At 39.9% G+C, this 112,933-nt stretch overlaps 2 protein-coding genes and 1 long non-coding RNA gene across 6 annotated transcripts; 2 read left to right on the top strand and 1 right to left on the bottom strand.

The window, feature by feature from the left end:
• Positions 1–3,560: 3,560 nt before the first annotated feature.
• Positions 3,561–35,703, bottom strand: CD99 (CD99 molecule (Xg blood group)). Of its 4 annotated transcripts, none has more exons than XM_023948281.2 (11): positions 35,471–35,703; positions 14,116–14,154; positions 13,732–13,782; positions 13,240–13,272; positions 12,287–12,328; positions 12,084–12,116; positions 10,666–10,737; positions 9,292–9,330; positions 8,670–8,780; positions 7,804–7,860; positions 3,561–5,239 (listed from the first exon to the last, which is right to left on the bottom strand). In XM_023948281.2, the coding sequence occupies exons 1-11, from the start codon at positions 35,529–35,531 to the stop codon at positions 5,214–5,216; spliced, it is 564 nt and encodes a 187-aa protein (XP_023804049.1). In that variant the 5' UTR covers positions 35,532–35,703; the 3' UTR covers positions 3,561–5,213. The 4 variants fall into 4 exon arrangements, with proteins under 4 accessions (XP_023804049.1, XP_023804056.1, XP_023804064.1 ...); XM_023948288.2 differs by having other exon boundaries at positions 7,804–7,857; positions 35,471–35,675; XM_023948296.2 differs by lacking the exon at positions 10,666–10,737 and having other exon boundaries at positions 35,471–35,657.
• On the top strand, positions 30,417–36,115 carry LOC147654077 (uncharacterized). Its single transcript, XR_015284414.1, has 2 exons — positions 30,417–30,529; positions 31,108–36,115. It is a non-coding gene; the product is annotated as an uncharacterized LOC147654077 (long non-coding RNA).
• A 432-nt stretch (positions 36,116–36,547) lies between these two features.
• LOC111945631 (uncharacterized) lies at positions 36,548–112,708 on the top strand. The gene is made up of 6 exons (XM_086880730.1): positions 36,548–36,590; positions 39,894–39,933; positions 52,054–52,147; positions 61,927–61,995; positions 75,602–75,681; positions 109,739–112,708. The coding sequence occupies exons 3-6, from the start codon at positions 52,142–52,144 to the stop codon at positions 110,154–110,156; spliced, it is 573 nt and encodes a 190-aa protein (XP_086736856.1). The 5' UTR covers positions 36,548–36,590; positions 39,894–39,933; positions 52,054–52,141; the 3' UTR covers positions 110,157–112,708.
• The last annotated feature ends 225 nt before the right edge of the window (positions 112,709–112,933 follow it).

Here is a 112,933-nt window from a genome sequence, read left to right as displayed (position 1 = left end):
GTGGGGCACAGGCTGCCCCCAGCTGCATTTCTGTTGAGTTACCCAGAATGTACAACTGAACTCCTGCTTTCATGCTAACTACAAAAAACAGATGCAACAACATAAAATGGACAGATAGAACTTGGTGATACTGCATCCTCAAGAAGCTTGACATTCAAGTAGGTCAGCTCACTCCCTCTCCCCTGCCGAAATTTGAAACAACAGAATGGTTTTTAAAGGTCTGGTTTATAGCTACTAACAGAAGCCCTAAAGTTTAATTTGGGTACAATCATTCCCCATGTCAGGGCAAATTGCTCAGTCTCAGAACAGTTAAGGACATTTAGGCTGAAGAGGTGACTTTTTCAGCCAGTTAAAACAAGAATTATACCATGAAATGAGCAATGCCATAAAGCCACTGTTGTTTAGTTTGTTTTTTTCCAGAATGCCAAAAGCAGGCCCACATGTGCTATCTCCATACAAGTGATGAATTTGCCCAAAGGGAACAGGAATGTTGGCAAGGTTAGGTACTAGTCCCAGGCAGGTCCAAACAGCTTACACACATTCAGTAGCTTTACTTCAAAACAGTTGTTCCTGCAACTGAAGTCTTCCCAAAATGCATTGTCTCACCTGTCTGCTGATACAACTTCGTTGTGATATCGAAAATTCTCAGATGAAGTTGGAAGATGATGTATATTTTGTTCAGTTCTTCTGATGTCAGCTATTGTTCTATCTATATAAATAACAATATGAAGGTGGGTGGCACTGGAAGGAGCAGATCTAGTGTAGGAGTCAGGATATATTGAATGCTTATCTCCCTCCTGTTCTTGGGAGCGTTACAGGAACTTCTTAAGTTCCTGCACCTAGAGGTGCTGTCAAAAACATGCAACAGCTTGCCCTAGATAACAAGTGAAAAATATTGTATATTAAAAAGAAATATAAGAGCTAAAACCTGACCCTAAATCACAGTTTTAGCACTTGAAAAATCATTGACCCATCTCTTTCTGTGTAAAAGAAAACAAAGTTCTCTCTACGATCCATCTGAAAAGGTGGATGAATTGCCTATATATTTTACTTGTCTTTTAAGGAAAACCCCAATATTTTAGAAGGGCAAATAGAGGTAGAAAAAGAGCCTGTGTGCCTGTCTATTCTCTACACCACATACTTTTACCACATCATGCCTCTTTGAGATGAGAAAAGCTAAAAGGGAAAAAGAGTTCAGTCACAACTCATCACAGTGGCAGCCCCATCTTGTAGGCAGAGGTCAGACATTGCTCTCTTTGGCACGGGTAACCTGCTGTATGTGTCTGTGGAGATGAAAGAACTGAATTATACACTAGAACTACTTGGGAATGCCACTAATATCCTACACTACTCATCTTTTTTCATAAGAACAGAAGTACTTTAATTAAGATACAGAAGCATCCAGATATATAAGCCATTAATTTAAATGTAAGCCAAACACACAAGTGAATTGGTGATACAATTTCTTGGCAACAGAAGAATACAATTACTGAGTACTAAGTAAAGCTTCAATGATTTTTGACAAGCAGGTGGAAGATATTTTATTCTTGTGGTTAGTAAAGTACTCCAAATGCAGAGATTTGGGAAAACCATGGGTTTGCTCCATTTAAGTCCTTTTCCCATTCCTATTAATGTCTTCACTTCCTTTAAATGGGTCTTTATATCTGTGTAACAGAAAAGAGCAAAAAGGAAGTAATATTTTCAACCTGTGAAAAGGTTATGGCTTGCTTCATAATCTTCTCAAGGGAAAAACACACATAGAACAGTGTTTTTGAGGTGGTGACCAGAAGTAAAAAGTGAAAAAAAAAACCAAAAAAACAAACCCACAGAAAAGCATCATTGAAAGTGTAATTCAGCCCAAGATATACTGAAAACTGAGTGCACTAAAATGTTTTTCTTAGCATTCAAAATTTGGCTCAGATACTGAAATATGCACAAGAGCTACAGCAAAATGCTGCCAAATGTTATGCTTAAGATTTGCTTGCTTTTGTTTGCACAATCCAATGAATTCATCTGGATATCTTTGAATAAGTATTTGAAATGAACATTGCATTTGAAAACCATCATAACATTTTTCAGGCAGTCTTTTCCACCAATAGGATGAATAAACGGCCACTGCAGCTATCTTGAAGAAGCTAAAGTGACATGTTATTCCACAACAAGATCCTGCTTTGATTATTTTTCCTCCTATTTGATTATTATTCCTCCTATTATGATGGTAACTCCTCCTCAGGCTCAAAGGGTTGAGAAACTGGGATAAGAAATGGAAGTGAAGGGGGTGTGCCACAGGAACGGTACCATGCTCTTTGTTGCCATCCATTTTAACTCAGTTTGATGGTAAAGGTGCCTCATGGGGATCAACTTGGACCTAGAAAGGACAGTATTTTTTCATTCCACTGTAGTCTGATTGAAACGTGTATAGAAACTATGTTAATTCCCATATCTGAAAGTCAGTAGCAGATCATAAGGCCATGATGGGCAGCAGATGATCTGTGGGACATGACTCTAGAACTACTCCAGTAGAGTGGTGAACAGTGGTTAACTGATAATGTTTCCTGTCCCAACCAGAGGGAGAAATAATAAATTAGAATATTTAGCTCTGCTAAATACATTCTGCAATGTAATGGCAGTTGAGCGAGAAAGAAACATGATCAAAGTTTCTGTGGGTAGTGAGGCAAATAGAAATGTAGCAATTAATACCCCAATAACCGTGAGTGAACCTTTTATCCAGGTGGCAGCAGCCAGTCTTTCTTCCTTCTTCCACAACTCCAGACTGTGGAACCATAACTGGACAAATCAGTATGTTGGAAAGATCAGTAAATGTGTTGCTATTTAGGCGCTTGGCAACCCCTGCTTTGCCTTCCCATTCAGTAACTGTATGGTCCTCTCACATCAGAAGGTGAGACAACACATGGCCCTGCAAAAGCATCTACTGCCAAAGGATCTGATGTAATTGGGTGAAGAAAATTGAATGCCATTAAGTTTGCCCATACTAAGATGTCTAAGTCTTAGGTTCAGTATTCTGAAATAGCATATTTAATTCTATAGCATATTTTCAGTAGATTCTGAGTTACCAAATCCTTTTCTTCAAAAGCTATGCCTGTCTTTCACACAGACAGATGTCTTCTCTACACTTCACACAGGTAAGCATCTCCTGTAAGCAGCTCAAAGCTTTGTTGCTCCTGGCCAATTTCATTCCAAAATGATTAAAATGTCTGTACAAAATAAACCTGAGCTGCTAATGGAGAGGAAGACAAACTATCTAAAGGATCCTTCCCTAGGAGAGTGAGCACCAAGTTTTTTATTTTCAGAACTAGTGAGAAAAAGAACACCTAAATCTTTTTTTTATTTATTTATTTTTAGAAAAAACACAATGTTGATAGGTCTTAATAAGTAATTTTTAGGCTCACAAAAGCTGAAAAAGGATTCAAGAGTCTTGGTTAGCTAAAAGCTAGTTTGAGGTCCTCCTGCCATTTTATCCCTAAGAAACATCGTCTTATTTTTATTTACTCTACACTTGGCATAGATATATCTGTTTATTCATGTAGGCAAGCAGTACATTTCTTTTCTTTTTATTTACATAAATCAAATGTTTATGTAGGAATCACTTTTGCACTCTGAAACACACTTAAAGGCTTTAGCATTTTATACTAAAAGCAGACCTGGGGCAAAAAAAGGGACTTACAAATTAAATCCATAAGAAAATACTAAAAATTGTGTAAAGCTTTGTTGCAAGCTAAGAAACATGTACAAGAAATTCTTAAATGAATTATCCTTGGCATACATTCATATTTGAATGTACAGATATATTTACAGGTTTAATATCCAAATTCATTAATTTCTAAGTTCTAAGATGTTCCATGAAATGTCATCTTCCTGTAGAACTTCATCAGGTGGCTGAAGCCCATTAATAAGACACATATAGAAGAACTGCATAAAAATTTAAAGCAATTAGAATGAAAGAAAATCAAACTGGTCAGACCATTCCTTCCTGACAAAACTAATTATTATTACAGATTTAGTCCTTTAGCTGTTGTGAGTTGTAGTTTTCCATATTTCCACAGATCCTTGAAACCTTCCTGTTGCTTTTGAGAGCCACAGCACAGGCAACAAGTGCTTTCAGAGGAGGATGAAACCATAGGTGATCATCCTAGGGGAATCCTTCACAAGTCCAAAAGCACTTCTCACATGTTTGTTATTTCTACTGTTCAGTGGATGCCTGTGGAGTGAGGTTGGCTTGTTCTAGTCAGACTTGCTGTAGTTTGGAACTGTGGTACTGTTTCTGTCCCTTACACAGGTATGATAAGCCTTCTGAATTCAACACTATTTTCCCTTAAGCTTTTGGCTATGGAAGTCTGCAGATAATTCCCACCCCCAAGTACTCTATCCACAACTGTTTAGACAATGCAAAACATCAATGTCACCAGAAAGTCCAATTATGCTTCTGATCTGCACAGCAGGCTTTTCCACAACTGACCAGCTCCGTACTTGCTAAGCAGGAAGAGCCAGAAAGGGTGAAGGCTTGGTGTGCATTGGGTTTTCTCAATCTGTACCAGACAGATGCAATGAAAAAAAAATCTAAATACAAAACAGAATTTTTGTCTCCTGAATGCTCAAGCACAAGCATCTCTTCCCTGGCAGCTGGCCCAGGCAGCTACACAGATTGGATCAGCAGCACCCACACCCAGATCCACCATCCATACACAGTGAGCCGCTTGCTTTCAGATGCCCACAACATACTCCAGGTTGGTTGGTTGGTCCACTCACTGAGTACAGGTTATTTAAAAAATGTTTGTATTGTCTGAGAGCAATAACATAACAAAAAACATAACTGCAGATTGGTTTTGGAGAGGTAAGGAAAAGTTAAACACACTGAATGCACTTGCCAAACACCCATTTGTCAGAGGAGTCAAGGAAAGATGTAAAGGCACAACATACTTCTATACTCCTGTCATTAAGGCCATGTACTGGCGTGCAACAATGCTTCACAGGGCTAACCAGACAGAGTTACTCAGGTCTAAGTCACAGTCCCAGAGGTGTTTCAAACTAGAGCTGTTTTCTCATGAAACTTCAGCAGGCTCTGCTGTTCATATTATGCTTTTTGGTTTCTTTCTTTTTTTTTTGTTTGTTTTTTTTGTTTGTTTTTTTTTTGGCAGAATGCAGGTTGTTTATCCAGTTCCAAAGATCTGTTCCTCACCACTCTTTCTTTAAATTTAGTTCTCCAGAAGTGTGCGCTGAACTGAAAAGAGAAAAACAATTCTATATTAGTGCACTAAGTTGGCATACAATGTAAGTTATACATTATTATGTAACAGTTTATGCAGTCAACAACTTTCAGAAGATGTCTGACACTGCATGATGAATTTAGGTAAACAGAGGCTTGATTCTGTGAAGCCAACAGGCTGCCTAGCAGGGAATATTACATCCCAGATTTCTTACTCAAATAACCACATCCTACTACATCAGGGTGATCTACACTTGCAGAGTAACACAGTTCAGCATTCAGTTCTTGCACATACAAACAGGCTGCTCATTCAAAAAGCTACTGAAAGCAAGTTCCTGGGTTCAGGAAGTCAAAGTTAGGTTTACATAAAATTTTAAAAAGACAGACCTATTCTGCTATGCCATTTGAGCTGGCTTAATGAGAGACTGCTTCTGACTGGAAGCCATGTAGGTACATCTTTTACCAAAAGCAGCCCTAACATCTGCTGCCTCCCAGAACTCAGATCAGGAGCAGCATGATGACCATGGCTGCCCAGTCTCTTATCTCAACACATGATCATGCCTGTCTGCAAAATATAATAGAGATATGGAATTTGGGATGTAATACGACATCAATATGTAGGTAGAAATAACCATATTTGGTAACATCCCAAGTGTGACTTTACAGGTTAAAATAAGGTAAGCATCACCTGATGCATTTCACTTTTGAGTTCTGGTGAATCTTGGCCAGAATTTTAGCATAACCCGATACCTCATATTTTAACTGCCTTTGGTAGAGGACTTTTCTTCCCTAATGCACAGCTGAACTGAGGATACCTGAGTATCTTCAGTCCTTACAGCCAATCATAAGAAAATGTTTTGTACTTGAGAGTTTTATCTATTTAACAGCTTTAAGTATTTACAAAGAAGATAATGAACCAGACAAAAGTTTATAACAAACTGATGCAATACCTGAGAAGAATAAGGCAAAATTAATTTTTTAACTATTAAAAAATACAGAAATAGTTCTGCAGGTTTAAGATTAAACTCCCAGAAGAATATACTGTAAATATATACTGCTTTGATATTTTAATACTCAGTACTCCAAAACCCATGAACTTCAGCATGAGATTATAGTGCTTCTTCCTTTGTTGACCAGTCACAAGGGCTAGAAGGCTGAGTTTCCACCTGTACCATTTCCTCCACATCTATCCACAGATTCCTGGAGCTTATCACCTGCTCCATTAGCCAAATCCCCTACACAGCCATATATGGAAGGGTTCTCAGAGTTTGCTTCTCTAAAAGAGATCCTTCCACAGCTCTCACCTTTGTAGAAAGATTAATTGTATGATGGTTCTTTCATACAAGAATTATTCTCTGTTCACAACAGAGAATGCTTTAATTATAACATGCTAGTGAGTTCAGTCCTCTTTTCCTCCAGTATAGTTTAATCTCTGTCCAAATATCACAGATTTTTTAATATACATTCTTGCAGTGTTCTGTATCAGTTGATAATTATAATCAGAAAATATTCTAATCAGAAAAAATATACACTAATAAACTTCCAACTGCAGTTATTCATCACACTGACAGGACAGGCTTGTATTTTCACAATTGCCTCTAATGATACTTTTGCAGAGAAAATTCAATTCTTCACTTTCTCTAAGCTCCTACATTTCAACACATTCTCAAGGCAATAAGCCAATCTGTTCAATAAAAAAACTGGAGAAAAGTGGCCATATTGCCATAAGAACCAAATGCTTGATTCAGTTCTAAGTTTGTTGTCATGGTAAAATCATAGAATCACAGAATCATTTATGTTGGAAAAGACCTTTCAGATCATCCTTTTTAACTCTTACCCCAGGACTACCATGTCCACCACTAAACCATGCCCCTACATGCAACATCTATATATCCTTTATATATCTTTTCCACAGATGACAACACCTCTGCTTTCCTGAGGAATTTCTGAGCAGCCTGTTCCAATGCTTGACAACCCTTTACATGAAGAAAGTTTTCCAAAGATCCAATCTAAACCTCCTCTGGCAAAATTTGAGGCCATTTCCTCTTATCCTGTCACTTGTTACCTAGGAGAAGTGACTGACACACACCTGGCTACAACCTCCTTTCAGGTGGCTGTAGAGAGTGAAAAGATGACCCCTGAGTGATCTTTTCTCCAGGCTGAACATCTCCAACACCTCCAGACACTCCTCATAATGTGTGTGCTCCAGACCCCTCCCCAGAACCATTGCCCTTCTCTAGACATGTTTCAGCACCTCAGTGTCTTTCTTGAAGTGAGGGGCCCAGAGCTGGACACAGCACTTGAGGTGTGACCTCACCAGTGCCAAGTACAAGGAGACAATCACAGCCTGTGATTGTGGCCTGGTGGCCACACTATTGCTGATACAGGCCAGGATGGCACTCACCTTATTGGCTACCTAGGCACACTGTTAGCTCATATTCTGCCAAAATTGTTAATTTTTATTTTTTTTTTTAACAAAACAACACAATTCATTTTCTCCAGTATGTTAGATGTCAATAAATCCCATTTAATAGGATCCCCACCAAAGAGCTGAACTTCCATATAGATTCTTGTCTTACCAGGTGGCTCAGATTGTGCTCCCCTATGGCTTTCCATATTCACATTCTCTTCATCTGCTGAAAAAAACCCCAGATATTTAGCATTCAAATTCTCTTATATTTGAGGTTCTTGATAGATAGAGATAATCTGAGAGAAGAAACAGCAGTGAAGAAAATGGGCTACTGATAGTAGTTGAGGTGCCCTGTTTTATCTGCACATTAATTTAAACATGCATGGTAGAGATGTTATTCAGTTTCCAAATTTCCCAACTAACATAACAGCAGTGCCTGACCGAATGACTGCTCTATCCCTTCACTAAACCAAAAAATTTAAACAGACAAAACCAAAGCTTCTGCCCCTCCTATCACCCACAGTACTCCCCAAGCTCTCTGATCCAAGCTGTATCTTATTTAGGTGGAAAGGAAGCAAGCAACAGACGACTGCAGAAGAATCATTTGGGGATAAACATTGGGTAAATTGTCATAAAACTAGAAATAGGCAAGCATCTTGTGAAGATACAAATGCAAAATTAAAAAAATTAGAAACTACAAAGTATTTTTCAGCATGAAAAAGTCTCTAATCCCCAACCTCCACTTGATTCTCCTTAAAAAGTACTTTTTGCAGTCTCTCCTGCTTATCTTTTAGCAAGAAGTGCTTTTATTCTAAGAAATGTAAAGCTTTAAGTCCTCCTAGTTTTGAAACTCTAATTTTTGGGCAAAGAATTCATCAGTCTTAGATGACTAGCAGGAAAGGTTACTCCCCGTGAACATAAATTCACTGAGCTATTACAACTACTTTATGCAGAGGATCAATTTATAGACCACATATAAATACAAAAATGCCTCTCTTTAGACAGTAGGAAACAAAACTAATTTGGAATTCTTACCACTTTGCTTGAAACAGAGTTTCTTCTTCTGGTAAGCAATGAAGCTAGATACTGTTCCAATTAGAGCAGCACCCACAGCACTTACAATTCCAGCTATTGCTCCTGGAGAAGCTAAAAAAACCCAGAGACGTTTGTATGCATTTTACAGAACTGAAAGCCATGTCAAAGTATCATCTCAAAATAAACCCTGTGAACACTTCCAAAAACCATTAAACTGAAATTACATGAAATTGTAATAACTCTGTGCATAATGAAAAGGGAATCCTCTCATTTATAATCACTGATTTCTTAGCAATGCCCATTGTTAAGGAACTTAACTATGCTTGTTTTAAATTCTACTAATTAAAAAAGCAACCCTTTCATAGCCATATCTATTTTGTATGCATGCAACCCCTGCACCAGCATCTCTGAGACCTTAACACTTAGGAGTCACTTGTAACACAGAAATGTTAGAGCACTGAGGAAGCAGAGCTTAACAGCAGAATTCCAGATTGCACAAGCTTTTTAATTGTAACCCACTCCCAGTAGTGACCATTCTAGCAGAAGATTAGCAATCAGAAGCCCCGAGAAAACAAGCTTCATACATCCAAACACCAGCATGCACACAAATTCATGCATTTACCCTCTTCTTGGCCAGTTTTTGGAGTTGGGCCCTTTCGCTCTGTAAAAATGAACGGAGAGTTTACATTTTATATGTCTAGAGAACACTCATCCATTGACAAATGTTTTGTCAATTAATTATGCAAAATCACAAACCATCTATTACATCAATACAGTGCTAAATTGGCACTGAAACTTTCTGTTTTTCAAAGCATGGCTGAGAGCAGTGCCAACTCCAGCCTTGAGTGCTCAGCACTTCTACAAAATGAGCTCATAACATTTGTGAAATCTGGTTTAATAAGCCTGTGCATCACCACAGAGAACTCATACAATTTCAATTTACTCATTACTAATTCAATTTACTAACTCTGTCTGTCATGTGCAACTCGTAACACTGAGGCAGGAACCTGTCCAGGTGAAACCACCACACAAGTCTCCACAGATGTTTCTTGCCCCTTCCAATTTTCAAGTACTGCCCCAAAGGAACCTTGGAAAGGGAAAGCTACCAAAGAAAGCGGCATCAGTAATCTCCATCTAGGACAACTCTCCAGAGAGTTAGCACATCCCAAACCTCATCAAGATACTTAAACTAACTCTGATCTGGAAATAGTAAAATTGCAGTAACTCACCAATTAGACATAGCAAATTGCCAACAAAAGTTTGTCAAGCTATGAAAAGGTTTTATACTGCTCAGAGTATAGAACCATATGGTGGAAAAAGGACCTTAGGGACCTTAGCCATCACTGAGCTTCAAACCTCCCACAGGCAGGGACACCTTCCACTAAACCAGGTTGCTCAGAGCTCCTTCCAACCTGGTCTTGAACATTTCTAGGGATGGAGCATCCACAACTTCTCACTTCCTCACCTCTCACCTGTCCTATCACCACCACCACAGTAAAGAAGTGAGGACAAAGCATCACTTGGAGGTGAAAAGATCAGTTCATCCTGTGGGACAAAGGAAATCCTTGAGAACACAAGGTGGACCCTCTTCTGGCCCACTCCTAGACTTCCCAACTACAAGAACTAAAAGAAACTGAGAGTATGTCATAGAAGATCAAAAATAGCACTTGAATGACCTTAAAAACTGTATTTATGGTTAATTTTGAAATAAGTACTGCATTCACATTTCAGTTTTAGAAGCCATCTTTCTTAGTGTAACAGTAAAAATCACTGTAAATTTTTGCTCTAGACCAGTTTTATCTCTTAAATATTTGGGGCTTTTTTTTCGGCAGAGACAGAGCATATTACTTTTGAACTTGAAAGTATGCTCTTAAGTTTCAGATACCAGAACCAGATGTGTTACAAATTGGAGCATGTCTAACCAGCTTGTGAGCAAGCTTTAATCAAAAGCTCAGGTAGCCATAGAAACAATATGAAGCACAACCTGCTATCTTACCATTGCTGCCACTGCCATCACTTCCTCCTTTTGGGGAATTGCCATCCAATAGATCAGAATCATCAAATGTGTCTATAAAGTAATGCAAATAACATTGCCATGTTTCAAGTTCAGTGAATAAGACACACCAAGGCATATAATAGCATGGAAATTTTCTCAAGACCATTCAACTGAATTTGTGGTGATTTTAGGCTCAGCACCAAAGTCACAATATTTAACTTTTTACAACCACTCACGATGTCAAGTCCCTTCAGCTCAGCACTACACAGCTTGACAGCAGAGCTCCTTTCTCTGGACTTCCTGAACAACTGAGAGAAGTCAGTGTCCAAGAGCAGGTAGTACTGCACAAATCAGGCTATGCAAGCAAGCAGCCCTATAAGCCACTTAACTCTAATAGCCCAAATCTCACTGTACTGCAAAAGCAAAGAAAGAACATGGACAAAAAAAGACCATTTACTTTTAAGGCTGCAATTGAAAATGATTCTTCAGAGTTGGGTCTTTAAGTCACAAATAGTCCATATGTACTTCCCTTCTCTGATTTATTGCAAGACATTGAAGTAGTCCCTCTCCATTTCCACTAAACCCTACCCCGTGGAGCTTTCCTGTCTCCCTCATGGCACCTTCTCCTCCTTCCCTCTGCTGCCAAATGAATATTTAGTTCACACAAAGCAAATGTGTTTCAGGCAGAAAAACTGAAAGTATTGCATCAGAGGATGTTTTAGTTGGGTACCAAAGGCACTGTACCGCAGCATGCAAGACTTAAATTCAAGTATCTGCTGCAAATCAGTGTGGTGAAAGAACAAGAACTGAGGCTTGCATCCCAGGGCTCTTTACTACCATGTTTGTGAATAATGGCATCATCACACCTGCATCCATCTGAATCTGTTTCGTTCTGGGTTAGGCAAAGATGGAAAGGACCTCTAAAGGTAGAGGGAAGGAAATGTATTTTAAACCTATCTTTCAAACACAAATATTTGTATTTCTTGATAGCGCCTTTAAATTAAAAAAAAGAAGCAACCCTTTAACTTGGAGCTTTAATTTTGATCCTTTGAGAAGATCACAGGCAGTTGCTACTTACTTTTGAGCATGACTAGAAGGGATTCAGTTTGTAAAGGAAGAATTCAATCCAATACATGGGTGCTTCACCACAGGCAGCTAAGAACAGCATTGCCTCAGGCACACACGCTTTCCCATCCTGCCTCTTCCCCACATCATCCTGTTTTTAAGTGAAAGTGACTTAACAGGTTTGTTATGGAATCTGAAGACTTGTGCAAAGCCTATTTGCAAGACAACTTTTTCTCAAACTTCCGTGTTTGATGTATGCCACACCTGACATACATAGCAGGCAATTATCAAGGATCAATTATTAGCAGTGTAACTGAGACAGTAAAACCAGAAGTTTGTGCTAGAAGCCTTACCAGAGCCTTTAGGTCGATCTCGCTTGGGGTTATCTAATCACAGAAGAGAGATTTAGAAGAAAAAAAAAAAAACAAACAAAAAAACACAAAAGAAAATGTTAAGATAACAAAACTGGACTATAGTACAGTAATGTTCAAAGGGACTAGGGGAGATTAACAAACACTCTTTTGCTGTTCAGAAATTCCTGTTAGATCGGTCTTACCAGTGTCTCTAGGATTTGCAGGAGGTTGTGGCTTGGGATCATCTGTAGACAAATAACAGTTGGAATAAATTGAGCAAAATTACTAGTGTGAAGAAACCAAAAGCAAAGCATGTAGTAACCTTGAAAGATGATCTGACCTAAATATTGTATCAAAACTTCCCTATGTAATTTTCCTTTCATTAACTAATGCTATGTTTCTTTGGTTATTTTAGCTAAACACTATGCTTTAATGCCACTAATAGTTTTCCTGCTACATTAACCAGCATGGTTAGATCCTTGCTAGGATGGAACATACACAGAAAAACTCATTAAGTCTTTTGCAGCATTTTAATTTGCACATCTGATTTCAAAGGCTGAACTTCTTTAAATTTTTTTACCAGGTACAGATTACTTGGCTGCTTTTTCTTTTAAAATTACCAGGTTTTAACCAAATATAATACTTGATACCTCACTTGAAAAACAGACAAAGTTCATAGAATAGAACTAGACATATGGTCCCCACAACGACACTTCATTTGGCTTGCCAGAAAATAGGAAAATAAGAGAAATTATTTCTCTACATCTTTGTCACAGCCTTCACATTAGAAATAGTACTTTCCTTCAAATTATTTATAACAGATTAATGTTTCCTTGTGCTATGAAATATACTTCCTGAAATGGGAGACATTATTTCAAAATTAACATTTACTTCCAGAAGTAATAGTTTATGGAGTTAGTGCCACCTAGTGAATAAACAGCAATGAGACAAGTAAAAACTGCCTAAGAAATTATTGCAATTCCTACAGTTTTGATGATTCAGACCCTTAATATTAACAAACATAACTAGGCTGTAATTATTTTTATTGGTAGTCTGCTACCTTAATCAACTCAGTGCCTTTTACTTAGGTCATAAAGGATGGATAGACATTGCACTAGGTACATTTGAGCAGTACCCAGGAAAATATGATACTTACCAGAATCAAGAGCATGGAGTAAGTCAAAATCATCTACAAAGAAAGAAGGGAAGTTTTAATGCAAAAAACTGAGGTAGTCTTAGACTATTTTTTAAACAAAATGGTCCTCACAATGTTTTCTCCAAAAAATGAAAGCATGCTCAGTCATCAGTGACTCACAGAAAAGCCCCACAGAGCTACCAGGCATTACCTCACTTTTGGAGCTGCTTTTGGAGGTGATGGGACCTGTCAAGGGCCAGCTCAAGGTGAGCAAGTACCAAACATGTACACTGAAAGCCAACAGAAGGGATTCTTGCAAAATCACAAAACAAATTTCTGAGAGCAGATTACAAAATGAAGAAATCCTTTTGCTGTTAGGGAACTGCTTTTTTTTATGGAAAAATCACAACCTTGTATGCCACTGACTTGAAAAATTCAGGACCTCAAATTGGTATGTATGTACACTACACTTGATTTTACAGTAAAAGGTGTTACAAGCCAGTTAGATCTCACCTGGATCTGATGATGGTGTCTTCTGAGTTACAGGAGGCTTCTTTGTATTTCCTGTCAGATATGGTATTGGGAAAAAAATAATTAAATACTACTTAATACACTGTTCAGAAGCTACATGAAGGACAAAGGACAAACCTAAGTACATGTCTATACAACAAAATGCACAAGATCCAATCTATACAGCAAGACAATTTTGCCTCAAAGAGAAATCTTTAAGTCTTCAAAAGACAAATTTGAGTTCTATGTGGTCAACATCTTGACAAACATATGGCTGAATTGTTCCACTGAGGTTTAAAAAAACCATACATAGCAAAGCTGTCATGCTTGGCCATGCAGTAATACTCAGAAATAAGTCAAAAGAGCTGCCACAATTTTTCTGCCTACCTTCCAAAAGTGCATCTTCTAAGGAGAAGTCATCTTGGCCTGTAGAAGATAAAAGAAACAGTAAGGACACTGCTTTTCCTTACTTAAACCAAATATTCAGTAAAGTCATAAACATGTCTGTGATCAATCTTGAGATATGTTTTCTGCTTCCTGAGTCAATCTTGAAGAATATTTTGATTAAGGGTTGAAGACAGACATTCTTCCAGGTCACTATCTATATGTCTTTTCAGAAAAAAAAAAAGAACCACACTAAAAATTGGCTCCATAGAAATGACCCGAAGGATTGGAACATACATTCCTGAAGCCAATAACACACTTTATTTTTGCCACTGATATGGCGTGATTTCTTAGTGCCATCCACAGCATATTCTTTTCCACACTTCTTTCCACTGAACAACAAAATAAGCTGGGGGACAGTGCCAATGCATGAGAACATACAAGATAGGAGTGTGAAGAAATCCCTTGGAACAAGAAAGTTATGTAATGGAGTTAATATCCTGGCATTAAAAACTAATTAATTTTCATGGGTTTTCATGGGTTTATAAGACTTGATGTCCCCCTAACTAGGATTACCAGTATGAACTTAAGATATTAGCACATATGATTTTGAGCAGCCTTTTCAACCTCCTAAAACACAGTTAAATGCATCTGGCATCACTATGGGGACTCCACTCCAGGCAGATTAGATTCTATTTTCAGTCCTTAGGAAAAGAATACTGTCTCTTGCTGTATTAAGGTGGTTGCTAGAGCTACTGCTGCTTACCCAGCCAACTGCAAACACACCAGCTCAATACAATGACACAAACTGGTTTCACAGCACGAATGTAGTGGTGTGATCTCAGCAGCAGAGGCTTGTAAGATAAGTTGATAGCTAAAAAAACTGCTTGGGGTGTTTCTAATTTTTCATCATCCCTACTTCCACTGAAGCATGGAATAAGAAAAAGGCCTGAAAGTAGGTATCAGCTATTCAAGAGAAAGTCATTCAAATATATTGCTTCAGCTCCACAGAAGCTGGAAGACTTTTTCTACCTACTGAGTATCAAGCCAGCCAGAGCATAAATTATTTCCAGACAGAAACTACCTTAATTCAGAAGATACATGCATAAAGCATTTATGTGTTTGGCTTTTCCTCTAAGAATGTAACCACCAAAGAGGCATCAGAACCAGCTACTGCAAAGTCTGAAGAGAGGAATAAAAACTAACATCTAAATTAAACCACACACATCTTTGACTTACGTGACAGACCAAGTTAAGACAAGTCATGAGTCTAATACCAGGCAAGGCATGATGGATGCTTATATACCTGGTGACATTTTTTTTTTTTTTTTTTTAAATAGGGAAGCAACCTGAATGGAATAAAAAAAAGTGTGCACTCTGGCCAACTGAACTGCTACAGCAGAAACTGAAATCTGAAGTCTAAGAAGTGATTCCCATACTGTAACATTTGAACTAAACCCACCTTACTCATAGCCCAGTAAGGACACAGGCCTGCCTTGTCTATAACAGGCTCTTTTATGGAAACAGAGGCAATTGGTGGCTTTACTGTAGTGCACAAGCAAAGCACATTTAAAATCTCCTGAATAAAGTAAGTGGGTATAGATCTTGAATAGATAGCAAGAAGATATTTTACTTGGTGTTCCTTATTTCAGGTGGAGACTACAAGCTGTGTTAGATCACGAGAAACTACTTCACAGAATGCAGGCCATTATTTGCAGGCCATTTATCTGAAGTCTACATCAACTTGCAATACAATTTAATAAACCTCTGTAAAATTAGCAAGTGCTAAGACACAAATGCCAGGTACTTCTGAGGTTACTCCTTTGGTTAGACTACACTGATAGTAAAAGATTTTAAAATCATCGAGATTTGGAGAGTTAGAAAGAAAGTTAGGCTTGGCAAGCCCTGGGGAAAGTGTTAAAAGTAGTCCCTGGGCCTACTTGTTAGTATGTTAGGCCTTGTGCTTGCTAAAATCATGTGAAACTGCACCTGTGTAATCAGTATATGATAAATGATACAATTGTTAGATGTGATTAGATACAATTACTGTTTAAAGACTCATGAAAAACTATGTTAGGGGTTTGAGGGGGATCAGGAGAAATCCATGCTTGGGTAAAATCAATGTATACAATAAAACAATGTAAGTTTAATAATTAACATGTAAGTTATATAACGACAGAGTACAAAACATGTTCAGCTCAAAACCAAGGCAGGTCAGATTTGGGTATGTGTACCCCTGACACCCAGAGCTCTTAACAAAGCACCTTCATATAATCATTCTGTGATTATGTACTCCTGAATGCTAACAACGCCAAGAAACCTGCATATTGACAGGCAAAAAAAGGCCAAAACCCTAATAAGAAATTTTAACAGGCACTTCCATAGTTGTTCCTCAAACCCAAATTCTATCTGGCTTGTGTTCTCAGGTACATGCATCTCTCAGGCTACAGTCCTCTGGGAAGCATGCCTAAGACAGGACCTGATCAGAATTTGGTAGTCTAACTCCAAGAGGGCAAGCAGAGGAATCTGTTGAAAATGCACACTCCTCAAAACACTCTACCAGAGTAGTAGCCAGAGGAGGGACCATCACGAACTGTAAGTGCCATCTGTCTCAAAGCCAAAGGTATATCACCAACACAATGAACATTACACTGGTTTGTGTATATTTCAAGAGTCCTGTTTCCTTTCAGACAGATGGAAAAACAAGCCCATACACTCAACTTTATGCTTTGGTGAAGCTGAAATTTTACCTGAAGCAGAAAATAGGCTATATAAAGCATTTCCGGCATGAAACTTAGTCCAGGAACTCAGAATGGCTTCAGCTGCAGTGGTTTCCCTTGAGAGGAGGAAACCTTTGGAAAAGGGTGTGTTTTCAGTGATACTGCTCTTTTAGGGGATTTTGCACATAAGCTTCACAGAGAAATAATTCAGGATGAGATTGCTGACTGCCAAGCTCATGTAAAAATGCTTTGACAGAGGAATAAACAAATTTGAGAGTCAATACAATTAAAAACCCCCATAATTTATTGACTGGAATTTTCATTCTGAAACCAAAATTTTGCTTTCCAACCATGCAGCAAGATATCAGGTTCCTCATATGTATTACTTTTTTGAGATAAAGTAGCAAAAAATGTCAAAACTTAGCTTAAAGAACTCATTACAATAATCCGCACTCTAAAGTGCTGGAAGTCATTTTTCCAGCACAGAAAGGTGTTTCTCCACTGTTCATGACAAATCTTCCTATGTCTTTAAAGCAGTTACTTTTATAAATGTATTCATTCCACTTTTGGTATGAGTATGTCCAACTAAAGTAGAGCTTCAGTGACTTAGTCTAAAAGGTGAAAAGCTCAGTTTGATTAAGCTGGTTCCAGGAAAAAAAGTAGGAAACGAGATAAGGCTATAGAACTAGAACAAAGGTACTATCAGGGTCCAAGAAGGAAAATTCAGCAAGAATATGCTGCACTCCCTACAGATTTAAGGAACACCCAAAGCAACTAAGCTTATGAACATTTTCTTAGTCTAAACGAAGATATTTACAAATAAAGCAGATATTGTATTGCATGTGAAAAACAATATAGCAGGTATTTCTAGCCCCTAAGGGCATGAACAGATTAAAGAATACTTCAGAAGTGTCTACACTATTTTCTTTTCATGTCTGTAGCACAAATACCTGGATCTCAAGAGACAGATCTTCAGGCCGTCCCTTGTAACCAACATAGTTTGTGTTAGCTGTGTGGGAAAACAGTATGTAAAACAAAAAGAGCAAACATAGGCTTTGAATAGCTGAAGAACTAGAGGGTATTCAAGAGATCCAAGTAAGCAAGTAAGAGTGCAAAGATCTTTGTAAAGACTTCTCACTGCTCTCAGATGCTTCCTGCTACAGTATTAAATTAGTCATATTCACATTCCACTGCAGAAGGGAACAGGAACTTTGGAAAGTTCCTCCATTAGTCACATGTACTAGATGACACACCAAGAAAGAAGATTTGTGATGAATGTTATAAAAGTACCTTTCTGACTTGAGCAATAGACTTCCTCAGCTCTGTTTTCCTAAAAATGCCAGGGCTCTTCTGCTTCCTTCCCTCCTTCTCTCCCTAGGGCCTTGCACACCACAGGGTACCCACAGACTTGAATGTTGCAACAGGTCTTCCAGTTGTAGGCCTATGAAACAGATGACAGTGGTCATCTTGTCTCCATCCCACAGCTGGACAGTATCTGCTACTCCATCACAGAATATCTCCAGTTAGAAGGGACCCGTAAGGATCACCAAGCCCAACACTCTGCTCCTCACAGGACTAACTATAAATAAACCATATGGAGAAGAGCCTTATTCAGATATTCCTTGAACTGTCAGACTTGGTTCCATGCCCAGTTCCTTCCTGTTTGTTCCAGTGGCCAACCACTCTCTCCTCATGCCCAATCTGAACTTCCTCTGAGGCAGCTTCATTCCATTTCCTTATGTCCTTTGGGAGGTAATCAGAGAAAGGAGAACAGTACATGCCCCTCTGCTTCTCCCCCTTGAAGAAGCTGAAGGCTGTTGTGTGGTCAGCCCTCAGCCTTTTCTTCTCCAGGCTGAGTAAACCAAGTGAGCTCAGTCACTCCCAGTAAGTTTTACCCTTGAGGCTTTTCACTATCCTGGACACACTCTTAATAGTTTGATCTCTTTATTGCTTTGGGGCACCTAAAACTGCACACAAGGACTCAAGCAGAACATAGTATGACAATCAGCTCCCTCCCTCCCTCAAGCAGCCACCACTGCTATTCTTGATTAACCCCAGGGCACAAGTGGCCTCTTTGGCTGCCAGACTGTTGACTCATGTTCAACTTGCCATCAACCCAACCCCCCAGGTCTCCTTCTGCAGGTTGCTTTCCAGCTTCCTGTCCTCCAGTTTGTACAGAGAACCAGGATTATCCTGTCCCAGGCATGGAACCTGGCACTTGCTCTTGTTAAATTTCATATCGTCTGTGACTGCCAAGCTTGTGTCTGTAGTGCTCCTTAGCCCCTTATTTTTGTGACCTATGCAAAAATCTTGAGCTCAAACAGGCTTTTCATGTCTGTAGAGTGTACATGAGGTCTGGCAGCCCTCTTGCAGGACAAGGATATTGGTACCCACACAGGAAGCATGCAGGCAACCAGGCAAAAAGCAGCTTCTCCAACTTCCAGAATGAAACTGGGTAACTGGAATTTATACTCCTGTGTCTTGTGCTCCTTCTTCTCAGCGGACCGAAAACACAAGGATTAGAAATATTCAACACCTAACCATAAGAAAAGCTGTAGAAAATGCAAAAGGGCCAACACATTGGAAGTTGCTCAAGAAACACTTTGAATAAGAGAACATAGACACTGCATCCCTTCCAATTGTTTTTAAGCTTACCAGCACTTGACTTCAATCCAGGTTTTGCCCCACCAGCATTAGTTACCTAGAATAGAAGACTTCTACTGCTCAGGTCACATTCAGACTATTATTTTCTTGAATGTCCTATGCAGGCAAAACCAAGAGGGGTAGTTTAATTATAGAAAATCTGTGAGGAGGGTGACTTGGTTCTCCATATCTTACTATAAGGACTGTATCACTCAAGGCTTTAAATGGAAAACCTGGAACATGAAAAGTACACACAGGTAGGCAGCTATTGGAAGTACTTAAAACTGGATTCATTCCTCTCAGCCATTGCAGAGGTTTGCAGGCAAGATCTCTATGCCAAGCAATGCTGATACTCCCACTGCTAAGCAGCAGTTTGTAATTAGCCCTGCCCAAAGTCTCATGAAATTAAATCGCATTGCTTTTTTCAAACCCTGTACCCACCTATCGATGCTGCTTTTCAAGTTTGGTTTCTCTGCAGAACAAGAGAAAACAAAAAACTTTGCATAAAATTCTGTTTAGCAAATGAAACCCCTTCCTACCTAAAAGAAATATGCCCCAAATATGAATAACAGCTGTAAATCAGACAAAAAAAAAGCAAGGATAATTTTTTACATCTGCAGGAGTGTCTGCTTTCCGTGCATCTGGAGCATTCACTAATGCAACCACTGGGAATAAAATCAGCTAGATCTCTGCTGTAACCAATAAAAATATTTATTTCTTCTTCAAAGAGATGCATAAGACAAGCCTAGTAATGATTGTATTTCTTTTTTGTATAGTCACACAAAAGCTGCTTTCCTTAAAAGTTACTTTATTTGCACCTATCTTAAAAACACAGTATATAAGTAGCAGTGGCCTACTCTTTTCCTGATCTGACTGCTAGTAAAGAGTTTTTGGACTTGTTTAATATTTGAATTACTGTTTCTTTTGTTCAAAAATGGAAACATAATATTTTTGAAATGCCTACAAGGCCGTATTTTTACTCAAAATTATTTATTTAAATAATGAGAAACATGAGGGGTTTTTTAACAAAACATGGTAAAATAAGGCACTTTGAAAAGAAAAAAAATCTCATATTTTGAAGCACAGTTTGGGGAATTTTGCTTGCTTAAAAGTGTCCTGTGGGCTAGGCAACTTTTGTTGCCACTGTAAGGTATACAAAGTAGGAAAATACAATGGAGTTCTTAGAGCTTTTATGCACTATAAACAGTTTTTCAAGGGAGGATTTGACATAGGAATGAGAGGACAGAATGAACAGCTCTAAATCAGCAGAAAGCACACAGAAAAACTGAGTCAGTTGCAAAGCTAGAAAAATAACATGATGGCAACAGTCCTGCCAAATGCTGGGCTGCTTATAAGAAGGGGTAAAAGAGAACTATGCAAAACTAAGAGCTCCTGTGAGTCCTTTCAACCCAGCAGCGAGAATAAAAGCAAATATATGACATGTTAATCACAGCCCAACCAGGGATGAGTTGTCTACTGCAGTCTGGTTTATTTGTTACAGTTTGTAATTCTTCATGCCTGTAATGGATGTGACCACTTTCCCTCCAAACTGCAGCTGAGATGTTTGGTGATAGCACTCAGTGACAAAACAACATCAAACAGAAAAGCCACAGATCACAGATCTTCTCCTTAAAATTAAAAGAGCTTCCAAGATACTGCCACTGATGGCAGCTTGGAAAGAGCTGAAGTATTATTCCATGCTTTTAGAGACTAAGTGTTATAATTTATAGCTTAAGCACCTCCATGAAGGACCACGGTTTATTACAGCAAAGCTGTATTACAGAAGCTGCAGAGAAGACCACCACACCCTGAACAGGCACGATGACTGAGGCCCTGAATTGCTCGGTGATGGAGATAAGATAAATTCAAGTTTGGGGAGAGAAAAAATACATTCACAGAGGGAGCAAGCTTAACATCTTCTGGGAGGAGGCCACAGCCCAGGGCTATTGGCTGTCAGGCTCCAACAGCCCAAAGGGTCAGGGGGAAGAGAGGTTTGGGGTACGTGGGGTGATAAAAGCCTCTGGTCAGAGGCACTAAATTCCCATCCTCTGTGCAAAGGAGCCCAGCTGAGGGGCCCCTTCACCCAGGGAAAACCTGTCCACAGCAGAAGGGGCTGCCATGGCCCATCAAAGGCAAACCCAAGTGGTCCCCAGACCCTGCACCAGAGCACTGTAGATGATGCAACAGATCCACAGTGTGGCAAGGGGCAGTGTCAAACCTAATCCTCTCAGAGGCACATGGGCACTCCCACCTGGCCCAAACATGTATTAATCCATGAGATTGTAGACTTTTTGGCATGGTGTTGTGGCAGGGAACCCTCACCACCAAGAAGACCAGGTGGAGCAGAGTGATAAGACATTGCTGGGGCCCCAGAAGGGTGATATGGTTTGCCAAAGACCTCCCACTCTCTCCCTGTCCCCGAACCCACCCCACACACCTACTTTTCTCTCTCTCTCTCTTTCTTTGCCTCTTTTACTATTAAATAAAATATATTTTTTTTTTAGCATCTAACTTCATTTGGTTTTAATTATATTTTTTTGGTATTTTTTAACCTTTCTGGGTCCAATCCATTTTATTCACAGAGGTCACAGAGTCTTCTGTGTTAAACTGGTTTGTAACATGTGCTTTGAGGAAAGTTGTTTCCTGCAGAGAGTACCATCTCCACATGTTCAAAAAAAGTAAAACCCAACTGCAACCTGCAGTGGCTGACCCTTCTGAAAGGGCTCTAGAAATGTCCCCCAGGTTCAGCAGCCCATGGCTCTGTGACACGAGCCAATCCTAGCCACTGGACTATACTCCTTTGTATGCTACAATGTCATAGAATTACATTTACATATACATATACATAGAATTACAAATAAATTATATAGAATTACAAATAAAATAAGTCACTCTGTCCATCTGCAATTCTTTTTAGAAATCAGAACTGAAATACATTACTCTTGTCTCCTGAAATTTGGAAGCAGAAACCTAAGCTGGACTAACAAGAGCTGTTAGAAGAACGTTTGGGTGATGGAAGCATGGCACTTCCACCAAGAAATAACAAGTTTTGGGGGCACTGAGATGGGAAGTAGAAAGAGAGGAAAAGGGTTTTGCAAAATGTAACAAAGGTACTGACTCCACATGGCAAGCAATCCAAAGTCACTGGATGTATTTATTTGACTGTTTATTTTTTTCTTATCTGCAATTTCAGGATTCAATTCAAGACCGCAAGTGTCATATACTATGCTTATTGCTATTTCACCTGTGTAAAATAGCCCCTATCAAACATAAATGCACTACTAAATTTAGTGAGCATTTTAATTATTACTAAGTTACCTTTTCTGTCAATTCAGGGACTAAAGCGATATACAACTGGCAGACAGAAGCATGGGCTTGTCTACATCCGTGTGCAGCACACTCTTGACAAAGGCCACAGATGTTTGATTAAATTGCCTTGCTTAGTTATTTAAAGCTTATTTAGTTCTTGCTCCTGAATGCTGAAATGTTCACTCTTCTAGGTGACTGGTCTTGAGTTCATGGCACCTTCCTCATAGCAACCCTAAACCATGCTGATGTCACTCTGTGCACTAAACATGAAGTTCCTCAGTGTCATCAAGGCCAGCTCCAGAGCCACTGCTGCCACTGCCTTCTCTTGCATCAACAGAGCACCTGCTGACACCTGCCCTGTCCTTCACCCCCTGAAGCAGGCAAGGAGTAGCCCTGCCCCTCCTCCCAGGTCTCAGTGTAATCATTTTCCTCTAGGGAGGCTTACAACAGAGGCTTACAACAAGACCCCTCTGATCTCCACCACTGCCTCTGTGGTAATGGGGTTGGATCAGGAGCTCCAAAGCAGTCTTAGGAAAACCTGTTCTCAAATCTCACCAAGACTAAGGCGGCACTGCACACCTGCTTTGCATTCAGACACTTTTGAAGTTCTGTCTTGGCATAAGAAATGTCAGTAGTTCATTTCTTATAAGCCTAAGACACCAAAATTCTTTAATTAAATGTTGCTCACGGTCTACAGCTTCCAAGTTTAAGCTGTTCAACAGACAGGACTTTAAGCTTTCACAAAGCTGACAAGCCTTGCAGCTACTACTCATACACCCTAAATTTCCATAACCATGTTAATTCTGATCACAAGGCTCACATTTACTCTTGTAATGTAAGTTCCCTTCCCTAGCTATTATATCCATCAGTTTTTGCAGCATACAAAGCTGCTACATAAATATTAGTTCACACTTTACATTACAATGCAATATGGTAGTAGAATTTTACTGGACTCTTTGGTATTGATCATGGTAAAGTAAAAGAAACCAAAGGACAGCTCGGCCCTGTAAATGCTGACTGTACTAGACACTTAGAGATAATAAAATATATGCCTGGGTGACCAACAAATGTCAGCATCCTAACCCCTCTAACACCTCTTGGAAACCCTCCCAGTATTGGCTGGCATCATAGATAATTAAATAAAGTGAAACTGATTTTAAGAACATCTGGATTAGTTGAAAAGCAGTAAAAAATATAGGTGCTTTACAAAGTTTTACTATGATTAGTATTCAGTACTGTGGGTGTCAGCCACTAGTCAAACAAATTGTGTTATATTCAGCATTTGAAAGCTACAAGAACCCTGTGTAAAACCACATTCAGGATGGCCCAGTTTGGCTAGGATACCTCATGCACACAAATATTTACTCTTGTAATGCTGCATTTTGCATCCTAGCTCTGCTCCTCAAGTCCGCAAGAGTCTGTTGCAAATTTTCGTAACATCCTGCAAAGGTCAAAGCCAATATGTCAGCACTTCTCCCTCTTGCAGTGTCGAGGACTCTTGTTACTTCTCGAGGTTTTGTGCACTCACACCTAGCAATAGCTTCAGCAGTCCTTGACAAGAATCTTTCTGACTGTCATCCATGAAGCCTCTTGGCCTGAAACGTGTACCTCAAAGCGCATACAAACCTCTGCGTGCATTTCCACAGCCCAGTATTGCCCAGTCTAGTGCAGAGAAAGGGAGAAGTGTTTTCACGGCAATTGTGTGATATCCGGGGCATGACATCAAGGGCTGGATGCCTTTCCTGTTCATGCCAAATCAGTAAAACACTTTTAGTACAAGAGGTTGTAGCTCATTTCAAAGTACATGAATTGAAAAGCCTGAAGAGTCATTTTAGTCATAACTGAACAAGCCACAAAGAAAATACAGTCTGGAAAAACAAGGTCAATTTTACATAAATTTTACTGTTCAGTTAATGTTTCTGGTTAGATTAGAGATTTTGTTTGGACTTTACTACTAGGATACAAACTGTATTGAATTGGTAAGAATTGTGGAGAAGGTAAAAGAAACAAGCTGTGAAATTGTCATCTTACAAGTATCAGCAGACAGAGGTTCTGCTTATTGTGAATCTTCATTTCACTGTGCTGCTATAAAACAGCAGTATTGATCTGGCTCTGTATGCATTGCAAGTGTATATTTCAAAGTATGTAAGATGATAGATAAAAGGCTTCACAACAGTCAGGAAACATCAGCATTTTGTTTGCTCTGCATCCTCATACTCTGCATCTCTGGGGCTTCTTGGATTGGAGCAGGGAGCATCTTCACTAGATGAAACGTGGTAAAGCTTTAGCACAAGAAATAAGGATGAACTAAGAACCCAAAATCTGTGATCTGGCAGACATTGGGTAATAATTGGCACAGGCATCGGTCCCAAAACCTCAACTGTCGGACTGGTAAATAATCTTCACTCTAGTTAAGGAAAAAAAAAATTATAATTTATGTTGAACAAACTAATGAAACTTGGCTCTTCATTTATAAATTCCTTCTTTAAATTAAAATGTATTTGAAATATTCACTTGCAATGCATACAGAGCCAGATCAATACTGCTGTTTTATAGCAGCACAGTGAAATGAAGATTCCCAATACGCAGAACCCCTGTCTGCTGACACTTGTAAGATGACAATTTCACAGCTTGTTTCTTTTACCTTCCTCCCCACAATTCTTACCAATTCAATACAGTTTGTATCCTAGTAGTAAAGTCCAAACAAAATCTCTAATCTAACCAGAAACTGAACAGTAAAATTTATGTAAAATTGACCTTGTTTTTCCAGACTGTATTTTCTTTGTGGCTTGTTCAGTTATGGCTAAAATGACTCTTCAGGCTTTTCAATTTGTGTACTTTGAAATGAGCTACAACCTCTTGTACTGAAAGAAGGAGGACAACTTTGGGTTTTATGATGAGGGTTTCCTGTGGGGAAGGTGTGGGTCAAGGAAACCAGACTCAATACAGTGTTTGCAATGATTTGAACCACAGGAGTTGGCACAAATATATGGCAAGCCAGAAACATGATTTAAGTTTTGTTCCTTATTTAAAAAAAGGTTCAGAGGTTTTCCTTTTAACTTCCTATCCTTCAGTACTTGAGAAAAAAAGGCAAGTCTTCCGTTTTCTTTCCGTTAGTAGTTTCAGTGTGTTCATGTGCCCTGCAAAACAGCTGGAATGTGTTCACAGTGGAACTGCAAGCATTTCCAGTTCAAGTGGATCTTGTGAAAGTACTACTGTTATATTTAGACAAAACCTTTAACAAGACTTCTCCATGTCCACTCTAAGAATTATTTTCATCATCTTCACTTTGATTCTGTATCACCTCCTAAAATCAAATTAGATTTTATGTTCCAGTGTTAGACTGCCATTACCCATGCCAGACTTCGGTTTGCACTATGAATTTACTCATTTATTAGGAATTTAATAATTTCATAGAACACCACAGGAAAGCAGTGGGAATGGATGCAGAACAGGTAAGAATTGCAAACTGCAGAAGCTGTGCCAGGATACAGGACTGGCAATGGAGCCATTGACAAACATACAAAGGGATAGGAGTAGAAGTAACAGCAGCAGAGAAGAGGAAGGAGAGAGAGAGGAAGAAATCTGGATGCAGAGAGTTGTCAGCTCACTACAGCCATAAGCTTCAGAATCACAAGTCCTGTCTATAGTCTGGGGAAAAAAGGTCCACATCTCTGCTTAGTATACAAAGAAAAGAGCTGACATTCACAGAAGGCAAAATTAAAAAAAAGGAAAACCAAAAGTTTTTTATGAGAACGGTGGAGACGAATATTGTAAATCAGATTGCAAAGTTGCTGGCTAAGACAAGCAGTGACAGCTCTGAGGTGAAAAAGAGATGTCTCAATAACCATTTGCCACATTTGGGGAGGGAGAGAGCAGGAGATAGATGGTGAAGTAACTACTGAATTTGGGATCCAATTGCAAGTTACCCGGCATCCTGGATGGAATGAGAAAGACAGAGTAGACAGGAAGGCATTTCTGGTGTTGAAGAGAAAAAATACAGACGAGTATGGGTATATAGACGAGGGAAGAATCAGTAGATTGAAAGATAATGATATAAAATATAGAAAAATACAGCCTTATCTAAAAGCTTTCTTCATAGGTTCTCCAAGCTCCTTCCCCAAAGTTTATCCTGAAACTTCTTGTTTCTAAATTTAACAAGGACTTGTGTGACTCTAGAGCTGTCTCATTTGTCCAACAATAGCATTAGCTCTAATAAACACTGTATAGTATCCAACACATTTGCCTCACCTTTTATTTACCACATCCCATTCTACTACTGCTACTATCACCACTAGTTCCTGTCCTTTTCACATAGATTACTCTTCTGCTCTAAATCACAGGGAATCAAAAAAAGTGGTGGCAAAATATAAGTCTAAACACTTTTGCTGCATTTTTTCCAGAAAAATAAAGTTTAGAGTGTAATATTTTTGTGTCAGTTATAAAAACAGTAACCTACCAACATCATTTGGATTTCCTGGAAATATCAGAGTTTAAATATTTTTCATTTTATGTTAGATTTCTTCACAAACAGAAAATATACAATCAACATTTTTTTGTGGTTAAGCAAAAAAAATGCAGAGACAGTTTTATAATTAAAATCAAATTTTTACCAATTAAATTGATAGGTGTTTAATCAAAAAGATCTTCTATTTCATGAAAAGATTAACTTGTATATTGAGTTTAATTTTTAACCGATGAAAGAACAACTGCTATCCTAAAAACAAAGTTTGATTGTACCATGATTAAAACTCTTGGGCTCAGAGTGAAATGAGCTTTGTGGATACTTTACTGACATCAAGAAATGGATACTATTTCCTGTGAAAAATTTGGAAGCAAGAAGAGATCCAATGGGAGTTTTACAGGATGCAAGCTATGAGAAAAGTAGAGCAGAATTAACATCTGCATTTAACTAACCATTGCCCCAGTCAAGAGGCCCTCCTTTTACAAGTAAGGATGTCATTTTTAGATGTTTATAGCATGTGGACACTTCACAAGTGATGAAAATGTACACAGAGTAAACCAAATGCATTTGTCATGCAGCCAATGTCGTTGTGTGATCAGACCCAACTTAAAATATAAATGTTTTTCTTCAAAATGATCTTTTTCCCAAAACATGTTTGAATTACTCCTGCATTTGGCATGACAACTATAGATTTTAAAGACACTGTTCTACATCTAAAATACCTGTTCAGATTTAGGAAAACTACTATAAACAGGCCTTATTCCAAAGGAATAAGTTCTTGGACTTTCACAGGAATTTGCCTTATGACTTCTTGGAAACCTTTGTAAAAAATACTCTGGATCTTATTATTCTGGGCTTCACAGTCATATCAAATGCAGAGACTAAACCAGTTTAAAAGGAACTTGTGATGATTATCACTGCATTTATTTTCAACAGGTGAAAACTGCTGGAAAGGATGGAACAAATTTTCTGCAGCAAGCTGGGAAATCTTTCCCAGACTAAAATTTACAAACATACAGAGAAACAATTTTTTTTTAAAATCAAAAATAAACTAAAACTACCTTGTATGATACCAAGCAAATTTCCAAACACTAGCTTTGGGTTCACCTTCACTTGGAATGGTGTGCAATATATCTGGAATTGGCTGTTAAAAGGGGTAGGAACGCAGCCCTTATCATCTTCCATGGCATCATCCACAAAGGTTCAAGAATTTTTCTACTGTATTGACAATATATTAATTGAAGGAAAAACCATCAAAACAGTACTAAGTAATGAACATCACATAATCTTTGTCTTTTCCCCAACCTGAATGATTAATCTGAAACCAGCATGAAGGCTGAACTCCTCAGGCTATAAAATGCCCCAGTGTACGACATGTTAATATATGCTGAAGAGGCTGCCATGAATTTGCAGAAGTAATGGCCTTTTTTCAGCTTAGAACATATTTGGGAGCCTCAGTGGCCCTGAGAATATGTATACACAGCCTCCTGAGTGCTCAATAATGTAGTGCAGAAATGGCTCAAAGCCTGGTGTCATGTTAATCAGCAGCAGTGAGGAAAAACATTTTCAGCATCAAAAGAATGGAAAATAATACAACAGCTACTCAGAGAAACATCTATGTGAACACGTGATGTAAATAAGAAAACCTGAATTCAAAGGTCATTTAAGAAGCATAGTAACCAGGCTCAGCAGTTAGCCAGAGAGGCTTATGGTGTGGGCACAAAGTAAAGCTGTTTTTAGCCAGGTAGGTCCATGAAATTTCTGCTCATGTACTGAGGAAGAAAACACATCTTAGACTTGTCTCAGGAAGCCATAGTGCAAGCAATCAAACCGTGTGAAATCAGTAGAACAAAAGGACATGCACGAAAAGTATGAATGTTGAAACAGTAAATGTCATGGGAGAAAGGGAAGTTTGAAGAAGTCTGGAAAGTAGGTCAGCCCCCTTTATCTTTACAACACCGGTCTGTGCAGCAGCAAAGTCATACAAGATTTTCTTCTTGAAAAGATAATATAGGTGGTATCCTAGGCGCAATATATGTATGTGTTGGCATGATGGAATACAGCCTTGCCTAGTCTTAGCAGTAATCATTTCAAAGCCACAGCTGTCGAAGAATGAAGGGAAGATTGTGGAGCAGAGCAAGCGTATCATATTCCTTCTAATCCCTTGGCATCTGGAAAGGTAGAACTGTACATCTCACTTGAAACGGCACTCCAGGAAGAGGGTATCTCAACTCTATGAAGTTGGGGGAGAGCCAGTTAATACAAATGTAGGAACTCATCATAGCATTCCCACAAAAAGCCATTTATCACAATTTCAGCTGGGTGATAAAGTACCAGCCAGCCCCTCGGACATCAGAATTAGGACACAAGGTTGTGTCTATCCTCCTGCAACAATTGAAATCCCTAAGGAAGAAGTCCTTATCACTTGAGGACCAGGAATTACCTACTAGGCAGCCTTTGAAAAAATTATAAAAAAATTATATATGTGCTGTTATGTACCATAAATAGTCTTAATTTACTTCAAAGCCATACCATGTGTTTTGGAGACACAAGATGTAGGTATTTGAAGGTTTATGTCTAAACAATTCCTGGCTACATGTTGCTCAAGAACATGTTGCATGGATAATCCATTCCTGGAAATGTTCAGGTTGGATGGGGATTTGAGCAATGTGGTCTCATGGAAGGTGTCCAGGCCTATAGCAGACGATTCCAATTTTAAGGCCTCTACCAACCCAAACCATACTGTGGTTCTATTGCATTGGTCAATGAAAGAACAGGACATGAACTTGGCAGGGTTTCACCAGCAGGCTGCCCTGTCTGGGAAGAGGCCATGAACTGTCCCGTGCCACTTACAGTCATGTCATGGCAGCACTGACACCGCTAGTGCACACCTATCTTGGTTTGGAAGATGGGTATCTGCCAAGGGAGGTGGGAACCTCCCTTGGAATGGAGAATATGACTTCCTTCCCTCTGAATTATTTTAACTTTGAAATTAAGGAGATTACAGGCAAAGATATGGGGAAAGGAGTAACATTTCTTTGCTGGTAGGTGGGTGTATAACAAGACAAACAACCGCACCGGCAGCGGCCGCAAGCCGAGCAGGAGCCAGCGACGCTTCCCGGCCGCGGGCATTTCCCCTGGCTGCAGCCCCGGGCCCGGCCGGCAAGGGGCGCTGTGCCGCGGGCTCCCTCACGCCGTGAGGGCGGATGGGCTGCATGGCGGAACGGGCCTGCAGGAACCCCGGAGCCGCCGCTGGAGCGGCAGGGCGGCCTCACCCGGGGTAGGTGACTAATGGGTAAGCAAGAGGTAGCAAAATCGCCGCAGCTGTTTCAGGGGCTATGGGATGTCCCAGCAGGAAGGGGGTGTGAGTTAGAGAGCAGCGAAAAAGCCCGAGGCAGCAGCGGAAAGCAGCAGGGCTGGGCAGCGGCAGGCGGGCTCCTCCGCAGCAGCTGCCGCATGCAGCCAGGGAGACACACCCTCCGGGAAGGGGCAGAGCGTTGGGGTCTTTGTTTTTTCCCCTGAAGCATCCGAGCAGATGGCAAAGGTCCATTCCAGTGAGGCAGGGTGACAGTAAGGTCCTAGTTCAATGGCTCCTCTCCTGAGCAAAGTCGCACCCATGGCAGGAGAAAATGGAGCCGGGCTGGGCGAATTCCCCCACCAAGCAGCGGCTCGACCATCCTCCTCCAAAGTCGAGAGAGCAAGAGGGCTAAGAGCTGTTCTAGCCCCCTTTATCCCCAGCTCAATTCTTGTGGTAGCTCTGCCCCTCGGAGAGAAATCACTCAGCTACGAGAGTAGCCAGCCTTCCTGTGGAAACTTCTTTCCTCTCTCCTAAGTTTATCACTCGTTACGGTTTCTTAGTGACAGATGGGACAAAATTCCATGAGAGAAAGAAAGAAGAGGAAAAATCCTAAACCCCAACAACACCAAACCTTCAACTGGTCTCAGGAGCACAGAGTATTCTTGCTGGAGCACACATAAAGAGTCAGCCAACAGGGACAGAAGACACAGGAAGACATGGCTTGAGAGACTCACAGAGGGAGACTGCAGAAGGAACATGTGGCTGTAGATGTGCTCGGGGCAGTAGAGGTACCATGCCAACAGGAGACCTCCTGGAGGTACTGTGGCAAAGTACTCCCTGAGGGAGCGTGGCCACTCACACCAGGGCTACCCACAACAGAATGGGACAGCCCTGAGGGACCATAAGTGCCCTTCATAGGGGGTGGGACACTGAAAAGCAAAGAGAAGCAGAGGAAGATCAGCAAGAAGCAGCAGCAGAAAGACACCATTAAGCTCATTACAACCTTCTTGCTCTGCATGTTATCCCAGCAAAGGAGCAGAAGATGGGCTGAGCACAACCTGCAGTGAAAACCAGGGAAGCTGATACAGAGTGGGTAGGGTTGTTTGGGCTTAGAATTAAAGAAGGGAAGAGGGAGGTCCTTTAGGGTTTGATGGATCAATTTTTTTCTCTCAGTTCTCAAACCCATGATTGGAAGTTGGCGTTAATTGACAGTAAGCTAATTTAAGTAAAGGTTCCATGAGTTGAGACTGTTTTGCTCATAACATTCTCTCAAAACATTTTTACTAGACTCCAAAGAGCAGGTTCCTGTGCCAGAGCATGCAAAAACAGTTTGCATAAGGCTAGAAGAAAGTGGAATGCTTCTGTCAAAATGATCTTAACCAATGATTACTATTATCATTGCATTTTCTAACACAGCTGACACCTGATGAAATTCAAGGTGATTGCAGTACAAGACAACAAGAGTTAAAGCAGGAAAGAGTCTCAGGCACAGGAGACCCAAACATATGAACCAGAGTAACATCAGGAAAATACTGGTCTTGGCTAGATGGCAGTAGGCTGAGTCACACTTAACTCTTGCCAAGTTAAATCACTGTAACTAACAGTTAAAGCTTAAGGAAAGCTTAAGGACGGTTGTAGTGACATAATTTTGATATAACAGTGCAGTGGCCATTTTATATAACACCACATTAAAAAATTATTAGTCATTTCACCTTAGAGAAAATAGAAAGATGGAGAATTAAGTGCTTCATTTTTAAAGTTCATGCTACCATGTATGCCACTCTAGCGCTGCTACTGAAATTGTTCAAATGAAAACTGTGTGATGGTTTGCTGGCTTATTATTGGTTTTGTTTGGGTTTTAAAAATCAGATTTAAAAGGCAAACAATGCTAGAGTTCAGTCTCCAGGAGTCCCTGCAGCACCTCCCTGTCCCAGCTGAAAGCCCCATCTACTGGATTACAGACAGTATCATTTCACCATCTTTCATCCAACTAGTCATCTCTCTCAACTCTGAGTTGCCTCTTCAAGAAGTCAGGAGCACAAGTGTTTCCTTCCCTTGCTCAGGACCCTCTAGTTAGAGGTCTTAGAAAGAAGGAATCTCCACCTGCACTTCACCCCAGGCTACTGATCTTACAACATGGATACCTCATTTTCCAGCCTGTATTTTGCTCACCTCTGGGTGTCCTTTTGGAAATTGTGTTTCAATTCAAGCTCTTCCCAATTCTTGCAACAGATACTTAAACCATATATCCCAGTCCAAACTAGATCTTCAGTAAGCAAACAGCTTTTTATTTTCTACAGTAGATAAAGGAGACTTCTGGGCCTTGTATGTGAATGCAGCAGTATTTTGCTGTTCATCATGTGCAGAATTACTGAGACTCATTGAGATGGGTTTAGACCTCTAAGATCAAGTCCATGCATGGAGTATCATGCAAGGAATTTTGTTTGATTTTTCTGCTGTGGTCTTCATACACACTGTACAGAAGTCATGCTGCCTAATGCTTTTTATTTGCATTGTATTTTGAAAACCACATGCCTCAAATTAGACACTGGGCAAACCTGATGATTTTGCAGGTATAAGATGGGTGAGTTGGTCTTACAGGACACAGCCAAACACAGCAGGAAGCCTTCTGCCCTTTCCTCCCTTGTTTCCACCTCACTTCCACTATCCCATGCTAGGCCAGCCACTCCCTTGTGCTGGCAGGAACACCCATCAAACACTCTGCAGAGTAAACTCAATGCAGATGAGTCATTTGCTGATTTATCAAGCTGAATCATCTTAGTACAGGCCTCGATGGGCACCAGACCAAAAAAAGGAAGAAGAGAAACAGAGATCCCACTCCTCATCAGGGGCATGTTTCCAGACTGCCTATAGAAACCGGTGATAGAAAAACTCACGTTCAGTCTTCTTATGGATACAGCCCCAACGGTATCTAAATTCCAGCTTTGCCAGACTGGCAGAGTTCATACTTGGCACACAGGACAACCCTTAAATAGCAGCTTTGATGTTAAAACTGTGAGCTCTGAGCAAGCTCCAATAACACAGTTCACCCTTGCTTAATAATACATTCAAATCCTTGTTGATATATTGAATATTGATTTAATACTAGCAACTTTCCTGTGCCTAAAATGGATGATCCCATAAGAAGTTATTAGTCCAGAGCACAGATGCTTCTGCTTGAATCATGAAAGCAGGCAGTCCCAGTGAAACCAGTCACCTCCACAGTTGCATGACAGCTGAACTGCTGATAAAGCAAGACCCTTAACTTTTTGTAGCAGTTCTGTAACTTCTGACTACAGACAGCCCACCAACAGTGAAATTAAGTTTTTCAAAAGCATGTAATTGAGGTCTTGCTTTTGTCATTTAAGATTGCATGAGCACAAATCTGAAATTCCCCTGGAGGGCCCCACCCTCTCCACACTGACTATCTCAGCATTTCTCAAATTCTTACACTTTTGTTTAAGGAAAAAGTGTCCAAACTAATTATAAGCTATCTATTCAGGCTGCATTATTGACATTAACCAATACACATATAAATTAACTAGCTTTCTAAAAGCAATCTGTTTAAAATGTGGTATCATTTTCCTCAGAATTCAAAACAAAACCCCTAGAGACACTTGTGCTCCTTCCCTCCAGTAAAGCACAATCCAGACATCTCTTTTCATCTCCACACTTCTTGGCAAAAAGTTTAGGAAGACTGTTTCTCAGTGGCCCTAAATACTTCCACGTGTTAAGAGCACCACAGCAAAGATCTTGTTGTCCACAACCACTGGGACTGCTTGCAGAAAATTTTCCACACAAGCAGTAAAATGATAAATGTAAGCAGCCTGAGTCATCTGTCAGTTTTAAAGCAAAATTTCTCTAAAACTGTATTATTTTCCAAAGAGCTCAACTCTTCTAACCTACAAATCAAGACCACAATAGGGCCACAGCAGAACTGAATTTCAAGCAGCCTTGCTGTCAAACTGCTTATCAGGCATCATGTGTGCACCATCTACAGCTTTCAGTCAACATTAGGAACATGTATTTCTCCTTCTCTTTCACAGTGAAGAGGTAGATATTTAAGATTTGAGGTGTTGTTTTTACAAAGTACCTGAAAGAAAAAAACCAATCTAGGCACAGCAGCAAGTATGCTTATTAACATAGTACAAGAAGAAAGAAATGTCTTAAAACCAAGTCATATAAATGGGAAATGACAGTTTGGACTGCATATTCCAGTTCAGCAGTCCTCCACCTGGAAAAAAATAAAAACGTGGTACTGGGGACTTTGCTACTTTCTCCACCCCCAAATGTTTATTTTGACCAAATACCAACGTGCTACTACATACAGATTTTTTTGACCAGGGTTCAGGAAAATCGTCCCTGATACACACTGAAGCAACTAGAAGCTTATCACAAAACATACTATTGTGTTTCATTCTGTGGTTTTGCCATAATTATTTTTTAAAGACTGTCGTGTGACGGCAGACTTTCTGGTGAGTAACTATCCGCTGTCCTGGGACTGCCGGAACTCCGCTTTCTTTCCTAAAATGGAAGCTGTGCTCCAGCCGAGCTCCCCAGCACCCGAAACCCCCTTCGAATCTTCTTCGAGAACAACCCTGCACTCAAGGGCCCAGCTGGGGCCGGGACCACGTATTCACCGCAAATCATAAATCAGTCCGTTTCCAATGCGGAAGGCGGGCAGAAAAGTCAGGAATACTTTTCCAGCGAGTTAAATGAGAAGAAAGAAGTAGAAAAAAAAAATACAAATAAAAAAGGCTGGAAGGAGAGAGCGCTGTTTCCCCGGTCTGGGCAGACAGACAGACACGGCTAGTCAGGGTCCGCTCCGCCGACCCGCCCGGCTCCATGTGGAGCGGCAGCCCTCGGCCCCCGCCCCAGGGGCTCAGGGCAGGGGAGCGCTCCTCAACTCCCACCCCTCCTCACCTCTGACGGAGATCAGGACGGCAAGGAGCACCGGCAAGAGAAGGAGCGTCCACCGCCTCATGGCTGCCTACTCCACAAACCCAGACACACAGCACCCGCTGCCTGACAGCCGCTCCCAGGACCACCGCAGCTGTTCCAGCGGCAGCAAGGGCGGCACCGCCCCAGGGCTGGGCCACCGCCCCAGCGCGTTCCGGTCGCCGCGCCCCGGGGCCCCTCCTTCCAGCTGCGGCGGCGGAATAGCTCCGGGACCTGTCGGCTGAAGGTGGGAGGTGGGCTTTCACTGTGGGCCGAGATGAAGGAGTGGGGCTTCGTCGTGCTGCCCGCTGCCGTGCAGCCTGCCTGCGAACCGAACGGGGCTTTCAAAGGAGACTACGGGGCTTAAACTCTGGTCCCAGGTTTTAACAGCTGACATGAATGCTCAAGTACCTCTACCTTCTCTTAAAACGCGCACTCCCTTTCATTGTTTTTCCTCAGGAAAAGTTACCCAACATTAAGCACACCAGGACACCTAATAATGCTGCCTATGGCAGGCTTGCTTTTTCTTTAGTCAGAGCAAAAGACTTTTGAGTTTTGTATCTGACCCTTGTGCTGAGCTGTGTTGAGGGCCATGTATGAAAAATACACTGCCCCCACATTCTGGTTCTTCAATTGCCAGGTATGCACTGGTTATTGACTGGATAATAAACAGTATAGTGACACACAGTGTGATTTAGAATGTAGCTGGTTTTGTGCAGCTGACTTGGATTTAGTAGTCATAGACCTATACTTTTCTCAGAGAGGTCCTATACCTGTTAATTAGCATTTGCAGGATCTTGCCAGCTGGAAAAGTGGAATGTCAAATCATTGTCACCAGTTCATAAATTGAAGGGTGTTTATTTTTTCTTTTTCTGACAGTACCTGATCAGGTTATTTTTAGATTTATTCTAAGGCATATACTGTATTTTAAACTTAAAAAGTTTAAACTGTTTAACTGTACTAATAAAAACATTTGAAATGCCTTGTTTGAAATTAAAAATAAGCTTTTTCATTAAAATATCTGGGTTTTGCAGGAGTAGTATTGAAGTCAACATTATCTAGTGGTTAGCAGCTCCCATTTTTTGCCAGACTCCAAGACAAGAAGGTAAGATTGGATATGTGCACATGCATTGTGTAATCTATCAGTATGGATCTTGCCATTAATGCTACATGCACATACACAGGAAATTATTAATGTTGCCCAAAGGATGTTCTTGAACAGAGTGTTTATTGTTGTTAAGAATCACCTAAGAACTTGGTCCCTTGCTAAAAAGAACATGAATTTGTTCTCCTTAGACTACTGCACACTTCTTTAATTATGTCATACCAAAACATACCTCCCGCCCAAGAACTGCAGAGTTAACAGAGAAAACCTTGGTATCTCACTGATATTACTGTGCCAGAATGGGCCCTGTAGCTTCCTGTTGCCAGAATTAGTCTTCATCAAAGCTCCCTTCTTCAGATGATGTAAAAGCAACTTCCTGTTAGAATAGACATGAAGTAACTGCGTTTAGTACTAGAGTTTGTGTTTTCCACTTCGTTCAATCCTTGAGGCAGGAGTACAACTAGCTGGCACTAGCCACTTTATGGCTAATAATTCTTCCAGATTTATAAATGTCTGGTAATTTGTTTTTCAGTCTTAATAATCTTATGATCTGAGATTTCACTGACATTTTGTGAAAATGAGGTTCCTGATTTGTTGTTACCAGCTCTTCTATGTGTGGACTTGATTAGAAAAAATATCAGGCTTTGTTGTTTCACATGTAAAGCCAACTAATCTGTTAAAAATCAAAATCATTTACTAACAAGGCTGGTTTTCCTATTGTGTGAGTAACAGTTGTAATCTGAGACCCACTTCTTCCAATAGCACCTATCTTTGTTTTGCCCAGCCTCCAGTGGTTGTCCTAGCAGGTCTTTTACTCTCTCTGTGCTCTACCAGGAAGTCTCTGCAGATAGTGTGGGCATTTTTCTGGTCTGAAGATGCTGTGGTAGGAGAAAAGATTGCCTTATGGCTTATTTCTAAAGAACATGACCTTTAAAAGACATGCGTGGTCTGTGGTTTGACCTGAAGAAAAATGTGGCTTTATAGAGCATCACAAAGAAGACTTGGAATTTTAAACCCAGGTGAAACTGTTCAAACTTGAATAAAATCTGTGGTGTGCACAGCTGAAGAGCTGTCTCTGAGCTATGAAGGTAAATCTTTTCAGTGTCTCCCAATTCAACTTCTGAAATAAGATCCTTGTAGCTCTTTTACTGCCTCACACTAATTTTTCCCCCCTTTTACCTATGAGTTTTCAGCCTTGCCAGAAATATCATAGCACTCCAGATGTCCAAAGAAGCAAAGACAAATAGATTTTTATTTTCTAAAGAACAGTTCTTTATGGTGCAGTTAAAACCTTACTGCTCTGTCCCCCAGGGACACCCTTTGCAATCAGAGGGCTGCAACCACTGTCAATGGATGGTGAAGCAGACAGACAAGGACAGAACTAAGGAAAAAAGAAAGGAGATGGGAAAGATTGACAAACTATGCTTTGATTCACATTTGTGTTCAGTTGCTGCTATAAAATTGGTATGAGCACAAAAAAGCCCCTAGAAATTATGTTGCCTTTTTTTGTTTTCACAATTCACTAAAATCTGGCAATACTCTGTAATGTCTTTATTTCAGGTGCAATGTTTCTGAGGCTAACAACACAGATCCAAGCAGTGTGTTTGAGTGCATTGATGTTGTGGCTCTATCTAACAGCATGAATTAGAAGAGTATTTGCCCTAAGTATCTCATGTTTTTCACTCATTTGGAGATCAGACTGAAAGCCAGGGTTTCATCTCTGGTTTCTGTCATGGCATCTACTGAAGTATGTGCTCTTATCTTTAGGTTTCTTCTTGCTGTGAGGATATAAATGTTTGCATTTGTAAGTACTTTTAACTTAAAGTGCAAACAGGTAACACCTTATCTTCTCCCAATGTTTTCATCTTGAGCTGTGAGAAGGGACGAGTTGCACCAGCAAAGTTTCCTGTAATATTTTATCAGTAAGTGAAGTTTTAGGGCCACAAACAATCTGATATGGTATAGCCAGTCAATACAATCATGATTTTTTTAAAAAGGATTAAGTATAAAGAACTTGTTAAAAACATAGTTAAACCCTATTTAATCTTCGGTCACAAATTATAACTACAAATTATAGTTTTGTTTGGGTTTTGTTTGTTTGGGTTTTGGGTTTTTGGGTTTTTGGGTTTTTGGGTTTTTGTTTTGTTTTGTTTTTAAATTACAGTAGTATTCTCAATTCTAAGGGTATATTGAGAATAAGCAAGAGTCCAAAGAGGCTCCAGAATCTCTGCTGGCTCCCCGTTGGATGATATTTTCTGATGATATCTGCCTTGCAGGACAGGAGAGACAAGATACTGCAGCCTAAGTTTTTCTTCCCAAGGAAGAAAACTAGATTCCTCTAAAGCCAGCTACTTGATAACAAATAGTGCTTCAGAAAGGAGTTTCTTAAGTGATTCTGAACAACTTCTGCAAATTACCTGATCCTTGCCACCCTGAGCTTTTCCTGCAGTAAATGTCCTCTTTCTGCTAGTACCCCTTGTTCCCTCCAGTAGCAGCAATAATTGCAGTGTGCTTACATGGTCTTCAGCATTGGCTTTCATACTTTGGCACCAAGGTCCATGGCAACTGAGAGCCCATCTCCTTTAAAGCCCATTTCTCCCACTATAAAAGTTTTGTTTGACAACAGTTTCTTCACTGAACTCTAGTAAGCTGAGCTTTTTTGGTGTCTGGAGAGACATTTATGGCAGTTTTCCTTCATAAAGTATGAGCTAGAAATATCTACTCTAGTATAAATGCTGAAAGCAGTCTAGTTTTAGCAGTAGATGGTACAGACCTCTACACAGGCTTATAAATTATAGTGAAAATATTGTTTTGGGTTTTTTATTAATATAAAGCCTTTTAAGGCAGGCTATTGTATAATTTTTTCCAAGGAAAGTAAAGTAGGTCTTTTGCTGATAGGAGCTCTTGATTCCTCTAATAATGTTTCAATTTTATGCTAATTATATAAACTTGTCTTTGTATTTAAATTTGTATTTAATTCATGATTGACTATGTATCTTTTGAAACCTTTTTCTTCTGTCTCTTCATTTTACCATGAAATTTTGTTTTGAGTATTTTGAGTCATTTTTATGTAATGTAAATATTTGACTTACTAAAAAGAAAATCTGGAATATCTTTCCTCTCCTTTTGGCAAAGTGACAGTTTTAGTAATGAAATGTTTGTTCCTTTTGATAAACATCTGATGTCAATTTTTTTTTCTTTTTTGTTTCAAGAACAAAATAATTGAATTTTAAGATGGTAACTTTATATTTGTTTTGTATATATTTCTCCTGATCCCAAGTTATGTTTGTCTCTGCTCTTCAGACAGAAAAGAAAGAGAAAACTCACTGAAGTTCTTAAACAGGTAAGTACCACCTTCAGTTTATACTGTTTGATTGAGCTGCATCCTTCCAAGACTAATGTTTTTGGCACTCCTGACATATATTAAAGATCTTATTCTACAAAACCAGAGCATGTGAGTATATGTTTTAGTTGTTCATGTACTGCTGCCATTTGCCGTATTATCTAAACAATTCCTATTTAAGGCTTTTGTTCCCATTTGCATTTTCTCCTCAAAGGAAAAATAGCTCATTGTCATAAACTGTTATTTTCACAAGAAGTAAAACAGAGTTGGAATGCCTTCATATTCAGTAGCAGACCAATCTTTGTGGTATTCCCCATACTGACATTGTCTAGACAGTAAAAAAAAGAAGAATGTTCCTTTATTCTTGAAAATCTTCCTTTTGAGCTCAAGTCTTCATGTCTCCTGTTTCAGAATCAAGTTTCCTAAAACATCTTTCCTAAAAGAATGGAAGGAAGCAGTCATACATGTCATTGCCTGTGTTCCACCCCTTCTTGCCTCAGGGATGCAGCACTGTGTAACCACGGCTTGTTAGGTCTTTCTTTCCTGCATTCCTTTCTCTGATCCATGCAGCTGAAACCTGCTGCAGTGTGGGCCACAAGGCCACCTGCACCAGGGATGGGAGCTGGATGGACCAGTGGCCTTTTTGAGAGGCTTTTTTGAGTTGCATGAACTCTAAAATTAGCAGGATTTAGGAATTTTCAATGATATAATCCCAGGTTATGTGGTATACTGATGCCTCAGGTTAAAAATTCAAAAACCTGATTTAGAGCAGGGAAGAAAACTAAGGTTTAATGAATGCTAATTATTCTTGTATGGTTTCTTGTCTTCCGTATCTCCACCTCTGTTATGTAGGATGAGTTACGTGACTGCTCAGTTTCATAAACACGGTGAGGGTGTAGCTGGATTCTTGAAAGAGGCCAACAGATCTGACAAACATGGCAAGAATTTAGCAGCCACTTGTGAAGGCATTTTGTTCATAATGACTTTTGAATATGCACACAAGATGCATCACATCACAGCAAAATCTTTTGAGCTCCACTGGTAAAACAAAACCATCAATGTATTCCTTGCTTAGATCTCCTTCATTAAGATGCTGTGGCAAATGCTGCTGGCAACTTCAGCCATCTACAGGCTGACAGGAATAAACTATTTTAGTCCTGTGTTGCAGCTGCTCCAGTATGTTATGATGTGTACTGTTGTTGCCCTTAAAGGGGCTATGGGAAAGTAGAGGAGGAGGAAATCTTTATCAGGAAGTGTAGTCAGAGGACAAGGGGTAGTCCAGGGGAACTTGATCTAGCAGAAGGTGTCTATTACTATGGCAAGAGGTTGGAACTCTGTGATTGTTAAGATTCCTTCCCATCTAAACCTTTTAAATTTATGCTTCAAGCTGTATCACCGTTTCAAAGACAGTGGTCTTTGTCAGTGCATAGCCTGGCTATGGACTCAGTGACCAAAAGAAAAACAAGTCAGGTATGTGTTAGGAGACATGCTCTATTTGGTGCCTGTTCACAAAGACAGAAAGACACTGTTCTAGAAAAAACGTAGTTATAAATACGAATGAAAAATCATGACTGTGAGAAACTTGCAGTGCTTCAAATATGGGAATACCCAGCATCTATCTGATGTCACACACAAGAGAACTAAACACATTGCTAGTCATGCATGGCCTGAGGAACAAATTAATCCGAATAGTCAAATGTCCCTCTAATGGGGTGGGTGTTTTGAAAAGATGACTAGGAAACCATAATTCTTATTTCCCTCTGAAAACTTTAAAATTCTCCTTAAAAAAATAATTTTCAGCATTGTAGTGTATTTCCTGCTTTAGGATCTTTCTTGTGGTTTATCTTGTCATCTGCTTAGGAGCAGATGGCACTCTGTGTCTTTGTGCTCCATAACACTGGTCAGCCAGCTCACGATGTTCTCTCCTCAGCCCAGAGAGCTTTTTTTCAGATCATGACACAGAAATACATGGCTGCTCTTGTGCACTTTGTTGGTGAAAATAAGTTGGTTTCCTGAGTTTGGCTCCCAGAAGAAGGCTGTTAGTATCATTTTCCTCACAGTCTGTACTGCAGTGCTGGAAAGAGGGACGTAATGATAGGGAAGAGTAGATATTTGTCTGGGTGGAGAAAGCAGAGAATTGAGGAGTTGCTGATATTGATATTGTGGTCCCGCTGACAAGAAAACAAAAACGGTTAAAATTATTGCATGATTCAGTTTTCAAGGAGTGATATTATATTTCACAAATTAATCACTTGATTCATATTTGGACTTTTTTTTTTAAACTAGTGATTTAAATTTAGTTGAATGTCTAGAGGAAAACTGTAGGTTGGGGGTTTTCTCCATATTACAGAGGGCAATAGTTTTTCCTCCAATTCTCTATTAATTATTTGCTTCCTTTTTGCTTCTGCCTTTCTCCATTTGCCTGCAAAATAAAAGCATATATAACAGAAAGGCACTTAGTAGGACTAAATAATTCAAGTTTTTTTATTTTTCCCTTAAATGATATCTTATGAATAAAAATGTACATATTTATATGTAGTTTTGTTGCTAATGCTGGGACCTGGGGAGGCAGACCTACACTTTTATTCTTATCAAGTAGCTTCACAACTGTATTTAAAAAATATTTTCCTCTTATTATCTAAAGAAAAAAAAAATCAGTTTTCTAAAGTAAAATTATAATGTTCTTGATTGTCTAAATTTTACCACACTGCAAATTAAAAAAAAAAAAAAAAAGATAAATACAAGGCAAAATGGGAAACTGGTATGTATGTGAAACACAAACCACACAGCTGGAACACCCCCTTTTCCTGCCTGTGTAATTTAAGAAAAGCTATTAAGTCAAACAATACAGCATTTTCCATTTGAACACATAAAATTTGAGTTCATAAAACACGCTAGCATAATTCTTCCTGCCTTGGGAACACTAGCTGTGAATAACTTCTCCACAGAATGTAAGAAATGTGGAAAGCAAGCGTCACTTGAGAAAAATAGCTCATGCATTTGTCATGCCCACATCCATTTTTGTGACTCATTTATTTTTGTGCTGCTGTTTTCCTAAGTGCCCAGAGTGCTATCAGAAAGCTTAAACAAATGACAGCCAATCCTCTTGCCTTTCTTTTTCTGTGACTGGAGTGGGGAATTGGAGTGACACCTTATTTGTCCTGATAGAGTCAGATTTTCACTTATGGGACTTTTTATTGTCAGGTTTAAAAATCTCAGTTATGATTCTTTGCTATTCTTATAATTACTTTACCTTCTTTTCCCCAGATACTGTTCCATTTTGTTGCCTTGTCTCCTTCTGCATCTGGGTAATAGGAAAAGTGAATTAGACTTGCCCTTGCTGTCAGCTCAAAGCACTAAACAGAAGCCAGCAAAGGAATTCACCACAGCTTTAATGTTAAGTACGCCCAGCTATGTCTGGTGCTATGAAGTCAGAGAGAACATGTTGAGAGAGAGATTAACTGTAGACCCTTCCTCTGCAGCCTTCTAATGTAAAATCTGAAGCTATATACTCGACAAGATTTAAAAGAAGCTAAAACTACATAATGTTATCAGATGTGGAGGAGGGATCAAAAGCACAAATGTGTATAGATGAGGTCTTGCATTGCTACTGACTACATTGCATCTCATTTGTTGTTAAACCCTAATGAATGGGACGGCTTGTTATGCTTCAGCCTGCACTGTGTTAAGTGCAGTGACAGACTTCATTACTTCAAAGCCAGATAAGAAAGTGGAAGGCATCAGTTGATCATATCTTACATCTCAGAAAGGCAGTAAACTTTATAGATCTGTAAAGGGCATTTCTACAATAATTATCTATTTTATTATAGATGGTCCCCAGTTCTAGTTAGCATCTGCTGATATATGCGCCAGGGGAGAATCTTTTTAAAGGTACAAAATGCTACAGAAGTCTATAATTATTTTCTTCCTGCTTATTAGTAAGAACTAATTGTATGTTCACATCTGTGCTTTGTGTGCCAAATATATATTTTTTACCCTTCCCTCCATATGCTTCCTGTTAGCATGGGTTCCTATAGAAGACTACCATGTAATGGCACACTGGGGACAGCTGTGGCCTGTGGTTTAGATGAACATTGCAAAAAAGTAGAGATAGGTGCCCTTAGCCTCTCACTGTGAATACTCTGCAAAGCAATGTGATTATTGGGAATTAGCTGTCTTTTTATAATTAAAGTAGCCCACTTCTACAGACCTCCACTGCTATATGAGAGTACAGAATGTACATCATTATTTTTGGTTTGTATAAAGGTTCAAAGAGGACTTTACATATTTTGAGCAAAAGTAGGGATTGTTTAGTGATGCAAACAGGGAGATTACAAACAGAGATTTCTATTTCTGTTCCTCCTTTGCGATCTTGGAACTCCAGAATCTCTGCTTCTAATTTCTTTCCATAGCTCCACATGTGGACTGATATCCTTGAAACTTCCAAAATTTAGCTTTTTTTTTTTTTTTTTACGAGATAAAATGTGACTGGTGCTGTCCTTGGATACAGCCAATGCAAATGCATTGGATGACTTGAGCAAACCACAGGTAGCATAAACATAATTTTTGTCTTCCTGGATACAGAATCAGGAAGGATACGTTTCAGCCTGCACAGCTGAAATTAGCACAGCTGAAAAACTGACCAAAGCTCTATTGGAACATCTTTGCAGAGGCTGTGTGTGTGGAGTACACCAAGCCTCAGCTGTGTTACATTCTGGTGCTGGGGGGACTTGACATCACAAAACTGATACTGCCTGAAAAAGCAGATGTTTAAGATGTTTTGTTTCTGTGACATAACCACGTATAACAAGAACCCATTGATTTCCAGAGGCTTAACTATGTACAAAGGCCTCTTCCCTACTCTGCTGGCAATTTTCTACAATAACTTCCCAGTCCACTTTCTGAAGACAGCAGTGAGAAGGAGGTAGAAGAATCTCTTCTTTACTGTCTTATGCACAGCTGAAAATATTTTGAAGCACCTTCAGGTCTCACAGCATTTTTCTCTGCTGCATTAACTCTACTGACTGGCTTTAGTCAGTACACCTTAAAACTGGCTAATGAGAAGGAAAATCAAGATTTGTATATCTTGACTTGTAGTAATTAATTTTCTGCTCCAGAAATAATGCAGGAGAGGATGCGTTAAGGGAGTGAAGCAATGGACAAACGTGTCAGACTCGACAAGTTCTGTTCTCACCCAGTGCTTTCGCAGTGAACTTTTTAAATTCAACACAATGGGATTTAAGAAAAACATCGGCTCAGCACACCAGTTTTGGCAACAGTTGAATGTCAAGTTTATGCTGTTCTTGCACATGCCTCTTTGCCTTTATTTACAAATAATAATTTATATAACTTTCAATTTTTTATACAACTCTTTAAATTTATTGTGAGTTTCCAAGTATATTTAATTACCAGTGTAATTCATAATGTATACTATCTTCTCCCCTGCATTCAGTGTTTCTTCACTGAAGCATTTGTACAATGATTGAAAGGATTTTAAAGAATAAAAGATGAGATTGATACAGTTAATTTGCTATATAAACAAAATCTAATACTGTTTAAGTTTAATTAGATTAACTTTACTTTTCTTAAGTTTTTACATCCTTTTACAAGTGTTCTAATTTATTGTATGGGAAGGTAAAAAGCACCACTTGATCACTTGATCATATTCTTAGGCATCTGGCTTGCAGACCCTTCATTATTTCAACAGCACTGATTTTGTGTGGAGCTATTTTGGAGCTCAGAAACATTCCTTAGTAGAGAGTGGAAAAAAATAATTACCTATACATCCTTAGAAGAAGGTTTCTTCAGAAACTTAAGTTGTACCTTTTTTTTTTTTTTTTTTTTTTTTGCATTGAGAGGAGGATTCATTTTTATGTTGCCATGAGTGCTTTACTGATTGTGTTTTTGAGCTTGTTTTCAAGAAGAAAAGATTGTTCATTTATGCTGCCATCCTCAAACACTGTTTGGGGAATGTCTGAGAAATACCCACTTGTGCTGGAAAACTCAAGAGGAGTAGCCATGAACTGATACCTGATCTCCAAACTATGCAGGAAAGGTTGCTGTTCTTTTTCCATAGAAAGGTGATTTCTGCAAACAAAAACCCACCACAACTTATTTCCCAACCACAGTCACTGTATTGGTGATCCAACAAGGCAACATTAATGCTAGATTTAGTTACTTACTTTGTTAGACACAACTGCCTACACTTTTAGTTTTAAAAGTTTAAATGTTTAAAGTGTGAACAGCCAGAAGCCTGCTCAGTTATTTCCATTTCTTTACAAAGACTGGAGAAAGAGGAACCGGGAGTTCCATCAGGTACAATGAATGAGCAATAGGAGCTATAGGAAGCACAACTCCATAGTTCACGTTAACGGATTTCCTGCCTGACATTTTTCAGCTAAACTCAAATACAGAAGTATGTGGTAAAGGAAAATGGTATTTTGGGTAGGGCACATGCACTCTGATAGAGAGAACTTACACACAAGTTGAAACTTTATATGAAGCACATTCTCCACCCTCAGATAGAGGAAACAGCAAAGTGCACAGAACAAAGATGCTTATGACTCATGAAACAGATGAATGGGGTTTTACTGGCATGCTTAGTTTCAGTTGAATATGAAAGATAAAAAATGCCTCAGACCATCCCGGGTGAATTAAGCAAATGCTGGATTCAGCTGTGATTATGCTTGCCGCTCATATTTTGGAGTTGATTTCTGTTGTAATTTGTCATATCTGTTATTTTTCTTCATAAAATCTTCTTTTGTGTAGCCAGTAACCGTGGGTCAAAAAGAAGGCATGCACACATACAAAAGCTGTGGGTTGTATTTTAATAGGGATCCCTACTGCTTATCATTGCTGGTTTATGTAATTGTCTGGAAAAGGTCAGCATAGTTTATGCTGTGAGCAACTGAAGCTGAAAATTTTTTTCTTTTTTTGCTTTTTTTTTTTTTTTTTTTCCCTTCCCTGCACTGGACTTGTCATCTTTTGACTAAATGCTGTTTGAAAAAGGAACTGTACGAAAAAAAATTACTGTATTCCAGCCTCAGGCTATTGCACCTTTCTTCTTAAATTGTTGTGAAGCTTACTAACAAAGCTGCTCCCAAATAACAGTTGGTCACAAAGTATTTAGTTTAAAGACCAAACATTTTCAGATCTTTAGCTCAAAGGCAAGTCCTAAAGTGCTTGGCTGGATTGTTTATCTCTTATAAATTTTGTGTAGAATATCTATAATTTTGATTTTGTTTTCTCTGGTGCATATTCAAACAGTCATATTCAGTGTGATTTTTTATGTTGATTATACTTCTCTAATTATTTCTATAGGCTTCATATATAATTTAAAGTATTTTCTTTGCTTTTAACATTGTGCTGTTCAAAGCAGCTGATTGGTTGCTTAAATACAGCAGATGAGGATAGGACTGAGGCTGTATTCCTGCTATTGGCTGAGTGAAGTTAGCCTCTGGTGTCAAGGGGAAAATCAGGAAGAAGGATTCAGTGTCAGCTTTTATTAGGATTTCAGAGCACTCTAGAAAGAGGCTCTGAGGGATTTGGGCATGGTGCTTGGTCCTTGGTCTCTGGGGAAGAAAGCTAGCCCTTGTGTTGTATTGAGAAGAAAAGCTGACATGTCATCTGCAAAGCCAAGGCAAACTTTTGTTCTTCTTTAGAAATGGGGAACCAGAAGAGATCACTGTCAGTGGTGCTGTGTTACAGAGATGCAATCTGAGGAAGCTTAGAGCAAAGTCAACAGCATGAAACTGAAAATAGTCCAGGGAAGACATTGGCAAAGAACGTTTGGGTTCTTCAGCATTTTTTTCCCTTATTATTAAATATGTAATGGAGTGCAAAAGATTTTATTCTAGTGTTCCTGAAAAAAGCAGTATTAATTTCTTCAAATTACAAGACTATATGTCATTATTCCTGCTGTCTGTCTTTGGGAAGGAAGAGAGATAGTGGGATATGCACAACAGAAAGATTGCTGAATTGTCATGAAAACATACATTTTCTTCTCAAACAGATGGAAAAATTCCATCAACAGTTGCACAAGCTGCATTTCTACCAGGGGAATCTGGGATTGATTCCCACCCCTTGGCTTCAGATGTACCTTTTTGCATCATTTCTGTATTGAATAAGGTGAAGACTCAGATATACATCTCTCCTGAAAAATTAACTATGGGGGATAGTTGCAGGATTTTTCAGGAGATCCCATAATCAGGGTGACTGAGGATCATAATATGTTATGGTCCTGATGTGAAGTATGTCTGTCCTTTGAGGTAAATACAGATGCTCAGAAACTGAAGGCATGTTTATTACATAAGGAGTTCATCTACCCAAGTAAAAAGAAAATAATATCTAGGAGACTTGCTTTGTAATTGCAGAAGCAGCCATAAGAAGTGCCTTTTGACACACCTGATGTCACTTTCATAAAATATTTAAAGAAACATGAGTAATGAACTGTAACCAAAATAAGTTTTACTTCTGAAAGCAATATTCTGAGAGTGAAGAAATCTGCCAGATTTACTCAAAGCAGCAGAAGCTGCAAGACAGCTGTCCCATCAGAATTAAACTAGAAGTGAAGTCTTTATTTCAGTAGGGTCTATGTACTTGTCTTTTATTTTCTGTTTGCAGTCTTGTTTTGCCCCACATTGGACACAATAAAGTAGGTTAATTATTCATATTTGAATTTTGCTTCATAATGAATATGGCTCCCTGGGGACACGGCACCTGTTGTACATTAATTTCATTTAGAGAATAAATAAACCTATAAATAGGACAGTCAATCATACCTCCCCTTTACCTCCTCTTAGATTTTTCTTACCAGTATCAGGCATTTGCATGTATGAGGTTACAGATGTGCAAAGGCCAGAAAAAAATCTGTAATAACCTCTGTTGCCCTGTGAAGAGGAATATCCTTCAGCAGATGTTAGATAGACCATTGCAGATAACAAAGCTGCAGAGGAGCTCACCTGACACAGGGGTTACTTCTCCTACCAAAGCCAGAACATGCAACACAGAAAACTAAAATCCCAGTGTGGGCAGGAGAGTGCAATCTCGAATTTGTCCTAGCAGGACGCTTTCCTTGGGAAAGAAGAAGAGAAAAAACCAGAGGGCCATTGACCTAGAGTGCAGTTATAGGAAGAAGGTTGGCTCCTACAATGCCAGGGATAGCCATGCACTGAAATACAAAGGAGTTCTACAGGGTGGATAGCCAGTGCTGTTGGTGATGTCTTTCTATTGTCTCATGAGCTTGTCTGAATAAGTTTGTGTCCCAGAGGAGAATCCAGAAGGAAATGCAGGCATAGAATTTAATTCTCTGTGCATGAGGGAACAAGGCTGGAATCTGCATAGGAAACAGGGAGGGTCTGAAATTAGTCATGACAGAAAAAGGCTTTTGTGTGATATAACCAGCTCATCTGTGATTGCTTAGACAGCATTTCAGTTGTCCTAAAACTGCCTGCTGGGGACCAAATGCAGACTTTTGTTAAAAGATAAAATGATAAATAACAAAAATCAACGTGTCAGATTCATTACCCTCTGGAAGTGACTGAGAATGTGGCAAGACAAAATATCAGAAAAGGGCAGTCTTGTCTAAGTCAAACTGGAAGTAATGCAAGGGTGTGAGTGGCAAGTGTTAGTCATTCCTATTTTCTGTGCTCCTGCTGCACTGGCAGATCCCAGCTGCCTGCTTATGCCAGATGCAGCTGTGCAGGGCAGTGTACAGCCCCCAGCTGCATCTGTGGAGGGGTCTGATCTTTCTGGCTGAACAAAGATTGAATTTTCTTCCCTTCCTCCTGAGAGCTTCACTCAGCAGTAGAGCAGCTGTGGAGTTTATGTTCTATTGACAGGGTGGAGTACCTGGCTTCTCACAGGAATTCCACATGCTCTGGATTTGGTAAATTACTTCTGAGCAAAACCTCAAAACCTCAGTCAAGACTGACTGTTTTCTGAGTCCTAGCTGGTACTGACTAAATGTCTGCTGAATGGCACTCTACCAAGCACTACAGTTTATCTTATCATCCCCTCAGAAGGAGATTTGCTCCATTGTGAATCTCTGAGACTTTAAATTTCTATCAGTTAAGTCTTTGAGAGCCTTTTAACCAGCAGAAACCTGGAGTACCACACTGGTTGACTGCATTCTGACTTATCAACAATGAGAAAACACTGCTAGTCTTTTCATAGGTTTCATATCATCTAATATGATTTATTTATTCATAGAGGCTAAAAAAACCAGATAACAGGAATTCATGGGCCATCCATTTAAGACTGCATATTTAGAAAACTCCAGATATGTAAGCCTAGCCCAGAAAGTTTGCCAAGGTGCAGGTACTATTTCTTTCTCTTCTGCAGTGTGTATGGCAAAACTCTAACTCCTACAGCACTTATGGTTTGTGAAGGATCTTTACTATTTAAATCTCTAGCCCTGCTGCAATAGATGATCTCTGAAGAGAGTTGAAGATCAACAAAGCTGCAGTCCAGAGGCTTCCTATTTTCATTGCTCCCAGACATCATCTAGATAACAAAATGAATTTATTACCACCTGATAGCAAAGAAAATTCATAGCTAGCTTGGCTTTATTGTTTGTTTGGGTTTTTTTTTTTCATCTTAGATATTTGGTTTAGAAGAAAATCTTAAAACATCTGTGTCTAGGTGTGGCAAAGAGAGAAAGGGGATCTGTTGCCCAGTGGACGACTTAATGGATGTTCCAGCCTTTCTTCTTGCAAACTGGAGCTAAGCTTGTTTTGTGTTCCTGGGAGGAGCATGAAGCACACTGAGCAGAATCAAAAAAATACTGCTCTTAGATAATAGGATATTAAGTAACAGCCTAGGTTCTTGGGAGCATTTGCAAGCCAAAAACTTGGTGCTTGGGGCAGGGTTAGGCAGTAGCAACCCATTTCCAGTGCAGTTGAACTGGTCAGATCCTTTCAGCTCATGGAAAATCATAACATATAGACCTTACTTCTGGGCCTCCAGCTCTTCTATGCATGCATGGCTTTTTTGGTGGGTTGATACTGTCAAGGCTAGTGAAACACAGTACTAAAAATATATTTAAAAGCTACAATGACTGACAGGGTTTTAGCAGATTTTTAGTACTAACAGCACCGAGTCCAAGCTTTTCTAGTCCCCTTTTCAATGCAATGTTTTGTAAATGTGATTCATAGAAATGGAGTCCTAAACATGGGCCTATTTAAATCTCTGGCTTTGTCTGTACCTAGCCTCTGGAATCCTGAAATATTTCTCTGTTACAGTTGTACAAATAGGGCAAATCCAAGTCAAACATCCTAGAACCTGTTATTTTTTTCACCTCATGTCAATGTAATTAAGGAAAAAACGAAGAGAATAGTTACACTGAATTATAAAAAAGTTCTGTCAAGTAAGCATGTCCATCTGTCTTCTGTTTGCATGCTATGACTCACAGCTATCTGGAAATAATCCTGCTTCCTTCCTGTCCTGAAAAAGAGGTTTTTACAATATGAATGTAGCTACCTTCTTTTAGAGTTAATTTTGATTCCTAGAAAATTCATTCTAGAGAAAATAAAATGGATGTCATTTGCTAACTAGTTAAGGAAGAAGGCAAAGTCAAAAAGTATACTTACTTCCTTATCTTTTATCTTTTTCTGTATGTCGCTCCTGTGATGCTTTCAAAATCATTCAGGAGTAGTAAGACATGATGTATCTGCTGCTCCTCATTGTCTATGTGGTCACCACCTGGATAGAGGGTACTGAAGGAGCTAGTCCAAGAACTCGCTGAGCCACTTTCCATCATTTACCAGCAGTCCTGACACACCTGGGAGCTCCCAGCTGACCAGACCTTAGCAAGTGTGACCCCCATCTACAGGAAGGGTCAGAAGGAGAATTCAGAAAGCTACAGACTTATCAGCCAGACCTCGATGCTGGGGAAGGTCATGGAGCAGATCATTTTGAGTGCCATTGTGAACGCACGCAGGACAACCATGGATCGGGCCCAGCCAGAGTGGATTTAGGAAAGGCACGTCCTGTTTGACCAACCTGATCTCCTGCTATGAAACAGTGGCTCACTTAGTGGATAAAGGAAATGCTTTGATATTTGATAAATGTAGATATTGTATGCCTGGAATTTAATAAAATTTTTCTCATAATTTCCCACAGGATTATTCTGGAGAAACTAGATAGTCCCTGGCTTGGACATGTGCATTATTCACTTCATAAAAACTGGGAGGATGGCTGGGCCCAGAGAATGATGGTGAGTGTAGCTCCATCCAGCTGGTGGATGGTCACCAGTGGTGTTCCCCAGGGGTCAGTGTTGGGGCCAGCCCTGTTTCATACCTTCATCAGTGATCTAAATGTGGGGTTTGAGTGTGCCCTCAGTCAGTTTGCAGATGACACTAATTTGGGCTGGAGTGTTGAATCTGCAGGAGTGTATGAAGGCTCTGCAGTGGGAGCTGCGTTGATGGGTCAAGGCCAGTGGTGTGAGGTTCAGCAAGGCAAAGTGCTGGGTCCCTCACCTGGGTCACAACAAGCACAGGCAGTGCTACAGGCTGGGAGTTGAGTGGCTGGAAATCTGCCCAGCAGAAAAGGAGCTGTGTGTGTATGTTGACAGCTGGCTGAACATGAGCCAGCAGTATGCCTAGATGGCCAAGAAGCCCAGTGACATCCTTCCTGGCTTGTATCAGCAATTATAATGTGTTCCCAAAACACAAGAGAAAGCAGTTTGTAAATATTTATTACAAGTGCATTATTAGCATTTGATTAATATGATTGAACAAGAGACAAATGTTATTGTTGTACTGTTTAATGTTGTGGTCCTTGTTCATTTATGCTGCCTTATCTTCTGAAGGCAAAAGGACACACTAAAAGAGTTTAAGCATTTTAGAGAACAAGGTTATCCTTGCAGCTAGAATAACTGCTCTATTTTTCAGTAAAATGATAATGCAAGAACAGTCCCACTAGATGAGTGGAAAATTAGGAAGATGCCATTGTGCAAAACTTTTCATACAGATAGATTGAATGTGTCAAGTAAAACAACCTACCATTTGATAGATGATGCTTTACAAAGAGATCACTGCATTCACCTTGATGGATTTGTACTGGAAGAGCCAGATGAAGTTGATGCTGTTCCACGTGTTAAATATGAAAAGTTCAGTGGAAGGCTCAGAGGAGTAGCATTTTCAGCCACAGACTTGCTACTGAGGTACCAGCTAAGTCAGTTTTGTATACTCTCCATGTTGAATCTCAGCAATGCACAGTGTAATACATCAAGGAAATGTTAGTCTTGATGTCCAGATACACATTAATTTGCAAACAGTCCATAAGCTAAGGACTGTTTTGTCTAGGCATAGACATATGGTTTTTGTGGCCAGCTTCAATAAGCATTTAAGGTAACACAGCAAGGACACAAGTAATTATTAGTGCAAGCAGCTGCGTGGAACAGCTTGGGTAGCTTTTCAGATAAAGAGAATTGCTTGTGAAAATGTTGATAGATATGGACATTTGTTCTCAGATTGTGACCTTTCCTTCTGTGGTGTTATTTAGTTGAACTTGAGAATTTGAAATAACATCCTTCATTTCAAATGAGAAAAGGGGTAAAATGCAACCATTTAAGATGATCAGCAAGTGCAAAATAATCTTCACAGCTTCACGACTACTGCTTCCCCCTCCCTGCAAGCCATCCATTCCTGAGATTTGTGATTCTGGCAGAGTGATGATTCATTAGTGTGTCCTTGACACTCAGTTGTTTTACAAGTAGGACTAGTTTTGTAATAGCCTAGGATTTCCATAAAAAGAGGGAGAAAACAACTTCAATTTATGTATTCTATTCTCTCGCAATATTGTGTAGGAACTTGGTTTTTGGTATGACACCTATGGATTCTGAACTCAAAGTCTTCGGTAATTGGATTTATTGCTCTTTCTCCTGCAGGATTTCTTTGCTGTGCAGTCAATATATTGAACATATTGTAACAGCTTTTAATGAAAGAAAACTTTTTTCAAAAATTGTCTATGAATAAGATTTCTTTTTCCACTGTCATCCAAAAGTACGTTACAGTCTCAAGCGTACTTCATAGAGCATACTTATTTGCATTCAAAACAATTCTCCACACTTTTATCATAAAAAAAAAGATTTTGAGTCTTCCTGGAAAAATACATTAAATCTAACTGATAAAAGGCAAGTAGACTACTCTCCTTAGTCCTGCAGTGCTCAGAGAAGAAAGTAAATGCTGGAAAGAGCTGCCCTAAGACTAGTGGTACAAGTTGGACTATTGTTTACAGTTTCAGTAGAGCTCTGAAGGCACTGGTTTCAGAAACTTAATAAACACCATGAAAGATATCTTTTGAAAATAATGGCAATTGTGACTGCTTACCTTGATGCAAGTAGTACTCTATGATTTATCTTTTCCATAGAAGGAAAGTGCAATTGATTCTACTGGTCTGTTACTGCGTTTCAGGTTCACAATGCTCAGGCTCTGTAGGTGATGTACTCAAGACATGTTCACACATGGCTGCTTGGGAATGGTGCCAGTGGGTGCCAGCATCCTAAGAGTCTTCTGAAATACTGCTATTCTCACACATCCACAGACTGCATGTTCACTGTGGGAGATGGGGGGGCTGCATATGAAGGCTTATTTCTCAGATCTCCCTACCTCCTTTTGGGGATGTGACCTATCAGACGTGCATAATAAATGCTTTTGAAAATTATGAGATTAACACATTCATACTTTTCATCTTTGTCCCTAACTTAACACAATTAATGAAATGTCATCTTCATGATAATTTGGCTCAAATTATCATTCTGACACAGATATTTAAAAGAATTTCCAGTTCTACTTTTTGTCATACCTGAGCCATTATTCATATAGAGTAGATAAGAGCAAGGACTGTCTGGTTTTGTGTTTGTATTTGAAGGTATTGCACTCACACACTCACTACCACAGGGAGAAACATTTGGGAAATGAATGGCAACAGAAAACAATAGGTCTTTTTTGCTGTATATAAGATGAACCCTTTTACAATCATAATGAAGAGTCTGACATTGCAAACACAGAATCACAGAATCATTGAAGTCAGAAGGCATCTCTTGAAATCATCTAGTCAACCCCCAACCTGAAGCAAGGTCAGCCAGAGTGAGCTGCTCAGAACAAGCCTCATACTCATCAAATGATTATTAAAAAAAACTACAGTAGTTGATTAAAATCATGTACTTTGTCTTACCAAATTCTGTACTTAACATTCATGGTTCCTGTTTGTAACTATTTCTCTGAAACCATGACAATGAAGAGCTGTAATTGAGAAAACAAAAAGGTCTGTTCTTAATGACATGATTCCAAGAGCTGAAATTTTAGGACAAAAAAATTATACTGAGATTTTTGAATGATGCAAACAGCATGTCACATCTGTTCTAGACTCCACATAAAGCTTTATAGAATCTTGAACTACCAGCCAGCCCTTGAGAAGGGTAGTGGATATGAATTAACTCCCTGTACTGTGAAAATAATGTATTTCATAATCAAGAACTCTCTCAGGCTTTGCTCATCTCCGAGATGAAAACTAGCAACTCATTTACGAAGATGCCACAGCTGATCTCAGCTACCATCATGACTTTTTAATAAAAGGGCTACTCCACTTTTTCTTGTCAAGGATTGATTGGTTCAAAAACAGCAGAGGAGAGGGAAATGTTGATTAATTACTCTGAAATCTGCAAATAGATATGATCATTCTTTGCTTTCCTCTTCTGGAAGCTTCAAATTCTTTCTTATACCATTTTCATTTCCATCACATGACTTTCAGTGAGTCATCTCCTGTTTGTCGTAACTCTCCTTTCACCCTCCTTGTTTACATCTACCCCACCTTCAGGTTGATTGTTTGTTTTTAAAATAACATGTATTCTTATTCATGTAAATACTCCATAAAGATCCTGGAGACAGGAGACTTTTTCTTAGTCATGTGAGTATTATCACAGGCTTGATGTATATAGGATTTTCAAAGGATCCAAACAGGTTGGTTTCTTAAAATTAATGAACCTGTAGAGCCAGAAGATTCGTTGGCTGATTGATGGTTGGGTTTTTTTTCAAAGATCCTCTGATGGGCTTGGTTTGGCTGCAGGGGTCAGTAGGGGTAATTGATTTAGAGGTTTGCTCCTCTAACTTTTCTACAAGCATATTATGTAATTTCTGAGAAAACTGACACTTTTAAAATTTCCCATGGGTACTGTGAATTCCTTCATCTCACATCATATTGCCAACTACCAGTAGGCATCAATCAGGGGTCCTATTCAACAAGATGCTATTGCCCTTGAAAATGGCTTTTCGTGCCTTATTAAAGTAAACCTGATCTGACTTTACAAGATAACTTAGAGAAGGTTTTTTTACCAAGAATGTGTTTACTTCTGGAGGTTATTTCTACTCTTATTTATTTGCAGATACAGGGCATCTTATCTTGGGCTTTGTTTAGACAAATATATCTTCTTCTAAAAGCTTCCTCTTTTAAAACCTGATTTTCTGTGTGTTTTCTTCTGACTTCAGTTTGTTTTTTCAAATAGAACCCCTGCAGATTAACACTGCTCTAATGCATAACTCCACAATACTGAAAGGAGAGAGTTGTGAGAGATCAGCTAATATTCTTATTTTCTCTGCAGCTGTGGTACAGGGCTACTGCACTACTGAGCATTCTCCTTGCACTGGTACTGGCAGCCCTCCCATCCATGACTGTGCTGTAGAGCTACTTAACCTCTAGAGCTTTCTAGGCTGGCCAAAAGCATATGGGGCAGAGGTGCAGAGTCCAGATAAAAATGAGAATAATGGCCCCCCAGTAGTTAATATTACATGGTGATCAAGATTGCTGAGATTAATTTAGATTTGGTTTTGGAGTGTTTAGTTTTTTGTTTCAAATATTTATTGAAATGTTTACATTCTTAGTTTTTTTTCTTGAAAATAACCATATTAAAACCAATCTATATAATCTGAACTTTGCAAGTAGAAGCTGATTTGCTACTAGAAAGTGGATATTGGCCAAAAGACACAGCTGTGTCAGAGTTGAATGAACAGGGGAAAATTAGACATTATAATCAATATACACTCATTAAAAAAAAAGAGAAATTGGCAATTTTAATAGACAAATTTTATAATAATGTTTGTGATCTGCCAAGTGAAATTAAAAGAAAACTCCCAGTGTATCTAAAGGAGTCATGATGCTTCAAATCACAAGAGCAGGCACCCTGGGTTTAGCTGGGACAAAAGTAATTTAAGTTACAGTGCTGTGGTTTGGATTTTTGTTGCTCAGTAGTGTTTAGTCTAAGTTAAGGACTTTTCAGTCTCCTGTTCTCACATGACTCCCGTGTCAGTGTGTAGATACAGAAGCAGCAAAGAGGGAACCTGGCAAGGACAGCTGATCCAAACTGGCCAAAGGGATATTCCATACTATAGAATATCAGTATATGAACTGGGGGACTTGCTCAAGAAGGGCTGATCACTTCTTGGGGATGGGCTGGTCATCTGTCAGCAAGTGCTGACAATTGCATTGTGCATCACTTTACTTCTGGTAGATAATTTTCTACTCCTATTTCACCTTTATTCCTCATATATCGAGGAATATGTGATTTTATCTTTCTTTGGTTTTATTCCTCCCTCTCTCTCTCTCTCCTTTTCTCTCCATTACTACTACTACTACTATAGTAGTAATATACTATTACTACTATAGATGATTACTATTAATTATATTTTACTTAAATTATTAAATAATTCTTATTTAAACTGATGGGCTTAAACTTTTTCCTGATTCTCCTCCCCAACCCACTGGGGGTGGGGACAGAGCCAGTGGCTGTGTGGTACTTTGTTGGTGACTGCAGTTACACCAAGACAACAGTGCATTAGAAAACATAGACTGGACTTCCTAGCTTTATGGAACAAAACACTGTGTTGACTGATAACCTTCACTCAGATACTTTTCCATTATTTATTGCCAGGAAGCTGGAATGTATGACCTAATTCTTGGAGTGGGTCCTTCACTTTTCCTGTTAAGAATAACTCGTTCAATAGATGTAAATCTTGAGGAAGGTTCTTGGAGCCCCTCAGAAAGGAGAAAGAAAGCTAAGTAAAGTTCATTTACTTCATCTCCCTGTTCCGGGGCTTCTTCCATCATTTTTCCTCTGGGCAGTGCTCTTGCCCTGCTTCTCATTTCAATATCACTTGAGTCTTCCAAAATTTCATCTTGTTTCCACCTGACTGGAAGGAATATAATGGATGCAGAAGCCTGCAAGAAAGATTAGTGAGCTGCTCATGTCCTTTTCTCTCATCAGACAACTTGCAGTTGGATATGGTTGGTGCATTGTCTTGTCCTTTACAAACCTGAAAACTGTGACAGATCTTGGTTATAAACCAGAAAAATCAATGCTGCAAATTGCAGCTGTTCAGAAGCTGACCCACCAGCACTTCACATCTCTGCAGTAGCAATGGGAAGACAATTTGCTGTGGCACACCACCTTGTCCCAAGAAAAGTAACCCCCACATGTAAGCCACCTGCATACAAACCACTCACTGATCTTCCTTTTAAATGAATACACAGCTGCTGGGTCTTGAGGGGGAAGGAAGGGGCCTCTGGTCACTATAGAAGCTGGCATTTGTGGAGCCATTGGATGTATGTGAGCTAGAGGTGAAGATGCAGATGGTGACTTTTGACATAATGGTGGAACATGGCACTGACAGGAGGGGTGGCTTCAGTTTCCAGCACACTTTTTCTCAGAGAGCAGGCAGTGAAGGGGCAGAGTAGGAGACTACTTCTCACTCCTTCTCTCCCACATTTCCTCAAGGGACATCTTGAAGAGCTCCTACCTTTGTGGTCACACTATGTACTTATGGCTACCTCTGAACTCTAACTTAAAGAGATCACTACTAACATATTTTTAATAATAGTATATTAATGTATATTAATATACATTATAAGATCAATGATATAATTAACAATAGATAGTAATATTTATATATAATTTGTTTTTAGGTATATTTATTAGTTATTAATAATATATTGATAGATATTAATAAAAGCTGCTCTTAAAAGCAGTACAGACATGAATTTTATTAGTAAACTGTGGCCACGTAAAATGTACATGTGACTTGTTCAGTGACCCCAGAGCATGCTGAAGTTATCAGGAAGATACAGCTGGCAATGTTAGATCTCTAATCAGGAAACACTCTTAAGAGTGTTGAAGATAACAGAGACATTCTATTGGGAAAAAAAACAAGTAGCCGTTGTACAGAGGTCACATAACCCAGTCATTCACAGAGCTTTTGTAACAATCTGAGCATGCAGAGACTGGGTATATAAGATCCTGATGAAAACCACTAGTTGTTCACACACATTTTTGCTTCAGCCCTGGGTATGCAGAAATGTTCACTTGTTACCTTGTATTACTTATACATAAGTGTTAGAACATCATGAGGGGAACAAATAACCCATGTTTATATGCTTCCCAAAGCTCTGTTGTACTTCAGCTACAATTGCCTGTCTTACGTATAAAATGAAAAATCCCTCTATTTCAAGCCAGGTAATTTTCCCATGAGCTAAAGAGGCAAGTGAGCCTCAAAATTAGGTGATAACTGCATTGTCTTTTCATTTGTCATCACTGGTGATTGTAGGGCCTACATGATAAACACTGATGGCTCATATGATGAGTGAGGATGCACTGAAAAATTGTCATGATTCACTTACTTTTCTCTTACAGAACATTATTTCACACAACAGCCACAAGGAGAAAGTCACAGGAAGGGAACAGCTGTTAACAAGCCCTTAACAAATCACTTTAGTGGCCTTTTAGGTAAGACTTAATAGGAGTGATGGCGGGAGGAAACTGGTTAGAATTTTGTACAGCAAAATCTTGTTATGAGAGAACTCCAGGAGAAGATAATTTGTTCTTTATTTTATAAATGCAAAAATTATGACTTTACTAGCATGCATCACAAGGCCAGTGCTTAATAAGACATGCAGTCTCAGATGAAGAGCAGAACCTGTAATAAAGGACTAGCTGCTGAGCTAGCTGAGATGTCATGTTAACACTAATCCCAACTCCTTGGAGAACAAGTAAAGAGCAAAAGGACACACAGTCACACAGTGCTGTGCTATGTAATCACTGTAATAAGTGCATATTCCCAAGGAAATCGTTGCTGGAATTTTTTTAGAAGAGCTTTTTTGTTTGTTTTTTTTTTTTTTGTACTATGCAGTTGTAGTAGAGATGTAGCAAGACTGAGCTTAACAGAGGTGAATGCCTCGGTTGGTTGGGGAAACAAAAGATCTGCTCTACTAACATTTTTTTTGGATGAGCTCAGCTTACAATTATACAACTTCTTCTGCATTCTGCCTTTGAATCTGGCATTTTCATCTAGCTGGCTTTATAAAAAAAACTTGGCTCCAGGTAGCAGTTGATATTCAACAGCTTCACAATTTTTTTGATAACAGGACTGTAAGGGAATCACAGAAGCCACTGGTGTTGTTAACAATAAGGAGTGGCTAAAATATCTCTTTGGAGAGCTAAAGTTAAAAGGACTACATCTATTAAGAAATGAAAAATCACAAATATCTTCTGCTCATAATGTTTCCCTTTCTCCTTTTTCTCTTACCTCAGTTTTTCTAGCAGTAGTAGCATTAGCTTCTGGTTATCATGTTGTTGAATCTTCCTCTTCATTAATTCCTGGCTCATCTTCTTCTGAATCATGCCAAAATTTAACCCAGTGTGAAATTCTATGATGAGGTTGCAAAGTAGAAACTTAGCGGGGGAAGCTGATGCCAACATCCAAAGGAGTGTATACAGTCCTGTTCATCTTTTAAGGGAGATTTTTGATTGGTAGCTGCTCTGATCCAGCTCTACTCATTGGAGGTTAAATTAAAATTAACAAACAAACAAAACCCCAAACAAGCAAACAACAACAACAAAAAAACCCAAAACAAAAAAACAAACACTTGCCAAAACCACCAGAAAAAAACACTTCCACCATAACTCAGCCTCTGCTTTCCAAACTGTAACTGGCTTCATGCCAAAAATTCACTATTCTTTCTTCCAAAATTATCTTTTCAATGTTATAAACCCCACCTGCTTCCAAATGGAATACTGGTGAATTTTGAAGAATTGTTTTAGTTAGAGTGGAAAGAATAAAGTATACCTATGCCAGTGCAAGCAATATAACTTAATACTCTAAGTGTCATACCAGCAGTGTTTTCTTTCTCCATCTCTTCTTTGTCATTGTTAAGAATATGCTATGATACTTCTCTCTCTGGCCTTACAGTTTATATTCCATATAAATAAAAGCTCCCTCTTCCTGAGCATACCTTTGGGCTACCAATAAGTTGTACAAACAGAAAAGTTTTTTAATAACGTTTTGAAATAAAATTTCCAGAAATACAACCCTGCCAGCTCTCCAAACTTCCTGCATCCTCCTTCTTTTCTTCATACTTTTCAGGTAATGATATCACAAGGTAGTGTTTCACATGGGGAAGCTGAGGCACGGTAAATCTGCAGATGTTTGACAAAATCAAACACAGATCCAGGAACTGAAGTAGAAGAGCTGTTCTGGCCTTTCAGCATATGCCAGGAAAGCAAAGAAAGTTTGGGCCAAAAAAAAGGAAAAGAAAAAAACATGCTTTCTAGCAGAAATAGAACATTTGTCACATGCTGAAAACCTGACAAGAAAAACCACTGGCTATTAATTCCTTCTTTAACTTTACATAGGAGGGAGTCTAAAGAAAACCAAAGGAAGCTGAACCAACATTTAAAACCTGCATTGCAAAATTCTCATAAGTATGCAGGAAGCTATCCTTTCACAGTAATGCTCTCATTGCCATCTTTCAAATTTTGGTGTGGGTTTTTACCTCATATAAAATGATTGAAATTCCTTGTCCTCAGAAAAGAGAGCATGTCTCCTGCAGATGCAGTGTGCAGCCTTCTGCATTACTCTACCTTTGATTCTTCATTTTATCCAGTGAAGTTTTAAATAAACTTTAGCAAAAGAGTTTTAGAGAGCCTCACAGGAGCATATTTTACAGGCCAAGAGGTACTTCTGGGATACAAGTGCTGTGAGGAGGACATTTGGACTTGTGTTCTCTCTATGTCAAGTAAGTGACGATATAGAAAACACGAAGAAAGGGTGTCACCTTATACTCACAATTCTTTGAAAGACAATTAAAGCCTTTCTAGCTAAAGCAAAACAAAATCTGCAGATTCCACACAGAGTTTGGAAGTTGCCTACATCTCCCTGTAGACAAAGTTTATGTTTGTACTTAGAACACTTGCATCTGTGGCAACACAAAGTGCCTTATTCTCTCTGAAGCTTGTTGGGGCTTGCTGGGAGAGCTGCACAGGCAGCACTGAGCATTATGCTAAGTTCTCCACGTGAATGTTTCCCTCTCTACTGTTCAGTGGTACCATTTGTAAGAATATCAAAGCTTTGCATACTATTAGTCAGCGAAAGCAATAAATAAATGGTGTGCTTTGGAGTCCCTTGTCAATGAAAACATGAAGAAGGTGTTCAGGATCTCTAATGTCACAATTAACAGCACAGTGCTGTATATAACACACATCTGTTGCAGTGACACCCACAGACAAGGTTCTGTTCTTTTTTGTGAAATGCAATTCCCATTGGTTCTACCTACAAGACAGAAAAGGGACCCTCAGTCACTCCTTGTGGGAAAGCACATGATAAAGGTTGGGAGCTGGCTGAATAAATTTTCAATGTGTTTATCAAATTTTCCTTGAGAAGTATTTCAAGTCTTCATAACCTTATACTAATACTGATAGAGCAGCACAAGGCAGTGCTCAGTTTTTCCAGTGCAAAGCTATGAGTATCTTTCCAACAGGAGAAAATTCACAGTTTTGGACTTGCATGGTAAACACAGCTGAAAAATTCATTTTAATTGGGGTGATCTTTGTAGAAGACTCCAGTTTTTACTTTTTCAAACTTGTGCAAACATAGGTTTTCAGTAATGTTAATCAAATTGTTGATGGTAGTTTGGCAAGATTACAAAATTACACCAGTATGTCTACAAAAGTAGACATACTGGTGGGGGGTGCATATTTTGCAGCTGTTAAATGCTGTCCTGTACCATTTGGGAATCTGTAGTGTGATGTAAGTCTTAAAAAGTTTGGGGTTTTTCCCACTGGTCCTGGTATATCATTCTGTGCCCAGAATGAGGAAGGGTAAGGAATAATTTCCTTACCCTTTCCTTTATCTGCATGCTGCTCTATAGGAAGCCTCTTGCCTTGTTCACTGGTCATTATTTCAGCCTAGCTTTGTGTGATGTATCTGTGTTCCATGACTCTTTCTGTGTTCCATAACATAGGCACTTAAAGAAACTGAATTAATACACCATCACATTGTTCCCATGGGAGAAGGAGATTGTACCCTTCACATTTAAGCAAGAAGCAACTGAGATGCAGAAGAACCCAGGGAAAATCTTCCCACTGTTTGGAAAGTCCAGCCTGAATTCTCTGCAGCCTGATTTTTTGAGAGTGCCTTATATTAGCACTTGGGTTTAAGGTGCAACTTGCAAGGAGCAGGGTGCTAACACTCATAAATTTTGATGATAACATAATTAGAGAAGTACACAGTTTCAGATTCTGTGAGAATACTTCTTAAAAAAGCACTGTAACAGTGCACTGATACTTCAGTGACTCAGCTGGCTCCACTAGAGCATAAAACAGGTATTATATGAAGAACAAATTGGACCCTTTCTACCACATATTTATAGAAATTTGTTCTTACGCTAGCACAGATAATATGAGATTCCAAACTAGCAATCACATTGCCATCATGAGGCTCCACGACTTGTTATGTGTCACTCTATCACTCTGATGATAGCTATTTATCTTAGATCACAGCTTTCCTAGACACAGCCTAAATTATTTGCCTCTCAAGAGACAGCAGTCAGGCTTTCTGCAAGCGATAAAGAGGAAAAATATGCTGATCGAGTGCAATACACAGGTGCTTTTAAACACATCACTGCACTAGTTTTTGTTTTCAGTGGCTTGATCTTGAGAGCCTGTTTACTGACTGAAACAGCTGAGGGCAAACCTTTATATCTGGAAGGGATTATAGAATGACAGTATTATCCAGGTTTTTGGGGTTTTTTGGGGGGGTTTTGGGTGGGTTTTTTTTGGTTGTTGTTTTTGTTTTTTGTTTTTGTGGTTGTTGTTTTGACTTAAGGGCCTTGCTTGTGTAACTATGTGTTCCTTAAAACCTTTTGTCTTTTGTCGCATTCCTTCCCCGGTTTGGCAAAAGCCTTTGATGATTCCTAGTGGTTCTAAGTGTCAGTGGAGCTGCAAGTAGAAAAGTTTTTAAAAGATAATTAGCAATTCCTTGAGAAATTAGATAGACTTGTCCTTTTTGTATGCAAACAACTATGAAAAATCCTTTCCGGAATAGCCCATGATAGGTAACAGTCCCTTGGATTGAAGAGTTCTGGTCAGAGGACTAGGAGTCAGGCACCTTGCCCTCATGAATGCTATCTCAGATGTGTGTCTGCTCTCTGGACTCCTAGTGATTCTGCTCAGTCCTTGAGGTAGCATTTTTTTTTCTTGTTTTAGTAAAATTGTTGACAGTGACTTCAAAATTCAAACTGTCTTACACCATTCACTCTTTATAATGGGATTCTCCTTCTAGCACCTTTATTTTCAAGATTATGGCAAATAAGTGTTGCTGATAGAAACTCTCATTTGTACAAAGAGTGTAGCCAGCAGGACTCTGGAAGGGATCATCCCCCTATACCCAGCATTGGTGAGGCCACACCTTGCCTACTGCATTCAGTGCTGGGCCCCTCACTGTAAAAAAGTACATTGAGGTGATGGAGCGTGTCCAGCAAAGGAGAAGAAGGCTCATGACAGGACTGGAGATTGTCTGTTCTACTGTGCCTGCAGTGAGAGGGGCAGAGAAAATGGCATTGGGCTGAGACAGGCATTGCAATAGATTGCCCAGGCAGGTGGTGGGCACCATCACCCCTGGGATGGACACCACCATCCTTGGAGGTGTTTAAGCAGTGCCTGGGTCTGGTGCTGGGGGATGATTTAGTGGCTGCAGTGGTAGTGCTGGGTTGATGGTTGGACTTGATTATCTTAAAGGCCTCTTCCAGCATTGATGAGTCTGTGACTGTATACTGCTGCTTTCTCTTCTGTTGTGTTTCTTTCTAGTTCACAGCATGGCATTGGGTGAAAGTTATTTGCAAATTAGGATTTTTTTTTTTTTTTGCATTTGATGTGCACTGTGAATATTACTTTTTCCCCTTGGCTTTATCTCTTATTGCTTCTGAAGAGGGAAACTGTATTTTCACCCTCACTTTACAATGACTTTTGAGTAATTAGTTAGCAAAATGCATAAAGCTGAGGTGGAGAAAGATTTACTGCAGCAGTTTTAGTTGTATCCATACAGAGTGCCATCTAGGGGAGATCAGTAAAACCACAGCCAAGATTGATAGCCTCATTTGTCCTTAAAAATCCAACTGGAAAATTCTTCACCTGTAGGATAATGCTCCAGGATCTTGCTACAGCTACTGAGCACACTGCTTGGACTACATAGGGTGACATTAAAATTATAGGAAAATAAATTGGCAAGATATTACAACAGGATACAAATGAACTAGGTCCATAAAATCAATCATCCCTTGTTCAGCTTATGAGAAAAATGATGAGATTTAAAATTCTAAATTGTAAATGTAGTGATTAAATCAATTAAGAAAATTACTTTTTTTCTCTGATAGAACAGAAAGGAAATCTTTAACTCTTACAAATATATAAGGAAATTAGCAAATTTTTGTTTCATTTTGTTGGCCTGGCTTGATATCCTGTTCTAACTTTATATATTTTTAATCAATATATATTTGGGTAATATGATCAAATCCATAATTACACTTCTGCTTAACATTTCCCTTATTTAGCATTACTTGAGTTAGCCTAGAGAAGTCTGTTTTTTCTCCTATCTTTCTGGAAATTGTGATAGGCAAGCAAATAAATTCTGAAGGTCTCTAGGCACCTAATTATGCTGAGGTACTTTGATGATGCTTGAATTTCTAATATTATTTAATTTCCCAAGATAAACTTGCTAAAGAAAATTGTGTTTTATTTTTTATTCTTTTAGAAAGACTCCTAAAATTCTCGTAAGAAACACTCAGAATGGCCTGTGCATTTCAGATCAGCTCTTCAGTCTTTAGACATGGAGCCATATGCAGACTTGGCTCCTTTGTCCTGCAGGAAGCAGCATCTGTTCCTTACACCATCTCTATCTTCTCAGACTTGCATGTTCTTTTGTCATCTCTTTTTGGCCTAGCATGATAAAAAAACTGTATCTTACACATGCCAGTCTCACAAGGCATTGCTTAAAAAGTTCTATTTGAGTCTAATAGCCTTGCTGTATCTCCTGTACCACACACATTTCCTAAATTCTTTGGGTTAGGAACAGTCTTCATGCTCTATTCAGCTCCTAAGTCACAGTTCAGTCTATGGCTTGGCTCCTCAGTACTGTTAAAGACACATATCTGAAAGACATCATTCTGCTTATGTCTCTGACATCATCATTGCCTCATGATATAATACTCTTTTCCTGGGAAGAGCTGCGATACACTGGTGCTGTGTTAAATCAGCCAAAGATAGAAGCTGTTCTCACTTTTCCTTGAGCTGCACAGAGTGTTTTCTCTCCAATATTGACTTAACAATTTATACATATTTGATATTTACAAGTACCAATGGAAGTAAAAACTGAGTTAGCAAACATATCTATGTCATTCTGTCATTATGTCATCCTTCTCATGAATTCCTAGCACCCTTTTTAGCAGAAATCTCCACTCACATAACTTCAATGTGAACGTCTCAGTAAATTCCTTTACTTTTTGTAAGCATGATTTACAGAAGGGGCAATGAAAATCAATTATAATTATGGCTAACATGCTAAAAGACCTACTTGAGCTGTGATACTTGGAAGCAAATTGCTTGGTAGAAATTGTATGAATGGTTAATAAGTATGTAGTCTCTTCCTGCTCTAACACTTTTCACATCACTAAACTGAAAAACTCGAAGAGTTAATGGTATCAGTGGACAAAATTCCTCCCACTTTCATCCCCTTCCAAGTCAGTATCAGTATCCATTGATTTCTATAGGTCTCAGGCAGTGGGACATAACACATACTTCTGTTTCATGCGTACCTAAGTACACATAATACTTAAGTAGGTATACATATTTCTGAAGCCAGGGAATGGTAAAGAATCTTTTCTTTCACTGAGTAACAGTGGGTGAAGTTGTGCTGTGATTTATTTTTTCCTTAGTAGCCAGCCCTTTAATACAAGCTCTCCTTTCTCCCATTTCCTGATTTTAGGAGAGAGAGGTGCTGTTACTTAGCAAGTGGCTTTGTCTCTCTGCTTCATAACAAAATAACAAATCTAGAAGAATAGCAAAAAAAAGCCAAAAATTGCAATAACACAGACATTTTTTCCCTTTCTAAAGAACACCTATGAATAAATTATCCATAATAGCATAGGATTATCTTTTACAGTATCTACATTATAAAAAGCATGAAAGCAAAATTAGCTTCAGAAAGGTAAAAATTAGTTTGACAGGTCTTTTTTATTTTGTTTTTCAAGGTATACTACACTATGTGAAACAGAATTAATACCTAATAAATGTAGAAAATAAAGAAGGGAACCTGAATTCTTCATACTGGATATAACTGACAACATTATTTAATTTTGTTGGCCAACAAGTTTTTGCTTTGTGTTTTGTGTTTCTTAGAAGCATTAGAGCTTTGACATGCCCATGTACAATTGCAGGACAACTCCCATTTACCTGGCACTAAATTGCAGTAAATCAGAGTTTTATACTGAATAATCTGCCATGGGAGAATACTGCATGTGGTTAAGCCCTTGTCTCCTTGAAGTGTTCTATGTTAAAATGCCAAGATGGGAAATTGTATTAGCCAAATGCCTCTCTGTCTGCCAGTAGCTGCTTTAAGTGGAAATCAAGTGATGCGAAGAACCTGAACTGGGGCAAATCCTTCCTGAGTGAGGGACTGGTACACAGACATCCCTGGCCCTTTCTAATTAGCTCCAGCAGTCACTGTGCTCGTGATTCAATTAGCACTTTGTAATTGTAATTTCATTCTAACCCTATTTTTGATTTTTTATAATGCCTCAAGCTGGCTAAAGTTCCTTTCCTTCTGTCAGAAGGGAGTTACTAGCAGGGAGCTGGAACAGCCCTGCCAGACCTCCCCTGGCAGGCACTGTGCCTGCTATGTGAAAATGTACATTTCACCCTTCAGCTAGATCTAATTTAGAAATCTTTGAGCTCTTAATGATTTCCTATAGTTTGGCCTAATTGAATCTAAGTGCTTTTGCATTAAAACTAGAATGCCCAGCTGGGCTGAAGCTGAAAACTCGTGACCTCAAAACAGAGTCCCAGAAACACAGAAACCCTCCTCTATATTGGCAGTTACCACAGCAAAGCCACAGTCGTCTTCCATTTAGAGCTGGTGCATCGACTACAAAAGTAGTTAAAACCAGAGTCTTCTGCAGAACTGGATTACCATCAACACGTGCAGCAGCTGCTCTCTGCAGTGATGCTGCTGCAGCCAGAGGGACTCTACTGCAGGAGCTTCTCTGGCCAAAGTGTCCCCCTGGGTGGGAAAGGGGCTCTGTTTCTGCTGGGAAATGTGCCACCCAGGTCAACATCACAGCGGGGAGCTGGACTCTGGAGCTCTCCCTTCTCTGTCTCACTTGAGATGCTGCATATGACTGGCCAGCACCTCAGAAGTTCTACCTCCAGCAGGTGCTGTGAGCAGGGAGAGACATGATGGCAGACCCAGAAAAAGCTGCCTAGGCTCCCCTCTCTGTGTCTTCCACCAGGGTTTGTTGTTGGCTTTTCTCCAAATCTATTAAAGCCACTAGTGAAATCTCATCAGTTCTTCTGTGAAATTCTCTTTTTGAAGGCTTCTACAGTGAAGGACCATATACCATGAAGGGTTGATCTACTATCAGTGTTTTATTTGGGTATTCTTTCCCCAAATTCTGCTGTTCTCTTTAATGTTCAGGCAGGAATGAGAAATATTTGCACAGTGTCTAATGAGAATCCTCTTCTAAGAACACCACATCACAAGTGCATAGTACAGAATTTCTTATTGGTCTATTAATAAACATAAAATATTAACAAATATCTTTCAAGCACAAATACAGAATATGAACTCATAATCTTATCCTCAAGCTAAGAATTATTCAAATGATGGTATGAAAAATATCTAATAATTTTCTAGCTAGTAAAATTATATCCCTGCAAAACTAGACAGACTTGTTTTTTGTTTTAAAGACTAAGTTTAAGTAAAAGCACTGCTGGTGTGTCCAGGGGGTTGGAAGAACTTAGGCAATTGCTCAGTTCAACATAGAAATACATTCAAACTAAATCAGACTGTTAGGCTCTAATATTTATATTTTACAATTTCTGGCCTACAAATTATATTTCCACAGTAAATATCATTGCAGTATAGCAAATTATTTACAAAAGATGAGCTAAGGGAAGAAACTGCATCACTTCTGTTTTCATTGAGGTGAAAAACACAATCATCTTACTTAATCCTAGGCTCCATTAGAAGGAAACTTTCCTTTGAAGTCAATACAGATGTTGGTTTCACAGGAAAATACTGTTTTCTGTAGCGACACCTCACCTAGCTATCAATAAAATCAGTTGAAGACATGCTTCTAAAGGTGATGGTAGTAAAGTGAGATCTTCAGTGGTGTTTCCTAAGATGCTACACTGGTAGGAAAAGAAACATCATTTTCACAGAATTGTAGAGGTTCATCTCTAAGAACACATTTACTTCTGGCTAAGAAATACATAGGAGTGGGTCTGAAATTTAAGAAACTTCAAAGTAACCTGCACTGCAGCATGGAAAGAATGTTAGATCTTATGAATTTTAATAATTCCCACAAGGACAAATCACCTGATTCATTCAATGATTTCTGTGTTCCAGTTAATGTCAAGATGCAGGCAATATAGCACCTTAAATTACTGATTTTGACATTTACTTCTGTTTTTAACAAAAACTCCTTCATTTTCCCAAGAAATGTCACAGGAACAAATAAAATATTTTCTTCTAAATGAAAGATGTTTCATTTGACCAGACAGAAGTGGATTTTTTTCAGCTATTTGGCAGGAAGCAGGAGAATCCTCAGGTTTATGCATATTTATTTTTTACTGCAGTTTGTTTGCATTTTCCTTCTTTGAACTCTTTCATAGGTGACCTTCTGAAATGTATTATAAGTCCAATTTGACAGTTAGAGACAGCATATAGCTCCAAAATCTCTTCTTCAGTCCTCATGGGACAGTATGTAGGACTATCCTGTCCCTGTTTTCACATACAAAAGCTTTAGGACCTCTCCCTAGAGATGTTCACAGTGTGCAGTTAAATAGGGGTGGTGCATAGATCTTGCCAATTTGCCTGAATATTTCAAACAGAACAATATTGTCTCTGGATTTTAGCCAGGGAAATAATTTAACTTCTCAGAGCAGACAATTTTTGTCTTTGGCACAGTTGATACTCCCTAAAGAAATAAAAAGATCAGCCTGTGAGCTATTGACTTAGAAAAAAGAAATTATTTTAACAGAAGTGTGCTCCAGTAATGTTATTTTTAATGGGTTTGATGACAGAATTTTTCCAATTCTAAGTTTATGCAAAAAATACTCATCTGGGCAGATATATAACACCAAACATAATTCCATATTTAGGAAATACATATTTCCATAAATAATTGACAGAAAAATCTACCAATTGTTCATAGTTTGTTGCAGATATTCCCATATATTTATACATTTTATTATTTTAGTATCTTTTTTAAGATGAAAGATTTTATAAAACTGGTCACTACAAAAGAAATGTTCACAATTTGCTGTTCAGTTTCAGGTGTCACTTGTTTATAAAGTTTCATCCTTCATAAATTTTGAATTCATGATAACTCATGAGCTGAATACCAAGATTAAAACGGTAACACTAACAGTCATTTCAGGATTCAGCACAGTTTATACAGTTTTATTTTTCCCATGATTGCTTATTGCCAAGCACCCCTTTAATACCTGACCCTGCAGTAGGGCACTCAAGTGACAGTCACACTAGGCTGGACATTGAGGCCACGTGTGGGCTGTTCACACTAAACACAACTTGGAAATGTGTTGTTAAACTTTAAAAATATTTCAGGTCACAGTTTTAGCCTGACCAGATGCCCAGAGAACTTGCAGGCATGGCTCAGGAGTTAGCACAGGCCATTGACACAACCAAATACACTTCGTACTTGTATGCAAGTACCCATGCTGTCAGTGTCTGCAAGCTCAAAAGGTGCAGGTTTTTGGGGTCAACTTGCCCCTGCCAGAGAACAATCCTCTGCATATTTAACTTACTCGCCTAGCTGAAGCTTTAGAGGCAGCAGTACAGCTAAACTAATTTTCATGTTAATCAACAGTGGATGAATTTCGCAAAGATGAAAGAATGAGCCCAATCTTTACAACTCAGTTCACTTCACACTTATATTAATTTCCTCTTTCTTAAGTAACGGTTGCAGCATTTACTGTTTTTAGATCCTTGGCAGAATAAAAGCAGGTGAAAAGATCAGTGCATCTTATACAATTTTTTCTTTGAGATCCATAAAAGCTGTATCTTTGCATTGCTGCTAATTCTCAGTTTTCAGATGCTGTCTCTCTATTGCAGCACAACCCCAAAAGACACAGCCGCCACATAAATGATGCATAGACCAGGCAGTGATACGGTACAGTGAGGGAGAGCAAATATTGAGGCAAGGAGGAGCTGGGGCAGGAAAAAGGAGGGAAGCAGGAAATGCATGAAAAGCATGGCATACAACATAGCAGAAATCAGCTACTTTGAAGTATTAACTGTGACAGGAATCACATGAAATGAGTTCTGCATCATCTGCCAATTTTAACATATGTCCTATGGGACTTCAGCTGGAGCACTGAGTCAGCATCATACTGCAGTCAACCACACTCTTCCCCACAAAAACTTCTCTCCACGTTCCACTTGAGGGGAAACCCCAGAGACCTGACAGGATAAAAGCTTCATGGAATCTCGGGAACTTGTAGGCCAGGGAAAAAGGATCAGCCTGACCGTGGTGCGTCATGAAGCAGCTGTTGTTGACAGTAGAAGTCATGGGGTTGGGCGGTGGAACAACTGAGAAGTAAATCTCAGTAAATTTTATTCACCATCCCTTCTTTCCAGAACTCTCACTGTTTTTTCCTCCTAAGCAGAGACCGCTTTAACCCGTGGCTTCTCAGTAATACCCAGCTGAAAGTCAGGCACCTGAAACAGTCATGCTGTTCTTCCAAATGTATATGGCAGTCTAGTGTAGGCATCAGGAGCATAATTCGTCAGACCAAGGCTGGACATAAATATCTGAATTAGCTGTCTAGACTCCATTTATCATATAATGAAAAGGCTGTTTCTACAAAGTGACACACCTCATGCTAAAATTGGTTTCTGAAATGAATGATACACCAGAAAGTGCTTACTTCTCTCCATCAATAGCGAAGGGAGTTCAGATGTGCACCAGACATGGTCACAAGACTGCAGACACATAAAGTTAACAAGGTGAATCTCAGTCATTGTTGCTACATATAAGGAATAAAATAATCCATAAATTAGACTATCACAGTCTAAGGTGCTTTGTAGCTGAATTAATACAATCGAAGTTTCATTTAAAAAAAAACATTCCCTTTCCCACAGCATGGTTCAGTTTCTATTTAATATAGAAAATACTGTTGAAGGAAATATTACTATTTGTAGTATTGCTCTTGAGTGTCCATTTGACAAATCGGCACTTACCACAGCTGAAACATAAGATGTTACATAGACTTTAGGCACAGGATTACTTAAAATTTGTGTATTGCTAGAAGTAGGTGTCAGCTTGCTCATTTCTAGGAATCAACTATGCCTCCTTGCCAAGAAGAAAGCTTGTAGTACCTGTAGACTTTTGCTTCCTCACAGCTTTTTGGGAGCAGCCTCTCCTTGCTCCAGCCTAAGGCAAAAAGCAGTCATAAGCAGTGGTGTTCTGGGAGACTCACACCCTCATGTTTTTTCTTCACCACATTAAAAGTGTAAGCATGGCCATATGTGTCGTTTCTGAGTTTCCCAGAGCAGAACAAATTTACAGTGACATGTAAGGAAAGCCTTCACAATAAAGCCTTATTTCTGTGTTTATCCACAGGTACGAACCACAAGATTTAACAGGGATGTAGAAATACCCATCTGGATCACCCCAGTGGTCCTTGTAACCATTTTTCTGACTTCAGAAGTGACAGCATGATACATTCTGTAGGGCAAGTATGTGAATGACACATGAAAGGGAAGAGTTCCTTGAACCATTTATATTTCTTTGGTCTGTGGGTGCCCCAGGAAAGCTGAGACCTCCATGCCTGCCCAGTGTGCCAGTGTCCCATATGGGGACTCCACTCATCAGTGTGCTGTATTGGAGGGCAGTCTGGCTGACTTTCTCAGGGACATGTGCTGACAATCTATCAGATCTGAATACTTTATAAAAATCTAGGAATAGGAACCTACTCCTGGATCTCCTCACTTTTATCAAGTACGATTGCTAGCAGCCTTGAAGGACACACACTAAGTAGTTTATGGAATAACAATTTATCAATAAGGAGTCTGATAATAAGAAATTGTGAAAAGCTAAGTTTAGAAGATTGCAGTTGATAGCAAAAAACAAATTTAAAGCAATAGACAGACAAGATGTAATCAACAATGAAAGCTATTTTGACGTAATCATTCAGCACTCAGAGAGTAAGTTTCTTCTTATCCAATAAGCGTTCCTATGGAGGAGAAGACAGATAAAGCATTGTCAGTTGATCTCAAAAGTTGTGATGGAGTCTTCCATAACTTCTTCCCATTCTTAACTTTCACACTATTTCTTTAAATTTTGTGTGGACCTTAAGTGACTCCCATCATAATACCTTTGTTACTGATTGGTGTAAAATTCTCCCACTTCGCTCTTAAATCCCAGAATCCCATAATATTCTGAGTTGGAAGTGATGCAGACAGATCATCGAGTTCAATTCTTACACATATGGGTCTCAAACCCACAGCTTTGGTGCTATTAGCACCATGCTCTATGATCAGGAAAATATTCAGCACATGCCCAGTGCGGGGTGGTTGTACCTCGGAGGCAGACACAGCTGAGGTGTGTTAATATGACAATTAGGTTATAACAAACCTAGTTCATGCAAGGAGAGTGATTTTGCCACAGTTGCTGGTTCAGCAGCAGTACATCTGCTCCTGTCTCCCCTGGCAGGCAGGTGCTATGCACTTCATTGGCCACATGATACCTTCGAGTTCCCCTCCCTTCAAGGATTACAGCAGAGCCTGGCTGAGACGTCTCTATGCTCTAGCTTCCATTTCATCCCTCTCAACACACGCTTCACGTCACAGGCTGAATGTGTGGAAAGTCACTGTGGAATAGGTTTCATGCTTGCCAACCACATTCCACCCAGGAAGCAGCAAATGCATTTCACCCTATAAGTTCTGTACTGTTATAACTTTCATTACAATTTAAATACATCTCCCCAGTTTTCTCTAATTTCAGCCCAGTCCTCTTCCTACAGTGAGTTTACCATTTTCCACAGTCTATTCCCTCTTGTACATTCTCAGAATAAGATAATTTCGTTCACAAGTTGAAATTTGCTATAGTGTGACCTCCTTACCTTTTCTACTAAGTCACACAGGGATTTTATTGGAGTTCTTCTTTCTTTTTTGAATTGAAGCAGTTTACCATGGCTTGTAATACAATATTTGCAACAATATCAATACAATAATAACACTACTGTATGAGTCCTGGAATACTGAAATAGTGTTTAAAACATCACAATTGTCTGGATATATTTCCTTTTACCTGACCCCCAGACATTCATTGCAACCTTAAATACAGAGCATCTGACTCAGCTGCTCTCTCTCTCTACAACAGTAGAAGCTGCCTGTCTGCTGATGGCCTTTTCTCTCTTTCCTCAGACACCTGTCAGCACTCACAGCCCTCTTCCTAACGTAGCATCCTTTGGCTTTTACTTAGACTTTGAAGAGTAAAATGTTCTTAGTCTGGCAGGTTTAGTCTTAGTCTGACATATTCCACGACAAACAGCATCCTCATTGCATTTTCAAGAATTCATGTTGCCATCTTGCTGGCCCTGTTACATCTTCTGTTTGGTTTAACTCCCTGTGCTGAGGAAAAATAACACCTTGTCAGAAATGGAGTTAAGATATTAAAAATATTACACACGATTGTCCTGGTTTTTATAGGCTGAAGGTTTAATGGCATTCTACATCAAAGGATCTTGCTTATTGTGAGGATCTCAGCTTTCACTGCAAAAAGGGGAAATATCTACCCCTCCCTATTGCAAAGAAAACCTTGAAAACATTATTGCAGTAACAATAAAAAATTTAAAAGTCTGGAGTCAATGTGACATAAAAGGTAGGTTCATGATTTTTATGATTATACATTACTTTGGTGAGGGCAGAGGGAAGGGCCAGACATTACATTCATTATTCCTGAATGTTTGCAGGGGTAATACTGGTGGTGGAAATTTAATCTTTGGAAATGCTTTGCCATCAAAGACTTTGGAGCCGTAACAACAGCATTTTCTCCTGAGTTTGTGTGAATATGAGTAGTCCTACGGTCTCATTTATTCTCTCTGCAGATTTGGACCTTGATCTTGAAAGCTATTTATTTTGTACCCCTGAAAAGTGCTGCAGTGATATGCAGTAGTGGTATGCACAGGTAAGAAGCCCTGACTGTGCAAGATGACAGATCTTGCAGCTAAGCAAACTGGGTGCAAAAATTCAGAGATATTTAGTTCCTCTATATTAAATTTGCCTTTATAGAAATTGCAGTAAGTCCAAATCCTGTGCTAGTAAAAAAGGAGATTACATAATACAAATTTCCCGTTCACTAGTTGTCCTTTACTCCAAAAGTCAAAAGATGCACCTCCTCCCACACTCAGTCCTGGCGACACGCAAACACCAGCATGAAAGTAAAGAGAGGGATTTTTATAGAAAATCTGAAAGGTAGATACCTTCCTTTCGATTCCATTAGGTGGAGCTCTCAGACAAGAAGAAATGAATGAAAAAACCAACCCAGCAGAGGCACCCTTAGGAATTATTAGTACTGTACTATGAGGGTATTTTTCCCTGCCGAGAGCTCTCTTTTCTTGATAGAATTCATTTGTAATAAGAACTCTTATTACATACTTTCAAAATTACTATAACTCAGCAACCTGCCTCTACAACTAGGTTTTCTTTAGCTTAGCACATTACTGAGATCAAGCCGCAAACTTGTGAGGTAGCTGAAGGCTGCATCATTGGTCTCAACATAAATAACCAGACCGAGAAGAAATAACCATGGAACAGGAAAGAAGAGCAGATAAAGAACTTAAGAGCAATTTATAAAAAACAGAACATTCTAGTAAGTTATTGACCATTGACCAGTGATAGAAGTTCACTGACATTAATGGTGCAGGATTCAGCTGAAAATGTTGTCATGCAAGTACAAGGGCATAAATCAAACAAAAATGGCAAAGAGTATGCATCCTGATTTCCTGCTGCTTCCCCATTCTAGTTTTGTTTTGATCTCATATTTAGCATATGCATTCTTACAAAGTTTTGGAGAAGCTCTCCCAGTCTCTGCACAGAGGGATGGATGAAAATAATCCTATGTAAAGCAAAGGACAGAATGCTGGATGCATATTTTCATGACTATCGGCTCTTATACTACTTCTTTGTTATATGCAGTAAATTAGAAATGTCAATACTTTTGCCAAATAAATTCCTGCTTTTGACAAAATTGGGAAAATAAATGTTATAAATGTTGTAAAGAATATTATCTGAATTATCAGAAATGAGCAGAGATTGTCCAGATATACACGGAAGGAAGGAGTCTGAACTGTTTCCTATTAGATTCTACACCTTAGTTAAGAGAAATGATTAACTTAATTTAATCAATTTAACTGTGATCAAATCTTGCTTGTTTTATCTTTTATGAAGGCAAACATGACACATTTGTAACTGATAATCTCAGTAAAGCTTAGCCTTTCTCCTAAATTTATCCTTGGTTAAAAATATGATCATTTAATGACTTCTGAGGTATGATGCTGGAAGGTGGTTTGTATTTTGTGTTTGAATATCATATCTGGTCCCAGATTTTACAACAAAATCTTCTGCAGACAATTGAACAACCTACAGGTCTGTTCCATTTTCAGACTTTTTAAAATGTGTACTCTATTGTACCAAAACAACCTTTTAGTACATTGTGCTAAAATAAAAAAGCCAACAGTGCCCATGAGACATGAGAACTAGCAACTTCATTTATGTGTTGAAATCAGTTGGCCTCTATATTTGACAGGCTTTACTTTTACATGTTCCTCTAGATTTGCTTCATCAGTGTAAAAAGAAACCTTCTCTAAGTATTACAGACTGCTGCAATGTAGGATGGGTGTCTTTTCCCAACACTGAAGCTTTCTCCCTCACTTCCATATTCTGCTCTGCACAGTTCCTCAGAGGAATGTTTTGCAACAAGGAGTATCTTTTAAGCTTTTAATTTTTCCTACACAGGCACCTCCCACTGACATTAGAAAGGGGTCACAGGTCATATCTGACCTTTCCTTCTTGGCACAAACGGCATTGAGCAGGATTGTTCTGGTCATACTGGGCAAGGAGCACTGCTTCTGGTGCTTTGTAGCTTCCAACAACTTGTTTCAAATGCAGAAAGCACAAAAAGCCAAAGCATCAGGGGCACATCTAATTTTTACCTCTCCCCTGCCTGCCTTCAGGATGGCTTTAATGACTACAGCATGGGTAGGCAGTTTTCAAGCTCTTGTCTCTGAATCTGTTCCCCTTTCTGATGACAATACATATCTGTGCTTTGATATGCTTCATCCTTGGTCACATATGGCTACTCATACCCTCTACTGTATTTATCCTGAGACCCTTACCTCTAATGGAAGGAGTTATTATTATCCCTATTTTATGTCTTCAGACTACATGATTTCTTTAGCACTATCTGTGGAGCCTAGGGCACAGTAGGAAACTCAACCCAATTCTGATGCATTCCAGCTCTGCCCATTGAACTACACTTCAAGATAAGGTGATGTTACACAAAGAGAAGAGCGTAGGTCTGATTTAAACTTCAAGTGTGGAAATGTAGGTTATGGCAGTCTTACCCCGCTTTCCTAGATTCCAGAGGGAAGTAAGCAGGAGAAGGGCCAAGATGGTGCAGAACTAAAGTATTTTGGTGCCCCACAGAAAGCCTCTGATAAAGTCCTGTAGGTAGAGAGCACAGCTGGTAAAATCCATCTGGCTAGGCATGGCAGAACCAACACGCCCATTTTCCCAGTGTAAACCAAAATGCTCTTTCCAAATCTGAAACTTTTCCACCAAGAGCTTGCTTTTAGCAGATAAATATTTTTCCTTGGAAATTTTTCAAGCAGAAAATTCTCAACAATCCACTATATGCCCCACTAATTTCCCTTCTGCTTTCCGGTGTCCATGTCCTTGAAAGGGTGAGAATGTTCCCTTTTCCATGATTCAGTATTTCCCTAAAGTACAGCAAGGTAAAAAGACAGGCAAACTTAACTACCGAGATTTCCATAAAGTTCAATTAAAAGTTCTGAGCTATTGTGACTAGGTTTGTCAAAATCTGTGTGATAAGTTCTGCTGTGCAGCAAACCGTGCTTCTTTCACAAAAGGCTGGTGAGGAATGGCAGGATGTTACTTCTCAGGAGGCAGCAGGCACACAAACCTTCTGGATGTGTCTCCTCAGCTTGCATCTGACCCACGCACCCAAAGCTGAGCAGCCCCTTTGAAAAGGAGAGTCTGAGAAGAGAGCCAGTGCACATGCTTTGGGCTCAGAAGGGAGACAGTGTGATCTTGATAGGAAAATAGCATTTACCCAGCCAAAATCCTCATCTGTTACTGATCATGCTGCACTGTTATCTTTCTTTTCTTCATGCGACAATCAGGCATGGTGCTTTGAAGCGAACATAAATCCACTTTTCCTGACTTCTTTGCCTATCTTTTTGAAAAGTGCTCAGTGCTTGTACTGTGTATCCCAATATGGTTTCTTTTTGTATATCTGTTTCAGAAAACACACCCCTACTGCAGCACAGTGCAGCCTATAGCAATGAAGAAGAAAAATAATAAAATCCTTAAAGACAGATCTGGCATTCTGAGTGCTATACTTGGGTCAGATTTGAATCTGAAAGGCTTCTTTGGACCACCAAAAAAATATTTTCTCCCAGTATCACAACAGATTATTGGAATGTTAGAAATTTCTTCTAGTAATTGTCTGTGAATAAGTTGAATCAGCTGAACTCATTATACTTCTTAAACCAAATTTTTACTTGCTCAAAATAAAGTTAATCTCCTATTTAGCAGCAGTCTCCTCCTCCTCCTAAACTTCATTAAACCTTATCCTGTCAGTGTCTTGGCATCCGCTAGTAAAACATAGGTGCTTTGAGAGGCTCCTGAGATGCCATGATAAACAAAGCTTCCCAGCCCAGTTACATGTTTCACTCAGTGCTGATCTGTTCAAAACCTGGTAATCCTGCACATTTGTTTAAACAAGTGGTTCAGTCATGACCAGCCCTGACCTACTTTTCTCAATGCCTTATTTGTTGCACACACGTTTCGGCTTTCCGCTGACTATACTCCAAACACAGGCTGCCTTTTGCTACCTCTTAGAAAAAATGCTCAAAGCAATGTGGGCCCTGATGAGGGGACACCAATGCCACTCTACTGCACAGAGAAGAAAGTGCAACATATTGCCAGCACCCATCAAACCAGAAGTACGAACCTGATCCTCAAGCAAGCTTGGGATTCATTCCCCTTAGCTGGCTGGTTTGACTTCTTATGGCACGGAAACAGAGGAGCAAGTGGAACATAAATATATATCAAAAGTGTTCGTAGACAATTAGGTCAGAGATAACTCCTTTGAACCTCCTTTTTCTTAACTTGCTTGCTGAGTTTATTCCAGGTTTTCAAATTCCTGTTGATAAAATTGAAGAACAAAAGTGCAGCTGGGGTTTGTGCAAGTGGCAATTTTAGCAGTACCTTCATCTCTAAACAGCTTGACTTTTCTTGTCAGGGAAGCAGATCTGTCAAATCGCATGTTCCTCTCCCTAAGATCCGGTAACAGTTGGCTGATACCTGAAAAAGGATGATATTCAAGAACATGCAGTACTTCAGTCACATTCACAACAATACAACAATGCAATCACACCTACTTTCTACTCCTCTTGGACAGAAGAATTGGGTAAATCACCCAAACCTGGGCAGTGAAGCAGTGCCACAGGCAGGAGTACGACTTTCCCAAGTCTCAACCCCACCGTAAAACCACAGAGACATATAACTAGCTCTTTTGGTCTCTTAGAAACCCCAAGCCACTGTAGCAGACAATGACATCAAGAATAAGTCCAGCTGGCATCAAACACAGCCTCAGCTAGCTACAGGATGAAATTCAACCTGGGGAATACAGTGAATATGGTCCCTACGGCCAGACCATGCCAGTTCCCGCATCGTCACAGAAACCATCTTCCCTCTTTTTCTGGGATGAGGTATCAGATTTGGATCAGAATAGGCCCAGCAGTGTGTGAGGGAATAACACAAACACTACCCCAAATACAATTGCCTGTGTCACAAGTCAGACACCCTGAGAGAGGCCCAGGGGGCCCCTAAGCTAACCCAAAGGCAAACAGATCTGTCCCTCCATCCTCTGCTGTTTTCTCCCCTTAAAACATAGGAGGGCTTGTATCTGTATGTTCAAGAGAGTCTGGGAAAGTAAACCCAACTGATTTTCTGCCCCAATTTGAAGCTTTGATTTGATAAAGATTCCATCCTTACAGCCTTGAGTAATTTTAGTTACTTTTTCTTGCCTTTCTTTTCCCAAACACTCTAACCTGGAAAGTGGAACTCCAGTACCCCAGGAGGGTATTACTGACATGATGAAGCCTGACAACATGTAACTCCTGTCTCCATCCTGCATTTCTACTCACAAGTATTCTCTAAAGAACATTTTCTTTTCCCAAAGCTTCGTTGTGCCTAAGACTCAGTTAATCTGTTCTTTATTGTGGCAAATAAGAGCTTTTTCTTCTCCCCATAAATGACCATTATTTTATACCTCTACTTGCTGTGAATTTCTCCAAAATGTAAACTCTTACATCCCCTTACAATAAACTGCATCTTCTGAATAGAGCATATGGATTATGAACTCCTGTGATTTTTCTCATTACTTTGGTTCATCCAAACAGCTGACCAAAGGGAGGTCCATTAATTGAAGTATCTGATAACTCAGATCTTGTTTCCTGGCTCACTCTTTTGAGAGGGAGATTTGAGCTGTTTGTTTGATTACTCTCCATGCTGCGTGCTCATGTCTGCCCAGGCTTTTATGTTGTGTCCATCATCATGAAATGTGAGATGGTTGATAATTCTCTTCTAGTTCACAGAACAGATATTGTGTCAGCAACTGTGCATTTTGGCCTAAAAGGCAGTACTTGAAGCCTGACATGTAATCTATGGATTTGTCCAATCTAATTACTGCCACTTCCATCAGTGTTTTTATGATATAGACATACATCCACTCAGAAAAATCACTAAAGCTACAGAGGTAGCTGCCAGGCAGTCATTCCATTACTTTTGGCTTGGAAATTATTTGAAAGATGCTATAGAGTTGGAAGGCTCTGATAAGCATCATCAGTCCCTTAAACAATGTGTTTTCCGTTGTTTCTGCTCACATTCAAGTATTATTTTAGTAGATTAGACTCAAATTTTCACTAATTTAACTTTACTTTCTTGTGATTAGGTAAAATTCAGGTTTTGTTGAAGACAGTAAGTAATAAAACTTCTACAGCAAAAGCTACTGAATATATCCATTTTTAAGATAATAGACTGAGAGTTGGGGTAAATTAACATGCATTGAGCACTGTGCAGCAATGCCAGACAAACTGCTGCACTCAAGCTTGATTGTTCACATTTGCCTTTAGTGTTTTTAACATGTGTGACCCTCTTCAGTGCAGTCACATTCCAGGAACAGTTGGCCATGCGCACTCACTGGGCATCTTAGACATGTTTCTGACACTTATTTTCCAAGGAATTGTTCTGTACTTCTGAAAATCATTCTAAATGTCTTATGTTTTTCTTGGATTTAAATTTCCCATGAAGCCATTGGAAACTCAAGAGATGAGAGATCACATTTAGAAATTATCAGTCTCTGTTTGACTGTCTGTGCCAGAATTGCCTCCAGATAACACCAAATCACAAGCCTTTGATTAACACCCCTGAAATTATATGCAAAAACAACTTCCCTAAAAAAAATAAAGGTATTAGGCTGGTTAAATGCATTAATAAAGGAATTAAAAAATGTGATTTATTTCAACCTCATCAATGTCCTGCCCAGTCTGCTCCTGTCCTTACTGAAAGAGGGAAACACACTGGTTTTGCATTGCTGCCAATTTTGGGGTTATGGTGAGAGAATATTAATAGTCACAACTTCTCCAAGCAGCAGTGTCTGTCTGTACAAGCCTTATCCACCAGCACGCACCACTGGTTGTTTCCTTGTCAAACACCACAGCCGACTCCCAGGGATGCAATGGCTTCGGATCCCCTCCCAGGCCAGGGTCATACCATGAGTCCTCAGGATTTGCTCCCATTAGTGGAATCTAGGGTGACATAGACTGTCCAAGCCTGGGGATATAAAACTGACCCTGCCTTTCCAATAGATTTTAGCAGGTCTGAATAACCATCCCAGCATGAGGACCAGAGGGCCAACAGGGAGCAAGAATAACTTCATTTCAGCTAAGATTGCTAGTGAAATTAACAAGAAACAGCCCAGTCTCCTTGTGCCATTTAAGCCACACAAGCATCCACATTAGCCACATTAGCGTGGGACTTAATTTGGGCATTTAAAGCTGCCTGCATTATGTTGTGACTGAGTTTTTTAACCCATCTTTTCTGCATGTTCTTCCTTGCAAATGTATATTTGATGCAGCACATTTTCAAAGGGAATCGAGGAAGAGAAAACTAAAAGCTGCATGTATTAGTATTCCTGTTTAATTTAATATCAGCTTACTAGGTGGAAATTAAAATGATTTTTCTGTCACTGTTATCTCTCTTCACTTGGCAAAGATTGATTTCCTTCTTCCCTGCTGCTTACTAATAAGACATCTGAAAACTAAGATGGTTTTTATGTTTACTTCTTTGTTTAAATCAGCTTTCTTAACTAAGGACAGCTTTGGCAATATATCTGTTGTTTAACTTGTGATTTCTGTGTTGGCTCAGGCTCCATCAGTGACAGAACATCAAACTCAGAGAGACTATATGTTTTTAATTACTCAGGGATGCCCTCGTGCATAAGTACATGCAAATTAAACAAACGGATTTCAAAACCGGTTCAGAACAGATTGCACATTACACAATCAATCACATTTTGGTTTCAGAAATGATGGTGCATTATTTTGCTTCTCCTGTTGAAAAATACGGTGGTTATCAGGCATCCCTTGCCACTGCTGCTACCACTGTGTCTGGCACTGCCAGGTTTGGCACCACTTTGTTGAGAGCTGACAAGCCAATGAAGGCTGATGGCAATGCACAAACGCTTGAGTGTGAGAATCAGCTGAACTACTCTGCATGGAAGGACACCTTCCTACAAAGGAAATGTCCAGCAAGTGGATTAGAAAACATTTGTCTCAAATAATAAGACATGAGCACCCAGACATCTGCTTTCAGAATCTAGCACTCCTTTGAGTTGGAAACGATAAACTAATGAGCACAGTTGCTGTTTGGAGTCCAAGCTGCATTGTATGAACTTGGTACTTGCACCCTAGTGGCAAGACAGTTCTAAATGCATACATTTCAAAAGACAAAAAAGGTTCAGTGAAAATTTTTCAGGGCAAGGTGGTCAAAAAAGGTGGCAAAACAGCCATTTTCATATTGCAGATGAGGAACTGAAGCATTAGAGACAGAGGTGGTGTTGTGGGTATCCCTAAAGAGCTAACCATTCCTCCTGCACAAAAAAGCTGAGCTTTTTAAAAAAGGTGAGCAATGTGTCCTGCAACACATTCTCTTGAAATAGTATCTCATACCCTTTAGACAGTTCACTGTATTGGAGGCCTCCTTATTTAAGATCCTAATATTTCTCTTTCCTACTTTCTTTCCACTCCATCTTAAATCCCCATGCTCGGCATTAATAACAGTTTTTCCTCTAGAGTAATTGTGCCTGTTATACCTATATAGCAGTATCTTACCTTCTTCCTCTCAAATTTGATTATCCTTCATTTATCTGCATTTTCTGTATTGAAGTTTAAGTTTTTCTTTCTCCCTCTTGATAAAGTTGCTCTTGTCCTTCTTGGGGGATGGTGTCTCAAGGTTTCTTACAGCCCTTTTTTACACGGTTCAATGATGTTCTTCGGTGTTTCTGTATTTTTGATCCAGCTGCACTCAGAACTGAAATACAGCAAGAACCTTCTGTGAAGACACACCTGGTCTGTCCCCACTAGAGATCAAAGGTGGCAGACCAAAGGTGCATTGTACCAGAAGCAGCTCACACCACATGAGCAGCCTGTGTCCCACCTAGGGTGCCCTCACCTGCTTGGGTGACCTGAGGAAAGGGTGCCTACATCTCTGGTTGCCTCGCAGTGTAGGGCTGGTCTTGGAGCACCTGGCTCCTCGCCTGGAAGCCTGGTCCTGATCAGCTGTGCCGGGCAGGCAGGCAGGTGTCTGGACACACTTCGGGTGCTGAGTGCCAAGGTTGGTGTGCACGTGATGTTCTGCTACATGGACACTTCTGGCGCTGCAGAACTCGGGGGTGAGTTGAAAGCTAAACCAGACCTGCTGCTGGGGGTGAATATGCAGGCGATGCTCTTTCATCCAGTTTCCATCTTCCTGTCCTGTTTTCGTGCTATCTGTCCTTGTGCACCTTTGGTGCATATGCCAAAGGCCAGAGAGCTGCTGGGGAAAGCTTGGCAGGCTGCGACCCATGCCGACCTGCCTGAATAAAAAAAAAAACAAAAAAACCCTTTATTTTTTCGGAGGTGGGGAGGAGTGACCTTTCTGCTTAGAAAACGGAGGCAAGCCTCAGCCATCCTCCCCGCCGCCGGCCCCCGCTCCAGGTCGGTCTCTGATGGAGATGCCAAGTGCAGGCGGCGGGGGTGGTCAGGGAAAGGAAATCCCGTTGCCTCGCACCCCGCTGCAGTTACAACCACAGCACAGACCCCGGCCGGAGGGGCTCCCCGCGACGCGGCGGCGGGAGGCGGGGGGACCGCAGGAGGCGGCGAAGGAGGAAAAGGAGGAGGAGGAGGGAGGAGGGGGCGAGCGGCTGGGAGGGGCGGGAACACCTCGGCTGGGCGGAACACGCCGGCCGGCGCGGTCCCAGACTGCCGCGGCCGGGCTGCCCGCGCTGCCCGCGGCTCCCACTGCCCCCGCACGCTCCCCCTGGGGCCGGGGGCGGCGTTCCCCGCCGCGTCCCGCCCGCAACTTTCCCTCCCCCGTGGATGGCTTTCGTCGGAGACCTGCAGGGCAGCCGGGCGCTTGACACCTGTCCCCCATGGGCCGCCCCCGCGCCTAAGTTTGCCGGCGCCCGGCCCCACTCCGCCGCCGCCGCAGGGCGGGCTTGAAGCCGCGGCGGGGCCGCGGTGCCCATGGCCGGGCGCCCCGCCGCGCCGAGGTGTCCGTGCGCGCCGCCCCGTCCCGCCCGCCCCGGAGCCGCCGTGCCCGCCCGAGCGCCGCAGCGGGGGCGCTGAGCGAGGCAGCCCCCGGCTCTCCGCCACCGGCTCGGCGCCAGCCGCCGGTGCCCGCCGGGTCGCTGGCGGCGGCGGGGGCGGCGGCGGGGCCGCGGGATCCGTCCGCGCTCGCTGCCCCCGTGTAGTTCTCGAGTCGTCTGTCCTCGGCGGCGGTCCGCGGGTGACATGCAGTCCCTCATCTCTCCGGTGACCAAGGCTATCCTGGTGGCTTTGTTCATCTTCGCCATCCTGCTGATCCTCTACGTGATTCTGTGGTACATCTGCCGCGATGTGGATTGCGACCATGGGATCTGAGCGGCGCCGCGGGGCCAGGGCTTAGGAGCCGGGATTCACCCCGCGGGGCCGGGAGCGGCAGCGGGAGCCCCTCCGGGCGGCAGCCGCCGCCACCGCGGCCGAGCAGGGGAACAGAAGGAGAAGGAAAGAAAAGAGGAAAAAAAGAAAAAAAAAAAAAAAAAACAAAACAAAAATCGAGAGAAGGACCGAGCCGAAAGAGCCCGGAGGACAACTGCGATCAAGAAACCAACCTGAGCTTGACCTTCAGAGACCAGGGTGACCCGGTGAGTCTCCGCTCTCCGCGGCGCGGGGGATGCGCGGGTGCGGCGGGGCTGCCTCCCTCCCTCCCGTTCCGCTCCCCTCCCCTGGCACACACACACACAAACACACACACACACTCGCACACGCACGCACATGGATGTGGCACAGGCGCTCCATACACACGCCGCGTACACACACACCAGTGGATGTGCGTGCCTGAGCGCCTGCTGCACGCAGGCATGCGTGTCTCTTGGGGACAAGCAGGACCCGTCCTGCCGGCCGGGATAAATTGTGCCTGCCTCCGTCCCCGTGTCCCCCCGCTTTAAATTTTTCGAGGTGACAAGGCTGAAAAGGCAGCGCGCCCGCGGGAGCGGCCGGGCGCGGGTGCGGGTGCCGGAGAGCGGCGGGCGCGCTGCCTTTGCGGCCCCACATTGGTATGCAGGCGGTGGCTGCGCCGCCAGGCAGACCTAAAAGGTGAGCCCAGGGAATGGGGGAAAGTCGATGCTTCATCAGTCCAGGGACAAATCGGGAAGTTACAGAAAATGAAGGGAGGATGTCAGGTATCCGGCCGCTGCCAGCAGGCAGACTTCGGGGAGGGGATATAAAGCAGGATGAGTTTCTCCTTTCTAGAGCCAGGTTGATGGAACGAAGTGGGGGAAATGACAGAAAAATGTGCATGGGAAGTTCTGGATTGTAGCCTTCCCTGTCTGGTCCCACTGACACTGCATTTCCTACATGCTGCTCTCTCTAAAAGGGTTAACACTCAACGGTTTAGCACATGCTCAAGCTGGGCAATTTCAAAAAATGTTGATAAAAAGTACACAATTGATGAACATGTACGTACTGGCTGTGCTGGGACACGAGGGGACGTATCCTGCACAGCTGTTTTCCCACCTGAGAGAATTTGTTGTTGGCGATTTCTGCTCTTACTGATCGGTTGTATTGAATACCCTGTGCTGAAGCGGAGAGACAGCAACACATTGTGTTTAAAGTGGAAAAGACCTGCTGAAAGAAAAGTGGTCCCAAACACTTGGGCTGTAACTGTTTGTGTCCTTGACAGGCAAGCTGTCAGGAACAGGAGCAAACTCCAGCTGCGTGTGTTATCCCTGGTGGGATGTATTTGGATGCCGCAGGGTTGTGAGTGCGTGTACACGGTGGGGAAGAGGAGAAAAATCAAATTCGTGTTTCAAGCGGGGGAACAGGGACCTAGCCAAGTGTAAAGTGTAATAGTGTGGTTTGGGGTGATTTGGCATTGAGTACTGGTGACAGAGAGCTCACCTTTGCAACAGGGGTCTGTACGTGAAGGAAACAGTTCGGGAGGCAATTCTCTTGCCATTTTGGTTTGTGCTTCTGCCCAGACTGTATTTTGAAGGGTTTTTGACCTGATTAGTTGATCAGACATGACATTACCGTTAACACACACTACTAATGTGATTATAACAGCAGTGACATCAATGTTTCCTTGCCCTGCAACTACAGTAGCAATGCATTTGTTTACTTCCCCCATGCATGCTCTGAAATGTCTGTTACTCAACAGCTCTGAACAGCAAGGGAAGAGGGAGGAGGAGGAGGAGGGGAAAACTTACAGACATTTAAAAATGGCTATAGCTCTGTTTCCCTTATGCATGTAATGATGTGGAAATAAACCACCTCCAAGACCTCTTCATCCTTTTGGGTTTTTGTTTATTTGTTTGTTTGTTTGGTTGGTTTTTTTCCTCAGTCTGTACACTTGTTTTTACCTAAGTGGCAAAAACCTCTTCACACTTTGACATGTCAGGTTGTGTCACATGTTCCCTTCTGAATTAAACAGCAGGGCACACCTTCTGCCCCTCTCCCGGCTGGCAGGAGCTAGCGGGTGAGACAGTTCTAGAGACTTTGCCATTTAGTGTTAATTATTTCGCAGTAAACCAAACTGTTATTTATAGATCTGGATGAAATGTGGCAAATTAATGCGTTTTTCAGAAAACTTTAAATATCAAGAGATATGTGTGCGGGTGATTAAATATCTGAAGTGTTGATATGACCAAACATATTTTGTATTACCCATCATAACTGATGTTAATCAACTTAATTGTAGAAGCCATGAAACAGTCCCTTCAATTATTGTCTGATCACTATTTTTTTACAGCTGGCCCATTATTATTTTAAGCATATTGTTTTTAGGAAACAAAATATAGAAAATTGTTTTTTAATACCTGGTTTTATTCTAAATAAGTTGAATATATAGGTTTTTATATATAAATATTCATATCAGATTTGTATACAGTCAAATGGGTATTTTCCAGCCTAACAGAACTGAAACATAAGCAGAGCAATGATTAGCAGTATTGAATTTGATTTGTAGTTGTAGTCACAGATGTGCTGGCTTTGGTTCGATACTGTGTGTGTTCATTATCATGTATCAGCAAACGTGAAACCCTAAAGATCTGAAACACACCTTTTCCTTTTCCTGTGATGCCTCATAGAAGGGAATGATATCCTGGCCTTGCTCAGCTGTGTGCGGAATTTTGCAGTCGGTTTTGACGGAGACAAAAATATATTGGCAGATTAGCACGTGGGTTTGTAACAGCGTGATGTTACTAAAGTTGAGAGAGATATTAAAACTGTGAAAAGGGTAGAATTGATTACAGTGGAATACCTAGAGACCTTGTTTTTGTAATTATTTACTTGTTTGCTCAAAAGTTTGGTGATGATTTTATTTCTATTTGGTGTTTGTGCTCATGCCCCAGCTCAACAATTTTCACCATCTTGCTCTCTCTTCACGTATGGTAGTGTTTCAAAGGTGAACTCTGAAATATCACCTGTTACTGAGATACAGTGCATCAGGCAGATATAGAACACCTCTAAGTATTTTTTGCAATAAGACACTTTGTAACATTGTGAGTAGAGCTTTTGTTTAAGGCAAAGACAACTTGTTATTGTGTTTCAACTTGAGCCAAGAGAAATTTCTTACAATATTGCAAATATTAGTAATTTCATGGTCTGAAAGTATGTTTTTAGTCCAAGAGCTACTTAATAGGCTGCTCAAAAATTGTGTTAAATGATGTTTCAAATCTTTGCCTTTTTTGTGTGGAAAAAGACTGTGAAGTTACCGCTGCTTCATCAGCAGAAGTGTAATGAATTTTATGGATTAATTCCTACTGCAAGGTAGCATGCTACAGCGTGGTCCTCGCAATCTTGTCACATCAGACTTACACATGCAGTTTGTTTCTGGATAAGTCATTCTTTACTCCACTCTTGGTCAGGCAAATTCCCTCCAGATTTATTAAATATTTTCTGTAAGTCGCATGCAAAAAGAGTAACTGGGCAATAAAAATCACAGATTTTCTTATTTTCTGTTTTCTTCCATATAAAATAGATTAATAAAAATCAGTATCTTCATGGTATGTCCTCTGTGCATCTTATACCATTTCCCCGAAACAGGCTTAAAATGAGCATTGAAGATGATTCCAGCATAGGAGGGTCTCTGCAGAGATGAAAGGTTAGCCGAGGGCCTGGGATGGACAGTGCTGCATCCTCGAGATGTCCCTGTGTCATACGAGTGCTCAGATGTACTTTTTCCCCTCCAGGTGAGTGTAAAGCAGAGAGCCTTCAAGCTACTGTAAGGCAGGACATGTAGATCTGCCCTATGCAGCTCCAGCCCCATTTGTTGGAGTGCCCAGTCTAGGATTTCTAGGTTTTCTACTGGCTGCTCTAAGTAAGGTGATGATTTTGTGGTTGTTCCTCACAGTCTTAAAATCGGTGAGCCTTAGATTAATGGTAATGTGACAAGCACTTGGCCCAGTTTGTGTGTTTATAAACAGCTTGGAGGTGGGATGGTTGGGATTAATTAATTAATTAATTAATTGTACTATTGATGCAATAATTCCAACACTTGAAACCGGCAGGGCCCTTTAAATGACAAATTTGGGGGCAGTATCAGGGAATGCAGTGTCGCTGTGGCAAGTGTATTAAACCTGCAGCCTGAGCAGGCCATATCTTGCTTCTTGCTCCACTAGGATAACAGTCTTGCATCGGTAATGTTAGTACAAGCTCTGTGGGTAAGGAGCTATTGAAAAGGTGGAGTAAGGGAGCCACGAAAAGCAGGCACATTCGCTCTTCACCTGAAGATCCATCTCTGCTCTGGGTGCGGTGTGCCATTAGATTCTCGCCTGGCTGCTCCCTCCCTTCTGCATGGCACCGCGTCAGGGCTGCAACTGGACATTCAAACACACGGGAAAGTTCCACTGCATTTCTCAATGGATGACTTTTCCCCCAGTTTTTCTTTGATGCATGTGTATTTTCTCCTTTTCCTTCTAAGCATTAATCCTCCAACCTGTGTCATAGTGCATAGTGCGGTTTGTAGACAAACTGCACAAATTGATTTTCCTGAATTGGGCTGACCAAATGATGAGTGTATTGGAAAGCAGCACACACTTGCCTATTTGTTGTTCTACATCAAGCTAGTTTTTTTGTATGAAATATCCTAATATCTATTAAAATAGCTTTAAAAAAAATTGTGGGTTAAATACGCATTGCCGGTATGGTTCATGCAGTTACATAGCAGCATCTGCTCTTGTTAAAGGCATTCTGATAACTTTTAAAATTTTACCCAAGTGAGAAAATGTGAGCTTTAGCTTGGAGAGGCTGGCAATACTGTGTGCCGTTGAGAATTGCATTCTTATTTTGAATGTTTTGATATATTACTTTGGAATACTAAAGATATTTACTAAAAATAAAGTCATTAAATCATATGTAAAGGATACCAGTAAGGTGACATTCAGACATTCAGAACTGAAGAGTGTTTGAATGTGGGTTATGGTTGCAAAAAAGATATGGAAGAAGTTGCCTGTGACTGATGAAGACAAGGGATTGGGAAAATAAGGAAGAATGCTATATCAAGACAGTAGAAGAAACACTCCAGTGTGTTCAAATTTTAAAAAGTGGAGCTAATGTGAAGTAAAGTGAGAAGCTCAGAGTGCAAAAATTGCCACTTTCCTGTACAGAAACTGTATGTATATATAAGTATACATACATACATATGCCTGTGTGTATATATATATACATTTGCACAGTCTATGTCATCGAATTAGAAATTTGCAACTCTAGAGCAAGCTGAGAATCTTTGCATGAATGATTTTTTTCCTTTTTCCTTGAAACCTGATGCTGCTAATGCCCAGTAGGAATTTACTTGAAAACCAGATAGTGTTGCAGATTCTTTCTCAAGGAGTCAATGATCAAACACGAGTGATGTTGAATATTGGGGTTATAAATGAATAATTTTTTAAAGGAAATGCTAATGCTCTGTTCACTTTGGAAAAGAATAATTCAGATTATGTGGGCTGGAAGAAATACATTAGTAACAAATAGATTTCATGTCTTGTGTTTTCCATTGACCTCAAAGAGACAAAGTTGCTACTTACCAGGGAAAAAATCCTATTATGTAATTAACCTATGACCAAAAGCTATATGTGAAAAAAGACCGTCTCAGAAAGAAGATAGTAGAACTGTAATATTTTAGTTCAAGCCAGTAATAGCCAACATCTTCTTGCAAAAGTATAAATGTAGAACTCTTTGATGTAATACATCTTCTGTTTTTATGTTTTTAAGTGCAAAGGATGAAAGAATCCTCCTGAAATTATGAGTGCTAAAACTTATTCACAGTGAAACCTGCTGCAGGATTATGATGCTTTTTGGGTATTATGGTATTTTATGTAACATCTGAGTTAGAAAATGTTTTGGTTTGCATGAAATACAGCACTGTACTACAAAGGGCTAAGGGAAAAAAATGTGCCTTTTGTAGCCTCTTCTGTATTTATTGCATATTGGGGTAAAGCTGAACTCATGGACAAAATTTTATTTGGTATTCAGTATTCATTTCAGTGATGACGTGTAAGTGCTGTGAACCCTATTAGAGGAATACCCAGTAAAGCCAGCGTGATACCTACAGAAAAATTAAACAAGGTCTTCATTAAGTTGTGCTCTTCATAGACACTAAGTGTGACATAGTTAGGTAACCTGCAGTGCATGTTTCTTATATAGCTCTTATGATTAATGCACTCCTGAACACACTATCACCACCTCCCTTGTGAGATATGTGTATATAAATGGGTTTAAAAATGAGTTTACCACCAATCTCCATTCTAATGACGTGTTTTTATTTTCTACTGCAACACCATTCTGACACGCTTAAGAGGGACGATAACTGAGTGGGAGTTTAATGAAGCCTCAGTATCAGTGAAGATAAAAGGAAGACACTGAGCACACAGAAGAACATCAATATATGATTGTAGTGACTGATACAGTATAATTCAACTTGGCTGCAGTGACCATGAAACAGTGAAGTTTAAGATCCTTAGGTCAGTGAGGAGGGAGCACGGCAAGCTCGCTACCTTGCTTGTCAGGAGGGCTGACCTTGGCCTCCTCAGTGATCTGCTAGGTAGAAGTGCTGTGGGATGAAGCCCTGGAGGGAAGAGGGGCCCAAAAAAACTGGCTGATAGTCAAGGATTCCCGCTTCCAGGACCAAGAACAATGTATGCCAAAAAAGAAGTCAGGCAAAAATGCCAGGCAGCCTATGTGAATGAGCAGGGAGCCCCTGGAGAAACTCAGACACAAAATGGGAGCCTTCAGAGGATGGAAGCAAGGAACACAGTGAGATTGTCCAAGCACCCAGGGATATGATTAGGTAAGATAAAGCCCTGATAGAATTAAATCTGGATGGGGACATCAAGGACAACAAAAAAACCTTCTATAGGTACGTGGGTTATAAAAGGAAGGCTATGGAATATGTGGCTCCTCTCCAGAAGGTGGTTTCCCAGGACATGGAGAAGACTGAGAGCTCTGAAACATTTTGTTAGGTGCATGAGTCAGCAATGTGCGCATGTCCTTCCTTCCTCTGGGCTCTTCCTTTTCGTGTTTGCATTTGCTCACAATCTCCTTCTGCTAGACCAGATTGCACAAAACCCCATCCAGCCTTGCCTTGAATACTTCAAGGAATGCAGTATCCACAATTTTTCTTGACAAGCAGTTGCAGTCTTTTGACCATCCTCAAAATAAAGAATTTATTCCTACAATCTAATCTAAACTTTTCAAAATCTAAACCTCTTGCAGTTTGAAGCCATTTCCCCTTTCCCTATCACTGCATGCCCTCATAAAAAGTCCTTATCCAGCTTTTTTGTAGCCTCCTTTAGGTACGGGAAAACTGCTATAAACTCTCCCCAGAGCCTTCTCTTCTCCAGGCTGAAAAGCCCATCTCTCAGTCTGTTATAGCAGAGGTGATATGCACCCTTTTCCCTGATCATTCCTGTGTCACTCCTATGTACCTGTGCCAACAGCTTCATGTCTCTGCTGCACTGAAGCCTCCAGAGCTGGAGTTGAGTAGTCCTCATCCTTGGAGGTTTTTAAGACCTCTTGAGCAACATGGTCTGACCTTAAAACTGGCCCTACTTTCTGAGACCTTCTGAGGTACCTTCCAACTTGAACTATCCTAGGATTGTATGATCCCATCAAGCATGTATTCTTCAGTCTTCTACAGGAATGAGCACTGGCTGGCTTGTTGCTGTGCATTCTTTCCTTAACTCTTAATATGTGCTAGACAGGTAAACCAAAAGGATAGAGGCACAGAACTGGGACTGGGGCTGAGTGGGAATCTGTTCCCAGTAGTCCTAATCATCCTTAAATTTTACATTTACAGTTCCTATACAATACTCCTGGATATGGTGAGGTGTGGAGCTGCAGTGGTGCCTGGCAGAATCATCACTGTGCTCATACATGGAGGATGAAGCCTTCACAGATCTTAGTGGCCTGAAGGTTGAAGACAAAAATTGCAATATACTTATAGCCTGTTTAATTCTTACACCTCTGTGGGGACTCCAGCACATTTCTAGGAACTGGAAATTAATTCAGTTACATGGCTCTGACTATAATATAATCATGCTGGGTATACTCTAGTGTAGTGTAATTTTTTCTGTAATCTGGTACAGTTTTTATTTTTATGTTTGTCTTCAGCTGTACAAAGTCTGTCACATTAACTGTCATGGCTGTATGGGTAGTTGGTACAGTAGGGTTTTCAGGTACTGCCTGGCTTAAATGTCAACTGTGGCTTTGAAGAAAAAGGCAACCTCATGGGAATGGCATGCTTCAACACCAAACCTGTCATCTCATACCTAGGCTGCTCACAGCTTATATTCAGGCAGAAAGCAGATTACTAACTAAGGAAAAAGGCACTTAATGCAAAAGGCCACCGTACCTTTTTCTCCCAGGTAGAAAAAGCATTTTCCTCAGCGCTCAGAGCTCTGCTGCGGTACCTGCCTGCCTGTCTGGATGCTGGGCAGACTCAGAGGAGAGCAGGGAAGATGCACAAGGTGATAGTGGGTCCCCTTTATTATGACATTTCATTATACACCTAAGTGTAATCCAAATTTACAAGATGGAGCTATCAAGAGTAATTATTTTCAGTGCAAATTCAAGATAAATGAGAGCTGCACTGCATCTGTTGTCAGGGGTTTAAACAGTGATTCTCTCATGTTAGTATACAGGCTCACTGCCACCCCCCACCTTATTAAACACATGAAAAGACACATTTTTATACCTCAGCTGTTTTTTGGGGTTTTTTTTTTCACTTGGAGATGTATCAAAAGTGATGAAAACATTTTGAGCCTAGGAAAAAACTTACATATTTGAATGCATAAACTGCTATTTTTGAGAATTCTGAAGTGATGTTGATTTTTTTTCTCATGTGGGCTTACAAGCCTGGAGAGATTTTAAATTAAAAGTGGAAGAGAAAACTTGCTTTTTACTTGAGTTCATGAAAGCTCTCTTAGTTCTAAAACTAAATTATGTATTAATCAGTAAGTCCTGTATTGTCTATTAAATTCACATGACAATTCCCTTTTTAAAATTTTACACAGTATTCAGGTGAATAGATAGTATATGTATTTATAGATATATAAATATAAATATAAATATAAATATAAATATAAATATAAATATAAATATAAATATAAATATATATATATATATATATATATATATATAATATATATTTATTTCAGACTTCTATGAATCTGCTGCTGACTTTAGGAATTAAATGTTTTGACTGTTCCTGTCCCATGAACAAGACATTGACACCAAATTAATTTAGTTTGAGTCTGCATGTTGGAAGTGCTGTGAATTCCAAGGATAAACGTGTGATGGTATTGTGAAATAATATTATTTTTATTATCAGCCAAGGGTTTCTCCTCTTGCTTTTGGGTACACAAACAAGGTCAGCTAGAAGGAGGGTGGAGCACAACAGATGAAGCTGGGGCTGACTTGGAAGACACTGCATCCACTATTGTGAGTCATTCTCTTTTAACAACGAAGGTAAAATCCTATGGGCATGTGGGATGATACATAAAGGAAGGCAGAATTTTGCTTGCTGTGGAGGAGCTGTTCATTTGTTACAAACATTCAGCTGACTTCAGTGGAGTGGTGCCAATTTCTGCTAGCACAGGCGTTGGTTCTGAGGATACATAGATGCATTAATAAACAGTTGGAGTTCTTCTTCAGGCTGCAGAAAGAAGCAGCCAAGTAAGTGATGCAGCTCTGATGACATCCAGCCACCTTTGTCGCTCTTCAGCCTGTGTAACCAAGTACCTTTTTTTGAGCTTGTTTGTCAATGATCGATGTAATACACAGAACTTAAAGCTAGTAACATCTATTAATGTGTAATGTGTGTTCTATACAAAAGGCTGCTAAATTAAAAGGCAAGCTCTTATCTCATGAAATAGAAATGTTCATGATACATGGTTGGAAAATATAGCTATGTAATGTGTGCCTTTGGTTCAGCAGATTTCATGCAAGAAAGTGAAAGAATTCTGAGAACCCCTGGAGTCATTCTTGGATAAGCTTATGGATATTCTGCTACTCTTTTATGAATGTCAGCTTGGCAAACTAGACTTCTTATACACACTATGGTGCATTGGATGACTAGAGAAATCAAATGGCTCTTGAAATTCAAGCCTCTTCAAGCCTCTTGAAATTCATCAAGGTTTACTGAAAGGCAGCATCCTGGATGGGATGTACCAGTGGTAGCTGTGCTTTATGAGATGGAAAAAGTTTTGCAGGACACCTCAGTAGTAGCTGGAAGAAAAGATTAATGTACAGTATAGCATGGATGGATGGATGGATGGATGGATGGATGGATGGATGGATGGCAGGCAAATCCTCTGAGGAGTGGCAAGCCCCAGGTACATTTCTCATGTGGAGAGGCACTTTGAAGACAGAAGAGCCTACCCTGACAGAGGCTGTCCAGTGTCTGGCGAGGACTGGAACTACAGGACATGCTGTATAGTGGCAGTCACTCTTTGATGCAGTCTTGAAAACAAGCTCAGATGCACAATACGACATTTAGAGTGATGTGCCTTATCAAACAACATGATGATGTGACCAGCATGAGCATGTAGCAATCTGTTTATTGTATATTTAATTAAATAACATTTTGGTCTATGTAGCAAAATGCATTTCTTAATTTGCCATTTTTAAGATAACTGTTTGAATTAAACTTGTGAATAACCTTTCTTTTACAGTCCTGTGATTCTTGCACTGGAACTGTAACTTTATTTCCTTTTGACCTACATTTGTATGAGTAGAGCAGTTGCTTAAACTGTGAAATCCGTTTATTTTTCTCTTACCACTTCAGTTAGTAGGTAGTTTCAGAACTCTTATGTTGTAAGAGTGTCATGTTGCTTTTGAAACTGGCTGGATGGTGTCTACTGCTTGATTTCAGTTCCACCACAACCTCTTCATGCTTATCCTAACATGCAGCCCTATAGCCACCTACTAGCCTCATCCTCCTCCCACCAGAGCTGTTCTGCTGGAAACCTGTGCTGGATTTCCTTTCTCATGTGTAGGCAGCAGGTTTTGTGCCCTGATAGGGGACTGACTGAAAAATGCAAAATTATCATCACCTCTGAGCATCACAAGTGAGGAGAACAAGCACCTTCAAAACAGAAAGTGACTACGCTTTTCTTTCCCTTGCTGTAATAGTAGCAGATGGCACTTCTGGACCAGAATATTTTTTCCTTTGAATAATGGTCCTTACTAAGGAAAGCTTAATTTTGACTTTTCCTATGCTAAAAAAGTTAATCTTTAAAAAAATTTAAACCCACATGTAAATCCTTCCATTTACCTGCATTTTGCTGATTTCTTTTTTACCTGCAAAATTATTATGGTTCTCTTTTTCAAAACATTCTGCATAATATCTGTTACATTAAGGTTTGCACCAAGAGGATTTGTTATCAGGAATTTAAAGAGATGTTATAAAAAAGCACATATGTGCATGCATTTATTACCAGTGATGCTTGAATTGAAAGTGGTCACTTCATTTGCCTATTACTGCCAAACCCATCTTGATTTCCTTGTTTTGCTTAACTTTAGTTCACAGTATATTACAATTTGTTACACATTTTCTGAGCTGGGTTGCTGCCCCAGAAATAAAGGGTGAAACCACTTGATTTGCAAAAGCAGCTCCTGGAACTCCTGACAGTTTGAATTTCTGTAGCTTGTCATTACACTTATGCCAACAGGAGTGAGAATGGAAATAAACTCCTTAGCAAATTAAAGGCACTTCTGAATTAACTTTCTGGATGGGCTTTATCTCTGGTCAAGATGGTGGTCCACCCATGTCTGTCTCCCTTTCTTCTCAGCACCTTGGGTAAAGTATTTCTCTTTCAAGAGAATCCTCGGCTTTGATATGTGGAATGCCCTAATTTTGTTGCTGAAACACCATAGAAACTCTGTGGTGTTATAACCAACAATGAGATTTGGAAAGTCACTTGATTTTCACTTGACCTGGACTTGCTCAGCTTTTAGTTTTTTGAAAGTGTGTATATCTATCTATGTCTGTCTGTCTCTTTCTATCTATCTATCTATCTATCTATCTATCTATCTATCTATCTATCTATCTATCTATCTATCTTTATATAAATTTTATAATTTGATATAAAATGCAAATGATAAAATCCTAATGTATGGTTTTATATTAAAAAGCAGTCTAAAGGCATATGTGCACAGAAACATACGTCAGGAAATCAGGAATAATTAAGGAGAGAAGAAAGGAAGAGTTAGTAGTTGTAGATTGTTAGGTTCATCTCTGAAATACAATATTCCTTTATTACTTAGTTAAGGACAAAATGAATAAATAAAAGTGAAGACTAAATAATATTTCTTCCATTAAGAAAGGTTTTCTGTCTCAGGGAGTTAACCAAAGCATAAAAGTAATTCTGTAAATATCTCACAAAAGGAAATTGCACTTTTGCACAGCAATATTGCAAGTTTTTTCTGTTTGAGGGTGGTTTAAAGCTTTTCAGCTGTGCAAGACAGCTGGAAAAAGCCTAGTCAATCCTAGAGAAAATTATTGATTTTTCTGTAAGTTTAAGTGCACTGGTGTGGAAACTATGGTCTTACACTTCTAAAATATTTTTCAAATATAAACAGCAGTCGACTTTGACCAGCCTGCATTTGTGTTTGCTTAAGACCCAGCACCCTGGAGGCAGAAAACTGTAGCAGCAGGAATAATACAATATTCCTGTAAAAATAGAACAAAAACTGTAATAACAGAAATAACATCCAGCCTCTATACTGTAAATACAAAAACTACATACACCATGATGTCCAAACACTTTACAGAAAAGATGGGTGTTAGTCCCCCAGCTTTAAAGGAAAGGAAACTGGGGCTGAGGAGGTTGGAGGCACTTTCTTGAATTTGCTCCTTGGACCATGGAAGAACTAGACTTATAAATTGACTCTCTGTTATCCCACTCCAGTGAGCTGCCCTTGAAGCTGCTCTGAAATAAGATAATGATGTTGGTGATTACTGAGTTTTGATCTGAGAATGTAGTGGTAATGGATTGCATATCATACACTATCATTTTATGCAATTTTCCAAACATTTATAAATAATTCAAACTTCAGGTTGGATGTGGCACATCAAAGTTCATCTTGTGACATCCCTTTGTCTTTTTGCATCAAAGGAACATTGGAGACAGTGCTGATATGTTATAGCCATTAAATAAAACGTGGGATTTTGAAATGAATGACATTTGAGTACCAGACTTTGGCTTATAATGGTAAATTAAGAGCTTTGCTAATAAACCTGTTTAGAGCACTGCCATCCCAAGGTGTATATTGACACTGTAAACCTTTGCCATTTTAAAGAAAGAGTAAAGGCTGTTTTTGATAAGATGAAAAAGGGTTGTTTGGTAGGGAGGGCAGGGTTCTTCACTGTGACCATTCCCCTTAAATAATATGTCATTATTTTAAACAACATATTATATATGTCAGCTTACACTGTAGTGGGAACTTCTGCTTTCAGCAAAAGGAAGCATCATCCTAGACTCCAACTGAAAAGCCAAAGCAACGCTGAACTTCAGATTTTATTATATTACAGTGTAAACATAGAAATGTTTGAAGATACCTTTGAACTTCAAGCCCTTCTGTTAAATATGGGAACAACAAATGATGTTGCTAGATGCTTAAAGTTGCATGAACAAACACATTTTGAAATGGATGTGGTACAGACAAAGTCTAGAAACACCTAGAAAGGATTCAGAAAGTAGGGCTGCCTAAGAAAGAACCCAACATAAGCAATGAGTGACCTTGGTACATGGGCTAAAACCAACATGTTTCTTGCTAGTGACACAGAAATGGAAACACAACCCATTCCACGTGATGACACCTAAACTACTGTTGGCTGTTTTAAACTTGGATAGATGTGTTACAGGCAGGAATGCAAACTTCTCTGGAAAGCATGTGAAGGAGGTAATGTAAAAGAAACCAACATGGAGAATCCATGGAGAATTAGTGGGTGAAAGTGCAATGCCTCCTGTGACTGGAGATCTGGAAGTAATGAAGTTTCAATCAATCGTTTATAAGGCTCGCTAGGAGAGAAGTGCCATTTTCAGTGAAAGCAACAGAGACGTTCTGTTTAAACTGTCTGGATGTTATCAATACAACATGATTGCTTTTTTAGGTATTGTAATAACTTTTTGCAGCAAAGAAATGTAGAGAAAAGATCTGCTGTGGGGTCATTACCTAATCTGTTGTAATGTGCAGTGCTCCACTGCCCTCTTTTGCCATGTACCTGGAAGAGCAGCAGCTGCAGTAACAGGTGCCACCACAGCAGTGGGTACCTTTTCCTTCCAGGGCACATGCCTTTTGAAGGGGCTCACAGACCAGTGACAGCACTCAGGTGATCCTTTGGGAATCTTCTCTTTCATTGTACAGAAGGAAAAAATACTTCAAATATGACCTCTTCATTTACATGCCTAATGACCAAATATTCATTCTTCAGTCCTGTAGATTTTCCAGTGAAGCATTAATTGATACATAGAGTTTGATCCCAAGCAAATCTCAAATTTGTTCAGAGGGTACTGCTATGCAAAACATCTAACAGGGATGCTGAAGAAATGGAGTTAAAAACTGCATCAGGTCTTACCCTCCACATGCATTCTGCTGGGAACCAAATCAATCTGCTTAATAACTCTTTTGTAAAGTATTTTCCAGAGGAGGAAACCACCATAATTGTTTACTATCTATCTGTCTTGCTTAGCATGTTTAAAAAATTCTGTGCTAGCCCTTCAAAATCTTCCTGTTAGTTAAGAGGGTGCACTTGAATAATTATGTTTATAGTTGTCTTTCTATTTTTCACAGTTGACAGTACCCTCTAGCAGCTTGAAATTATTTTGGTTTTCCTACCATTTTCACACTGAAATCTGTGTAGAAAAGGAATAGCCTTGAGCTTATGTTGGTGCCTTCTGTTGTGCCAAGATATATACTCTTTTTTGCTTTTGCACAAGCATCACTGACAGTGAAAACACAGACCTTGGACCAGTTTTTATCTGTCAGGCTTCCTGCAAGGTTTGTAAAGAATAATAATGAACAAATTAATCCATCCTGAACGAGAGTTATCTCCTGCCTAAACTCATCTGTCTGCGTTTTTACAGCAAGCACTTTCATTTTTGTATTTTGTGGGGAAATGAGCCTCTTATTTTATTATTTGTCAAAATTTTATCAAATTTTTTATTTGTACAAAAATACAGGTGGAAACCTATGACATAGAAAATATGTTTTTACATTGCATGTACTCTCTTACACCAGTTTTTTGGAAATTATTAAAATCTCAATTGCAAAATCTAGGTTTATAGTATCTAACCAAGGTTTGCTTTTAATGTGAAGAGGTAATAAATATTCTGATGATTTTTAACTTTTATTTCTGTACTTGTCTATGACAAGTCATTGTTGCCATTGAAAATAACCACTCAAATATTTTCAATTGATATTTCCACCAGTGAAAAAGTGATACAGTAGGATACCCACTGCTGTATTAAAGTCTGGGAGCAGGGGAATTGCATGGAAGAAATGGAGAAGACTGTTGGGGAGACAAAAGAACATTGCACAGAGAGAGCTGTTTGAAGGAGGCAGCAAATCAAGAGAGATTCAGAGTGCACCTTAAGAGCATGTGAGAGTGCTAGGATACAAGGGAATGGATACTACTGAGTCCTTCTCTCCCTGATCAGACCTATGTTTGGCCCCACTGAATTGGCTGTTTAAAATATGGCTTTATCAGCATACCTCCCCACCTCCAGTGGTCTCCAAGGACACTGAAGAAGGAGCTCTGGCTGCAGCCCGGCTGAGTCTGTAGCGCAGGGCATGAGCAGGCAGGGCTTGTAACACAGCTGCCTGACAGATCTGTGAAACTTATCTTGCACTTGGCAGCTTTATGACACTAAACGTGTTGAGATAACAAACATCATAGAGTTCACAACAACCTATGATATGCTTTCTCTGGCCTTGCCTGGCTTTGCCTTCCATTTTCTTGGCTTGGCTGTGCTTGCCTTCCTTTTTCTTGCCTTCCCCATCCCTGTTTATTTTTTCTTTATTTTAGGCAATTCCTTACTGACACAGTCTTTCTCAAGTTCTGTGAAATGCTTGAGCTCAGTTGCAAAGTTTCCTGCTTTGCTTTTTTTAGGAAAAAACCTCTTCTTTCAAGCCAAAAGCCCAGAAAGCTAAATTGCACTTTCAGAATACTCATCTGACCCACTGTCATGCAATATTTTCTCTAAGTCTTAATTTCATTTTATTTACGGAAGATAAAATGTGTCAAGAATGAGCACCATGACACAGCAAGAACATTGTAAACCTGTAATAGGAGAACTTAACTACAGATCCATGAGATTAATGGAAAACATCTACACTGGTGTTTTGATTCAGATCACGAACATGTATTTAAAATGAGACTGCTGGTTATTGCCATTTTGCAGACCTTGGAGCATATCACACACATATCTCCCAGCAAGTGTGAGAGGCCTTCTCTGTGAGCAGCACAGAGTGCAGTCTAGAAGCTCTCTGATGTGCTCCAGCTGTCATTTACTACTGATACTTGTCACACACTGCTGCCAGAGAAATATGGATGTCTTTTGGAAGCTACAGAACTTTCCAGAAGCTCCAACTGTTTCAGCCTTTATCTACCTCTGAGCTTACTCCACAATGTTGGTTAGGATTGAGAAGTGATTTTTCCCATGCTTTGTAGGGTTTTCAGCTGTATGAAGCAATCAGTGGTGGAGTCCAGAAACTGCATCTGTAAATTCTGTCTCATGGCAGCTTGTGTACCAGCAACTGAAGCTCTCCATCGTGGGTATTTCATATTTGATGACTCCTGTTTGTCTAGCAACATCCTGTACTTGATAATACATTTTAGTTCTAAAAGTGTATAGCAATAGCTGTAAAATCTAATTTAATTATCGCTAGTATCAGGAAAATACTAAACCATTCAAATTTTGTAGTCTTATAACTTGAGAATTTGTGTGATTTTATATATGGATTATTCTGCAGTTCTGTTCTTTATGAGCCCATAGCTCTGATCTATTAAGCAGTTATATACTTGGCCCTCTGGGTAGCTGTAATTCTGCCAAGTGATTATTTTTATATTATAAATTCTCAATATTTTGTGGGTGCAGCTGTGAAAAGATGCAAAGGACAGTAGGTGTTTATGTCTTGTTGAACTTCAAAGGAAGCTGGTGCCAAAAAATGTCAGGATTTTATAGGCATGCCAATATATCGGACAGAAAAAAGGATAGCAATAAACACCAAATTATTGAGAATTCAGAGTCTGTCAAAAAGAAGTGGGATAACTATGGACCAACAGAACTGCATACAAATGTTCTTAATTACTTTAAAAATTATGTAAAAAAAGACTTGCACATGATCCTTAGGTCAGAATAATGGTCTGATCCTATATAAAGAATTTTGGAAATTTATGATCAGTTGAGAAACAGCTGGAGAAAAACACCTGTGTAGCAAGCTAAAGAGACAATACGTCTGTAAATAGACAATAAATGTGTAGGGGAGAAAGGACGAAACTCTTTAATATATTGAAGCAAGGAATCTCACCATTGTCATTCAATAAGTTGTCTGTTTAGCTATTATTAATTATTGATACAAATGGTAGAAAAGGACATGTTTGAATATCTGAAGTATGAGCAAATGAGGAGCAGCACACATGAACTGACAAAGATAAAATCATATTGGACAATGCCACATCTTTCTGAGGAGGAAAAAAGGTAAAATTACTAGACATTGTAAAATGTATAGAGGGTAATAAAACATTCTACATTGTGCCTCTCAAAGCACTGTATTGAAAAAGGGAAGACTGATTTTGGTACAGTAAACACTTGTACTAACATTGACAGGCAGCTGACTGGAGGATTGCATTAAAGGTGGCAGGTGTTAGGAGTTAGGAACATTTGCAGTGAGATAGATGGAAAAAAAAATTTCAAGGCATATTTTATTTCACATCTTATATGTGGCTTGCTTTGACTATGGCCAGAAGCACCCTCGACCTTGTGTTTCCCTGATAGTAAACTTCCTGTGGGTTACAGGGTGGTAATACTGATTGATTAAAAAATCAAGGATGTGTTTTGCAAATTCCACTTTCCCCATTTGCAAGACAAATTTTGCTGTACAGGATTTAGTTCAGGTTCATTTCCTATAATGTTCAGGGGTCTATTCCACTGGATCTATTTTGTGGGATTCATAAATAATAATTTTTCAGATTATGACTCTTCCTTGGATCTTTTATTTTGAGTGGCAGCAAGAGAGGTCTCCATCATCTAATTTAATTACCTTGGATCACCATCTCTAGAAAGGCCTGCCATTCTCCACCAGCTGAACACCATTAATTTTTTTATTTTTTTTTTTCACTCTCTCTTCTCCCTAGAGGAGCAACAGTGCATGCCAACTTTTCTTCTTAGATCCATAAAGATCCATTGCCTCTAGCGAGGTCTCAATATCTACCCTTTGATGAGAGAATTGGATCCTAAGATGTGTCCAATTACAGAATAATCCAAAGAAAGATTCACTTCATAAAGGAGCTTTTCTGGGAGTTAATGGTGAACTGCTGTGATTTTTTTCATCCAGTCACTACTTCATTATTTCTGAAGCCCAGTGGTTTTGCTGAACGTGTGACATTCATTAGAAAGCAACATGCTAATCAGAGTACTCCTGTTTTATGTTAGGTTTTCCTTTTTTATTACAGTGCTGCCTGACATTTTGCTTGACATTTTAGAAGCTGGATAGAAATTTTTCACTTTATCATGCTGAATGCACGTGAGTGCTCTGTGGTTTCCATCAAAAAAAATCAGAGAACATATTGCTGTCCCTATGATGAGGGAGATCCTGGGGCTCTGTACAGGCTTACTGGAGTCACTGGACCTCTGTGAAAACTCTGGTTCCATCTTTTCAATTTTCTTAGGATCATCTTCAAGTTTTTGAAGGTTGAGATAACTCAAATATAGCTTCAGAGAAGTATGAGAAAGCTCAGTATGTATGCATCCCATCAAAGATCCAGTAAACAAGAAATCCAAACAAACAAAAAAATAAGGCAGAGATATAAAAATATAATTAAAATGGCTTGAATGACTAACCTGTGTGTTGGTGAAAACACATGGATAATTTAACAGAAAAATTGTTGTAAATACTGTGATGCTGATGACAACTGTCATGTTTGGGTTTTATTAGATTCTGTTCTTAGAATCCTCAACTTTAACTTTCTAATTTCATCTGATTCCATTAGCCTCCTCATTCTTTTAGGAAAAATGTGTGTCTAATGATAAGGATTGGAGAAAAAAGAAGCATTTAACCATCCTGAAAGGTTCACAGATCAGTAACAGATCAGAAAACAATTCCTAAAATACTAATTTTACAGAATTCTCTTTTAGCCCGAAGATACTATTTTGAGCCAGGCATCTGTTAAAATGCACTAAGAGAAGTCAGGTTCACCCAAGCCTCACATTTAGATGTTGGTTTGGGGTGGACTCTCCTGCCCAGCTGGGGCTGGTGATGGGAAGCAGGATCTGGGGCAAGCCTCCAGAGGGAGATGCTGCCCAGCGAACCTGAAACCAGGGTGTAGAGAGGCGCCTGCTCCATGGCCTGCCCTCGCTTCTCTGTGCTTCTGGGGCTTGGGGGCAAGCCAAGCACTGCTAGAGCTCAGAGCCCTGAGCACTTGGTCCTGGAAGTCCTGGCTTACCAGCATAGGTCGCTGGAGAATTTTATCTCCCATGCTTGTTCTTGCTACTCCGAGTGCTGCTTGCAAGGAAGTTGGCAATTTAATGAGATACTTGGCATTAAAAATGTCTCTGTGCTGTATCCAAGTGCTTACTTTTATGAAAATCCATATTTAGTTGGCACTTTGAAGTTAGTGAGTGTCTGGATCAAACTGTAAGGGCAATGCTAGGGCTTCCCACAGGAAGGGCACCTCTGCAGCACTTGATCAAAACCAGAGCAGGAGATGCCCCAGCACCAGTGGTGGGCCACTGAGGAGTACCTTACACCTTTGGGGGCTGCATGGTTTGGAACTTTTGCAGTATGTCCTATACCTGTTACTTTTCAGCACTTGCTCAGGCAAAGGCTGCGTCCTGAAGTTTGTCTGTAAATCAGCAATATCACTGTACTACCCAGCAGTTTGGCAGCACACTGAAAATCCCACCATTAGCTTTTCGGCGTGAGCATGTTCCTGCTCACTACATGGGCTCAAATAAGATTGTTAAGTGATGGAGACTGACATTTGCTCCTGGAGAGAGAGGCCTTTATTTGGAAAAGTTATCAGATATTAGAATGATTCATCTGCTACTTGAGGCTAACTGTTTAGCTTTCCTTCAAGTCAAATTAAACAGTTGCTGTTGGCATGAAAAACAGGGAAGGCAGGCAGAGTAAGAGAAAGGACAACTTATAATTAAAATCAGGCTTGATCTTATACCATACTTCATTATACCACTGAAGAAAATGGCTGGTTTTACTTCCAAATATTTAGACACTCCAAGCAATATTCATCCATAGCAACACAGCTTTAGACTAAGCAAGAGCTAGTCTTACAGTAGGAAGATTAGCTAAGTAGTTTTAAATGCTCTTTAATGGCAACATAATCTTTGAAAAAAAAAATGTGGTGTGGGCCTTAAAAAAAATTGACATTGGCATAGTCATGAAGTGGCAGCTGACCTGCAAGTGTGGTGTTGCTTAGCAATACTTCACCATCAGACAAATTGGGAAAGTGGGCTAGAATGATTTACACCAGGGAAGAGATAAATGCTAATTTTCTCTAGAAGATTCAGGTTACTGTGGTTATTAGGAAGGATATTAGATCATAAATACCTCTCCACCTCTTCTTCCATTTTTCATTTTTTTTAAGGCATTGGAAAGTGCTTCTCCTGTGAAGACAGGATGAGAATGGGGTGTACAGCCTGGGGAAGAGAAGGCTCTGGGGAAACCTTAAAGCACCTTTCTGTTCCTAAAGAAGGCCTACAAAAGAGCTGGGAAGGGCCTTTCTACAAGAGCTTACAGTGATAGGACAAGGAGGGATGACTTTAAACTGGAAGAGGGCAGGTTTAGATTAGATATTTGGAATAAATTCTTTGCTATAAGAGCAGTAAGTCACTGAAACAGGTTGCCCAGTGAAGTTGTGAATGTCTCATCCCTGGAAGTGTCCAAGGCCACATAGGATGGTGGTATAGTGGAAGGTGTTCCTGGACATGGCAGGAGGGTTGGAGCTAGATGATCTTTAAGGTACTTCCAATTTAAACCATTCTAAGATTCTGTGATTCTATGATTCTGAGAAAGATCATAGATTCAAAAATCTAGTCTTTGAGAAAGCAAGTGCATTTGCTTCCAGAACAGTAATTTAAGTAATTTAAGAAATGGTTGATACAATCAATACAGTTGGAGGGAAAGAATAATTAAATTAAAATAACAGCAATTAAATAATAATTAATTATTAAAGAATAATTAATAACACAAAGGAAATTTTCTTTTAATGCTTCTGTAAACATTTTCATAGCCACTTAGATTTCTGGATCAGTTGCCAGGGTCGTGACCCTGCCGGAGTCCCTGCAGGTGGGATGCTGAACCTGCCTGGAGTTCAGCTGCTGCCAGAGGCTGTGCCAGCCCAGCTGAGCTCACCACAGGACCCAGATATGAATTAGCTGGTGGTCTGGGTTGAGACAGAGAGGCAGAAAAATAAAGTATTTTGAATTTGGAAACTTGATGGCAAGTTTGAGAGTTTAATAAATAGAAGAAGCTTCTTTCTCTCTCTCTTCATGTTTTCATGTGCAATCCACTTTTTATGCATCCACAGCAGTACGTAAGGAAAGGGGAAGTGTTTTGCTTCACCTTGGTTGCCTAGTCCAGACTGATCTCTTCGTGTGAGAGCAAAGTGAAAGCTTTGTCTGTCAGACTTTCTTTGTTATACTGTACGAGACACAGGATTCAGTGATGCCTTCTAGGGTACCGTGTGACAGGACAGCTTCGCACAATATGTGACAGAGGTGCTGTTCTCTCTCTTGTTTTTCCTAGAACTTTTTCCTGTGTCTTAAAAAACACACGAAAGATAGCTGAGATTCCACCTACATCCCACCTCTTAAAACTGTTGGTTTTACTGCTGGTGGTAGACAGGCAGATTAATTACACTTCCAAAGCATAGGAGGTATAAGTGTGGCAAATCTGTTTGTGTAAAACACATAGATTCTCTTTATACCCTCCCACTATGGTCCCCACAAAGCCTAAACCCAAACTGAGCTCTCACTTCCAAAGGTTTCTGTATGAAATTAATGTTGTACTTTAATTGAGCTTGTAGCACCACAGAAATACATCCACCCAACTGAGAGGGGCAGCATGTTTGTAACATCTAACATGTGAGCTGCTCAGTACAAACATCTTTAGAACTGAAGCCTAGTATAGGTTAGAGTAGATGGTATATTCTGAACTGTAAAATGTATATATTCTGAACTGTAAAATGTATATTGTGTAATGGATTTCCACGAAAAGTAATTCCACATTATTATGTGGTAGCTGCACACAGAAAATAAACACAATAGCTTTTCATTTGCTGCTTTTTTAGTATATGGCCAAAGAGAGAAAAGGATTTCATACTGCTGTTGAATTAAGCTGGAACTCTGACATTTCTATAACAGATGACAAATGATTTTCTAGGCACATTTCTGAATTCATCTAAACTGAGAGGTAGCTGTTATCTTTCTGTAATATCAGAATGTTTGTTTGAGAAATAGTTATTCCTCTCCTTAAAGTGACATAAAGTATGTGAAAGCAGGATGCAAAGGGTCAAATACAGACTCTTCTGTGCAATAACTCCCAAGTCATAACTCATCTCTTTATATAAGTATCCAGAAAGTTTTCAGCACATTTTTGTCTTGACCTTTTAGCACAAACAATAGTACTTCTGCTTGCTAGGCAACTGATTTTTGCCCATCACTTGAGAGGTTAAAATGAAATAGCAGTGATTTTTTTTACCACTATTTCAGAGGACTGCAGAAAGAAAAGATATTTAATCAAGTGAATAGCTTCAGGAAATATTAACTGCTACTATGAAAATAACAGAAAATATTTTAGAATCCCCAACGATTACAAATGTTTTTTGCCAGTGTACCATTTTAATGATAATTTCAAGAGGAGACAAAGCCTGACAACAGGTATCATGACAGAGAAATCAGAGCTGCAATCCACAGAGCAGTTTCAGGCAAGAAGCAGTGGGAGAGTTTCACAGTTCCTTTCAGATAAGAAATGTAAGCAGTGTACAAATGTGGAAAATAAATTAAAATTCACTGTTAGAACTTCTCTCCTAAGTAGTGAAGAAAATCCTCCCCAAAATGTATCTAAAACTTGCTGTGGATATGTGTTTTCCTACTGTCTTCACTGCAGCTTCCTGTGACTATGACAGTACAAACCAGAACCAGACATTGCAAATGATTTAGTAACACTGAGTGATTTGACTGTGCATGTCTTATAAATATTTACATTTTCTCTTTATTAATACAGATTTTTCTAAGCTGACAAATTACTGATTTCAGTAGGGAATGCAGGCTTCTGTTTGACCCCCAAGTAACAGAGAGAAAATTAACCTCCTTACACATAAGTAATAATAAAACACTTTAATCCAAAGTAAATACAAACTCTAGTCATATTCCCATCTTCATACAGACTTTGCTTTTGCAGGGTACTGTGCAACTTCACTTTCTTGGATCAACTGTGCAAAACTGCATCAGTGTCTCTGCCTAACAAATGCTCCCCGAAGAACCGTGAAGATCCTGATCGTGTTTGCAAGGGCACCCTGTTAGCTTGCACACATCACCCGTGCCCTCAGTGCCCAATTCATGGCCAAAACCTCCTGCTTCCTCCTGCACTGGGCAGGCTGGGTGAGGCTGCAGAAACAGGCATCTGGCTCTGGGGGTCTGTGCCACAGTGTCCCTTCGTCAAGACATCAGCCATCACACACAAGCAGGAACAACTTGCCCTTCTCCAGCCTGGAAGAGGTGCCTGTGGAGGAAGACGTTCCCTTGAGCAAGAAATAAGAAGATGGACAACAAAGTGTAATGTTCCTGAGTTTGCCAAAAATATTTTACTTACCAAATGACACAGCTTTCATGGGCTGAGAGACCTTTGGCAGGGAGGAACTGTGGAGCAGGAAATCTGGGCTCATTTCGCTGTACATATCAGGCTGTGGCCAAAACCAAAGTAGCTGTGCTAACACGTGAAAAGTCATCTGATGAAAGGCCACTGCCAAAGAGGCCCAACTTGGAGGAGGAATAGCCTTAATACATTATTTTTCTTAGTTTTGGTTCCAGAAGTTGTCTGTGTCTCATGACTGTAATAATACTCAATCATCATGGTATAATGAAGGGCTTTTCATGTAATCATCTGTAGAACTGATTACTTTGGTCTGTATCCTTATCATGCTGAGCTTCCTGGCAAAATTCCCACTGACATCAGTAAGAGAAGGATTGGACCTTTCCTCAGCAGTTTACCACTTTTGTTTGACAATACCATGCTTTTCAGACACTTCACAGTGCAGATTAAACATTTAGACTCTTAATTCCTGAAATATTAAAAAGGCACTGTAGAGATAATACATTCATTCTCGGAAGTCTAAGTTTGGTCTGGTCATTATTGCTTCCAAAGAGTATAGCAGCAAAGCAAGGTATGAACAGGTAATGGAAAAGATTTTATCCAAGACACTAAAAAATGGCAGACTCTCAAGGTGTCAAGAACAGGAAGGAAGATAGGAGATTTTATATTGTGGATGTAGCAGAAACATTTGCTTGCTTTTTTTTTGCCATAAAAAAATAACCAATTAAGCAATCCAAACCACTAAAACTTCAAAAGATTATACACCCACAGATTTATTAATTATTTTTTTTACATGTACTTCATCCTTTTCAGCCAAGTTTTGCCCTTAACTCTGAAGGGACCAGGATGCCCAGGAGATTAGGATCTGAAAAAGGATTGGACATTTACAGGGATAGCCAGAACACACATGATAAGAGCTCTATAAGCTCATTTGTAGAGGTTAAGAGCTTGTTTTTCAAAATATTGAATGTATGTAATTCATTTTGACTTGAGTGGGAGTTCAGGGCATGCAGCAGTGCCAGAGAAAAGACCTTAATTTCTTGTCACAAGAGCCAAGTGTCTCTATATTTGGATATTCTTGGTTTTTATAATTTGCACCGCAGTAGCAATTAAGGGATAACATTACAGGCAACGATCCCATTGTACTAGAAATAACAGTTGTTCATTACTCCAGAGGCCTTCAGCTCTAAAGCCAAGGCAATTATCGGAGACAGTTTATTGAAAAGAAAAGCGAAGAGCAAATCCCTGCAGTGCCCGTCTTTAGGCACCAACTCCAGGTGCCTGGATGTGGAGGCTGCTCTGTGGGAATCCTTTGCTTGTCCAGCACACAGGCAGGCCACTTGCAGCAGTGGCAGAGGTGCCCAAGAGTTGCTCAAGGAGACACAGCAGCATTCCCTCTGGGGCCCATGTAGGTCAGGGCTGGGGAGCCCAACCTGCACAGGGCAGGACAGGATGAACTGAGCTGTAGAACTGCGGCTCTTGCTGTGGGCTGAGAGACAAGTCATTGCCAAACATTATTTTCCCCTACTTCCAGCAAAGCTTTTGATGCAGTTACCTATCAGAAGGAGAATAGCAAGTTACTGTGTGCTGCAGCTTGGATTTTCAATGAACTAGGCATTTGTGAGTGTGTTCAGGAAAGCGGGTCCCTTCCCAGTGCAGCTGACGCATCTGCCGTGAGGGTGTCCCAGAAGAGATTCTGCCTGAGTACCCAGTTTCCAGACATGGAGAAGAAGACTAAAGGGCTACAGAGACAGGCCAGGGCATGCAGGAGAACTTCTCTACCTTCCAGTGCAAGCATCATCTTCATGGGTAGCTAGCACAGGTGCACCTGTGCAGTGGTTTGCCATAAGACGAGGATATTTCCATAGCACCTTTACCACATTTCTTAAAGATCATGCTTCACAAATACTTTCAAAAGGTCCAATCTCAACTAAGGAGTCGCAGGAATATTCTAAATTTGGTGGATGTTATGTGGAATTTTATGGCTATGTCTGCACTAGCTCAGCAGAAGCAGACTGGAGGAAAAGGGATCTGGTGCTCCAGGGGTTTTTACTTTGGACCAAGTCCATGGCATGGCCTGAACACCTGCACACCCAGGAGTGTCTTGTGAAGGGCCTCTTCTGCAGCACAGATGCCTCCAGGGTGCAAGCCAGGCAGGCTGCTGGTACAGGCAGGAGTTCTGCCTCAAGAAGAGTGTGCCTTGATCTGAGCTAACAGACTCCTGCAGGTGTACCACCCACTACCTGCCCTCCCACAGGCATCAATTTTGTGGTCAGAAATAGACATAAAATTTGAGGTTATGCACAGCACTTTAGCTGGCCAATCTCTTCTGTGAACTGAGCCGTTTTTCCAGAAGCATGACATTCTGAAGCCCAGTCTAAAACCCAGGGCTATGCTGCTTCTAACCCTAGCTCTCCCCTGAAATGCACACCTCTCTTTGTCCATCATTTTATCTGCTTACTTGCCTTGCTTGGGTTTTATGATGATTCAATTTTGCATATTAGTCCTAAGATGTGAAGGTTTCCATATCGGCATTGAAAAAAAAATTAAAAAAAAAAATTCACATATGTGTAAAATTTTTTTATCATTATACTAATATAATGATATATTATACTAATATAAAGGGGAAAAAAAGAAAAGGAAGGAAAGAAACGAGAGAAAGATAGACTTCATGATCAGGATATTGTTAAAGCGAAGTGGCACTGGAAGGTGTCAAAACTTATCTGATGTGCAGACATTTCCACAATGCTTAGAATCTCCTCCACAACATACTTGTTCAACATC

The sequence above is a fragment of the Cyanistes caeruleus genome, chromosome 3 (genome assembly GCF_971803275.1).
Source record: "Cyanistes caeruleus chromosome 3, bCyaCae1.hap1.1, whole genome shotgun sequence".
Classification (NCBI taxonomy): domain Eukaryota; kingdom Metazoa; phylum Chordata; class Aves; order Passeriformes; family Paridae; genus Cyanistes; species Cyanistes caeruleus.
The sequence above is the reverse complement of the archived record's forward strand: the minus strand, read 5'-3'. Positions and strand labels throughout refer to the sequence as shown.

Coding starts and splice junctions, on each gene's coding strand:
- CD99 (XM_023948281.2), bottom strand. CDS start 35,531: ATGAGGCGGTGGACGCTCCTTCTCTTGCCGGTGCTCCTTGCCGTCCTG. Junction 10,738..12,083: donor AGATCGACCTAAAGGCTCTG/GTAAGGCTTCTA, acceptor ATTACTTTATAG/ACACATTTGATGATTCTGAT. Junction 7,861..8,669: donor ACTCTGTTTCAAGCAAAGTG/GTAAGAATTCCA, acceptor GGTTTTTTTCAG/CAGATGAAGAGAATGTGAAT.
- LOC111945631 (XM_086880730.1), top strand. Junction 61,996..75,601: donor TTGTGTTCTCTCTATGTCAA/GTAAGTGACGAT, acceptor TTCTCTCTGCAG/ATTTGGACCTTGATCTTGAA. Junction 75,682..109,738: donor TGCAGTAGTGGTATGCACAG/GTAAGAAGCCCT, acceptor TTGCTTTTGCAG/GGTACTGTGCAACTTCACTT.